At 36.4% G+C, this 144,179-nt stretch overlaps 1 protein-coding gene across 2 annotated transcripts; it reads left to right on the top strand.

Annotated features, from left to right (window-relative positions):
- Positions 1-2,921: 2,921 nt before the first annotated feature.
- Positions 2,922-114,218, top strand: KYNU (kynureninase). Of its 2 annotated transcripts, none has more exons than XM_014852159.3 (14): positions 2,922-3,060; positions 13,182-13,363; positions 31,933-32,053; positions 40,361-40,443; positions 48,322-48,383; positions 49,947-50,018; positions 51,223-51,297; positions 53,680-53,826; positions 73,969-74,067; positions 74,863-74,936; positions 101,862-101,914; positions 103,758-103,843; positions 109,553-109,783; positions 111,164-114,218. In XM_014852159.3, exons 2-14 carry the CDS (start codon positions 13,195-13,197, stop codon positions 111,287-111,289), a joined length of 1,398 nt encoding a protein of 465 aa, XP_014707645.2. In that variant the 5' UTR covers positions 2,922-3,060; positions 13,182-13,194; the 3' UTR covers positions 111,290-114,218. The 2 variants fall into 2 exon arrangements, with proteins under 2 accessions (XP_014707645.2, XP_014707646.2); XM_014852160.3 differs by lacking the exon at positions 2,922-3,060 and adding an exon at positions 6,617-6,905.
- The last annotated feature ends 29,961 nt before the right edge of the window (positions 114,219-144,179 follow it).

Consider the following 144,179-nt stretch of genomic DNA (forward strand, 5'->3'; position numbering starts at 1 on the left):
TTGATCTACCTGTCCCACTACATCATAAAGGCACAGAGAAACCACTCAAGTTTTCTCGAAGATGGAGTTTCTGGGGCATAAACCATCCAAAGTTGAAAGCATTTCCAATTAATTAAAATGTACCCAACAGGTGAGTCTCTGGGGATCTTGGGGCATTCCCTATGGTGGTTAAGCACTATCAATGTCTGACTGACAGTGGGCTGGAGAAGGGTGCAGAGCACGACTGCATGTGTCAACATAGTTATAAGATTTAGTCAAGTACCATTCAGCCCAGGCACTTTGTCCCTGAGCCAGGACAAAGCAAGCCAGGGAGGCAAGAGGCAAAAGCCTGGAACTGGCCAGGGTGGGCTCCCAATGCCAGGGTTCAGAGTTAAGTCCCTAGTAGAAAGTTTTCAAGTTTTGACTTTACAGAAGGTCTAGGTTCTTCTCAGGTCCAGCCTGAACTGAACCCTGACTTGGTGACAACAGAAGAGGTGGTGAACGACACAGACAAAGAAGGGAAAGAGGTGATCAGGCCTAGCTCTCCTAGCCTCTTCCCAAGAGTTATCAAGATAAAGGTCAAACAAACAACAGTTCCCAGGCAAGACAGTTTACAGATTAAATTGCCAGTCTCCTGTCCCCACAACTGACTTAGTGGGCACCTAAAATACTCAAAAAACTCTTGACAGGAGACAAAAGAGGGTTCCAGATTGTCGGTCAAAGGATTGACCAAGGGCCAACCTGGAATCACTCCAGGTGCCCAAAAACCAGAGGAGAGCTCTGGGGGTGGAACACGGACTCCCACGACTCTCCAAAACCAGGCAGAGGAGAGCTCCCGGGGGTGGGAGTGGGGTGTGGAGCTTTCATTAGCATCTGTAAGATGACGAGTGGACGCTGAGATTCCAAATTTGATTAAGTTCTTAAGACTAGTCATTGTAAGAGCTCTCTGATTGTGGCCACGTGGTGTTACAGAAAAATACCATCTTTTTCTTTTTCATGGACTCATAACTGAAAGTGGTCCAATTTTGAAGAATGCAGCCTAGGGGTCTGCAGGCAAGAATGGAATTAGCATTACCCATTGTTTCAGAATTTAGACACATCCAGTCAAAGCACATACTTGTGCTGCAGCTAGAACTAGATCACAAAACCAAACCAAGCCAAGCTAAGAGCCCTCTGTGAGTGGATCCCCTAATTCTTCCTTATTTTCAAGCCTCCTCAAAACCAAGACCATCACAATGAAGACCAGACGAAGGCTTCCTTTTGGAATTCAGACTTAAAGGAAGAAGAAATAAGAATGCAGTCACTTGTACCAAAGTTACTCATGGAAAAGACATCTTCCAAACCAAGAAACCACCTCTCTACTGCAAAGTGAAAATATGCACCAAGGAGTCAGCAGCGCCAAGCCAGGAAAGAATCCTGGACCACTCCCAGGAGAAATGCTCCTGGCATCTGCTGGGCTCGTCAACAGGTCCTCCACCATGGCAAGGGGCTGACGAATCTTGGGCAGAAAGTTCCATCTGGACTCAGCTCCTGGCTGGCTCGCCATTTGGTACTGAACCAGGTTCATTTTTGCCTGCCGCCCGGAAGGCCAAACACTGAGATGAAGAGATTGCAGCAGAGAGAGGGTATACTCACAAGGCAGCCACATGAGGAAGCGAGAGCATGAACCTCAAATTCTCTTCCGTGAAAATAGGGACTCAGGGATATTTATAGGATAGTGGACAAGGTGGTCTGAAATGTGGAGGTGGGTGATTGGAGATGAGAAGACATGAGGGAATTGATGATCTGCACAAGCGTAGTCAGACTCCATGCCTCCTCGTATGACCCATGTTCACAAAATAGTGGCATTAGCACCATCTGAGGGTGAAGTTTTTAGCCTCTTAACATCAAAAGGTCAACTATTGGACATCTGCACAGGCCCAGTTGATGAGTTAGTGGTCTCAACCAGCCTGAAGTGGACAAGTAGTTCTAATTCCTGAAAAACAGCTCACACACCCATTACCATGGTGACCCAGGCTCCAGGGAGATGTTATCTATAGGAACCTAGTGGGAGTCAGAGAGGATATTCCCTAAGAAGCACAGTAAACAATGGGTGGGTTAAACAGCTAAAAGCTGTAATCAGTAATTGCAAAAAGGAAAAAACTTTAGTACCTAGATACTTAATCATCAATGGCTGTCTGCCAGTTTCAATCTTCCTGTATCTTGTATGTGGGACACCACCACAGCATAGCTTGACAGCAGTCTGTAGGTCTGCGCCTGGGATCTGAATCTGTGAACCATGGGCTGCTGAAGCCGATGCTTGAACTTAACCACTATTGCCACTGGGCCAGCCCCAGTGATAATCCTTTTCTAGATAAAGGAACTGGGTGGAATCTGAACTGCCTCTAGACCTGCTTTTTAGTTTTTCAAGGGTTTGTAAGATGTGGACAATTGTTCTCCCCCTCCAACGACATCACCCTAACTTTCTTTTTGCCTTCTGGTGCTTAATTTCATTTTAATTTAGGGAAGAAGGCCTAAAAAATTACTATCAGGCTTTGAATATCAGCTTCCAGTGTGGACCAAATTTCTGATGGTCAGTTGTTAAATCTTTTCAAATACCTTGTCAGGTTTCAGCCAGGACAAACAGTAACTACCTGGTGGTATTGAGCAATTCCAGTAATCGTTAACATAGCAGTTTCTGAGAAAATGTCTCAGAGTCTCATTAACTTGGCAAGTAGATTATGGGGGTGTCTGTAAAGTCATGGCCTAATATATTTTCCTTTAGGACCTTTTATAACTTAATTTTCTATTAACTTTTTTGCAACAAAACTTTCAAAAAGGTTATTTTAGAATGTTGAAGTTTTTGATTTTAAGTGACCTTCTTAAATGATTTTATCTAATCAGCACACTCCTTCTGATGGCCAACCTAACTCCCCTGAGGCTGGTGGCAATTTGGTATGACCCCTAGCCACAATTGGAGTGCAACCTACGTTTCTGCCTGACCACAAAATGGGGTGCAACTGCATTGTGTCAGACCATATTTTGGGACCTCCAGCCTGACTATTATTAAAGCCAAAGTCCTCAGGACATGAAAAAAGTTTGGTAAGATGGTTTTTTTTTGCTGTTCTTTGTAAATATTTACAGCTTCCAGAACCTTTAGTTTGAGCAATTGTACCAGAAGTTGGTGAGCTTGACTCTTTAAAAATTTCTCTGTCTAGCTCTTAAAAGGAGCCCCACAGGAGATGGCCCTGTGGCCAAGCGGTTAAAGTGCCACGTGTTCATCTTCAGTGACCTTGGGTTCACGGGTTCGGGTCGCAGGTTCGGACCTATACCTCTCATCAGCCATGCTATGGAAGCATCCTACACATGAAGCAGGGGAAGATTGGCAAAGATGTTAGCTCAGGAATAATCTCCCTCAAGCAAAACAAGAGGAGGATTGGCAACAGATGTTAATTCAGGGCGAATCTTCCTCACAAAAAAAAAAAAAAAAAAGGAGGCCCAAGTGGCCACTGTAATTTGAAATTACCCCAGGTTATCTTGCCAGCCATTTACAGCTATCCTTATTTCATTAAGCACTCGCAAGTTTCCGCATGAAGCCAGCTGGAGTTCCTAGCAGAAGCTAGAACTGGTTGGCCTTTAGAAGTTTGATTTCCCACTTCTCTTTTAGTTCCCTTTTACTTTAAAGTCTGAAAAATTTCTAGGGACAGTGTAAGGAGCTGGTATCCCTTCTCTTCAGAGCTGAACAAGTGCAGACTTTCATTTCTGTATCAAGCAGTTTGTTTAGACTTTATAAGCACGATTCTTTCCAATTTAAGGCCAAATCAAAAAGGTCAGCCTGCCCCATTCACTCCAAAGTTCCCCCTAGGCTCCCCAGGCCCAGGAAATTCCCCCTAGATTTCTCTTTCCTAGGAATTCCCCCCCTACCTAGGGTATGTACTGGTCCCCCCTAAGACACCTGGTCTTAAGGTTTGAAATAGCTCATATAAACTCTGGATCATCAAAGTAACGAGGTCTGGGTTTCAGGAGAACTAACCAGGGTTACCTGAAGAATACAATTATCCAGGGGGGCTCAGTGGGCTCCTATTGGTACCGAACACTGGTTCAGTGTAGATTACAGGTGGGCTTTGGTGGGTTTCTCTGAAATTCTGCCATGACTACATCAAGATGTGTCGATGTAAATGATCCATATTCAATCTATAAATCAAAATTGGGGTGAGTTTATTATGTCATATCTGAGCACTAGCCTGGGGCCTTCATTCCGCAAGGAAGGAAGGGCACCAAAGAAATGGGGTGGACAGAGTGGTTATACACTGTTTTGGAATAAAGAGCATACATTACATATGGCAGGAAGGTCCCTTTACAATAGTCACGAGATTGCTCTGGCACAACAGATTGGTGGTCGGCAGGTTGGCGGTTACAAGGTGAGCACAGCAGGTCACTTATTAATCCTTAGTTCCTAGGAAGAGATGCTCACCCTTAAAGAAATCCGATATGAGGGGAAGTTACATCCCTATCTTTAAAGGCATCTTTCTTGTCTTTGGGACATAGTAATATTTAAAGGAGATGTACAGTGCATGCTCAACAGTCCATTTCAGGCCCTTTTGGAAAAACAAGGTCAGGCCGAATTAGTTTTAACCCAAATGGCTTCCTCATATACTCCAGTATATCCTATGGCTTGTCATCTAGTTATCAGAAGGAACGCAAGCTCACCCTTTTCTCTCTTTTCCCTCCACTCTGGCCCTGAAGTGGATCTTGCTTTCATCACTCCACCCATGATTTGCTGTCTCACAATCTCTTTATATTTTTAGGGGTTTATGTTAATATTATAAAGATTTTGCTCACCATTATATCACTAGCATTTAGCTTTATGCCTGGTGCAAAGAATATGCTTAATATCTTTTTTAAAATGAATGAGAGTAACAAATTTAAAAAGAGAGAGATTTGCAAAATATAAGAAATAGGAGTGGAGCTTAGACCTCCAAGCAGGTTCTTTAAAAGTGGCTGTGTTAACCAACAATTTCTAAGATAATATTTTGATGGAATGGCTTTTACACTATTATTCAAAAGATTTTTGAAGAAGCATCATGAAAGCAAGCCCCTGATGTGTCTGTCCATCTCTGTCTCTATATCCATAGTCACTAGTTCAAGGACTGTGTGTGATTCTCCAACCAAAAATGACACAGACTCCACCCTCAGGCTCCCTTCCTGAATATTAGAACCTAGCAAATGGGTGGCCGGCCTGGTGGCACAGCGGTTAAGTTCCACGTTCTGCTTTGGAGGCCTGGGGTTTGCCAGTTCGGATCCCGAGTGCAGACATGGCACCTCTTGGCAAGCCATGCTATGGCAGGCATCCCACATATAAAGTAGAGGAAGATGGGCACAGATGTTAGCTTGGGGCCAGTCTTCCTCAGCAAAAAGAGGAGGATTGGCAGCAGTTAGCTCAGGGCTAATCTTCCTCAAAAAAAAAAAAAGTAAAAGAACCCAGCAAATGGTGTAAAGTTCTTACAGTATGAGGAATAAGCAAAACAGAAAAAAGAAAGGTACAAATTTTGAGACACCCTGACTAGATTCAAAATTTTATTCTTCAACTTCATAAAATGAGGATATTCTACTTACACTATGGGATTATTGTAAGGATAGGATTGATGAGATGAAACATATTTTCTTTCCACTGTTCAGTTATTTGTATTAATGTAATTTCATGTGTTTTGTTCCCCTCTTTTGGAGAATAGAGGGCAGTACTGTTGGTCTGGTTAATTTAAAAAAAAAAATGTATCACTTATTGTCTTATGTATTTCCATACACTGGTGTTCTACATACATTGGTTTATATCTCTGTTATCTTGTGAGGAAGGTACTTTTGTATGTATTTGATGGAAGGGATATGGAGCCTCCGCACAGGTTAGCTGAATTGCCCAGGGTTATATAGCAAATGCATGGCAGACAGGACCAAGTCAAATAATGCTTTCCTGCTGTGTCGTGGGGGCTCAACGTGGCAGAGGTGAACAAAAGTGATTCAGTTATTCCAGCTCAGTCTCTATTTTTGGCTTTTCCTCTAAAACTTTTTGCTCTTGGTTTTTGTACCTAAAAGGACATTCACCAAAAGACCTCACTCCAGAATAAACATAAAGAGATAATGGAGGTCAAACAATAGACAGCCCACAGGCTTAAAGGAACAATTTGCATTTATGAAGTTCCCAGGCTGCTTTCCACTTTATCTTGGAACTCTCACTCTTTCTTCCTGGATTGACTTGTTACCCATCTAGATTCATGATCTAGGACTTTTTCAAACTCAGCTTTTGAGCAATAAGTTATATTCTAGAATTGAGAGCCTATGTTAAATTTTTGACAAAAATGTTCATCCATTAAATGTCAAACTCTGCCTTCAGAGTGGAAACTCACAACGCCTTTGACAGCAGGGTACTGCCTCAAAATCCAAGTTTCCCTTACCGCCCGAGTTGGGAAAGAATTTTTCTCCAGTGCTTAGTGTATTCCAGAGCCCAAAGCTAGGAAGAAATGCAAATTTTGGAATTTACCCCCTGAGAAAACTCGTTGGTTGAGCTCACAGAGAAATAAGGATATACTACTTACTCTATAAGGATGATTGTAGCATCTAACTAGAGGGAGGGCAGGGAAGGGTTTACCTGAGTCTAAGGGGCAGGGCTGCTTAGGCGAGAGTGCCCGGGCAGAGCCTCTAGTGTTTGGAACAGAGAGCAAGAGCAGCATTTTGTTTACTTAGCTGTTTGTCAGTGACTGGAGATGTGTAATCGGATCAGTCAGGGTGGGAGGAACTAAAGTTAGTCCACAAATTCCCCGCAGGATGGAGGCTGAAAATGAGTGCCTTGAATTTCTCACCCTGAGGTCTGGCCTATAATTATACAAGGAACTCTTGAGAGGTTTTTTTTAAAACAGAACTGAGAGCTGTGGACCTCATCAGGATCCTAGCCGGTAAGCCTTGGGACACTGATACACACTCTGCGCACAAATAGACACTCAGTTATTTGTCCAAAGGAAAATTCTCTGCTGGTATGCTTGTCACAGTGCTTTAGGGGTTTCTTCTGCCGGTTTCTTCTTTTCTTCTTCTCCAAATTATCTTCACCAAAATGGCACAACCCCCTAATGGCTCCCACCTATAAAATTTGGGGTTAAATGAAGAGAGCTTTACCAATATAGTGAAATAGAATCGATGTCAATAGTACACTGCAATCTATCTACTAACCTATGGTTACATTTCAATAATTAAAGTTAATCCTGTAGTTACTTGAGTTTGAATGGTAAGATTAGATCAAAATTCAGATCCTTAATATAAGCGTTAAGTCCTTTGTTTTCTGGTAAGTCTAATTGTCAAATGGTGCTATTAGTCATCTTAGATATTTGTTTAGAGAAGTGAAAATGTCTATTTCTTGAGCAAGGTTTCTTCCCCTTTCATTTTCTGAAATATTTGCCTAAGAATGGAACGTTGATACACTTTTTTTTATATAGCTAAAACAGGTTTTTTTTTGTCTTGTCTGCTTTTGTTTTGAGGAGGGTGGGGTGTTATTTAGGTCGTAAGTTTGGAGCAAATGCATTGATCTTATTAATGTGAAGCTGAACATGTAATTCATATAATCCTAAATATGAAATGTGCAGTTGTGACAGTGATGTCACCATTTCTCAAACAATCATACATTTAAAGAACGTTGCTGTGCCCATAGATTAAATAACATTTCTTTCTTTCTCAATGAAAAGCTGCACGTTTTCTTTATAATTAACATATTAGGTTCTAAACTTTGAACTCACATGTGTTATTTTGCACGTTTCAGATGGGAAACCTGAAACTGTGTAAAGATTAGCCAACCATTAAGTACTCATAATCATTCATTTAACTATTTAACTTTAGACCCGCGCATGACTAGGAGATCCTGAATGCTGCGATTCCATAAAAACAATCAGTTTTTATGATTATAAAGGATTTAGCTTTAAAGTTTAAGCTGTATAAATAAAACTGTGGAAACACAATTTACAAAATTTCAAAAGCTAAATTGAGGGTAAAATGGCAATTTCCATCACAAGGTACTAATAGTAAAAGATATTATGAACATATTTTTTATCTCTTTATAAAGGAATTTACTTAAGTAGTTTCATTTGATCCTACCATGATCCTCTGAAGAAAGTAGAATTTGTTAGCTTTATGTAACGTCACACAGAAAGTTTAGGTGACTTGCCTAAAACTGTATGTGTATATGCCCAACTTCTTAATAAAATTATCACTAAATATGTGACACATAAAATTTGGAGTGTTTCAAGTTGCATTGAATTTATTTATTTCAAAATAAGAGCATGTCAACTTACTTGCAAATGATAAACTTAAACAAAGCATGAAATTATGGCTTTCGCAGCACTAATTGCCCTAGCTAGTGGAGTGAATACAGAATTAAGTAGCAGTTATTATGAGTTAATAAATTGCTTCCTTGGGATGAGGGCATTGTGTTGTCATGGGCCTTGAGGATTGTGTTTACTCTGTTGAAGGCTATGCATGTTGGCAGTGTGAGACCAGGTGTGCTGTTCTCGAAACATCTCACTATCAATGTAGGAGAGGTTGTAACACCTGGACTGTGACAGGCCCAACGTGGAACCTGCCACTTCAACCTTTGCCTGGCTGGGTCTGGACTGGAATGATTGATCAAAAAGAGCAGATGGATTCATACGTTGTGGTGCTTTGCAGGCTGAGTACAGACTGAAGAAAGAAATGAAGGGGAAAGAAGGGATAAGCCAAAAAAAAAACATTGAGAAAAATCAGGAAGCAAGAAGAAAGGAAAATAATGTAAGAGGTTGAAGACTCAGGCCAGGAATTCTGCTCTGCACATTCCACCCACATGCCCTGTCAAAGAGTAGCACAGTTGACTCAGTTCCTCAGGCAGGGTACTGTCCCAAATAGTGAACATAGTGATCCTTCTATCCCATTTGTGTTCCTACTCTGTCGATTCAAGTTTGGTCTTGAAATGGGGGAAAATGATTCTCATTTTACTAAGGATTTCTACAAGGATTAAATAGGAAACAAATATAAAGAGGTTGAGTTAATGTAACTTTTTTTTTAAAGAAAGAAAGTTGGATTTTACTGGGACTATGATGGCAGCAAACTAATCTGTATATTTATTTACGTAACCCATTGAGAGTTTAGAGTCTGCCCAATGAACTCTCCAAGCACTGATTCTCCAAAGAAAGTCCCAAATACAAGGCAAGCTCTCTTGTTTCTAAGTCTCACTGAAAATGTTCCTCTAATTCTTTCCCACATGGTTGGAGTGAGGAGGGTATCCCTCTAGTAACACATCATTAATCATGTCAAATAATTCACAAAGCTATTTTGTATATTCTTACTCAGTTATCATTCAGGTGGAATACTCTATCTAGAAGGCACTGCTCAGGAATGGGGTGTCTACAAAGATAAACAAGATCAGGCCCCCAGGTAGACTACAGTTCAGTAGGGGAGACCAGCAAATCACTCAAGCTATCATAAGTAATAGGTTTATGGTAAAGACATATTTGATAGGCAGAAAAACAGCTGTTGGGATTCTTTAACAGTCAAGCAGGCAGCCTCCCAGGCCTTGCACATAGTTTGTTCCATGAAAGGATTTCGTGACTCTCCAGACTGGCTTGTCCTGTCACCCTTTCAGGAGCCATAGCTGTTCTACCCCCAGCCATGGCGTAACTAAGTGATTCTTACTTGCTGCTGGAATCGCTTCATGCCTTAGCAGTCAGTGATTCTGTCTGACTCTGAAAAATGAGTCACTCATGACAATACTCCTAGACTCTACCATTTTATCGCTTCTCTCTATGATTCTTTTAGATTTTTGTTCTTGTATCTAACTGAATGACTAACTCTATCTCACAGCTCAGATTCCTGAAAGAATTTGATTATATGCTCAGCTAAACACCATCATGACTGTTTGGCTAAAGCTTTCACAGCAAGTCACTCACAGATCAGTGACTGCCCTTAGTGGGTCAAGTGTCCAGAAGAGGACTAATCCACTTTGACCAGGCAATTGATAATGTCAAGTGGTAAAGACACAGTCATCTTATTCAAAAAGCAGATTTCTTCATCAGAAAGCTATAGGTGTGGACCCATGTAGAATCAAGCTGTAAGCAAGACAAGCAAGATGGTCTTTTCCATCCACATATGGATCTAAATAAATATAGTACCTAGCCGAATGTGTTGCTTATCATAAGAGGTATGCTCATAAGTGTTACAGGTGTTCAGAGGTGGAAAGACTACTTTTAGCTGAGACATCATGACAGGTCTTATTAAGAAAAGGTGACATTTGAGCTAGGGCTTTGAAGGGTGACTAGGATCTGAATATTAGAAGGGAAAGTAGAACATTTTAGGGAAAGGGAATGCCTTGAGAAAAATCACAGAAAGAGAAAATTTCATGAAGAGAACAAATAATAATTGAGTATGGTCAGATATTGAGAGAACCATCAGCATCAACGTTGAAATCATTGACTTTTGTACAAAAGCACGGATTGTAGCAATTGGAAGCCATTATTGGTATCAAAGCTAAAAAACATGCCCAGTGTCCCTATCTGGGAATATAAAGGATGGCTCATCAGGGGAGTCCATTGGCAACTGAGAAAGCAAGAGACCAAATAAATAAGCAGAAAAATTTAAGTTTAGAGGGCAGGAAGTATGTGTGTTTCCTGGCATTATACAACACTCAGACATGCAACTCTTTATTGCCTAACACTGTGTGTATCGGTTGGGGTTGGGAGGAAGGAGAGTGAGCAGTAGAAGAAAGATGATTGACTTGAGACTTTAGAACCTCATCTCTGTTAGTTTTGGTTGGTCCCCAGGAGTCCTAGGCTTTAAGTACAGTCTATGAGTTGAAAAATATCAAATTTATATCTTGTGATCCAGTTTTCCCCTGAATTACAAGTATCCAGTTGCCAGCTTGATATTTCTACCTGGATTTTTCCCGAGGTATTTCTTATTTCACTGCCTTTAACCTATTTGCTCAAATCCCAGCACTAAAAGTTGCTTTCTTTCCTGTCTTCGCCAGAGATGACAATCAATCTACTTTTTCTCCAAAATATATCATAAATCCACATGCTTCTCTACTTTTACCCTCAGCACATTTAATCCACCATCATTTTTCTCTGAACTGCTAAAATAGCCTTAATTTGCCTCTTTTTTTAAACTCTTGTAACTCATCAGTGAGCAGATAAAGTGATTTTTATTTAATATAAAATCACATCATATCACTTTCCTACTCAAGACTCTCCAATGATTTTCCATAAAACTTAGAAAAATATCTGAACTCCTTTCTGGTCTTTAAAGTTCCTTGTGATTAATTTCCGTCTCTGCCTTTCTTACCTCATAGTCCTCCCCTCTCCCTGTTACCGAGCACAAACACAGGTTGATTTACCTGCCACACAAGGGGGGCCAAAAGAAAATAGGATGCCAGGCTTGTGGCAAGGAAGGGGTTTTTATTATTGAAAGGCAGAGAGATGAGGAGATGGGAGTTAAAACTCATATCCACCTCCTTGAAGGGAAAAAGGTAGGGGTTTTCTCCTGGGGTTTTATATAGGGGAGAGGGAGCATGTGGCCTTGCTGGCTGCCACCTTCCCACTAGCCTGCATTTGGCCTTGAAGACTAAATTTCTTTCCCTTTGATTGTCTGGATTTGTCTGGTTAGTTTTCATCTTTAGCCTGCATTTGGCCTGTGAGGCTGGATCTTGACTTCCTGGGAAAGACAGCTCACTCATATACTAAGGAGGGACAGAAAGACCTGGTTAATTTTGAACAACCGTTGATTGTGCTGAGTATGCACAGCTGCAGTTAGCAAAGCTTATCTCAAAGTTTTTTCCTCTAGGGAAGAATTTTCAACTTCTTTGTTCTCAGTTTCATCCCTACCTCTCCTAGTGCATTAGCTGAACAGGCCAAGCCTATCTCTACCTCAGGACCTTATCACTTGCTGTCATCTTCCTCCAAGTCCAGGTCTTCAGGTTCTTGACTCCATAACGTGATTCAGAAATGCTCATATATCCCTGCCTCAGAGAGTTGCACTTGGCTCCTCCCACCCAGGGGAGCTATACCATATTCCAGTGACTCTTTATCTGATTCCTCTGCCCTGTTTACTCACAGCTCTTCAAACTATCTGAAATTGCATTATTATTTTTCCATTCTTCCACTAAAGAGTAAACTCTACAAAAGACGCTACTTGTACGTTATCTTATACACTACTGTTCCACCAGTGCTTGGAGCTATATGGTAGGTACTCAATAAATATTTGTTGAAAGAATAAATAAGCAGAGGAATGTATGAGTGGAGCCAGCAAAAGTATAAATATGTAAATAAAGTTAGCCTAAGAAAATTTTTTTTAATGCTACTCTTGCTCAATTTCAAAAAAGTAAAACATTGGGAAATATAAATAAACAAATGTAAAACTTGAGTGAAGTCTATAAACAGATATTTAAAGCTTCATTGTAATTTACCTCCTTCAGAAAATTAAGTTGTCTTTCCAAAAAGGTGGGAAATGTTAAATGATGATTAAAGGGAGCAGAATGTGGTTTCAAGAAACACCACAGGGTTCAGCTTGGTTTTAAAATGGTATATGTGTTTGTGAGAGAGAAGTTTCTGATTATCAGCAGCAGGTAGATCTCTTTGGTCTTCATGTGGTAAAAATTATTAACATAATTTAACGTAAAGTTACCTTTTTCATCAATATTTTCATTCACAATAAAGAATTTCTTAAGGTTCTACCGTCTATGTCCATACTTTGAAAACTATAATCCAAGAAACATTGGCAGTGGGATAGTAGAGATGGGATAGGGAATAAAACAAGCTAGGTGGAGCACTGTTTTCCGACCCTTTTCACAAAACCATCTTTACTGTTACGTCCTAGTAAGACATCTAGAGAAAAAGTTGATGAAGTTATATATGTTTGAAAGTAGATAATTTGGTCCATTTTCCAGAAAATAAAAAATAGAAAGAGCTAACATATATTGAATATTTACCCTGTCCTGACCACCATTACCTAATTTAGTCCTTTCAATATCCCTAAGTTACTATTATTTTCTTTATTTTGCCCATGAGGAAAACTCAGGCATGGGATTTGCTGTTTGGTTAATTATATTATTCCTGAGGTTGGGATGGTGGGAATCTTAGTTGAAACAAAAGCCGTTTTATCTAAAAGGCCAATTTTCTGCAGAAAACCATGATGGTGGCAAGATTATCTTTTTTCACTTTTAGAGAACAGCTTGTGATGGAGCCCTCACCCTTTGAGCTACCAGCTGACACAGTGCAACGCATTGCATCTGAACTTCAATGTCACCCAGCAGATGAGAGGGTTGCCCTCCGCCTCGATGAGGAAGATGAGCTGAGGCACTTCAGGGAGCATTTTTATATCCCCAAAATGCAGGATCTGCCTCCAAGTAAGAATACTGAAAAGGATTTTATTTTTTTATCAATTTATTAATTTCTTTTTGCTACTGCACATGTTTATCATAAATCTTTGAAAGTCATTGTTCTGTTACATAATAGAGCCATTACAGTTGTGTCTGAAAAACAGCAGGTTCCTGCTACTACTAAATCAACCTGTCAGCCTACCTTAGTTTCAGCTTCTTTATGTTTCCTCTCCTTTTCTGAATAAAACACTTACAGGGTTCTTACACTGTCATCTACTTCTCTGAACAATAGAGTGACTGATTGAAAATTATAGGTAGATGCATTTACTTGTTCTCTAAGCACTTAGAGCTCAAAACACTTCCTTTTCAATACAGTATTAGAATATCCCTTATTTCGTAGCACCTAGTTATAATAGCATGATATTTGTGTTAGAGGGAATATTATTTTGGGACTTGGGTATACTAAGAGCAATTTTATGTGAATAGCCATCTTTGTGTGCTGTGAGTAAAGATGACACGTATAAGGCTTACCAAAAAAAAAAAAGAGAAAGAATCAAGGATTAAGAAATGCATACTGCACTTTTTTTAAAAATAATACAGGAAGCTGACTCTTTTCTTGGTTTTGAGGATGTCCTGTTTAGGAAAAACAAAACATAGGTAGCAGAAGTATAAAAATATAAAACAATTTTTCATATTTGGCTTTGCTCCATTTACATCAATGAAAAAGCTTACCAGGTTGAATGGAATTGATCCACCACAATGGGTTTCACATATTTTATAATAGAGTCTAATTTCCATTTTTCTTCAGATTAAATGAGGTAGTTATAATTTTGATACTTTTATAACCCAAGAGCATCAGCTAATATAATTTTAGGTTGAGAGTGGGTCACATAACCGTCTTATTGGCTTATATGTTATTATGTAACACAAGATAGCACCCTGTAGAATTATGGAAGGATGAAATAAGAGAAAGCCCTACATAGAATTTAAAGTTATTTAATATCAGTTGAGGGAGACCGATAAAAATGGCAGCTATATGAGATCAAATAAAACGGGGCTATAGTGAAGTGATCTGAGATTACAGGAAAAATCTAGGTCTTTCTAGAATCTAGAATGAAAGCACATTTTGATTTGTGTCTAAAGGGAAAGAAGAACCATTAATGTATGAAAAATGATGAAGTTAAGTCTAGGGCTATTCTTGCCGCAATGGGAGGGAAGGTGCCCAGTGACAGGCAGCACACAGCTGAAATACCTGTAATCCACTTGAGACAAGTCAGCTCTGCCCCAATGTGCTCTCTAGCCTACCGGCTGGCTGCCTGGGAAGTTTGATCAACTCCTAGTTCAGAGATGACAGCAGAACCCTGGATAGTCACAGAGCTTAAAGCTGCCTTCTCAGAACGCAACAAGCATAAATCGGGAATCAGGGCTTTAGAACTTTATGACACTTATTAAAGGTATAATTTCCTCAGAATTTAAAAAATGTTATTTTATTCCTTTTCCTGAGTAACAAGAGAAACAGACACAACAAAATAAACAAACAAAAATACAAACAAAATCTTTCAATGAGGTTGTATGATAGTATTACAGAGAGAACACGACAGAAACACTGAGGAGAGAAAATGGCTAGTGGACAATTGTGGCTGCAGCTTGGGCTGAGATGTCTTGGGAAATGATGCTAAATAATGGACACATCTAGACACACATTTATGAGCAATGACTACCTCCTGGACACTGGGCGTGATGCATTAGGGAGTTTTTTCTTTGTCTCCTTCTTTTCTTATGACGCCTTTCTTCTATACAATAGAATTAGGGATATTGAGGTAGGGTCTAACCCTGAATTTCCAGGAGCAAAAGACTGTTGAAATGAACATGTATACAGAAAGTTAAAATCCTATTTTGAATTTATTACTTTTTCCATTATTGAACCTAAGAATCATTAACTAACATATCTTTCATCCTCATGTTGAGTCACTTTCATTCAATAAGTATTTGTTAGTTACTTTTGCACCTTCCCCCTCATGCTTTGAAACTTGCTTTCCAATCCATCTCTCCCAGTCCCAGCTCAATGGTCCTGCGGCATAAACAACTGACAAAACTCATAGCGTCTGTCCTGGGAGGCACTGTGGCCTGAGATTGCTGTGAATTCCTGCCTCTAACTCTAGTTGTGTGAATTTTGAGAAGCAAGTGGCCTCTCAGAGCCACAGTTCCTCATCTGGAAAAGACAAATACTGCTTCAAAATGTTTAGAGTCTTTCTGAGGACAAAAATAATATTACGTTAAGTGAACCTAGAATAGGGCCAAAATGTTAATTTCTTTGTTCTTTTATTACAGACTTTTAACTTTAATAGGAATTTTGAATACCAGGTCAACACAGGAATATTCTAAGCATTGAGATAATTTAATCAGCAGCCAGGTAAAGATAGCATTGTACATATAATCACTTCATTATACTTAAAAGTTGACTCTAGTGTCCTGATTATAGGTGTAACAATTTGTTCTAATTAGATATCCAATAGAAAACATATAAAGAAAATAACAACCTTGAATAAGTTATTGCTGATTCTTAAAGAAATGTAAAGGGAAAGAGGATGAATTGATTGAATAAAGAATTTAACCATTTCATTTGTTCAAAAAATACAGTTTTGAATGGTTTGGGCTTTCTTTTTGAAATTTACTTCATTAACCCCAAGAGTTCTTCTGAATTAGTTATTGTCAAAGTGTGTGGTCTCCTGACCAGCTGTAGGAGGATCACCAGTGAATTTACTAGAACTTACAAGTTCTTGAGTCCCACCTCAGAAGTACTAAATTGGAGATTTTGCGGGGAGCCAGTCATCTGTTCTAGATCACTTTAGGATGGTGTCATAGACAGTTGGATCAATTAACTACTATTCCCACTATTCTCACTCTAGGTGCTTCTTACTCTCTGACAGTTTATCCTTTCAACAAATATTCCTTAAGCATTTACTCTGTTCAAGACACTATTCTCGAAACAGTTTATCAGTGAACTGAAGAGCAAGGTTGTTACGTATGCTAGTATGAGGAAGGAGAGAATAAACACATTTACAAGCAACTTAATAGATACTCTACTCTCAGGTACTGCTCTAAGTGTTGTGATGGCTGGAGAGTGGGAATAGTGCTGTTTTACCCAAGGCAGTCTGGGAGGGAAACACTGATGAGATGACGTCTGAGCAGAGATGAGAATGAAGTAAGAGAGTGAACCTCATGGATATAGAGGTGAAGATGAGATCAGTGGCTAAGTTTGCACTGTGCAAGAGCACCAGGCTCAGGGGCAGATGGTGTTGAAATTTCCTTCTTTTTTTTTGACAAGACAAGAATTCCTCACAAATCCAGTACTTCCTTTCTTATTAAAATCTTCCGAGAGGGGCTGGCCTGGTAGCATAGCAATTAAGTTCATGCACTCTGCTTCAGAGGCCTGGGGTTCCCTGGTTCAGATCTTGGGTGTGGACCTACACACAGCTTATCAAGCCATGCAGTGGCAGGCATCCCACATATAAAGTAGAGGAAGGTGGGCACAGAGGATGTTAGCTCAGGGCCAATCTTCCTCAGCATAAAAGAGGAGGATTGGCAGTGGATGTTAGATCAAGGCTAATCTTCCTCAAAAAAAAAAAGAATTAAAAAAAGACCTTCCAAGAGCATCTAAAAACAACATTGCACCTCAAATTATTGTAAAGGACTAGAACAAATGTTCTTTAGCAATGCTAAATAATGAAAAACAAAGAAACAAGTTTTGGAAAAATGGAAAGATTATGACTCCGAATATAGACCAAAAAAAAACCTAAGGAAAGGCTATAAAACAACCTGAGATTTTTGGATATTTTGCCATCAAATATGATGTTTTCTTTGGGTTTCTAATAGAAAGTTTCATCAGCATAAGTAAGTTTCCTTCTATTCCTAGATGCTTTCTGAAATACTGTTAGAAAAAAGGGTCAAAATTATTTTTACTACGCTGGTGTGGCTTTTATGCTCAACATTGTTCTGGAGGCCCATAGCCAAAAAAAACAAAACACACGCACACATGTACGCACACACATACACACACACACACACACACACACGGAAAAAGAAAGAAAAAAGGAAGAAAAGAAGGACGAAAGGAAGGAAAGGATGTAAGGCATAAATATGGGAAAGGATCTGTCTAAATTTTTTGAAATTATAAATATTCCTGTTTGCAACATCCTTGTACCTAAATCTCTGAGAGCATATTGGGTCGTCCCAAAAGATATATTGCTGTTGCAGAGACTCAAGACAAACTTCTTAAGGTCTTTGTATCAAAGTATCAAATTGCCTTCCAGATTTATATTTACTTTTACATGTCCCCCAGAAATAAAGGCAGTTGCTTTACTAACTCTGGGTATTAACAGTTTTAAAAATCTTTGTTCATTTGATAATCAAAAATTGTTCCTTCCTTGTTTGAACTTGCGTTTCTTGGGTCAGTGTTGGACATTTTTTTTTTTTAATAAACTCCTTGGTCATTTGCTTTGCTTTTTGTCTTAATTTCCTCTTCATGTAAGAAGTTTATGTCTATCGACTTTATTTTTTAATTGATTTATCTTTTTGTAAGTTTCAGGTTTATCAACTCTTTCTATTAAATATCTAAGGGATTTTAAGTGGATTTGTCTAGTGCATGTAGATGGCCAAGAGGACTAGAAATGGGTTGTAAATTTCGTGACTCCTGGCCCAGTTCTTTTGACTCAAAACTATTACATTATAAAAATTACTCTATTGAGTTATAATTCACACACCATAAAACCTACCTTTTTTTTTCATGTTCTACAATGCATCCACAGGACTTATTCATCTTATAACTGGAAGTTTGTACCTTTTGACCACCTTCACCAGTTTTGCCTACTGCCCGTCCCCACCTCTGGCAACCATCAATCTGTTCTTTGTATCTAGGAGTTCAGGTTTTTTTAGATTCCACATATAAGTGGTAGCATACAGCATTTGTCTTTCTCTGTCTAACTTATTTCACTTACTATTTTAAGTGCACAGTTCAATAATTTTCAATAAGTGTATATAGTTGCACAACCATCATCACAATCCAATTTTAGAACATTCTTCACTCCCCTTTCCCACCCCCAGCCCTAGATGGCTAGTAATCTACTAAATTGCTATTATTTTGCTCTGTATATAAGATTATTAACTCAAGGAATGTCCTTAGCAGTATGTTGTATTTGGATAATATTTTTAAGCAAATAGTTTAGAAATGATTAAAGAAGACAATTTAGGCGATACAAACTTTATTTAACACTTCATAAAGGGGCCAATCTCCATTTCCAAGGGTCCAGAGAACTACAAAACGGGGTGGAAGGCAGGAAACTTTTATAGGATAAAGAATAAAGAACAAGGAAGAGAAAATAGAAAACATCTGAATAGGTGGGGCCGCGTAGTCAAACTTGTTTGGGGTGAGAAGGAACAAGGAAATAAATATAGAGAGAGTGTAGAGTTGGCTTGGCATTTGGGGATTTGCTAACTGAATATACTGCATTCCTGGCCCAGTGGAACATTCAGAAGGACCTGAACGTTATTCAAGTTTGGGTTTGCTGTTGTGGCACCCTACGCAGGAGCAGCTCCGTCTTGGGCCTAGAAAGTTATTTCAACAGTGTTCCTATCACTGTTCCTTTCACACTCAAATATTTCCCTCCTTTAATTTTATCACATATTCAGGAAAAATGAGTCAATTGCCAACCAACTTTAGCAAGTTAAAGTTAATCCTGTCCAAACAAGAGCTACTATTACTCTGAATTTGTGATATACCCTCAGATAAAATGGGCATAGGAAACTGTCGTGCTTGACTTTATCTCCGGGGCTCCTGTGTAACATCACAGAGCCTCTTCACTCAACCAGCGTGAGGCTGACAGTGACAAGTATGAGGTGTCAGTGAATGCAGCCTGAGAAAGTGCGCTTTTCAACATCAACTAACTAACTAAACTAACTAAAACAACTAACTAAATAAACAGCTAATACTATGTTAAATAAAGGCTTTAACCAGTTCTAAAAAGACTTATATTTATGACTATGTGATTTTAATAATGACTTAAATATCTAATTTCCATAAGAAAAACAATTAAGACGATTTCTCAGTAAAAGTTTAATTTTTCAGACATTTTGAACTTCTTGTGGCGCTTGTATTCTGCAATTTAGTCGACTTATTTGTCATCTTTTCTTTTGTAGTAGACTATCTGCTCCCTGAGAGTAGAGTCTGTCTTATTTCTCTGCATATGAGTGGAGTCATCTAGGCATAAGGTAGGGTGGAGGCAACCAATGAGGTCTTATCCCTCAGGGGGAACAGCATTTGCAAAGACACAAGGAAGAGAAAGCATAGTTGCTTTGACCTCTAGGAATAGTTTTACATGATCAAAAGATATCACATAGATAAGTGGGTGTGGGTAAGTAATAAATAGTAGGGTATATAATAGGGTAAATAGGATAGGAAGATAATTGATATAATAGGATAAATAGAAAATAGGTGGGTGTGGGCAACTGGCAATAAGGCTGAAGAATTAGAGAGGTTTTTATTAACTACTCGATAACGTTTGAAATGTATGCAGAGTTTAGACACAGCTGTGGAAAATATTTAAGCTTGGAACAACAAAATTGTGTATTTACGTTACAAATATCATTTCATCAACAGTGTAGAATCATTTTGAAGGGAGCAAAAATAGAATTAAGGAAACGATTTAAAATATTTTTCAAAGATCCAAAAGGAATTGTGAAAATCCAAGTAAATGCATTGAAGGTGAAAAAAAGAAGAGATTCAAGAAATATTTGAAAGACTCATGGGATAAACCTGAATGCATTATATATTGAATAAGCTGTTAAGTAGAAGAAACATAGTAGGAGTCAAACTTTTTGACTTAGGTACATAGTGGTGACATTTACTGATATGAATAGCTTGTTTGGGAACTGTTTATTTGAAGAGAACTCAGGTTTTTTTCTCTCTTGCTGCTCTGCCATTTGAGGCCTTAACTCAGAGTCCAGGAAGTTGGCCATTATGTTTCAAGCAGTAGAAAGCAGGTAGGGTCAAAGAAGAAAAGACAAAGAGTGCATGTGTGCTGTCACTTGAAAAATGTTCCCAGAAGTAGCCTCATTACGTATCTACCTACCTGCCATGGGCCAGTTGTCTGGTCATGGCCTCACCTCTCTGCAAAGAAGACTGAATATAAAACATCATTTTTGTGATTGGAAGCCACATGCAAAGCTATCAACTCTCTTAGTATAGAAGACGACTAGAATGAATTTAGGGCACAGCTAGCAGTTGAGTTCAGTTTGAAGATAAAAAGCTGAGTCATCAGCATTTAGGTAATAGTTGAAGCTGTGGGTGGGGGTGATATTACCCAGGCATCTCACCTAGAGTTAAAAGAGGCTGGTAAAAACAAAATTTAAAGCACTGACGAAGGAAGAAGAACTCTAGAGAGACAGAGGGAACAAGGAAAATGTGGTGTTCTCAAACCAAGTGAATAGATAGGTTCAAGGAAATGGGAGTACTTGTCAGCATCACACATCACAGAGAGTTTACAATAGGCCTTTCCTTTTAGCAGTTAAAAGAGCATTATTGGGGTACACCTGGTAGTGCAGTGGTTAAGTTAGCATGATCCGCTTCAGTGGCCTGGGGTTTGTTGGTTCAGATCCCCGGTGTGGACCTACACACTGCTTGACAAGCCATGCTGTGGCAGGCGTCCCACATACAAAGTAGAGGAAGATGTACACGGATGTTAACTCAGGGCCAATCTTCCTCAGAAAAAAAAAAAAGGAAGAGCCTTATTAATAGTTTTAACTTTAACAACTTTATTGAAATGACAAGGAGGAAAACTATTTTTCTGGAAGTAATTGAAGGAGTGAAATACTAGAACAAAGGAATGTCTTTGTCTAAGGAAGACAGGGGTTGCCTATGCTTTTACATTAAGAAAAAGAAGTCGTGAGAGAGCGAGACAGAGAGAGAAGTGAATGTGATGTAGGGCCAGCCAGCATCTACACTGGATCTATTGTCTGCCTCCACCTTTTTCACCTCAGGGAACCCAAGGCCCTAAAATAATGTAAGTTGCTAAAGACGTTCTTTGCTTAATCTTAAAAGATTTATTGGCCCCAGTGTTCAAGGTCAATATGATTCAGATTGAGATTTCATGAAGAAATCTGGTCTTCACCCAACCATCCCATCTTTCTGGCAATGTCTTACCACACCCGCCACAGCCTGAGGTCAAAGGACTGGGAAAAGAAAGATTTTTAGGGGCTGGCCTGGTGGCGCAGCAGTTAAGTACACACATTCCACTTTGGCGGCCCAGGGTTCACTGGTTCGGATCCCAGGTACAGACATGGCACCGATTGGCAAGCCATGCCGTGGCAGGCGCCCCACATATAAAGTTAGAGGAAGATAGGCATGGATGTTAGCTCGGGGCCAGTCTTCTTCAGCAAAAAGAGAGGTTTGGCAGCAGATGTTAGTTCAGGGCTAATCTTCCTCAAAAAAAAAGATTTTTATTAGGAGAGTTTAGACTTTAACCTTTCGTGGGGCAAAGTCTGATCTTACCTGGCCTTGTGAGCTCTTTTCCGTAGGGAATTTGATCCTCAAGTGTGTGGAGTATTCCTTTTTAAATTCTCAAAATACAGAGGGTCCTTCCATCACATGCTATCCCACTCACCATTCCAGATCCCAGAAAGGACTACTAGGTTCACAATTGGACAAGAATATATAAGGAGGGTATGCAAATGACTGTAGGGATCATATATTTTTCTCCAGCTTCTTCTCAGAATTATATTCAAAGTCCAAGGAGATTTTTGGGACCACAGCCTTGTATTCCTATAAAGAAAAATGACACCAATATTCCCTCAGGATAACACTAGGAAACTTAATCTTATAAGGCACACAGCAACACAAAAAAGTCTTCACTCATTACATTCTAAATAACTGCAACGAGAAAAACAGACTTTTTCTTTAGCAAAATGCACAAATCACACAGCTCTGAATTTTACAATATGAGCATGTCTGTATAACAAGATCTTCGATCAAGAAACAACATTCTCAGCACCTGGAAAAACTGCCTTGTATCCCGTTCGGGTGCTATTCCCCTTGGGGTGGATCACTATTTCTATAGCCAGTATTTGAATATCTACTTTCAAGTTTCATCTAAAATCCACTCCAAGCTGTTACTTGTTCAAGGACTCAAACATAGGTATCTGGGCTAACCCGTCTGAAGGAGACAGCTCGTACATGTTTTTCTACTCTGCCATGATGTTTTTTTAAACTAATACTATAGTCCAGTTCTTTAAGCCAGACACAGTTAAATTGGCCCTTGTTCTCTTTAATTCTCCTGTTCCTGCTCAACCTTCTCTTTAGCAGAAGGCTACTGGACCACAATGTTTCTTGAATTTTTTTTCCACTTCATCCTACGATCTGCTCTCATCCACCCATCTAAGAACCTGTCCCCAACTTAGGAAAGAATGGTGGAATCCTTTCTTACCTAATGACAGAAGTACAAAATAAATTACTTGTTCATTAGGAGAGTTTATTATTAATATTACCATTTAAATTTACATTCTGTAAAACTGGTTTTTTTTGGTATACAGTCTACCAGTTTTAACTCCGATGTAGAATCATATAAACACATCTCCTATCAGTATATAGAACAGTTTCATCGCCTCCCCAAAAAAACTTCATACTTGCCTTTTGTAATCAATCCCTCTTCTACACCACTAACCTCTGGCAACCACTGATCTATTTTTCTATTGATATAGTTTGCCTTTTCCAGAATGTAATATAAAATGAATTATATACTGCGGCCGGCCTTGTGGCCGAGTGGTTAAGTTCGCGCGCTCCGCTGCGGCGGCCCAGGCTTTCGCTGGTTCGCATCCTGGGCACGGACATGGCACCACTCATCAGGCCATGTTGAGGCAGCGTCCCACATGCCACAACTAGGAGAACCTGCAACTAAGATATACAACTATGTACCAGGGGGATTTGGGGAGATAAAGCAGAAAAAAAAAGATTGGCAACAGTTGTTAGCTCAGGTGCCAATCTTTGGGGAAAAAAAAATGAATTATATACTATATGCAGTCTTTAGGGACTGGTGTCTTTGAGATTCACCAAACTTGTATCAATAATGCCCCTTTTTATTATTACTTTATAGTATTCTATTGTAGGGATGTACCACAGTTGTTTATCGATTCATCCAGAAAGGACCTTTGAGTTGTGTCCAGTTTTGGTGATTATGAATAGCTGCGGTAAACATTCATGTCAGGATTTTGTGTGAACATAGATTGTTTATCAAACTGATTTGGTATTGCAAAAGGTCAGACAGTAGAAATTTTACTCTTCGCAGGCCACATACCTTCATTTTCTCTTCTTTTTGTCCTTCTTCTTCCATTTAAAAATGTGAAAACATTCTGAGCTTGCAGGCCATACGAAACAGGCCATGAGCTGGAGTTGGCACATATCAACCCCTGCTCTAGCATACTACAAGTTGATTGGGGGGTCATCCTGAAAATGTGCTTTTAACTTTATGAGGAACTGCCAAACTCTTTTCCAGAGTGGCTGTCCCATTTTGCATTTTGCATTCCTACTAGCAATGTATAGGAGTGTCTATTTTTCCCCCATCATTACCAGCAGTTGATATTGTCAGATTTTTGTTATTTTTCTTTTGTTTTTTAGCCAACGTGTGTAGTAATATCTTATTTTGGTATTCATATACATTTCCCTAATGGCTAACGGACTTGAGTATTAATTGTTTCATGTGCTCATGTATGTATCACCTTTAAAAAAAGGTCTTAAATCTTTTGACCATTTTTAAAATTGAGTTGTTTTTCTTATTGTTGTGTTTTGAGTTCTTTATATGTTCAGTATACAAGTCATTTGTTCAATAAGTAATAAGAAAATATTTTCTCAACGTTTGTAGCTTATCTTTTTTTTTTGTAGCTGATCTTTTAATTCTCATTCGCAGAATAATGGTTTTTCATGTCAAGGTTGCCTAATAGATTGATATTTTTCTTTTATGGATTGTTCATTTGGTGCCATATCAAAGAACTCCTCACCTAACCATAGGTCCCAAAGACGTCTTTGACCCATGTTTATTCAGAAGTGTGTTGTTTAATTTCCAAGTATTGGATATTTTTCAGTTTTCTTTTTATTACTGATCTCTAGTTTAATTCTGTTATGGTCACAAAACATTCATTGTATGGTTTCAGTTCTTTTACATCTGTTCAGTTTGTTTTCGACCCAGGATAACAGTCTATCTTGGTTAACACTCCACATGGATTTAAAAGAATGTTTATTCCACTGTTATTTGCTTGTGCAGTTATTTTATTTTTTTCCGCCCCAAATCCCCCCAGTACCTAGTTGTATATTTTAATTGTGGATCCTTCTAGTTGTGACACGTGGGACGCCACCTTAGTGTGGCCTGATGAGCGATGCCATGTCTGTGCCCAGAATCCGAACCAGCGAAACCCTGGGCCGCCAAAGTGGAGCCCGCGAACCTAACCACTCCGCCACGGGGCCGTCCCAGCTTGTGCATTTAAAAGAATGTTTACTCTGCTGTTTGCCGGAGTGTTCTATAAATGTCAGTTACATTCTTTTGCTTGAAGGGTGTTTTTCAGTTCCATATCCCATCTGATTTCAATTTACTTATTATATCAACTAATGAGAGAGGACTGTTGAAGTCTTCAACATTAATTGTGGATTTATCCATCTCTCCCTTCAGTTCTATCCATCCTTGCTTTGACATATAAAATCTTTGACATACATCTGTTGATACATGCATCCACATTTGGGATTCACATTTGCGATTTTCCCTTCTTTTTGTCCTTCTTCTTCCATTCACATTTGGGATTGTTACATCTTCTTGTTGAACTGACACATTTTTTCCTGTTCTCTTCCATGGTAGCCACCAGTCAATTCTGTGACAGTGGGGGCAGTTATAACAGCAGCAGCTGAACAGGTACCTTAATCACTGAGAAAGGAAACCCTTCTCTAATCAGAGGAAGGATCGTTTTAAGAATATAGGATAACTCTGGTTGCTTTTGTTGGCACTCTGTCCTCTTGCTTCTGGGCACTAGAAGAGATCATAATCATGGGAAGTGCATAACAAAATCGGTAAATTAAAGTGTTGGTTTTCTAGCCAGAGGAAAACGAAGGTGGGCCTCTGGGAGCAGGAAAGTGTTAGGCCTATTGCAAAGAGAGAGCTTCAGAAAATGATCCTTTGAGTCAAGTGACCCCCGTGAAAAGTGGCAGAATTTAAATCACTCCAAAAGGATGCTACCTGAGAAGGCTGCTTGTTGAATTATGCTAACATCAGCAGAAAGAGTCTGGAAATATACTGTAAGAAGTGGGAGGTGGTGGTAGTGGGTAGGATCAAAAGACTCAGCTGAAGTGTGCATTGACTACTTCAGGCAACTGGAGGTTGGAGGTCTCCAGTGAAGAGGGATTTCTAAAGAACCCACAAAAAAGCACGTCATAAGGGAAAGAGCTACTAATATAAAGGCATCAAAGCCACATTAAAGTTTGCTTACCTTTATTTTCTCACTCCATTGGAGGAATTAAAGGCCGCAGCAGTGAGGAACAGGCAAAACAAACTACAATAGACAGGTTCTTTTGTTCCAGACTACAATTTTCTGAAGTAAACTAGCCCCTAGCTGGAGATGGAGAGAAGCTTTGAATCTGAAGTCACGTTAAAATTTTGATTTATATTTAAGAAGCAAAAAAGAAACTGGTTTCTCAGTTAGACTTGGAACATATAAATAAACTAAAAACGTAAGCTAATAAGGTCTAGAATGATGGACATTCCTGTGCATTAAAATGTTACTCAGAAGCGGGGCTGGCCCCGTGGCTGAGTGGTTAAGTTCACGCGCTCTGCTGCAGGCGGCCCAGTGTTTCGTTGGTTCGAATCCTGGGCGCGGACATGGCACTGCTCATCAAACCACGCTGAGGCAGCGTCCCACATGCCACAACTAGAAGGACTCACAATGAAAAATATACAACTATGTACCAGGGGGCTTTAGGGAGAAAAAGGAAAAAGTAAAAAAAAAATTAAAAAAAAAATGTTACTCAGAAGCAATCAAGGGAATCATGAGCTCTATAGAAATCACATCGCAAACTTTGACAAGAGATGAGACTTCCAGACAAATGGCTTTAAAACTGTTGACTTAGGCTTAATTGAGGTGATGCCTATTTGCAGAAAGCTGATACTCAAGTTCTTAGGCCATTTGAAGCCAAGTGAACCCTTAAGGAGGGTGTTGTGTGTTGAACTGCATTCCCTAAAAGTTGACATGTTGAAGTGCTAATCCCTAGTACCACAGAATGTGACCTTATTGGGAGATGGAGTCTTTATGGATGTGATCAGGTTACCACGAGGTCTTAGGGTGGGCGCTAATCCAACGTGACATTTAAAAAGGGGAAATTTGGAGACCGGCACGGAGCCATGCAGGGAGAACACCTGTGAACATGAAGATGGCCACGTACAAGTCAAGCAGAGAAGCCCGGAACAGATCCTTCCCTCCCAGGTCTCAGAGGAACAAACCCTACCAACCCCTCAATTTTAGACTTTTACCCACAGAACTGTGACATCATAAATCTCTATTGTTTATTGTAAAGCCCAATTTGTGGGACTTTGTTACAGAAGCCCCAGCAAACTAAGACAGAGGATTTATGACAGGAAGCAAGTATTCCCAGCTCAAGGAGGATTCACAGAAGATGGAGATTTGACTGATAGAGGAAATTCATGAACTCTCAGCCTGCTTAATCTGTGCTAGAATTTGGAGAGTGACCCTATGACCAGGGTTACCAAACATTTTTTGTAATACAGTTTTACGAGAACCCAGCCACATTTATTTATTTACATATTGTCCTATGGCTGTTTTTATGCTACAGTGACAGAAATGAGACATTACAGCAGAGATTGTATGGCCCACATAGCCTAAAATATTAACTTTCTGGCTTTTTACAGAAAAGGCTTGCCTTGCCCTGCCTAGAGCAAGATCACTGGTTGGGAAGCCTGCCTACCAGGAACTAATAGAGAGAGTGCAGTAAATGGTCTGATCTGGACACAAAAATCACAGGATCTTTAGAGCAGAACACCTCTCAGTGTTTTCTCAGAGTAGACCTGGACAGTACGGATTAAGAGGAAGAATTTGAGACACTTCGTTTGCCTCAACCCCAAAACAGATGGATCCAAATCTAATGGAAGAAGATGTTCCTGAGAAAAAGAAGCAAAGGCACTATAAGAAGAAGAGTTGGAAACAGAAGAGTTAATCACATTCTTTTGTGGGATTTTTGGGCTTTTTTTCCAAGGAAGATTAGCCCTGAGCTAACATCCGTGCCCATCTTCCTCTACTTTATATGTGGGATGCCTACCACAGCATGGCGTGCCAAGGGGTACCATGTCCGCACCGGGGATCTGAACTGGCGAAACCCAGGCCACTGAAGTGGAACACGCCCACTTAACCACTGTGCCACCCGGCCAGCCCCTAATCACATTCTTGAGGCATTGTGACTTAACCAAGGTTTTGGGACTCACCAAAATGATGTGTTAATCAAACAGAAGTTTATTTTGAAAAGAGAGAGATTACAGTAAGCTCGATGTCCTTTGTGAGAACGTCATTGAAGTGAGGGCGAAAACCAAGAGGACTATTGAAAAATTACAAAAGCTTATGCCCAAACTGGTAACTCCTACTTCAAAGAAAATAAATATGAATGCCATCATTTCTAAATTATGTATTTTGGCAGAACACCAATCCTCAATATATTAAAAAATTGTTAGCAGACAGAAAATATCCTGAGGAACAAGAATGCCCAGTTTATGTCAATACTAATTTGACTTTGGAAGAAAGAATAAATGCAGTGAATGTTTTCAGAAAGGACACTCATCCCAGGCCATGAAGCTGAAGTTATAAACAAGCCATCCAACAGAACCCACAAAACGTTGAGTTGTGTAACGGCCTGAAAGACTAGGCAGTCTTTCACCAGCACTGAAAGACTAGGAAGTGTGTTCTCATCTAGAGCTCACCCATTCTCCTGGATGTATTCCAGAAGTCTCTAGACTTGGGGTCTAGCTATAAAGAAGCAGCAGATGATTATTAGTAATGATGGATGTGCCAATCAATAACAAATGACATGACAACCTTGAGGATGGGAAGCTATGAGTTGTGGCTGATCCTGAAGTTCATCAAATAATGAGTATCCTAACCAAGGGGCTCCTCTTGGCACAAATGCAGAACAACTCCCAGACACTCAGGGACTGTGTAAAGAATCTTGTAATTGAAGAAGATCCAGAAGCTGATCACGATTTGAGAATGCCTTGTTCAACTTATTTCCTTCCCCCTTCATATATGGGATGCGGAAAGAGTTGCTGGGCTGCAACAAACAGTAAGGAGTAGAAAGGAGAGAAGGGGATAAAGGAGAACAACTTTGATCCATATAATTATAACCATCTGTGTGTGTGATATATTCTTCGCACAGCAGCTGTCTGCGGACCCTCTCAGCATCCTCAAGGACTCTTTGTTGCTGTCACTTGAATTCTCTATCTCCTCCTCGCAACACCCTCCCCCCAACCAAGCTATCATTTCTCATAGTTAGTTCCTAGCAGGGGAGTTGTGAGGGGGGTTGTGTAATAGGTATGTATGAAGGCGAGGGGTTCTACTCAACCTCAGATCCCAACTGTCCTTTTCACATTGCTGACTTCGTTCTCTCATTTCTCCAAGAAAACAAGACATTCTGGCAGTACTATGAAAGAGAGAGAGAAAAGAAAATGAATCTGTAATGCCTACAAGTATGGGACTTGCAGGAAATATACAGGTGGAGGATGAATGAGTCTTAAGTAAACCTTGTTTGAAGGGCAGTGGTGTGAGAAAAACACTCATTCATAATTTATTCTACAGAACCCAACTGTAAAATAAACCAGTTCTATGTGTTTATTAAGATTAAAAGGAATGAGAGATCATTATGGGAAAGAGGATCTTTTATTTGGTGCAATTAAAAACTCATTCTTAGTAATGTCCTCCTAATGGTCTGGTTACTGTATTTATTTGAATGCTCAGTTGAAATTTGAGCCACGGTATGCCAATTAAAATATACAGTAATGGGTATAATTTGCAATCTCACCCTGAAGGTATAAAAATGGTATAGATTTTGATTTTTTAAAATGGAGTCAAATTGGACACCTACTAGATTTCTTGGAAAATTTTAGTTCCTTTATTTTAGGACTTCTCTCCGCTCTTCCTAGGGCTCCACAAACTTTTGGAGGCCTCTTGGTGTCCTAGAAAGAAGTCTGTGAGGCCAGGAGGAATACTCTTGCTTCTCCTTGCCCCAACTTCTATGGCCATTTGATGGCAAGTGGCTTCACTGGCAGCAGCTTCATCTCCCCATCAGTCTATTATCCAGTCCCCAAACATATCCATGGAAAGCCCTGGAATCTTCAGTGGAGGTACTTGCAGAGGAAACACTTCATTCTCTCAGTCTTCTGGAAAGCACCTCCATCAAGTTGGTCCATGAACTTTTTCTTCAGCCCTTGGTGCCCTCTTCCCTGTTCTTCCTTAGAACCCTAAGCTGCTGTAGGGAAGGAAAAATAACTTTTCCCTCTACCATTCTAAGTTCTCAGCTAAGGCCTTGAGACAAAAGACTGATTAATGGTAGAAAAGCATAGAAAATTTTTTATTACAAGTTTTACGTGACATGGAAGACCTCATAAGGAAATGAAGACCCAAAGAAGCAGTTAAACCTGAATGTTTTTGTGCTAAGTTTGATGAAGAGGGGAAAGTCATGCAAAAATGTGATAAGATAAACGGTGTGAGCTGAGTGTAGTAAACTGGGGGAAACAACAAGGCCTATTTGTTCCACTTCCTCCCAGTGTCTTGGAGATAAGGACATATAGGGAGGGCACCTCTTGCATGAGTGTTTTATGACATGCTTAGAGGAAAAGCAGAAAGACTTTTCTGCACATATCATGTCTCAAATTGCTTCAGCTTAAAATATTCAGTATGCCAAGCTGCCATGTTTTGGGGTGGCGTGTCCTGAACCCCATGACTGCCAAGAGCATCAGCTTTTTATAACAAACTTGCTTATGATTCTTCAGACAGAAGAGAAAGCTAGGGCCCCAAGGTTTAGGGTCCTGCTTGTCTTTCATGTTGTATAGATCTGATGGAACTGGGCTGGAGAGCGGTGGGTTATCTCTTCATTCTGGTGGGTCTTTACCAAATGCACTTTCTTAATATTCTAACCTACCATATTACCTAGTGCCAGTTGATGGCTCACATAATGCCATTTGATGTACTTTGAGACTTTAAAAAAAAAAAAAAACGCTCAACCAAGTGAAAAGAATGTAGTGAAAGTAGAAGGGGAACCATACTGTGGGCTGGCATGGGACAAGATAATTTAGTTTACAATTCTGCTTTTCTTTCACGTTGAATACAATTTTAAAATGATTTTCTAAATAAAAGCAGCCTGCTACCTATTTGTCTGTAAAAGCATCAGCAATAAAAGAACAAGACAATGCAACAGAAGCAGAGATCTAGATGGTTGCCTCATCCCCCTGCGTCACTGATGGGGCTGAAAGGCACAGAATATGTTTAGTCTTCGAACTGTGCTTATTTGAATGCTTACTTGAAATTTGGGCCATGGTACACCAATTAAAAAGCTCTGAATTCTAAATAAAATCCTTCAATATTTGTTCTCTAGGTCAACAAAGAACTGTCAATAAATCCAATTTAAAGGTGTGAATAATTTTTACGTCTCTTATTGGGTCAGATTTAAGGGAACCCAATGAAAAAGAGGCACAGTATCTATAAGGCATCAGGTTGAAATAGACGGTATGCCTTTAAAAAGTCTGTAGAGGTTTAATTAAGCAATCTAAAGTAAAGACAAGTATATTACCAAATGATACCAATGAAATATCAGCAAGAAGGGATCTTTTTCCCATAGAATTAAGAGAAAACTTAGTAGAATGCAATGATAAACTTGTGCATTTCTGGACTATATTTTAAGCATGTGGATTGGTTTGCTAGTGGAACTGCATTCATTGCAGGGGAGAGTTGTAAGATAGACAAATCACTTAAGTTCTGATTTATTTGAATAAAAAGTAGGTATAGAGAACAATCGTTGCCTATATATCTATTAATATTATAGAGGTACAAAAGTATAGAATGAAAAAATATAAAAATCCAATATATCTACTTCAGATATGTAATTATTTAGATATTATTTGCCATATCTACACCACCAATAAATGCAGAAGGTTAGTACTTGCCTAAATTCTCGTAACTTTCTACATACTTCCTGTCAAAATTCTGTTTTTAACTCTTTTCTGTTGCCTTTGGCTATTTATGATTGGGAGTAGTTGCTAATTTAGATTTCCTCATGGAGCACAATAAACATGAAAGATCTCAGCAAAAGCTTCTACAGTTTTAAATTATTTTTTTAAATATAAATATAAAAGATTTATTATTTTTCAGAAAGCCTGATGCTATCCTTGGGAAGCATTGTAAGTTATTTATTATTGTTCTTGGAGTTAATTATATTAATTGTTGGTAGTGGATTAACAATGCCAAATAGAAGTGTTAATTAGTTGAATAAGCATTTTTTACATTTTCTTCTCTTTCAGTTGATTTATCTTTAGTGAATAAGGATGAAAACGCAATCTATTTCATGGGAAATTCCCTTGGCCTTCAACCAAAAATGGTTAAAACATATCTGGAAGAAGAATTAGATAAGTGGGCCAAAATGTAAGTATTATTGCAAAAGCTATCATTCAACACCTTTTACAAGAATTTAAAAAATCACACTTGGTTGTCTAATATTTGAAAAGATGTGTAATAAAATCTTAGAAGTTTAGGGCAGAGAGGAACCTTAGGGATCATGTCATTCAATACTCTCCCCTTATTGCTGAAATAGCTAAGAATCAGTATGATCATATGGTAAATTACTGACAGAGTCAAGAGGAAAACTTAAAATATTTAAAAATTTCAATCCCTTGGGGCCAGCCCAGTGGTGTAGTGGTTAAGTTTGTGCTCTCTGCTTTGGCGGCCCAGGGTTCATGGGTTCAGATCCCGGGCACAGACCTACACATCACTCATCAAGCCATGCTGTGGAGGCAACCCACATACAAAAGAGAGGAAGACTGGCACAGATGTTAGCTCAGGGCCAATCTCCCTTACCAAAAAAATAAAATAAAATAAAAATAAATAAACATTAAAAAAAACATTAAGTCCTTCTTCTGAGTTGACACATCTAAATCATATGCAATCATTTTATTTTATTTCTTTAGTGACTAACAAGGGAGTTAATATTTAGGATTCAATTTAGCATTTTCATGATTAGCTCTTGGCTAAACTCTATCATACTAATTTTTATAAGTAAAGAAATAAAAATTGTTGAGGGGAGGCAAGAAGTTGAGTGGAGCAGAAGGTACTTCCTTCCCAAGCTGAACGTGGTTATTGAGAAGATGCTCCATTTGGACTTAGCCAAGCAGGTTCACTCCAACCATGAAGGAATCTTGAATCAGGATGTATTTTGTTCTCCATTTCTTCTGTTCTACAGCTACTCTTCTGCTTATGAAACCCTTCCCTTTCTGCTCACCTGAGCGCTTACCCTGCTTAACCTCAACCTTCTCAACCACACTGATCATCACTCCCTGAATGTCCATTGCATTAATAATCACTGCTCTAAGATAGGCCATTTACAGGAGTGTATTTTCATTAGTTGCATATTCTTAGCCATATTATAAATCCCTTAAGGAAAATAACCTCCGCTTATGTACTTCTTGTCCTTCCCTAGTAATTACTGACAAAGCTGAACTAGAAATATTTTTAAAATAGTTTAACTATTTAAAAATTTTCATATTATTTTAAAATTGTTAAATATTTAAGATAGTTAAAATAAGTAGAAATATGTTTAAAATATTTTCTGATTATTAGAATCTGAAAACTGGATACAAAGGAGGAGCCACAGCTGAAGGGCAGAAAAAAAAAAATCAGAAAGATGAAACCAAACCAGAAAAGAATTCTAAGCAAGACATTTGGCTTTCATAGCCACTCAGAATGCCTTCTCCATCTCTCTTCATTCTTCTCGCCACCGGCCTTTCCTATTGGGAACAGTACCTCTCCAAAGTTCTGTATACACTGACTGTGCTAATGATTGCTACCGTGGTTATTAGATGGCACTGCAAAGTTCTGAATTTTAATGTTTAAAGATATAAGTTCACAATTCAATGCAAGAACGATAGAGGATTTATATAATTTACTGAGTCTGTTATAACTTTATCTGCATAACTTTTATGCATAAATTGAAAAATAAAAATATGACCACATTGAGAAGCATTTTGGACTAACAGGTTTTAGTACTTAAAAAATGAGGGCCATAGTTAATAAAAATGGTTAATATTCATTTTTGGCCTTAATGTGAAAGAGAGCAGAGAATTAGATTGAAGTTGAACTTTAGATAGTGTCCTTGCCTCTTGGACATTCGTTTAGCAAGGCTGTGCATTTTCCTCCTTTAGGCATTTAAGAAAGATGCTGCCCTGTGTAAGAAATCAAATCCTTATGATTATCCTAATTTACTAAGGGACAGGTTGATTATTTTCATGACTTTAAAGTTATATTCCAGGAAAGTGCCTCCTGTTATAACACCCTTCTATTGTTAATGCCCTTCAATTTCATATTTTACCTTTTGACAATAGAAAATTACATAATAGTAAACCCTTCTACCTATTTCTCATTAGATGATTCAGGAAGGAGGTGCATTTTAATGATTTTAATGCTTCAAATAATGTCAGTTAAATTTTAAAAAAAGGCTTCTTCTGAGAAAAAGATTAGGTAGCTAGTTTATTTTGTTTTATTTAGCCTTCTTGCTTTAAGTTGTGGTGGCCCGGTCCACATCATGGCCCTGCCTGCCTGTCCATGTCGCTGGTGTTCGAGGTGCAAGTTCACAAGCCCGTTCCCTCCTGTCCCATGCCCCATCTTTGATCTCAAAAGTGTTCATTATTTCTTTGCTCCTAAACATTTAGCTTAAAATTCCACTCTGGCCTTTCCCAGCTAAGGTTCTTTCGGGAGGAAAACTTTTTCCTCTACCAATTTATGTCCTAGTGATTGAGGGCCTGCAAATTATTTGAGGACCAGCAGATTATCAGGAGACAAGTTTATTTTACAGGCACGGAGCAGCACTCCACAAGGAGTGATTCACGGAACAGCCAGGGGTAAGGGTGACAGATCGGCCAACAAAAGCGGGGAGTTTTAGGACTTCAGTAGGAAAGTACGGAAAGTTCTATTGCGCTTTTTCATCCTCATGAAAACGGACAGTATATATGCTTGCTTGCTAGAAGCCACCTGGGAAGGAGATTGATAGCAACTCAATTCACACCACCTGGTGCTAAGGGCCATCCTCTCTGAGGGTGGGTCAACGGCAGCTGTATTGTCAGGAGGCTCTGCTTAACTTTAGATAATGTTTCTTTCTTTGGTTGCTGTTTGGTTCCGTGCTTTCAGTTTAAAGTAATCTGCATGGCACTCTGGTGGGCTATAGATCCTTTCACTTCTTTTTCTGATTATTGCTTTTGTTTTATACTAAATCTCCCCCGCATAAGTTTGGTTTTCCTCTAGATCTGGGTTCTCCCATTACTGTGCTGAGTTTTATCTGATCATCTGTTCCTTATCACCTCCTCCAACCCCATCTCTGCCCTTCTCAGCTGATATCCAAGCCAGGTCAGTGCCTTCCTCTCTTCTTCACCAGAGGAAGATTTCAGGAGGGACTAGTCAAAGAGAGCTATGCAGTCGCTAAATACTGTAATACACATTGAAATTAGTTGCTTAACAGGAAAAGAAATCATATTAAAAATGTATAATTTTAACAGTACATAAAAAATTAGAGTGCTTGGACTAAGTGAGATATTGTTCTGGGATATTGTAGCAAGCTTCTGACTGGCCATCCATGACCTATAAGGTAGGAAATGACATTTAGCTCATGGTTGTCATCTTTTATGGCCAATGGCCAATTGCAGACATATTCCCTACAAATTAACCATCACTGGTCATGATGAAGCCCGATCTTATAATTCATATGGCTACCATCTTTGATTACTTATCCTAAAGGAAAGTCAAGAATAGAGGCACACTTAGAAATATTTTAGGACCCAAAACGTTTCTTCTAAAACTTCAAGTTGCTCAAGAAAAAGCTGAAAATAAAGCACTTACCTCTGTTTTTTAAAAAAATGCTTATTATTTTCAACTGTACGTAATTTCTAAAGTAGATTGATAGCACTTTGCTTTGGAGAGTATATTTGTTTTGTGAAAAGACAATACTTAGATAATATTAATAATCTCAAATAGAAAGCTTTTAGGGTGATTTGACCCACCTGATTCATAATAATTATCAGCAAAATGATGCTATAATAATAGGAAGCAACAATATCAATATGCTTGGACCCTGTGGGTATGCTAGAATGGGTAGGCAATAAGCTTAAAGAATTATTTGAGAACGTTTTATAGTAGATATTTACTAATGGCCCAGATTATTTAAAGGAGAATAACGTAGATTAATAGTCATAGTGATAAATTGGAAAGGAAAAATAGTCTTAAAGAGTACATTTTAAGTGAGAAATGTATGTTATGTCCCTAAGATATAATCACAATATTTTAAGTCTCCCTATCTGCTAGACAAATGGTTTTCTTTATTTTTCATAGGAGCAAAAACTTGCCACAGTTATGTCTTCTTAGGGATTCTTCTAAGAACTGTGACATTTTAGGTAGGATTATTTAAAGAGGAAAATGGGCCACTGAATCACATATTAGGAACAAACCATCTCGTTTGCAGACAGTGACTTACTTTAAATGGTGAAAGGTGTGCAGAAGGGCCGTGGCGAAGCAGACACTGTAGTCCCCTTCCAGTTGAGTGCTCCTTTCTTTAAAAAAAAGTGTATTTTAGGGGAGGAAAGACTTTCTCTCTATCCTCCTAGGTCCAATAGCTGGGTCTGTGAAATAAACTGAGAACAGGTAGATTAACATAGGAAAAGGCATAAAAATTTATTAATTTTTAATATTATGTGCATGAGGGCATCACAGGGCCAAAAAAAAGTGAATACCCAGAAAAGCGGTGAGATTTGAGAGCTTATATGTCGTCTAATATGGGAAGACGTAGGCTCCTTAGGGGAGTGTAAATGATTTTTAGGAAGGATGAATGGGCCCTTCAAATAGATGGGAGGTGTGACCGTTTGTGACGAACTTTGTCTGGGTGTGGTGTTGACTTCTTCTCTCCTCTCCTGTGGGAGAGTCAATCGTCCCTGGTGATGAAATTCCTGGGGTGGGGATGTGTGACAACTGAGTTCCTTTTAAAGATCTGTCTTCAGGCTGGTAAGGGGAGTTCAGAGACAGCCTCTCCCTTCATTTGTTGTTTTTCAAATGCTTTCAGCTCAAAATAAACCTTAAGCTAAAGAGGCAAATGTTAGTGTGGCTTATTCTGCTACCCTTCAATATGACTAGGAAAATACATGGTATGACATGTTACAAAGATTTTCCTGAAATCTGTGTTGGCTAATCATCCATTGGGTCACAGAAAAAAAAGTTGCGATATCATTAAGGAAGCCCGAAGTCATTTATTTACTTACTGCGGGAGCTTTTAAAAGCAGGACCACTTTGCATTTTGTAGGGTGGTTAAAGCCTAGTCCTATTTCAAAGAGAATCCACGTTTTTATTAACTTCCTAATTAGGTTTTACATCCTGACATCTAATTTTGTGAGCAAATACTGCTCCGTAGACGTCTCAGAGAACACCCCACTCGTGGCAATGATTTATGCCATGGTAGTGAGTTAACTCTCTCCCATGCACTCCTTTCCTTTCCAGCATTTGTAAAAGAAGCTTGCCACTATATTAAGCAGTTTTGAAGGAGAGCAATATAATCTTTTTCTTAACTCTAATACATATGTTTATAACTGCACTGCAATCTACATCAAGTCTTTCTAATGACAGGCCACTTTACTTTGAGTTTATTTGGATAACACTTCCTAAATACATTTCACTACCCCAGGCTAGTAGACTGGCAAAATGAAGGAGCAGACTATGTGTGTGATATTTTAAAGAGAGGGAGATGCCAAAAGCGTTGCGGGAAGAAACGCATCCTTAAAGATTATTACTACCGTGTCTACCAGAGTGAGAAGTAGGTGGCATAATATTCTGAGATATAAATTCTCTGAGGCAGAACATAGAATTTTACTACCTAAATGTAATAAGATGTATTGTGCTATCAGCAAGGCCATGGAGCTGTATGTGATTAAAATAAAAAAGGATCCAAGTATCTGCCTTTAACTACCACTTAATGATAATGATTTTTGTCTTTAGCATTTATACTGGAAGTCAAGGAAGAGGCAAGCTACAGGCGATCTAATAATAATATGAATAATAATAGCTAACAATTGCCTTTCTCTTCCTCCTTAGCTCTCATAGTCTGTCTATTCCCAAAGAAAGTTCTCTTCCTTCATCTAAGTTTATATCATAATCTAAATATTAGCTTAAAAATTGTGTTGTACATCACATGATAATGAAGAGAGTTTTAGCATTAAATTAAAGAAGACTCAGAAAAGGGGTATTATGTACCAATCTCTTTTACATGTTATTTATTTTTCACAGCAATTCTTTAAGGTACCTATTGTCATCCGTTTATTTTTACAAAAGGAGAAAATTATTAGGCCCTATAAGCTTCTAATAAGTGTATTTTCGTAACCAGCAGTGACCTGGAACTGGCTCATTACCAGGTGATGTAAGACAATTGCTAAATATTCAGGATTTTTTTTTTTTTAGGAAGATTAGCCCTGAGCTAACTGTTGCCAATCCTCCTCTTTTTTGGCGAGGAAGACTGGCCCTGAGCTAACACCCATGGCCATCTTCCTCTCTTTCATACCTGGGACACCTACCACAGTATGGCTTTTGCCAAGCCGTGCCGTGTCCGCACCCGGGATCTGATCAGCGAACCCTGTGTGGCCCAGAAGCGGAACGTGCGAGCTTAACCTCTGCGCCAATGGCCGGTCCCCAGGATTTTTGTTGATATCACGAAATTGAGCGCAATGGGGATACTCATGCCAGGAAAATTGTTACTGAGACCCAAGTGATGGGTGACAGCAAGTGAGTCTTTTTGCCCGGAGCCACCCACGCCAATAGAAGGAGACTGGGTTCAGAATAGCAGAGCAGAAACGTTTATTCTATGATTAATGAATGGAGGAGGCAGTGCTTGTGTTCTAAAACCCCTTCTCAAATGGAAGGTGAACGAGGTTTTTATGGGACGTGAAGGGGGAGTGGTCTCCCTATCATCACTTGGGAGCAGGGGCATTTGGGGCATTCTCAGAGCTCGCCTTCTTGCACACGGCACCTCCTTTTGTGCATGGCTTCTGGCGGCCGTTTGGGACCTTTCTGGTTTGGACTGGTTCTGCAGTTTGGCCATCTGGCAGTGTTCTGCCTTGGTTCCTATAAGCAAGCGCAACTTAAAAACAAAGCATTATAAGTGGAAAACGTTTTTAGGAACTTTTCTGCGTGACAAAATCAGCAAAGGCTAAAAAACAGAGCTCCTCTGCTCCAGTTCCCCTGCCCTATAGGAGAGGAAAAATAATTTTCACTCTCTATCCTTCTGAGTTCTTAGCTCAGACCCCTGTAACAAAAGACAGGTGAACCAGAGAAAAACTAACAGAAGTTTATTAACATGAATACCTCCTGTATAAAAGGGAGATAGCCAGGGAAAAATAATTCCCCGAGGTGGTTTAGAATTCAGGCTTAAATACCATCTTAATAGGGAAAGGGGAAGCGGATGAAGGCTGCTTCCAGGATATTAAATAACTTTTAGGAGAGATGAATGGGCCCTTGAAGAATACACGACAGATATGAGGTTTGTGACAAAGTCTGTGTGGGCGTGGTCTTCACTTCTAGCCTCTTCTGTGGTAGGAGTCCATTTTCCCTGGTTGACAAAATTCCTGGGAAGGAGTTTTATAACAACTGAGTTCCCTTTGAAGAATCCATCTATAGGCAGATAGGGGAGATCAGAGCAAGCCTCTCCCTGCATTTGCTGTTTTTCACGTGCCTTCAGCTCAAGATAATGAGTACATCACAGTGGCATATTTGGGGTGGAATATTCCGCTGCCCTCCGCCTCTGAGAGCAGATTTCCCAGCTCGCCACTGCCAGTCCACTGAATTCCAGAGTGTGGATTCAAACACTGTTTGCACTATACAAAAAGCACACACTCCTTTCTTCAGAGTTTACATAATTTTTGGATTCCAAAAGAATGAAGAACAATCTAATTCAGAGCTCCCTAAGATACACGTTTGTGATAGTGCACAAAGTCACTTCCACCGATCCTTTGTTTTCATTTCTTTTACATTTTTCAAATATATTTGCCTTCCTCATTTGATGGAAATTTCTTGAGAGTTGAAGTTCTCGTATGTTTTGTGTTTTTCCTTTATGCCTACTGGGATACGTGCTAGAGTGATAAAATTGAGCTGGAATATGATAGAGGAAATTGCTAGAAAATAAGTCAAGCTGTAGTGTTGGCTTTGATTATTGCCAAGTTTCATTATCTACTTAAAATGTCATCATGAGTATAGTAACATTTTATACACTTCTATTTAATTTATAGATTGTAGCTATATTTTAAATTTTAATTTATAATCATTTAATCTCCAGCCTCAAAAAATAGTATGTTTTAGTATAGATACTAGTGTGTGCTATAGTTATATAAGCATAGTGTTCAAGTAGCCTCAAAAATTTCGAAAGAAAAAAGAACATCTTAGACTCTAAAATAGAGAAAAATAATGAAATATTATATGGGTAATCTTCTCTAACCCTAACAAAAAAGACATCAAAGAAATTTAAAAATGACAAGTTAAAAAACAGAGTTCTCAAGTGTTACTTTTGGTTTTTAAAAAAGTATGCTTTCAAGTAATTGCTAAAATGTTACAAAGACTCATTTAGAAATGTCCCCTTGCTAATGCTGATATTTGAAAAATCTCACGCACATACCCACACACCCAGAAGCTAAGATTCTTTGTGTCCCTTTCCAATTCCAGGGGAGGCTATGGTCACGAGGTAGGGAAACGTCCTTGGATTACAGGAGACGAGACCATTGTAGGCCTTATGAATGACATTGTAGGTAAGTACAAAGTGAGTTTTTCCCCCCAAATTGTAAAGATATTATCATTTAGTTATAAACATTGCTTATAAAGTAAAAATCTTATTGAAGGCCATCCTGATTTTCTATTTAATCCGTACTACAACAGAGTAAGTGTACCTTTAACTGGCATTTGATTGCTGTAATGAACGTAACTGGGTTACTTGGTACAAAAATAAAAGAAAAGTTATTATTTTTTGTATATTTTGACACTAATGTTTACTCCCCAGTGAAAAACACATGCATCATATTAATTTATAATCAGACAAATTTTATAAAAATCAACTTAAATGAATTTTCTAAGATTTTATTATATGGTAAAATAAACCCTAACTTTCACATGCTAAAGGTCTAAAACATCAATCATTTTTTGGCTTATTTCGGCTTTATCCATGGTGATCTATTTAAGATTAGGCTGGGTATTGTTGAAAATATTATAGTGGATGCTGTTTTATGTTCTATAGCATGTTTCCTAAAGTGAGTTCTCTGTACTCTTGGTGGTATTCTAGATAGTTTTAGATGGTAAATGTGTTAACATTTTGAGAAAAGTTATTTATTTAATTGGGCTGAATGTTCAGCATTGCCCAAAATCTCATATAAAATTTAGGATGTTGAACAAAAAAATTAACGACATTTAGGCAATTGGAGCGGTGTTACTTGGAAATATTTGGAGGACTTAGGGAAACCTCCGCTGTTGAAATGCTTTTTCAAACTTCACTTCCTTAGAGGCAAGCATTAAAAATGTCTTTATCGCTTCGTTCCAATTGTATCTTGGCCAATAATCAGAAGACAAAATCAACTTGAGCTGGGAGAAAAATGGAATTACAGTGGGGAAAGTAAGACTTACATCCGGGAAGAATTATGGCAATTAGCAAGTGATTAAAATCTGGGGAATATCTTGTTTATTCAAAAAATAATTATTGAATCTCTGCTGTGTGTCAGGATTTGTGGTGGACACTGAGGATAAAATGATGGGTAGGAATCCTCACCACCCTTATCCCCATGGGACTCCCTGTAAAGGAAGAAATATAAAATTAATATATAAACATAGTCACACAATACGAAGAAATATAGAATTAATCAATGGGATAAGTGCTTTAAAAAAGAGGCAATTTCCAGGTAATGATGGAGACTGAACACACACATTTAAGTCCTGTTTTTTGCTGAAATCTCACTAAACAACTCTTAATGAAGTTAGAAAAAATTTAAAAAGTGTGAACCCTAAAGGACAAGTAGAATGGCAAAAGAGATGATAGTAATAATATTTTTTGGTAGTTATATGGCAGCTGGACATGTGGTAACTGTCTTTGTAAAAAACAAAAGTAAACCTAATCTCCCATTGGTGACAAAATGGAAAGTCACCTGCTTTACACTGCTGATTCTTCAAAGGATTGAGAATTACTCACAAGATGCACCTCGAGGAGCGGGAGTGAAGATAGGAATAAAAACAGGGATATTTGTTGAAAGGCTGTTTAAAATGCAGTTAGAATATTGACTTCTGCATTTTTATAAGATAACAGATTAAATACAAACTGAAAATGCTCCTTTCTATTCAAAACACGGAAAAATGATAGAAAAAAAATTAGATTAAGAAACATGTAGCAATACTAAAAAAAATTAAACAGAAATCTCTATAGACCAGAAATATAGCCATTGCTGAAGAAAGGAGCAGTTGGAAGCTGGGAAGCACAGTATTTTCAGGGCAGCACATGGAGCCAGGCTGAGGGTGTAGGGCCTGAGTCCAGGCCACTCACAGGAAGCCCCAGGGTGAAACTGCACAGCTGTCAATGCCTGGGGCTGGTACCCAAGGCCAGAATCTTTATCAACTGAGCAGGTAAAGATGAAAACCGAGCGTGTCCTTCTATACCAGGCAGGTTCTTGGGAACACAGAGCATGCGATCAGGCCATCAGCCTTATCTGGATGAGTGTATATTCTGACGGAGGAAATCACCAGAACATTCCTGGGTTACGTTTAAAGGTGTATTAAATCGTTGTTTCATAATGCTTTTATTTGTGTTCATTTTTTAGAAACAAATTATATTTATTCAAATGTCAAAGAAAAAACCTGAAAAACATCCTGAATTAATTTGACCTGAGCATACATGTTATCCTTAGCTGTGGATTGTTTTTTTCTTTACTAGTTTTGCTTTCAAAACATAAACTGTGTTTTCATCCTCTTATTTTGTGCTTAATATTTATCATCTTCTAACAGAGTTGGGATGTTTATATACAGGCCAGGGAAGTGGTAAGGTGAGGTTAGTGAGTGAGATTTATTTAGGAAGCCAATAAATCCTGCAAAAAGATTTCCTTTGACCCTTTAAAAGTTTATAGCTCTATTGCAACTTATTAAATGTGCAAGTGTTTTGTTGCTCAGCAAATACCTCTGTGTCGCAATGATCACTGAAATTTCAAACCAGCCACCTCTCATTATCATTACTAAGGAAAATGAAAAAAAAAAAGACTAAATGTCAAATCAATTTAGAAAAGTAAAAGGACTATACTTATTAAATTTTTTTAAAGAATATTTATCAACTCTAGCTTTAAAGATTTTTGTGTGTCTTTGAAATACCATACAAAGTTATAACACATATGGGATAAACTTCATTTCTTCTTCTGTGTTTTTGTGCTTGAATGTTGTATTAACTAAATTACACACATTTGGTTGTAATAATAAGGGATGTAAAAGATAAAAATTATCCCTTGAAATAGGCTTACTCACTTCTGTAGACAGGAAATTCAATAAATATATATTGTTTATTATATATATATATATATCTTCCCAAAGTCTCAAGCCTTACATGACAAATGCATTGTCATAGTTCATTTGAAATATTGTCAGTGAATGAAGGTGATATTTAGTTTAATGATTATTTGATTAATTTATTTATTTTAAGTTGTGATGATGTGAATTGTTTTTTTTTCTTTTTCTTTCTTTTTTTGGTGAGGAAGATTGGCCCTGAGCTAACATCTGTTGCCAATCTTCCTCTTCTTTTTTTTTCTCCTCTCCCCAAAGCCCCAGTACATAGTTGTACATCCTAGTTGTAAGTCATTCTAGTTCCTCCATGTGGGATGCTGCCACAGCATGGCTTGATGAGCGGTCCGTAGGTATGGACTCAAGATCCAAATCGGCGAACCCCAGGCCACTGAAGTGGAGTGCACAAACTTAACCATTTGCCACAGGGCCAGCCCCTGATTATTTTATTAAATGTCTCTTTTGTTCTCTGTAATTCATGTTTTATTAGGAGAAATATTTCTACCACTTTTTTCTTAACCAAAAGAATACAAATTGACAGCGTCTGCAAAGTGTATTATGAGCAATATTTTAAAAGCTTGATTTCTTTTTTAATTTCAGTAACTATTATCCCCCAAATTTCTATGCTTTTATATTTGTGTATATCAGAGAAATTGTTCTTAAGTTGAGTTGAAAAATTAATGTTTGCTCTGTTTGCTTTAGTAGGAGCAGATTTTTTAAGAAGGTGTTTGTATGTGTGTTTGTGTTTATCTTGTTTGTTATAAATCCCAGGCAGATTCCCGTTTTGCTTCAGTTACTAGGAAGTTCTGAGAAAATTTGAAGTAGCAAAAACATTTAACAGCTTCTAATTTGTTTCTCATCTGCATATATTGTACTCTATTTCTACTTTTTGTCATCCTTCCTCACATTGTAATATAAGAAACTTCAAATCCTCTTTGGAAGTGATGCTGTATAAATTAGAAAATAATTAAAATAATCATATGGTAACTACAGGAAGGAGCAGCAGAAGTCAAATTTATTTTTGCTACTTACTAGGCTATCTAAATTTGTCATGAGCAAACAGACAAGTTGAATATTTGGGGCTATAATTGAATTTTCTATGTCCTTAAAACCACAGCCTTTATTTCACCATAAAATTTCTCAAAAAGGAGTAACAGGAGGATAATAAAAATTATTGTGTGTACAAATTGATGGAATGGATAGAGAGGAGGAAGAGACAATGAGCAATCATATTTATTCTTAGACATAGAAAAGCATTTCAATTTCAGATGAGAAGAAAAACTATTAATAAAACATTTTATATAGTGCCAACAATTCTGCAAAACATGGACTAACTTTCCCTTATAATTAATGTCATATTATCAAGATACTAGAAATAGAACTGCTGAAGAATATTATTAGTATTATTATTAAGCCTACTTTTCCCTGGGTACATAAAAATCACAAAGGACTACATACATGAATTTCAGCTTATAAAAATGTGGTAATGTGAACATAAATTTGCTTTATGAAACTTCTGGTTGACCCGCAGAAAAGCAATAATCCCTGGAAACTCTCTCCAAACAGTTACGAATCCTCAACCATGCACTGGCTTCCTCTAGAGGCCACCGACATTTGCTGCTTGAAAAACAGAGTGGAAAGTTTTCGGACGTAGCCTAACTACAATCCTTACAACTAAATCCACCACAATATTTGCATCTGCTTAATAAAATATACAGAGCATGGTATGGCAGTTATGAGATCCATTGGGAACCCTCTTATCAAACACTAAGGAACTTGGGGCCCTGTTATCTTCACTTTGCAAAATATTTGAAATTAAATTAGGATTAGAAAGATGCAGAAGGATGTTGATAATGAACATGGACTTCCATTATTTGACTTATAGGGACCAAATGTAAACAATGCTTCCAAATCTAATCTTGAACAAAGATTTTAATTATTTTTTTTAAGAGAAGATAAGATTCTATTTCCTGCTTCCTACCTGTGAGACTTCAGGCAAGTTAATTCATCTCTTTGGATGTCAGTTTCCTCGTTGATAAAAATGGAAAATCAAGTAGATACTTTATCGGATTACTGTGGAGACTATAGGAGACAATACAAGTCACATATTTAGAAGCCTTGACACATTGCAAGGGCTCAATACAGATTAGTGTACCAGGCATTGAGATCAGAAGGCAATGCTTGCATTTAACTAAGGTTCACCTTCTGGTAAGGCAAAATATTATGTTCAATAAGTAAACAAGCAGGAAAGCACCCTTCAAACGAGAACCCTGCGTCACATCCATCTCAGATGAAGTGATTCAAATGTTGACATTTATTGCGGTGAATCGTGGATGATCTCCTTCAGTAGAGACTCTTCCAAACCTGAGAAGCTTTCAGGAAGTTTTCGAAACAATTTGCTCCCCAATACTTGTAGTTCTTGATGTTTCAACATTAATTCAAAACGAGCTCTTAGGAAAAAGAAAAAGAACAAAGAAAAGCAATTTTAAAGAATTTCTGTAAAAAAAAGATTTAATTTCTTATGGAATGCAGATGGTACTGGACTATCTTAGAAGAACATATGTTGATTTCAGACATACAATTTGAACCAAAAGAGAGAGGTCAATTGGGTAAATTTTCCTATGAAAATACACTAAAAATCAGTCTGATCTGTTGCCCTTTGATGTTAAGAACACTTGATTCTTTCCTGCCCTTAGGCTATATTTGGAATAAACATTTCTGTTAATGTTCTGAAACTTTAATATTTGTGCCATCCTCAGATACGTGTGTGGGCACGCACACATGTTAAATGGCCTGACCGGCCTTGACAAAGTTCAGTAGCAGGTGAGGAGAGCATTTTGTGAAGCTCATGGTTCAATTTAAAGTGTTTCAGGTGAGAGAATCTTCGTGCGTGCGAGCAGACAAATTATTCACGTCAGCGAGGGGTTAGTTACAAAGAATTGATCCAAGTGTTAGTATGCCATTAAAAGTGAGGGGACACAATGCCAAGTGTCTGTCTAGATTAATTCAGCCCAGCACATCTGTTCATCACATTCCAGGCAAGAAAAATGTGATCCAAAATGAACACTGTATTGTTTGCAGGACTAAAATTTCCGAGGAATCTAGTCATTTTAATCAAGATGCAATCATTAAGCAAAAACAGAATGCCTGACATTCTATGGAAACTCTCCCTATCTTCCTGACTCTTCCATTTCTTTGCTTTCATTTGTGATAACTAATTTTTGAATTCTTTTCTTCTTTTGTTTCCTTCTCATTAAAGTCCTTCAAGTGCTTCCCTTTCTGCTAATTCTGCTCTCTCTTTATATTATTACTCCCCCGTTTCCACTCTCCCTGCCAAAATATTTTTTATTGAAATAAATGGTTTTCAGAAAAGGTGCATGTAAACAGCTAACAGGAAGGTAAGGATAATATCAGATTAGGTATCTTAGATAATGTTTTGTTTTAAAAACAACAGAAAAATTCATACCATAATACAAAGGCACAAATATAATAAAGCTGGCTGCACTTCCTTTATTGTATGTCAAAAACATTTTCATACTGTAGGAGAGGGCATCTGCCACTGTATATGACGTAAGTTTATCACATTCATATCTATCTAGTATGTTTAAGAGAAACTTTATTTCGCAATAGGAATGTGAAGTGAGATTGTTCCTATTGCCCCTGGACTTCAGATACAATCAACTTAGAGTGACCAGGATACATTTTTAACACTCACCACTTATTTACCAACCACGCATATCAAATGGGGAAATCCTCTGCTAAATGTAGCAAGAAGTTTTTCTTGACTAGATGAAGACACAGGTCCTTCCTGAAATGACTGTGTTGAAATATAAATTCCTAAGTTACACGCTTAATCCCAGTGGCCTCCTTTCAAGTGAATTTATGCTGGAATCTATCTATTAATTAGATTAGTTATTCCTCTTACTGGCCATTCTCTTAAAAGAGGACTCTATCAGAAGTATCTCTTTGGATACAAAATGTAGGACTTGTATTATACATTTTCTCTAATCCTAGTCCAGTCTTACAAACATTAAAGCTCATAACTCGTTTTTCTCATTGATGGTAAAGAGACACCCTTCCTATGACACAGATCTAATTGCCTTTAAGAGACATCATAAGAGGGGGCTGCCCCATGGCGCAGCAGTTAAGTGCGCTCGTTCCACTTCAGGGGCCCAGGGTTCACCAGTTCGGACCCCGGGTGCGGACATGGCACCACTTGGCAAACCATGCTGTGGTAGGCGTCCCACATATAAAATAGAGGAAGATGGGCATGGGTGTTAGCTCAGAGCCAGTCTTCCTCAGCAAAAAGAGGAGGCTTGGCAGTGGATGTTAGCTCAGGGCTAATCTTCCTCAAAAAAAAAAAAAAAAAGAGAGACATGATAAGAACTAAAAATAGGGAAAGTGTTATTATTGTCTCTGGATCTATTTTAAGTGCCAAAACCCTTGTTAATAGGAATTAGATATGATTACGATTGTGTAGTGGATATCTTAATTTTGCCTGTGTTCTCCATCAGACAATGCATATCTGTATTAATTATCTTGTATCAGTGTGTATGAATAAAGCCCAGAGCTCTTTAGCTCTTTGTATTTTGCTTCCTGGCTCTTTTGTCTTATAAACTCTTATATATCTCACTGTAATAACAGTGAATTATGTTTGGCAAAAAAGCCCTCTTTTATGAAAGCTGCATTTGAATTTGACATTAGAAAGAACCAGCTTTAAAAATGTGATTGGCCTTCATTTCTTTTTAGATTCCTTTTAGAGATACACTTACCTCGAAAATGTGCTCTGTGGGAATTTGACAAACCAGCTGATAATGGGATAAATCATTTTTAGTTTACAGGAAAAAGGAAATGCTTCATTATTTTGTTGTTATTATTTACTATATCAAAAAGGAAATATAATTTTTAGCTAGCTATGTGCATGTGAGTCCAGATATTGTTTGATAAAATGCGTCAAGTGGGAAAACTTCCATTTCTTTGAGATGACACATCAAATATGCCCTTATCTCTAAAAACATTAAGGATGAAGTGAAACCTCCTGACTTCGTTTTTCCATGTGTCTTTAGAACTGATAGAAAAATCTAAATTATGATATATTTATTTTGCAGGAGCCAACGAGAAGGAAATAGGCCTAATGAATGGTTTGACTGTTAATTTACATCTTCTACTGGTAAGTTTCCTTTCCCATCAATGTTTAGTATACACTCATTTACAGAATCTGACATTTTTCTATCTTTAATTCATGAGCATCTGGTGGTTTGCTTATTTAAAAATAAGTTGTGAGGTTATTTATTTTTTACCAGGAAATGCTGGACCATAATGGAATGGCTTCTTCATAATTATGGAAGAGTCGACGCTTGGAAAGAGCTTTAGAAAAATGAATAGCTCTTATCTCAGAACCTAAGGAATAAGAGTCACAGTGGGTGAACAGCAAAAGTGCTTTCAAGGCCACAAAACCATCATGTACAAATGCTAGCAAACACTGAGTTTTTCAGAGAAACAGTTTTTCAATATGCCAGAATGTAGTAGGGTGAGATTATTGATCAGTAGTTTTTGTAGATTAATTTTTAAGGAGTAGGTTAAAAAAATTAGAAACTAAAACTAAATTGGAGAAAAGAGATCTAGTATCTTAAATAATTACTGTGTTCAAAGTGCTTCTTATGTCCTAAGTATGTAATAAATATGTAAACCTTAAATTCTCAACTATATTCTTGATTTGGAATAATATGCCTTTCGTAATTGCTTGATGCTTTGAAAAATTATTTCATTTTTTAAGTGAGTTATTGAAAACATGCCTACATGACCAAGATGCACGAGAAGATGTTAATATTTTATTTTAATAAAATGGAGAAATGATTATTAAATATGCCTGAAAGAGCATGCTTGTGGAGTATGTTAAGTAAGATGGTAAACAGCAGGTTTTAAGTTCAGACATCCCTAAGTTTGACTCCCAGCTAAGCTACTTAATGGCTGTTTGACTTTGGAACGCAGGTTTTGGCATTTCTAAATCTTGATTTTCTTCTCTGTAAAAATGCAGACAATAATACCTACCTCATAGGTATGCACAAGTATAAAATGTGGTACCATGTGAATATTGCTTTAGCACCCTGACCAATGATCAACACCCAATTAACAGTAGCGATCATTTCCATTGTTATTATCGTCAGTCAGTATTTATTCTCCAGGAACTCTGAGGAGCAATGAAAGGGCCTCCCGGAACTAACAAGCTACTTCTTCCTGGTGCCTCTAGAAATGTCAAATGTTTCATGAGGGATAGGTACTTTTCGTTGGACCTAAAATAATATTTCATAAAGTAATAAAACAGTGGAAATATTATATACTCAAAACCAAGTCAGCAGTGAATAAGACATACATACAACATGATAGTTCAGTCTCACAATACAAGAATTACTATTAAATGCATTTGGAAGATAACTTGTCAATTAAAATTTAAGTTTGAGAATTTGATTTTATCATATTCACATTTTCCCCCAAGTTTGCATTTCCATTGACAAATGTAATTTGTATTGACAAAAGAGCCAATATCCTCTTCCTCTTTATAGTGCATTGGAAGCAAGGCTAATTGGAAAAGTTACCCTTGAAACACGTCTAAATGTTTAATTAATTAATGCCTTTAAAATGCTGGAGATTGTAAAATGAAAGTGTGGTGTAAAATGAACAAATGTATAAATTGTGCATTAACACTTTTCTCAATAAATCAATTTCATTGCAGTTATCGTTTTTTAAGCCTACGCCAAAACGGTATAAAATTCTTCTAGAAGCCAAAGCCTTCCCTTCAGATCACGTAAGGATTTTTCAAATTGTATTTATATTCTTTGTACTCTTCTAGAGGAGCATATCATTTGCCTGACTTGAATGTTTACTCACTAGTCTTTTCCAAGTAACCTTATAATAAAAAGATCTGACAAATGCTTTTGATTTAGGCATTTTTAATAGATTGTAGCTTTATTTCTTTTGTTCAAGTAAAACATGTGTTAAGGGAGGAAAGGATTGAATAGGAACATTGATTTATTAGTCTTTTTAAAGACATTGAGCAAACCACTGGTCTAAATCAAGTGCAGTTATAAATGTTTTATTAATTCTTGTTGCTGTTTTATTTTCTAAAATCAAATCGATACATAACTCAGTGCTTAACCCTTTAGCTACATGGAATAGGAATATAAACTTTTATTTGTGCATTTGTTTCCATTGCATGCTAGCATAATTATTGGTGCATTATTATAGACAAAAATATTTATTAAAGATTAAAAATAATTCTTGTCGTTCACTAAAAAAATCTTGCTACTTTATCAGCAATTTAGTTAAGAAATCTGATTGTTCCAGACACCTACACAAATAAAAGTATATTGCTATTTCCGTTTTAGGGCTAAAGAAACTTGATTTGTGCCTTTGTGTTATCACCATTAACTATTCTAGCCTGCATCTTGTAATTTTAAGTCATTTAATTATGTACAAATTAATAGCCATTATCTTACTAAAAAGGATCAAAATCCTAATATCTTTAAAAAATTGAACGTCCCTGTAATTGCTTGTCCCCATCCATATCTTGTACTCTAAATAAAGGGAGCTTTTTGATGTTCTTTCCTTTTACTAGCTGACCCTTTCTAAGGTAAGCCACTTCTTTATCCTATTTTCAAGCATATCACATCCATGCTGCTCACTTTGGTTATTTTGTAAACTCTGGTTTTGACTTAGATCGGGTGATTTAATATCTTATTCAAAAATCTCTTGTAATTCCCTAAAGTGTGGTTGACCCCTGTGTTTCCATTCAGCTCAGTATTTAGTGTTTCATGGGATGTTCTGATTCCTGCACGTAAATTATATTAAACAGCTCTTCTCTGATGTATTCTGTTTAGTCCCTTTTAACTTTGACCTTGGATTTGTTATAATTATATGCTCTTATTGTTATTTTATCACTTCCTTTCCAAGTTATTTCAATGCACTTCTGTGCACTGGACTTGCTTTAATAAATCATCCTTCTTTTCCAGTATGCTATTGAATCACAGCTTCAACTGCATGGACTTCCCATTGAGGAAAGTATGCGGATTATAAAGCCAAGAGAGGTATATGAGAAAGAGAAAGAAATATTCATCATGCTTCTGTTTAGTATTGATTTTTTCTTCATTTTCCTCAAAAGTTTATTGTCTTCATTACTTTAATGGAAATTTCAAGGAAGTATAAAAGACCTATTCTTCTGTTACTGTTAGGTCATTTTGCTTGAAAGGGAGAATTAACTCAGAAGTGTATTTATTTTAGTTTTTCAAGGGGTAGTCACATTACAAGCAAACTATTTTTCTATTAATGCCACTGGAATCTGCCATATTCTTCAATGGGATGAGAGGGATGACAAATTGCATATATTACTTTCAAATTCAAATGCCGTTACCTTTGGATACCATTAAATGATGTTAAAGACTAGTGATATTTGTTGAAATTGAATGATGCCTATCTTTTATGTCTCCTTTTAATTTAAGCATCAAATGTTTCCTTTTTTTATGGACTAGGGTGTAGAAAGGGATGTGGTGTAGCGGGCAAAGCTTGGGCTTTACAGCCTGGCTGGTATATCCCAGAGAAACCTCAGAGTCACCAACTTACTGGGTAAAGGATTCGGGAAAGATACTTTATCTCTCTGAGATTCCTTCATATTTAAACAGCTAACAAAGGAAACACCTAATCAAGCTTGACCTTATGTTCCAGATCTAAAATACTGTGCGCTTTACATTAATAAAGATATAAAGATAAGTTGTACAGACTTTCACATATAAACCCTGCAGCTTGTGTAATTGGGCACCAAGAGATCCACACAGAATAAATTTTAGGTTTCACAAATGATGTTCCCAGGCTATTAAACCAATGTTTGAACAAAGTATTATTTCTCAATACTTTGAGAAATTAAAATCTACTCCGTTCACTTCTGTTTGCCAACATGTAATAAATTAATGGAATAAAAAGTTTTCACACCTGTGAGAGGATATCTGGTTTCATAGGTCATAATTGCTAATATAATATAATATAATATAATATAATATAATATAAATTGCTAATTTCCAGCAAAAATGAATATAGCCTAATATAACACAAGTTTTAATGTTAAAAGTGACAGGTATTGTGGAGCCTCATGAGTGAGTCATAATCTTGGGAGCACTCTTTAGCATTACTAGATTAGAGCAAGTCAACATGAGAGAGGACCATAACCTATCATTAAGGAATAGATTTCTTATTCGCACAGTACTGATTCTTTAAAGAAAAAAATTAAGCATTAGTATATGTGTACTTTCCTTACTCGTTTTTGGAAATTATGGTGAATAAACCATATTAGATTCTTCTAAGAAAAAAGAGTTTTGGATTATCTTGTCATTAATTTTACTTAGAAATTTTCTTAGAATTACTGAAATCCTCTTAATATACAAAGTTCGTGTCACTTAATAATTCCGAGATTTCAATATCAATACTGTTTTTATAGATTCTCATTTGTAAACAAGTTCCAGGCTTCTAGTAGAAACTAGAGTATGTATTATATTTGTGTTATATACAATATATATCTAAGATGGGGCACAGTAATTGGCAAATAGTAAGAATTACCAAAACTTAAAAATAACTGAAGGAAAATTTATAAATACCTCAATGAGCTTCCCCCAGATATTAATGGAGTTAATGATGCTTTGACCTCAAAATCATGTCAGATTTAGCACTGGAGGAAATTCATGAAGATTTCATAAGTAAGAATTGTTAGGATACAAATAGATACTTCATATTTAGCCGATTTCTTTTTACTCAAATTATTTGCAAGACCAAATCTAGATTTATTCACAATTTTCACTAAGTAAAATCATTAGTCTTAGGTAAGGAGATGTAGAGAAAAGCAACCTTAATAATTGAGTTTTATTAATATTTTTCTTCATGTTTGAGTCTTAACCTTGGATTGGTGTGGAGGAGATTTTACTGAAGTTAATAGAAGATATTGGTTAGGTTATACTCAGATGAAAGATATATAAGTGGTTTTTTCTGCAAAAGATAACATGATATTAGATTGATAAGTGAAATAATGATTTCTAATAAATTTCTCTTGCCATTTAATATTTCATGGACTTCTTGTACTTTCTGGTATTTTATTGGATGGGAATGGGGAGGAAACAATTTATAGACATGCAAATAGTACAGATTAATTGAAAAACTGAAGAATAAATCAAGGAAGTAGGGTTTTGCAAGGGTTTACACTTTATAATCCTCTTCTTACTATTTTATTATCATCTTAATAATAACAAAAAGCAGCTCAAATGCTGCTCTTTTGCCAGATTTTTGAAGATCATTAATCTCGAAAAGGAATTTATCTTTGATTTTTCCTGTGGTAGGAAGGAGTTCATGGTGAATTTTAGACTGGGAAGTAAGAAGTGACAAATTTATTACTGTGGATATGATGTAACTTGTGCCCAACTTGACTTTAGGGGGAAGAAACCTTGAGAATAGAGGATATCCTTGAAGTAATTGACAAGGAAGGAGACTCGATTGCAGTAATTCTGTTCAGCGGGCTGCATTTTTATACTGGACAGCTCTTTAATATACCTGCCATCACCAAAGCCGGACAAGCAAAGGTATGCTCATTATTTTCTCCTTCCCGCCTCACCCCAAACCTCACCCTACTGAGGACTACTGTAACTGCACTTCTGGTGAAATACCTTTGTTTGTGTCTATGTAAAAGTATTTAAAGAGCTACAAAAAAAGTCAGTTTTACATAAAAGGACATCTATACTCTTTTTTGCTTTAGGCATCTCTATTTAAACCTCTTTGTCACTTCTGTGGTCTCACCTCCTTACTAGCATCTGCTCTCCCAGTGTTTGCCTCTAGTCAGCGGGACTGATGAGCTTCCTGCAGGTGATGTCATTGGTACCGAGCTGCTCAGTCGGCAGGAAGCAGACAGCATACTTAGGATAGTAACTGCATGCTAGGACCGTTAGAAACTCAGCTCTGGTGGTTTGTCATACTGTAACGCATTCTAAATATAATCCAGTTCTCACTTAACCCTAAATACCCTAAGAAGAAGGAGAGATCACAGAATAAAAGTTTATCAGTAGGTCAGGTTTTACAGTTTACTTTGAGGAAGCCACCTTGTTTCTAAGAATCTTGTGAAATTATTATACTGCCTCTACGAGAGTTTTTCCCCACATATTACTAAATCACACTTAAATTGTTTACTATTTTGAAATCATGTCTTTATGTTTGTGTTTGTAAAAAAGTGTTTTTAGTATTTGTTTGCCTGAAAAAAGAAATCAAATGAAGAACATTCAAGAGTTACAATTTGTGTTTAAAATTCTTAAATAACAGTTATATTTGATTCAGCAATCAAGTCATGCATTTAAAAAGGTGACAATCGAATTTTATTCTGAACATTAATAAGTTATGGAATTAATATATGTGTGAGGTCTAGTTAATATATTCAGTTATTGAAGCTAATGAATGGAACTAATGAAAAGAAATTTAGTACCGTTATCAGCAGTCTCTAGGAATTTCCAGTCTCAACTTCCAACTGGTTTGATGGATAACTGTGAAAGTGGTGCATTACAAAAGATATAAAGATAATGTCTTCTTAATTTAGGTATTAAATGTTAAGCACCAAAATAAAGGGAAGCCAGTACAAAATCATATTTTAAAATGTTATGCATGTAATCAGCAATCCCTGGTCCCCTTGGTATACATGCACGTCTCATTAACCTTCATAGGAATGAGGCAGGAACACAGAGAAGAAAGAATTTAAGTTTTGGAGGCACACAGTCCCAGGTTCCAATCTTGGTTAGGTCATTTAATTGTTGTATGGCCTTGGGCAAGTTACTTGACTTTTCTGAGTGTCTGTTTTCAGAAGTGTTAATTTGGAATAACAGGACCCACTTCCTAAATTCAGCATTCAGAATGAAGAGTTTGCACACCTGCTGCTATTAAGTGATGTTTCCAGTGTCTTCAACAAATCCGAATTTTTGGAAGGTGGCTCAGATATATATTTTCTTTTTGTTTCCCCTTAAAAAACAAAATAAATGTGTTTACTTAGGTGTTATGTATAATTCTCATTCGTGACTACTTTGGTTGCTAAAACCATTCTCAGTATTTTGCAGGCTTTGATTCACTTAGAAAAAGTGCCTACCAAGTGAAACTCTCATTGAGCTTTCAGTCAAATAAAGGAAGGTAGGAATGAGCAGCTTCATCTAAATGTAACTGCACAGAAGTGATGGATACTATGGGAGTGCAATGGTGATATAGCAGAGTTCAATTTATCCATTCTCAAAATTATTCTAACAAACATTTATACTCTTGCTAGACAATTCCCCCCCATTCTTAGTGGAGGTTGAGAAGTTCTTTAAAACATAGAGGTACATAGCTCTCTTGAGGAGTCTGTGAAGATAAAGCTGAACAGAGAGACTGAGAGAAAATTAAAGATGCCAATCAAGAAAGAGTCAGGAAAACCTAGAGGGAAAAAAGGTGTAAAAGAGCTACTGTTCGGAATGGCTAAGTGAGATAAAAAAGGGGAAGGTTCCCAGAAATGACGTATGGTAGGAATCAAAAATGATGTTGAGATGGAGCAATGAAAGTTAACAAGAGTAGATTTTGAAGTAAAAACTTCAAAATCATGTGAAAGGGAAGTGGGGACATGAATTTTGAAAAATACACTAATTAAAGAAATGTATATATTTATATATGCATATATTTATATGTAAAGAGCATAAATTATAAGTAAGTGGCTTGAGTTATTTTGAAGCCTTATAACCATCATCCACATCAAGAAACTTCTAGAATGTATATAACACTCAGAATCCTCAGTAGTGTCTTCTCCCAAATACTGCCTGTTACCTCCCATCTAAAAGTTCCACTCTTCTGACTTCTAATCATATGTATTAGCTGTGTCCATCTTTGAACTTTATATAAGTGGGTTAATATATATTCCTTTGTGTCTGTCTTATTTGTTCACTGCCGTGTTTGTGAGATTCAATCATGTTGGATTTAGCAATAGTTTTGTTTGTTTTTCTTTTCATTTCAATATATTATTACAATGTATGAAATAGATAATTTATTTTTCTCCATTCTAATCAGGATAGATATTGGGTTTTATTTCCATATGAGGGCGATTACAATAAATGCTACTCTGAACATTCTTAGAAATTTCTTCTCATAGTCATTCATACCCATTTTTATTAATATATACCTGGAACTAGAATTCTTGGCACATAAGTTAATGTATGTTCAATTTTAAACAATAATGTCAACTTTCCAAAGATTTGTATCTATTTGGCATCTACTGCCACCAGCATGTTTGAGCATTTCTGTTGCTCTACGTCTGTCTTTACCAATAGCCTATCTGATTAGTTTGAAATGGTCAGGCACTGTGGTTTTAATTTGCACTTCCCTGACTGTGGATGAAGTTAAGGATCTTTCAAATGTATATTAGCCTCTGAGTATCTTCTTTTATGAAATGCTTGTGCAAGTGTCTTGCCCAATTTTCCCTTTGGTTTTCTGTGTTGTTATTTGATGTAGATGGTATAGAAATTGATTTTGAAGAAGAGAGAAAATAAAAATTTTTAGTGATCATCTAAGAGGAAAAATAAATTAATTAATAAAAGAACAATTGATAGCATGGCTTTGATTCACATAATGAATGTAAGATGCTAAGGCTTTTCCTTATTGAGGAGAAGACTTGAGATGGTGACAAGTGGGGGGGGGCTGAGGAAAATTAAACATGGGGTCAGGTTGGAGGACCCACTTATAGGGGAATGCCAGCATATGAAAGAGACATCAGTTTGAAGATAGATTTTCATTTTTCTCACTGAAGCCATCTACTTTATTTTATATTATTGGCCAACCCCTCATTTTGGAGCTCTGTGTTACTTCCGTATTTCTATGCTTTTCATATTTTATTACTCATTTCTACTAATCATTTCTTCTTTTCTACACCCACTGAATGTTCTCCACTGTCCTTTGAGTTACTATCCCTAGAGATTTTAACCACTGCCATGATTTAGCTCTCGCTGCCAAGTGAAAGCAATAGGCTGCTCGCACACTGGAAAATCATTATTTATGCCCATCTGCCTATTACACCTGGAAGTCCTATGTGCATCTTGAGATTGGTACACTCCAGATTTCTTTCCCCCAAAAATGACCCTATTGTTTCATGCCACCATCCTTCTAGACCTTTAGACTCAACTCTGACACTTTCCTGTTCTTTCTCTTTTCAACTAATTACTTCTTCATTCCACCCTCTCAGGGTTAGTCTTTCCTTTAATATTCCTGAACCAATTATGAAGATTTTCAGCTACAAGATCCCAGTGAAAAATTAGGGATTTCTTTTTCTCACCATGGAAGACTTGAGGCAGGAGGCTGCTGGGATGCACCCGACAGCAGAGTAATGTCTGATTGGCATTTCCAGAGCGCTCTCAGATTTTTCTCAGGCTTCTCACATCATGGTCACAAGTCAGAAGACAGTTGTCCCAAATCCAGCTAATCACAGTTCTATTTAAGGCAGAGAGAAGGAAGACGGGAGAAGCAGCAGTGCAGCTTCATCTGTCCCTTAATCCAAAGTGTAAAATCTCTCCCAGAAAAGCCTAGCAGATTCCTGCTTATGATTCATCGCCTTCTGAAGTGGCAACTTCAAAAGAGCATGAGCAAAGAAATTTTTAGTCTTTACGGCCCTGTAGTAGAGAGAAGCTGAGAAGAAGGGGATGGGAAGGGATTGGGTTTAACTAATCCATAGTTCTTACATCTCCCAATGACATCCCCACGGAGCATCATTGTTTCTAACCTGTTTCCCTCTTCTCTCTTCCATTCTTCCTTAATTTTTTCCTTTTGTTTCTTCCTTCCTTTCTTTCTTTCTTACTTTTTTTTTGGAAGATTAGCCCTGAAACAGTATCTGCTGCCAATCCTCCTTTTTGTGCTGAGGAAGACTGGCCCTGAGCTAACATCTGTGCCCATCTTCCTCTACTTTATACATGGGACGCCTACCACAGCATGGCTTCCCAAGTGGTACCATGTCCACATCTGGGATCCCAACCGGCAAACCCCGGGCCACCAAAGCAGCACGTGTGCACTTAACCACTGTGCCACCAGGCTGGCCCCACTTTCTTGCTTTTTATTTTCTTTTTCATCTCATTTCACAAAAGCATTTGAAAACAATATATGGAAAATTAATTAAGCAACATAATGAAATGTAAAGAGAGAGAAATAAAGCTAATCTCTCTGGATCATCTGGACAAATAGATAAACTGCCCACAAATTATAATTTCTCAACTTGGATTATGATAAGAAATAGGTAACAAATAGAATTATTTTCAATAGAAACTCTTGATGTGTTAGGTAGACTAGGTCTTGGTAACAAATAAATAGAACTATAAACGCCCACACTGGGATAGATGTTTATGTCTTGCTCATGCAGCACCTGGTGATCAGCTTGCTCCCAGGCAGTGATTCAGGATTCTAGTGATTCAAGGTTGTGTCCTATGGTTTTCATATACTAGAGCCTCTGTCTGGATTCAGCCTAAAGAACAAGATAAAGGGATGTGAAAAGGCATGCTAACTTCTTAAAAGCATTAGCTTAGCAATGGCAAAATTTATTTCCACTTATATTCCATTGACTAACACCCGGCCATTTCTGGGGAATGAAATATAGTTGTATGCTCAAGAAGAACAGCTCTTAGTTTTGCCACACCTGCAACTCAGGTATTTTGTGTTTTTGATGGAGTAGGATACTTATTCTGGGATGCAGGGTAGCATTTGCGTTAATAAAATGGTTAGATAGTGGAGACAGAGTCAGACCTGGTCTTGAACTCATGTCTCGCCATTAGTTTCTAGCATAGTATGATTGGCTTAATTCACTTACCAATGTAACTTAATTTCTCCACTTAACAAGTGGGGAAGGTAATGGTGCCTACTTCATAGGTTTGTTCAAAAGAGAGTTAAAGAAGATAGTATTCCTAAAATACTTAGTGCATGGTAAGTATTCAGTAAATATTAACAATTATTAGTATAGAAAAAAAGACACATTGGAATGTCCAACCTACCAGAAACAGAAATAATGCATCCTTAGACACAAAGCGAAATATTCAGAATTTTAAACTAAAGACTCTCACTGGGTGCTTCCACGCTAGACTAGCAAATAAAATAGTAATCTAAGCAGTGTGGTTAAGACTCAAGAGACTAGACTGAAATTTTAAAAGGTTGGGTAATGGACTAATAAAAATTTTAATAATCTTATTCCTAAAAAATTCAGTGCCAACTATTTATACTCCACCTCCTCTCTCCAATGCCACATCAAACAGCCTATGGCACACTGGGACTCATAGTGCCTGGCAGACAGTGGGGACCAAATAAATGTTTGTTGAATGAATGATTGATTCCTTTATTTATCACATCTTTTACACTGTTTTACTCTACCTATATGGATGCTGGAATGTTACCTTTCTTTTAACTTACTGAAAACTGAAACGCAAAGGATGGCTAAAAAGAAGACTAAATTTTGCAAAGTTGCACTTTGTTTTATTAGCGTCTATCTTGCCATGTGGCACTCTCTACTGATATGAGTACGAACATCTCTTAGACCCAACCATAAGCTGCTTAAATTATTAATTAATAATAATCACAATCATAGCTCAAACAATTTGAAGAAAAAATGAATTAATTTTGGATCCAGAGTAACATAACACAAAAGCAGAAATATGAGTAAAGATGTTCTTATAAAAAAAGAAAGATATTTGTACTTTTAACATCATTTAGTAAAATCCAAGGTATCTAAACAACACTCACGGGTAAATTGTCACCGCACTAAACCATTCACTTATCTTCAGGGAAGGCCTAAGTTCTTGTTAAACACAATTTTGAGACTCTTGTAGTAGATAAATAAATGATTGGGAAAGCCTCAAAACTCTACAGAAAGCCGGGCCAAGATGCTTCTAGTGCTGGAGAAGGGGAGCCAACTCTCATAAACTATTATGATAGAATAATATCAGTAATACTTGCTTCAGTGTCAGGTTTTGAGCAATGAATCAGCTAGGAAAAATTAGTACCAAATGCATTTGTATATAGCTATAATATAAATTACCATGTTATGCGAAATTATTATGCATAAAAAATTAACCTTTTCCAAAAAGGGTTAATATTGGAATGTTCAATATGAAGTAATCTTTACTAGAAATTATAATGAGTATATTCTTCTGTTAAAGTCTCTGCCACTTCACCCACTCGGAGCTTATCATTCGTGCATAAGAAGAATCTTGTCTCTGTATTTTCTATAGTAAAGTGACACGCATTTGGATCTTTCATTTTTCTTCCTATCAGTAAATATTTGAGTAGTAAATTACAATGATGGAGCTCCAAATAGGAACACCTAATTTAGCCAGGAGCGGCAGTGACCTTCTTAGAGAAGATGAGATCTGAGACAATTCTAGAATTATAAGTAGGAGTTAACCAGGTAAAACCCCTTGCAGGGAACTGACAGTGTGGTGGGGCCATTCTAGACAGTTAAAAAAGAAATGATACGATTGCAAGGAAGCAAATATTTCAGTATAATTTGATTGTAGAAAAGATGATGTAATTTGATAGTTAGAAAATCTATGACAAGAAATGAGTCTATAATGCAGACAAAGGCCAGGTAGAGAAGAGCCCACGATGCCACATTATACATCTGGAGCTTCTCCTTGAAGACCTATGGAGAGCCATTGAAAGCTTTTGGATAGTAAAGGAACTAGATTTTGTTTTAATTTTAAAAAGACATTTCCTGCCAAAAGGAATGAGTAGCAGTAGAATAAGAATGGGTGAAAGCAAGGAGGCAATCACAGTCTCTATGCAAGAATTTAAAAACTCTCTCTCACAATACCGTTCAAAAGATGGGGCTACCAGAGAACAGATCCATTTCGAACTATATGAAATATAGTCTTTGGGAACAATGGAAGATTGTTGTATTGAGAAATATAAAGTAAACTAATTGTAGTCTTAAATTCAGCCAGGTAGGAGCCTGGAGTCAATAAGTCAAAATATGTTAGTGATGATCAGTGCCCAAGAATCTAAAAATATTGAGATGTTTCTGAGAAGTTTTCATCAGATGTTTTATTTAATTTAAACTTTTCATTAAATGGACCATGTGAGAAGGACTGATTAATTCTCTATAAAAGAGAAATTTGGTCTCAAGATGTTTTAGGATTACAGATCTGGGAAAAACTAGCCTCTCAGTTGTCAATCAGGATCATCGCTTCTGCAACCCCTCTCATCAAAGCTGTGGTAGATAAATACTTCTCATCTAGCCTCATCCAAACCCAGAGCCCCCTCAGTGAAATATTACTCTTTTAGGTTTTTCTGTTTTTGTTTTTGGTAGATGATATTCATTTTATAAAATACTTACGTTGTCTAATACCTAGGCTATTTTCTCCAATATTCCGTTTTTCATGCCGCTTGACTAACAAAAGAAAGGCTGAAGTAAGTCTTTGTTAAGTTGAAAAAGAGTTCCAACATGAAATGTACACATGAGTTCTAATTTATTTACTGACCACTATAAGAATGGAAAGGGAAGGCTGTGTCTCATGGCAAAGTGGAATTTCAAAAGATCCTTGAGCAGAAAAAAAAATCGCCACTAAAATATAAGAGATTTCTCCTAACGTCCTTCTTTAATCAGCTGGTTTATGCAAAAACGATTAAGGATATCAAAGTTTAGTTCAGTTGAAGAGAAAATGTTCATTTTTCTAGCAAATAATCTATCTTAAGGTCGTGAGCAAAGAAGATACTATCACATGATCTACAAAAACTAGCTTCAAGGGAAGAAATTTGAGTGATGTCTTCAAGTCTATCTTATAGACTTCTTTGCCATATTATCAAGTTCAGTATGTAAGTAAATTTAAAAATAGAAGCAAATTTGGTTGACAAATTGACCACGTAGATTGACATAGTAATCACTAGAAAAATTCTTATAGAAGAGTGTACTTTCATTTCACATCTAAAGTGTAAGTATCATGACCAGTATCATTACCGTGTGATGGAAAAATTAAATAGTTGCTTTAAATCCAATTTATAACAGGACAGGTAGATAAAATTAGATAAGAGGGGCTGGCCCCGTGGCTGAATGGTTAAGTTCGCGCGCTCCGCTGCAGGCAGCCCAGTGTTTTGTTGTGCGGACATGGCACTGCTCATCAAACCATGCTGAGGCAGCATCCCACATGCCACAACTAGAAGGACCCACAACGAGGAATGTACAACTATGTACTGGGGGACTTTGGGAAGAAAAAGGAAAAAAAATAAAATCTTTACAAAGAAATGCCTTTAAAAAAAAATTAGATAAGAAAGGTTAAAAGTCACCAGACATCTGAAAAGTCAACTGCTCACTGTTGGGAAGGTTGTGATTAGGCCCGTGTATTTTCTGTTTGATCTCCTGCCTCATGTTTCTCCCAGATGATGACCATCAGTCTTCTACCATTTGTGGAATAGAGTCCAAATCACTTCAGCCTTTTATGATTTTGCGTATACCTACATTACCAGTATCATGTTTTCCTCTGCTCTCCTTCACATAACTTACGTTTCGGTGATACCAAATGTTTCATATGTTCCCTGTCCAGATGTCATACTTTCTGCCTCCGTGACTTTATTCTTAGCTTTCCTTCCTCCTAGAATTTCCATATGTGAAGATTCTGTTTCTCCATCTCAGCTCAACCACTACCTGCTTCACAGGTTACAACCTGTCCTAGAGATTTGCTTTGTTTTGCTCTCTTTGTATATGGAAACATGGCATATTTAAAATCTTTTGAATCAGCTGCCAACAAAGAAAGATCAAGAGATTTTATATAAAACCTCTTAGTTTCAAATGTCTTCTGAAAAATTGGAAATTTGGCAACACGGGGGAGACATCCTTTCTGTAGAATAAGGATTGGCAAGACTGAGTAACAGCTCTGAAATGGGTCTTGAGCCCTTCAACACAACTCCTACCTCTACCTGTTGACCCCGACACTGAAGCAGAGTGACAGCTGGCATATATGTTTATGCTTACATTGCAGTATTCTTACAATAAAGGGTAAAGTGAAGTGTTTCCTACAGGCCCAACTCATATATTTCTTGACTAACTCCTGTAGAAGCATGAGTGTGCAATCCTTGGCCTGCATCATCAAATCTTCTTGCTCCGCTGTGCCGGGCTAAACCTATCTTCCTGTTGTGTTGCCATGATATGATGGAAAATGTATTATTGACCACATTTCACACTATCACGCTATGCTGTAATTATTTCTATGCCTATCTTAACTCTCAAATTTAGGAAGTTTATGTCAGTAGAGTGTTCACTGATGGACTGAGGATGGACCCTACAAACTTCCCAGACTCACACTAGTGCTTTGCACATCGTCACTGCTCTTTAAACACTGTCTGGCCAGTGAATGGAAAGTGTGTGTCCACCAGCTAGAGAGGTTCAGGCTATTTTGGATCAGGCTATTACGGATCACATATGTCTTGCATAAAAAGAACAACTGTACTCCTATTTAAATAGAAGCAGAAAATTCTGAAGAATTACTTATAATGGATAATTACTCTAAAAATCAAAATACTTTTTGTAAATTTTGAGTTCTTTTTCAAATTCCGTTTCTATTCTTTGACACACTTAGGACATGCAGACTGTTCCATTAAGTCATTAGATACTAAATTGACTAAATTAAGCTTGAAAAATTACCTGGAGCTGTTTTTCCCATCTTGGGTATCTGAAATAAATCAAACAAACCGTATTTTGTGTGAGGTCCTACCCAGCTGGAGAAAAACTCCAGTGCTGATCAGTTTGTTTTATTTTTCCCCTTTAGTTTCATACTTACTTCTGACAATAAATAGGGAAGACAATCTCTGTTTGTTCCAGTAAAAGAAATAGCTGAAATTTGCTCTTTAAAGCACACTCTTTGTTAGATAGTAAGATGTTTTCACCTGCAATTTACACAGCGCTTTAGAGTCTCAAGATTTTTTGGTTCCTTTCTCCCAAATCCTTTACTCTTTCTCTCTGTGTAGCTGTTAGCTCTGTCTCACACCTTCTTAACTGACACATTCCCCTTAAATTGCATTAGCAAAATGCTCCCATGCTCCCCACCTCCTATTTCTCATCTCTAGATCTGCTCATCTCATCAGTATATGCTTTAAGAAAGCTGGGCTAAAAAGATGACTCTCAAGTCTGCAATAATGCTCTGTACAAAGTGAATAATAAATAGGTACTGTCGATGGCACTGTGATGTGATGCGATGGTACTGTGCTTCAGGCACTGGACATAAAGTATCTCCAATCCTCCCAGGAAGCTTAACAGTAAACTTTTACCGTGGCTCAGTTAAAGAAACTGAGTCTGAGAGTGGTTAAGCACTTGCCCAAGATAACTTAGCCAGCCAGTGAAGGCTAGGATTGGAGTCTAGCGCTGGCTGATACCACACCTCTCTTTCCACTATATTGTCACCTTTTATAAATGTAAACTAATCAAGTAATGGCAAAGAGGTATCAACATTTAGAAAAGTCAAAGAAAATATATACAGTCCTCCTTTCTTGGTCATCTCTTTCCTTGGGAACCAGAGGTCTTTGTCATTATAGTTGATGCTGTTGTCTCTTCAGTTCAGATGCTATTGAAAACCCACAATTTTTACTTTGCCCTTAGATCTAAGGATAGGAATTAGATTTATTGCCAAATAAGGTTTCGTACAGTGCTGGAGTTCAACAGTGCCCCACCTTAGAACCTCAAACCCTCTTCTCCCAACTGCTCTCATTAAGAGAGACCCTAGGACCCTGACCCCCTCCATAGCTCCTTCTGGTGGGTCTCTCAGGCAGCTGCTCCATTGGCAATAGCTCCCACCAATGATGGCCCCATTGTCACTCCTGTTAGCAGCTCTTCAGAGACTTTAAAGATATTTACAGGAGCTCTCGTCTCCTTAAAAGAGCTTATAAACCCCTATATGAGTGGGAAACTAATCTATATGACACTGGGGAGAATTTCAGCAGGAAATCCACTGAACCCTCTAATGGTAGCTGAATTGCAGAGTACTCAAGAAATTTCATCGTTTCATAGGTATATTGACACCATACTTTATGTCAGACACTGGGATTTAAAAGAATGACAGCGAGAATAGAGATTAAGAAAACTCCATTGTCCCTGTCTTTAAATAGCTCAAAGTCAGATGGGGCACAGAAACATATAAATAGAAAATTGCTCTAGACTGTGTTAAGTACTTGACAAAGATAAGAATAAATCCTACTCAAGTGTCTTAGAAAAAACAATCCAATCTAACATCACAACAAGTAATTATGCGTGCTTCAATTCATTTTGCCTTAAGATTGGGCCAAAACTACATATTGTAAATTGACTCCAGGGGAACAGTCAGCTAGTCAAGGGGATACATTCCCACTCAAGTTCAGAAGCCATCATTTCCTCCAGGTCTCTAGTCACATAACTAGGGAACATATCTATCATCCCAGATGCTTGTCACTAGTGTTCCTCATGGGCTACCAAGCGTAGATTGCAGTACTAGAACAGTTCTCGAACTTTAACAAAGAGTAACTTGGGTTACATATTAATTTCAAAAAACAGAAAGGCTCCCTTTCCTATGACATAAATAGAGCCCAGGAAGGCCTCCAAAAATGCAATAGGTTGGCCATATTCAACATCCAATTAGGGTTTTACCACCCTCTTCAGGAATCCAGGGTTTCCATCCAAAGACAAGCTCCTCAGCTTGCTTGTGTCCCTCCCCTGCTTCCCAACATCTCATTCTATTGTCACTTTACTTTTCCAACAGGACACTTCCTTCATATTTTCCTATGGGGTAACTATAACTATAAGCTACCACACTTTTTGAAAATATGAAGGTATGGCTTGATGTAAGTGAGTAATAAATTTTAATACTGTCTTACTCTAATTTGTGTGGATTGACAAATAAAGGAATATTTCAGAGTAAATTCCATTTTCACTTTTTAGCCTACCCTTGAATCCAGACCAGCATTTTACAATCACCAAGTGAAAACCTTTATTCTCATTTTGTGTTAAAAGTACTCATTTTTAATTTAATTAATTCCTTGATTTCTGTGCATACCCTTTCTCAGGAAAGACTCATTCTTGATTCAAAATTCTCCCTTATTGGATTTATCTTTTTTAAAAATTAAGCTCTCTTTAAACTCTGAAATATAGTTATAGCTCACAAAATCCCTAGCATCAGCCCACACAAGAGGCACAGAGCAATGTTCACTTTAGGGGCCGGCCCCATGGCCGAGTGGTTAAATTCGCGCACTCCACTGCAGGCGGCCCAGTGTTTCGTTGGTTCGAATCCTGGGCGCGGACATGGCACTGCTCATCAAACCACGCTGAGGCACATGCCACAACTAGAAGGACCCACAACGAAGAATATACAACTATGTACCGGGGAGCTTTGGGGAGAAAAAGGAAAAATAAAATCTTTAAAAAAAAATGCTCACTTTATCTGGGCTGCTTGTCTTCTCTGTACACACATATTAGCATAAATACCGTCAATCAATGGCTCTAGAACAATGGGAGGTTTTCTTAATCAATTTATCGTGTAGGATAAGAATTATTTGTGATATTGTCCTCTGGACACTTGGCATTTTAAAATAATATCTTGATAAAAGATACATTTGAAATTATTAGATCTTAATCTTAGAATAATTCATCATTTGGTCCAGGGTAAAATCTTGCCTACCCTCCCAGTTTTCCTTGTTTCTGTTCCTATTTGCAGGTGAACTTCAGTATGAGCATTTGGAATTGATTGTTAGGTGGCTAGCTTCCTGGATGGAATATTGCGTGTATTTCCTTTTTTTTTTTTTTTTTAGTATGTATGCTGATTACTCATTTTTTCTGGTCACATATATTATCTATAAGAGCTTCAGGACTAAGATGACTTTGAGTAGCATTTGGCTCTGCCCTATCGAAAGTTTGAAGCTTTGATTCTGGTTGCTATGCTTCTTGACTTCTAAAAAGATTCCCTGCAGCCCCACTTGGAAGAGTGTATCTTGTCCCTTTTTACTTTTGTGTTTATTCTCATTTTGTGTTTATGTTTTAATAGTGAGGAAATGCTATTCTTATCAAACTATTGTATAAATAAGTGAGGGCTTAACACACTACTTCAAAAAATAGTTGATGGCTGTATTAAATAATTTTTGGAAGGAAATTGTGCTAGAAGTAACTTAATGACTCTATGTACAGAGTGAACATATATAAGAAATAATGCTTAGTTCTCACTTATAACCACAGAGTTAGATGAAAAGAAAAAAAAAACTGAGAAGAATATTTGAAGACTATGACAAATTTAGGCTGGATGAAAGGAAAGACTTTCAGAATACAAATTTACTCTGGAATGAGATATTTACAGAGATGGTAGAGACCCCTCTTATGGAGATCTTTACTGGGCATTATGATTTTTCTTTTCTTCTTCTTTTTTGCTGAGGAAGATTCGCCCTGAGCTAACATCTCTACCAGTCTTTCCCTATTTTGTATATGGGTTATGGCCACTGACGAGTGGTGTAGGTCCATGCTTGGGAACCAAATCTGGGCCACCAAAGTAGAGTGTGCTGAACTTAACCACTAGGCCATGGGGCCAGCCCCAAGATCTTTACTGGGTGTGATTATTTTAAACTTGGCATTTATGTATGCTTTTGAATCATAGCACTTGAATGAATTTTGGAAATTTAAGTGATTCAAGACCATGGCAAGAAAGCTACCAACTTTCACCTTCCTTCACTTCGTTCTCACCCTCCCCCAGTACTATTCAGCAGCTCTCTAATTATGAACTTCTCTGAGAAATCCCGAGATCAGAGCTAACTAGCCAATCTGTTATTGTTAATCCACCATGTGTTCATACCATCTATGTAGAGGTGACACACACACACTCCTATAACTTTCTTTTTTGTTCACTTTTCTCAAATTTTCCCATCAGTTTTTCTTTCTAAGGTAATATTGTCCAAATTTATAGCACTGTAGTTGTTTGATTGTTTTCTGTGACTTTTATATCAAATCAGGAGTGATAATTCAGAATACTTAATGACCTGATTGGTATAGTGTGGAAGCTGTAGTTCCCATAAACAGGCACAAGAAGGTCACACTCTCGTTACTAGTACCCATTACTAGCCTTGAAGGGACTTATAGGTACCTGAAATTTACCCACCATGGTTCTAGTCCCACTTCCAAGGACATCCACTGGAGTCTGGACCTGCACTGAGCAGGGAGCATGCAGGGGAGGGCATGTATAAATTGCTACAGTTTAGCTGGCAAGTACCCCTTGCAGGCACCTCCTAGGGATCACAGGGCCTTCACCCATGGCGATTACTCAAGTGGCTCAGGACAAAGGCTATTTACCTACCTTAAGCGTTTTATTATTTTAACAATTAAATGAGCATACTGATGCATACCAGTTGACTTCAGTTCTGTATATAGCCACAAATATCTTATCTTGGATAATTACCCTTTTTTACACCAAATCTGCTACTTATTGATGGTCTTCATAATTTATAGGATGTTTTTGCTGAAGAAGGAACAAACTAATAATATCAATCCAGAGTCAGTCTGTTACAGAATGAATCAATAAAGTTAACAGGACTTTAACGCTATTAGGAAAAAAAATTAAGCAGTGCTATTCCTTATTTCATTTTAGTAAATAGACAAATAATAAATCAAATTTGAGAAACAGTGAGCTAGCTCTTAGCCTGGCTCTACACAGCTAGCTCCACACAGGCTCTGTGTAGAATATTATTCCACTGCTTATACAAATTTTTAGTATTGTGCTAATGAAGATGGCAAGGACAAAAACACATGCTATTCCTGGTTTTACTAAGGGGGATCTTGAACATATTTTAACTACTATTAATTGTCCAAAAAATTTCATTTTAGAAAATGCCCAGTCTGAATAAATAGCTTATACAATAAAATTGAAACAGACATAAAGGACCTCAAATAATGGTTTTTAAAAATTTAACTTCAGCTTAGAGAATATATATTGACAATTGTATGACTTTATTATTCATCCATTAGTTTACCTATTTATTCAGCAATTATTTGAGTTCATATTGTGTAAAAGTAGAAGATAATAAGATTGGAAAATTGCTACAAGAAATCTATGCAAACAAGGCTGTAAGATGAGAGAGAAGAGAGGGTTTGGCAAAGGAATCTTCCCATAGAAGTTATCGTGAGATCAAAGTCTGAGCTGCCCAGGCAAACGAGGAAGGAAAGAATACCCCAGAGAGAGAGAAAGGTTTATGCAAATAGAGAGAGGTAGGTATGGGCCCCTGAGACAGGAAAGCTGGAAAGGATCAGATCATAAGGGTCTTAAAGTCATACCAAGGAAAATGAGTTGCATCTTGACGTTAATGGGGGATTCTTTGAAGGGATGCAAGGAGTCTTATAATCAAATGTGTGATTTACAAAGTTCACTGGGGGCCAGCCCAGTGGCCTAGTGGTTAAGGTCACAGGCTCCACTTCAGGGGGCCCCTGGTTCACAGGTTCGGATCTTGGGTGCAGACCTGGCACTGCTCATCAAGACACTCTGTGGCAGTATCCCACGTGAAATAGAGGAAGATTGGCACAGATGTTAGCTCAGTGACAATCTTCCTCAAGCAAAAAGAGGAAGATTGGCAGCTGATGTTGGCTCAGAGCCAATCTCCCTCACCCAAAAAAAAAAAGAAAGAAAGCTCATTGGAGGAAGGCAGACTGGAAGTACTCAGAATGGTTAGAAGTCTACTGCAGCAGTTTGGGGATTGACTATAAAGCAAGGTGACATGGTGGCTGAACACTGCTGTGCTTGTATGTGGTTTTATCACTATGAGTGTGACCTCTTATGGGTAATTTTAATAAAAATCTGTTGGAAAATATTTGACATTTATTTTAAAAAATGAATAAAGTAGGAACTCAAGTATGGAGTTTGTTTCCACCTAGTTACATCATTTTACCTACTCTTAGCGGTAAAATAATGAAAATATTGATTGGACGGCTGTGGAGAGGTTTTGGAGAATTAGTAGCACTTTATTTTTAAAATGCTGCCATCTAGTGAAACTTTGGTAAAATCACTTTGTGGTGTTCTCACTCAAGTTTGTATCTTCAGGTCCTTTACTCAAAACAGTTACATTTTAATAATTTATGTTTTCTGCTATCCATGGGGAAAGAACTGTATATGCATTAAAACATCCTGTAGGAGCCTCAAGTGATTTTTTTTATGTGGTACCACAGATGTGACCACGGGGCTTTTAATAATGGGCTGTGGTAGGTAAAGCTTCATGGGTTCTTCATTGTGCCATTCTTTATAAATAATTGATAATAAAATAGAAGGGCTGCCTTTTCTAGTCCTTGAGTTTTCCAGGAAAAGTTGAATTGTACAAATATATATATGAAAAGTTGAGTTGTAAAAATTGCTTCATAAAAAATGCTGCTTTAATTAGAAATGTTGGCAAGAAAAAAGATTTCAAATTTAGAACTTTTTTTCCAAATGGAATTTCAGTATTAAAAATGTATCTTAAAATACAAACAAATGTGTGTGTGTGTGTATCTATTCAACCTAAACATTAGTCTGAAAATCAGGTTTTGATAACCTCTAAATTTTGATGAAGATTAATTGTATTTCTTTCCTGTCACTCCTAAAACTTATATTAGCATGGGTCATCTGTCATATTTTTATGATACCTATTGCTCATTTTTTGTGTGTGAGAAACAAAGAACTCCCAACCCCAGCCTCAAAAGACAAAAAAATCAGTTACTAGGTGCTGGTAAGAACTTTTTCCTTTATGACATGCTAGTTCTGGCCTCATTATAATGAGTCAGGTTCTAATTAATTGACTCTTCAATATATTGAGTTTTCTTTATGGAAACTAATGCTGTAGGGTTAGGGATCAGCAAATCTTTTCTGTAACAGATGAGATAGTAAATATTGTAGACTTTGTCAGGCATATGGTCTCTGTCGCAACTACTCTATTCCGCTTGCAAAAGCAGCCACACACAATATTTAAACAAATGAGACTGCTTGTGTTCAAATATATATATATATATATTTTTATGAAAAAGAGGTTATAGTTTGCATCCCTTTGTTCTAGGAAAAGTACCTGTAATAGAGTTTGGGGTTATTTATTCTTAAGAGGACTTAGAACAATCTAAAATTGGTCCCTCCACAATTATTTACTTCAAAAACTTCAATTAATAGATGTGTTTCTTCAAAGTTGCAAGAGATCTAAAGTTTTGAGAATGTAATTATAATATGTGCACTTAGTAAGCTAACAAAAGAACTCAGAGGTGAAACATTTTTGCAAAGTGAACTATCACCCTCATTTAATGATCACTTTTTTTTCTTTTCTAATTCATGTTCATGTACAAAGTTGTCTTAATGTGGAATGAATCATTAGATTCTCTAAGTGAAACTTTTCACATTTTGATATGCAGAAAGCTAAATGGTTTTGATAGTAAGCCATCAAATTAGAAAGTTACTATTTGGGTACAATTTAGATAATATAAATTCACTGCTCCAGGTTGTCCTTCTGGAAACTTAGTGGAAACAGGTTTAGTTTCTAAAACACTGAATTCTACTAGGCAGACATACAAAACACTTGAAACCATAAAACCATATAAGTAAATAACTAAGACAGAATCAGATGGTAAGAGGCTGTTGGGGTCTCGAGTCAACGTATAGGGGAACACAGTGTAGAGTCAAAAACAACATCATTTTTATGGGTCACTTTTTGTCAGCTGATCTAGGCAGTACTTGGTCACAGGGATCCTGCTAATCTCAGCTGAGCTTACTCATGCATCTCTGACCAACGCAGGGAAGGTGGGGAGAGTGGCTGATCCAGACTGAGCCCAGATGAGGATGACTCTGATCCACCATTTTTTTCATCTTCCATGTGGGCCAGCAGGTTGGCCCAAGCAAGTCTTTCTCACAGAGATGACAGAGGGCAAGAGAGAGCAAGCGTAATCAGTCAAGTGCTTTCGAGACTCTGCTTGGATTACATGTGCTAATATTCCATTGGTCAAAATAAGTCACCTTGTCTGATCCTCATGGCAGAGAATTGGACCCTGCCCACAGTGGGAAGAACTGGAAAGTTACGTGGCAAAGAATGTGGATACACAAGGGACAAAGAATTGGAACCATTAAGGCAATTTACCGCAGTGTATATATACTTGAATTGGTTAAATTAAATATGAAGTTGATGCGGGGTTAAGTGATCAACTGAAAACTTCTGTTAACTGCTTCAGGTTAGTAGGATACACGAAAACAGTGGTTCTCAAACTTTTTAGTAATGCAAACCTTTTACAGGCTTAAAAAAATCATTGAGGACCTCAAAGAGATTGTGATATTGTGTTTATGTCTGTCTGTATTTACTGTATTTGTAATTAAAAGAGAATTTTTAAATGCATTTATTTATTTTAGAATAACAGTAAGAAACCCATTTTAGAATAACGATAAACTCATTACATAGTAACATAAATAATCTACTGTTAGGAAACAAAACTATATTTTCTAAAACAAACAAACCAGGAACATTTTATATTTGTCAGACCTCCTTACTGTTTGGCTCAATAGAAGACAGCTGGTTTGTTATATCTGCTTCTACACTCAATATCGTAATTTCTTTGCTTCATGAAACATGAAGAAAATTGGTCTTCATACAGATATAGTCGGGAAAAGCAGAAGTAGTTTAATAGCCTTTTCAATTAATTGTGAACATTCTTTGCTACAGTACCAGAATTTGACAAGTGAGAACTTCTTGAGAGCTGTGGGGTGGAATATGAAACCAAATCACTGAACGTCCTGTGCTTTGTTACATTGAAATCCATTGGTTTGCATTTTGAATAGATATTTTATTCATGCATGACATCAAGTTATTGGTCATTTGGAAAATTTGCATCACTGAGTTAGGCGTATTTTCCAAATGTTTATGTATTTCATTATGTATTATTTTAAAAATTATAAATACTTCTTAAACTCATCAGAAGTATCTTCGAATACTGGAAAGTAGTCATACTCATAGAAGTGGATACAAGTTTTCCAAAAGTCTAATTTCCTTTGGAAACTAGTTTTTTCCCTGGCAACAAATGCTACGAGTCGTTTTCCTTGAATTGACAGAGTCACTTCCTTTATTTTCAAAAGAGTGTCTGTCAAATACCTAAACACGAATTACTATTGTTTGTCTATCGGTTTCTGTTTCATGCAAAAATGGTTCTTCATGAAGTAAAAGTGGCTACTTCGATTGGCAAGTCAAATAATTGCAGAAGTGTATTACCATGTGACCACCATCTTACTTCAGAATGTGGTCAAATGTTTTAAGCATATGTTCTACATTAAGCCTTAAAAATATGAGAATTCAAGTGTTAAGATTTAATACAAATTTATCATTTTTACAGCTTTATCATGGAGATTTTTAAGTGAAATTATCTTTTCTTCCCCCCTGCGACAGAATGGCTTTGACATACAATGACTGCTATCACACTTTGATGCCATGTCTTGATTTATGCTAAGGTGCCATCAGTTTTACCCATTCCTGCTTTTGCGTTATCAGTGCAAATGTCAACACAGTGAAGAAGGCAAAGAATGTCTTCTTATTATGAAAATTGTTTTGACCTGAAAGGGTCTTGAGAATGCCTAGGGTTGTGCGGTTCATTCTTTGTGAACCACTGCACCGCAGGATAAACAGTATTTATGGTACCACTGTTTGTCAAAGATTTTCTTAAGGACATTTGTACTTACTATTCCTAATCATCAAGCAAATTCAGAACTGTTTTCTATGTTCTTGCCCAGGGTTGTTTTGTTGGCTTTGATCTAGCACATGCAGTTGGAAATGTTGAACTTCACTTACATGACTGGGGAGTTGACTTTGCCTGCTGGTGCTCCTACAAGGTACAAACTAGTTAATATATTTACATCTTTTTATTCCACACTGACATAAATCTAAATGAAAAACTGGATTGGTGGCCAATTTAAACTATTTGAATTACTTTTCCTCCATTTCTTTCATTGCCGTGTTTTCGGATTTCAGTTAATTGTAGAGTCATATGATAGAATAGTATGATAAAAAATTAAATCCTGGTATTTCCATCTATTATAGAGTACTTATTCCTTCAATTCCCTGGCTACTATGAAAAAGTCAGGAGGTTCTACAGAAAAAGTTCCACACTTAAAACTTAATTCAAATTGATTAGGTTCTTAATTTTTTTGTTGACATGTTGTGAAATTTCTACATTTGTATAGATAATTCTTATGGAATCAAGTTGGTATTGACATTTGAAGACTATTTAATTGGCAGGTAACATAGACATGAAACCAATTTTATTTTAACTTAGGTGTTTTTAAAACACAATCCTCTTAATATTATTTAAAAATTTTTGTGACAAAATAATTGACATGAATGAGCTTTGAAATCGGATAGACTTCGGGAGAACTGTTGTCAATGAGTTGCTGCAAAATTTGCCTAAAAAAGTGTTAACTATTTATTCTTAATTAATAATGTTGTCTCATTTGTTTTTCTGTGAACAAGGTGACCCAAAATTCTGTTTTATTATTAAAGCTCAAATAGTCACACATATTGAAACTGGTCAAAAGTTGGTTTCATAACACAAAAGTCAAATGATTACATTGTTTATTTTTGTCATATATTCAGGTAAACCCATACAATGTAATTTATTTTCCGTCCAGTATCTAAATGCAGGAGCAGGAGGTCTTGCTGGTGCCTTTATCCATGAAAAGCATGCCTATACAGTTAAACCTGCGTGAGTACCATCTTCAGATTCTTCTTTGGTGATGAATAGATTAATCTGAATCAATAAAATGCTAAATTTACATTAGTTCTTTAAGATGCTATCCAATAAGAATCTGGATTGATTATAATTATTTTACTACTCTTTTAACAATGATATGCTTTATCAGAAATAAATGCTTTCCGAAGAGTTCAATGGGTTGAAAAAGAAATTTAATCACAAAAAGGGAAGCTTCAGTGCTAAAAAATGAGTCACTGTAATCATGTAAAGCAGATGGTTAAATGCAAAGAGACTACCTAGTTTTTTTTCAAAAGTTAGACTTTAGAAAATTTCAGATTCCTCACATTGATGAATAAGTCAAAGGGAACCAGAGCTGTGCCTAATAGAGCCTTAAATGTGGTATGTTATTATTAAAATTACATCTACCTTTAAAGCTGGAAACATTATATGATGGTCTTGTAAGGAATACCTTCTGTCCTAAAAGATTTTATAATCCATGAAAACTGAGGCAGCTGAACGCTGAACAACAGACTGACTGCATAAAAAGCAGTACTTTTCTATTTTATATAACTTTCTCCATTTTTTAGAGCAAGGATAATTGCAAATGTGATAAACCAACAAATTCACACATTTTTATTTGACTTGGGGACTCATAAGTGTTCCTTTCATTTTTATGGTATGGAGATAAAGAAATTATATTCTGGAAAAAAAACTTTTCATAGTTGTATCAGAGTGTGTGTGGTGAGGAGACTGTCTAGATTTCTAATAATATAATGATATTTGATTAGTTTTCTGAATCTTCTCAGCCACTGGTTGAGAAGTATAATCTTTACAGGAATGGAAGCTGAATTGGTAATAAAGCTTGGAGCCCCTCACATTTCTGAGGTTCTATGCATATAACTCCTAGAAATTTAAGATGGTTTTCTATAGTTCATTTAATCGTGTCTAAAATTTCTTCAGTTTTTAAAGTTTTAAAATTAAATAGAGCATTTTCTTTACACAGGTATTTTGTCAGGCAGACATCTTCCTTGAATATATTGTCGCTTCATCAGATTTCTCCCCATGTCCCAAATTCTCTGAAAAGAATATAAAGCATATATTATAACAATACCATCCATGTTTTAAAAGTTCTCTTTTTCATTTTTAGCAAACTCTATTGATGGCATTTTGTGTAGTGTAATTGTGTTCCAAATAGACAGTATATAAGATATTGTTCGCTTTTGTACGAAGACTTACCACTCTGACCATTTTCCACTCTCCACTTATTTTCATTGTAATTGAAGATCTGATGTATTATATCAACCCAAAGGGCAAGCAGGTGGAGTCTCAGGGGGGTGGTAGTAATCTACACAAATTCTTGAGAACACAAATGTTAGCAGTTTAACTCTGACCTTACAGCACAAGTCTATTACATTTGAGATTTCTTTCACCATTAACTGCCCTTCGGGGATGAGGAACAGAAGAAGGCCAAGGGGTTGTAGTGTGCTCACATGTGCCCCATCTCACAGAAGCGCAACATCCTCTAGACACTCTAATTATTAAGTCTATGCTCCCAGGAGAAAGACCATCTAGACAGACCAGATTCCCACTCCAGCTAGATCCCTGCTGGTCCATAACCTGAAGAATGTTCCTTGACCTCTCAGTGTTCTAGTATCTAAATAAAGATAACATCAGCATCTACCTCACAGGCAATTATTGTGAGAATAAAATGGGATGTTGCATGGAAAGCTCTAAGCACAGCCCCTTAAGCATTGCTGTGTAAGTGGTACACACAAGGAGGCCAAGTACTTTCTTGCCTCACAGTGAAGCTGCATGTAAACTCGTAGACTTTTGCCAGGTAGAAATCATTTTTCTCAACAGGAAACATAACCCCAAAGGTTACGGTTTGTGACCTTTAGGACATTAAACAGATTCGTATCTTTCACCAAGCTCATTTCATCAGACCTTTGACAGACGGTCTGTGTAAGTCTCCATTCCTTGAATTCTTTCTTGTACCGGCTTTACCATCTTCCCAGTTCCCTCACTAGTTAATGAGTTGAGTGAGATCTTTAAGTGTGTTCATTTTATATTTGTATGAGAGCCATGCTACTAACTTTTTGAAAATTGTATGTTATTAATTGTCGATGCATTTTAACTATCTGGCTTTGGAGACTGAGACAACTCAAATCAGGCTTGACTCAAGATTTCTCCTGATATGATGTCAGAGTGACTAATTCCAGTGTTGCCACTTCTACCCTGTAGTGGAATGTAAATTGCTATTGATATTGCAAACTTTGTGAAGTTAACTTTGTTGCTTACAAACGGGCGACATCTGGTGGCCAAACATGTTATTTCAAACAAATAGTATCCAAATAACATTTCCTGATCCAGTCATTCATTCTTTATCAAGTATTTTTAAAGTATACATATTTAAATTATTTTTCCTTTTATATCTTTTGACTATATATTTACAGTACAGTGGTGTAGTCAAATCCTTTGATAAAGAGGTAGAATAGGATGAAGGTGGAAGCTAGGTGAGGGGTATTCTAGGTGCATGGTTGAACAGAATGCTAAGGTTGAGGAAGAAGAGCATTATGGGAGTGGTTGGCCCACCTAATGTAGAGGGTGGATCCCAGGATATGTAACCCCGCATTGTAAAAGTTTAATATTCAGTGTATAATTTTGAAATATCTTTTATATGATATTTCCATTAGCAACTGGTAAATTACATCTGTACCAAGAAATTTCACTTTCTTTTTTTGTTTAAATAGACAATTTTGGCCATTGTTCACAACTGATGACCTAAGACTTTTTCCCAGAACCCTTTGCCAATAAAGAGAATGAGACCAGAGTCAATCCACTGCATTAAGCGTCATAACTCAAGCTGTTATTGTCAACTAGAATTTGACCTTTTCCTAGTTTATCATCACCTTTTCTCATTCCAGTGTCATATTCTAAACCTTTTCTGCAGCTAAGAATTATACTAAATTAGGGCTGGTTCTGAATAAATGCCATCTTGGTTTTTTTTCCTTGGAGCTGACTTGAATTCAGTCTATAACGTTAACAATTATTACGCTGAGTTATGAAGGGAAATACTTTTAATTGTAAGAATTTGACAATCAGAAATGTATCACTAAAAAATGTACTTTCTTGAATTCTTTTTTTTTACTCTATAAATGTTTTCTTTTCAGGTACACTTTAGGTCAATACTTAACCTTTTGATTTTAGGGGATTCAAAGATATCTGAAGCCCATAAAAAGATTCTTCTGTAAGAGCCCATAGACTGCAATTCTAAATCCTCCCCTTTTTTAGAGAGACTCTAGTATGAAAACAGGAAGGATAATTTGAGCTATTAAGATTTCTTCTATCACTTACTTTTTTCTGTGTCCAGAGAAATCACGCATACTAGAAAACTGCTGTTCCTCACTTTCCATGCTGGTGTAACAAACTTCCAAATGCTTTCATGTAGTCCATCTCTTGAAATACTCATTTCCCCTGGGATTTTTTTTTTTTTTTGAAGTTTTCTGAGTGCCCAAGAATGGATTCTGCTGATAATTTTGATGAAAATGCTAGAATTTCAAATCCTGCTAACACATTTCCATAATCAGCTAGAGGTGTTTGATTGAAGTCTTTAAATAGAGATGACATTTTAAAGGCTTTATTAAGGGTTTGAGTCATCTCCTTTACTGTAATAAGTGATTTGCAGATTAGAAAGAACCAACTGAAGAGCAAGGCTGACTTCAGTGCCTGGTTAAGGCAAATTTTAGAACTCAGAAATTTGTATTATTATTTGGCAACTTAAAAAAAAGAAGACACATCAAACAATATTCAGGAAAACCTAGCAAAGGATAAAAATAAGCATCAACAAAATTTAGCAAAAGAATTGAAAAAATTATAAGCTTATGCAATGCTTGGCCCAACTGTACAGTTAATGTTATATGGGGAGGTCATCTAATGCACAGCTGCTCTGGAGAATGCTGACTTGATATTTTCGATTCTACATTCCTCTCCAGGCAATGCTGGAGAATGCCACAGCTCAAAACTTATCTGTAACTTAATCTTCATTTTGATTTCTTAGTGATTCCTTCGGACTTACTATTTATCACGTCTTTGTCTAGTACCTGCATTAGGTCTCCTTGTTAGAGGCTGAGAGAACAAGGAGTGTAGGTGGTAGTAGCAAGGTGTGTCAATTCACAAGACTCCAGATGCTTTCAAATAGGATGAGCCAACAGCAATAGATTTCTCAATGAGAGTTTTCACAGAATCTCTATTTGAAATATGACCAAGGCCTCCCAGGGCACCTGTTCTACCTACTTAGCCTGTTTCTGGAGTTAGGTGATCAGTATTAACGTGCGTGGCTTTTCAGCCACAACTTCTTGACCTCTCAGCCGTGTTAGATATACTTGGCCATCTCCTTTGCCATGAATGTTTACCTCATAAGCTTCCAGTGTACCATTTTCTCTTGCTTCTGCTACAATGTATGTGATCACTGTTCTATATTTTACAAGGTTTACACTTTCGCTTTTTCATTGATTCTCTCCATGCCTCAACCTTTGGTCCTCTTGCCCAGGAGTGTCTCATTTACAGTCATGATTTCAACAATAGACACCAATTTGTATTTTCATCTTTACTCCTTGCTTATTTTTTAGCTCTTATTTTCATCTTATTGCAAATTGCAAGATCACCTGGTTATCAAAGTATTATCCCAGTTCCCAAAGATATGTGTTAATGTAGGAAAGCAAAGATTATCATAATAGGAAATAGTCATTAATGAACTACCCACTTACAAAACTAGCCCTTACTGAACACCCTTTCCCAATTAGTATCAGCATCTATCTCTATGAATTATTATAAAGAATCTTGATCTCTTGCTGATTATAGGATGTTTTAAATAACAGATAATGAAAATGGTTGTAAAGTAAAATTTTTAAAGAGATTCACTATTTCATGATGTGAGTGATACTGAAGAACTGCTGAATCACAAAATCACAGACAATGAGACTGTCAGAGTTAGAACCATTAACAGATGAAGGAGAGGAAATTAGACACGGTACTTCAGAAGCAAATTACTTGGATACCAAAGATTTAAAGGAAATGATGAATGCTTCAAAAATTTTTGTAGAAATGATCATCTTTATGGTCAATTTGAAAAATTTAAATGTAATTTGAAAGAGATTATATTTTGTTATCATCATATTTGTCAAAATACACCAAAAAATCAATACTTGACTTATTATATATTCTTTTTAATAATTAGCATGTTATAATTTTAATCTAAAGTATTAGTTAAATTTTTTATATAATTTTAAACTTTATATTTCAAGAGTATCTCAATCAAATCTTCTATTTTTTTCTCCACTAATTACTATAAAAGTTTGGTTACTGGTTTAAAATTAATTTATTTTAAATGACCTTTTCCCAGGATTCCATTTGTTATCATCAAATAATGAGAGTTTCCAACATATCTATATATCTTTCTAATCTCAAGAATTAAACTTGGTGAAACTTCCATTTTATTTTACTCCAACACAAGTATCCTTTCTAAGGTGCTCATTGCTTTCTCATGTAAAGAGAACGATCCTGAGTCAACTAAGGAGACATAACCAACAACTATTTTTGTACAAGAAACTTTCATAGATGGAAATAAATATAAGATATTGCCTCTGATTTTAAAATCTTACAATCCACTTGGAGAGGCACCATTCAATAGCCAAATAAATGATTTAAGTGACAGGTAACACGAGTTTGGAATATGTGCCACAAGGCAACTTCTTAACACATAACTGCTAGGTGAATTCTCAGACAGCCATAGAAGCAGTAGAGGGATGGAGGACGAACTCAGAGCTGCTTCAGAAAAGCTCAAGCAAGGCAGCGGGAAAACTTCCAGAGATGAATCCTCTGCAAAATGGAATGCTATAGTAACTAAGTGAAGAAATTTACTCTCTGTTACTTTGAAAGCTGAAATTGTTGTTGCCTATGAGAGAGATTTCACTTGATTAGTTTCATAAATTTAAGGAAGTATAAAGAAGAGGAAAGAATTACTTAAATGACATTTCTTAAAGGGATATGTCAAGTGATCTTTTCCTTTTTATACTCTCCACTAGAATTTTTATGGAATCTGAGTTATTGACTTAACATTTAAAAGTCTGCCTATTATGATAGAATTGCTCTTTATCTATTCTACGATATCTTAGAAATTATAAACAGTGGCAAAATCAAGTTTACTTTATGCTGTCTCTTAGTTCCAGAGCCATGAACATGGAGTGGGTTATGGCTGCTGTAAGCCCTAATCCCCAAATCTTCACTGTTAGGGATCCAAAAGAAGACAAATTGATAGAAGGAAGTTCATCTATGGAATCATGACATATAACCTACATGTGTCTTCATTCAGAAACTATTTTAGATCAAGAACTTTAAAAGGATCTCTCATCTTCTTGACTTGACAATTTTTTACTATGCAAAATCATCCAGATAATTTTTGTGTGTGGTGAATTTAAACTGTGATCATAGAAATAACCTTTAGGCACTGAGGTGTGATCATAGTTAAAAATAAGTTCAGTAAATAATCTGATGTTTCAGCTCAAGAGATAAAGTAATCCTGGCTCTTAAAAGAAAGCCAAAATAGTAACTATCGGTTTAAAAAGTTACATTAAAGCCATTCTTGCTCACAAATCACTACTCTCAGATAATGATGACATAATCATTAATTTGGGAAAATTGAAGTCCTTTGAAACCTCAAAATTTATTTTCCCTTCTAAAATTGCAGTCTAGTGTCTCTGAAGATATATGAGGTCAATGAACCTTTCAAACATAAAAAGTAAAACTTGTCAAAGAGCTTCAGCTCTTGTTTTAATTACTTCAGGTTTTGTCCCTAAAGTGACCTTTGGAATCTTCAGGGGTTTTTAAAATATTAACTATGAAGAGCTATTGCTAAACTTTTATTTGTTCTTGTTGAGAAAATATGTGTTTCTCTCTGGCTCTTTATGATTGCCAAAACAGCCACGGTGCAGTGATACATGCCGAGCAGAGCAGCATGGGGAACGCTCATCACACCGGAACCCACTGGGTCCTGGTGCTTGCAAGACTGGGGCAGGCTAATGTCACAGACCACGAGAACACTTCTGATATGTGGCTAAGAGCAAAGGTCTGAACTCACGTGACCCATTTTCTCTTTGTTCACCTGTTTTGACTCCAGAGGAGAGGATTTGATTGAGTGGGAATTATCCTTTTCTCTAGAATTGAGATCTGTCTCCATCATGACCAGTTCATGTATAGAGAGCTTGCCTTGGTTCCCATATAATCCCTACTCTAGTCAGCTTTGGTCAAGGTCTCAGGAGAATTGGCACAAGCCATTGCAACTTAGGCAGAAAATGGCCATTTGGCTCTTTCTTTTAAGGGGTACGTGATCCTTCTGACAATTCATCTTGGCATGTCCAATGTGATTGCTTGAAAAACTGGTTATAAATTTCTTTGAGTACAGGGACATTATCCTTTTGATCTTTCTTTACTTTCACAATCCACAATGCCCAAGAAAATATTTTTTAAAATTTTGTCGTTGAATATATGGCTCTTTCTTTACTCTCAGTATAAGAGACAAACCATCTTCTAGCATATGGAAGCATTTCTACTTCACAAGTTATTCTGGAGGGGGTATGATTTGCAAAATACTGTCAAATTAAATATGCATTTCCATATGTTTCTACAAAAACCAAATATATCCATGAAAGCTAGCTACAGACAACTTAAGAAATCCTTCACGAGTATTTTAATCAACATTGCAAATAGTTCTTTCTAAAGTCCTAAAGTCAGACATCATCTCTGTTTTTGTGCTTTTAACATCAATATTATCTCAAAGGATAATAAATTAGCATTTCAAAATCATAATATGTTTCAAGAAAGTATATGAGGAGAATTTTCAAAGGCTTTATTTGTTAATAAAACTTTCATGTCAAGAAAATATTGACTTAGCTCTTCTAAGGACAATATATTATTCTGAAACTTCAGTAAACAATTTTCATTAACTAAAACTAACGATATCAGGAAGTGCTTCATTATAACTATGCTTATACTGTTAGCTCACTGGACATATGGGAGCAAGCCTCCTCTTGAGTAAGATTGGAAGATATAATTGACTATGTGACAGGAGCTAGTGAAGCACTCTATCCTAACGATATTTACAGAAGAGTGGGCAAAAGAAAGGAGGAAAAGGAATTGAACTTTGTGATAGCTCCTCAAACTACTTTCCAGAGGAGTGTTAAATTTGTTGACTTAGAGCAGAGCAGAGCAATTGTGGATAGATGAATATTTTTTAGAAAACAGGAATTGGGCCTGCCCGGTGGCGCAACGGTTAACTGCACACGTTCCTCTTCGGTGGCCCAGGGTTCACCGGTTTGGACCCAGGGTGCGGACATGGCACCACTTGGCATGCCATGCTGTGGTAGGCATCCCACATATAAAGTGGAGGCAGATGGGCACGGATGTTAGCTCAGGGCCACTCTTCCTTAGCAAAAAGAGGAGGATTGGCAGATGTTAGCTGAGGACTAATCTTCTGCAAAAAAAAAAAGAAAAAGGAAACAGGAATTAATAGAGATCTTCTTTACCAACTAAGAGTGAATTGATAACTTCTAACTGTCTAATGTCGTGGATATATCAAGCCTTATAATAGTCATGCTCATGGACTGGTTGCTGGCATTATGGATGAATGTATAATTTACAGACTCATGCAACCTATGCTGTCAGTTTTCAAGATTCTTATTTGTCATTAGTACGTTTGAATCTGGTTCTGTCACTTAGCTGTGCTTTTACTTTTCCTACAAATATGCTGGTCATCAACTGCCTGGATTTAAGCTCTCCTTACTCTCTCTGATTTTTAGTTGTTTTTTTTTGTTGGCCTCTTGTTGTAGTTTATAGCTACTGCCTTCTCTGATCCTTATTCCTATGCACTAGTTCCACCTTCCCTATATTTACCAAAACTACTGTTACTTCTGGATTCCGATATAGCTGGAACTGTAGCAATGGTGTTTCTGTTTCTCAAGCCTTTCTTCTCACTCCACATGGTAGTTTAGCAACATTAATGCCCTGCTGTGAGGGATGGCCTAAGAACTGAACTGGGGGATTGTGTATCCATGAAACTAGGCTCAAATCCTACCAAACGGAACTTAGTTCCCTGACGGCAGAGTTTTACTATGCTCAAACCCATCCTTGTTTGCACTTGGTCATCCAAATTTGGTTGGTTGGCTAGAAAAGACTGCCAGTAGAGGCTGGAAGAAACACTTTGGCTCATGAGAGATGAGTAGAGCTTGGAACAAACAAAAAGATAGTGCAAAAAAGTCTATAATTATTCATGAAATGAAATTAGTATTTTCACTGAACATTGTGGAAGAATTTTGACTCATAATCCTTGAAGGCACAGCTACATAATGCCCCTAGACTACCCATGAACTCATTAAAGAAATTTTTATTGAGTTATACTATATTCCAGGCAATTTTTAAAGTGTTTAAGATGTATGGACACAAAAAGCAAGAGTCCCTGCCCCCGTAGAGCTTACATTCCAGCAAGGAAGACAGACGATAAATATAACAAACAGCAAATTATATAATATGTTTGAGGTTGATAAGTCCTATGGAAATAGGAAAAGCAGGACAGAAAAAGGAGGGATAGGAAGACTCTATGTGGGATCCTTGGCGATGTGCATTATTAAAAAGGCATTCAGGAAAGCCCCTGTTGGGAAATTTAGATGTGGATAAAGAGATCAAGGAGTTGAAGAGTGGGCCACGCAGTTATCTGGTGAAGAGAGGGCCAGGCAGAGGGAGTAGTTTATCACAGGCTCTAACACAACAGTGTCTTAAGTGTCTGAGGAACAGCAACGAGGGCAACATGGCTGGAATAGATGGTGCAAGACAGAGATTAGTAAATGAAATTGGAGAGATAAAGCAGTCCAGAAAATGCAGGTCCTTATATGGCAATATAAAGACCTAGAAACCACACCCATTTTGCCAGAAAAGTGACATGACATAGCAACTTTTAAAATGATTACTCAGGTGGGTTTTGTGGGAATGGTCTGTAAGAGGGTAAAGGTGGACTTTGGAGAACCTGCTGGGGAACTATTGTAGGAAGCAGGCAAGAGTAACAGCAATTCAAAGCAGGGGAGTAGCAGAGGAGGTGATGAGAAGCTGTAGGATTCTGGATCTTTTATAAAAGACAGGTGGCAGCACTCAGAAGGAAGCCAAGAACAGAAACATGGGTGTCAGTTAAGGGAGGTTTACAATTAATGAGAGTGAGCCGCTCACTATCTAAAATATGGTCACAGCAAATAGGGCGAAGAAAGCAGGACCGAGTTAAGAGTTATTAGGAAATTGAATCAAGAAGACACAGCAAAACGTTTGGATAGAGAGAGAAGAAAGAAGAGCGAATCAATGACTAACTTGACGTTTGGGTAAAGGGCTGGTACACTGTTAATCAGATGTCATACAGTTACTTCATTTATCAATAGAATAATATTTATTGAGCATATACTATGGGCAAAGCAGCATGCAAAGCACTGGGGATACAGACATGAATGAGTCCCCATTGTCCTGGAACTTACCATTCTTACCATTCAGTGTGAGCAGCAAAAGAAAAGAGAGAGGTTAGAGAGAAGTCGGAGGAGGTGATATTTGAGCTGACTGGAGAAATCTTCCTCTTAGTTGGACTGATGGGGACCAGGCAGTGGTGGGGTGTTCCATGCAGGGGATTTTATGAGCGTCTTTACAGTCAGGGACCAGAATATTGAGGTCCTTGCATTCCAAGTAAGGAATTTTGATTCTTATCATAAAGTAAAGGGAGCCACTGACTGCTTATGTGGAACAAAATTGCAAATTCAGGTCTCTTCACCTCTCCAGGTCTTGGTTTTCTCATGGGAAAAATAGTTAGGTCTGAGGGATTTCTGAAGTTCCCTTCCGGCTTTAAAACTCTGATTCTGAAGGGATTGAAATGAAACATCAGAATAAGGTGAACTGCTGGTAGGGATAGCTCAGAAACTAAAACCAACTTGATGGAAATTTATGTGTCATTGACTATGTCATTGACCTTGGTGACCCTCTTCCCCTCCACCTTTTTGTAACAGGTGGATGCAATAAGGCACAGTAAGTTCAGACTTTACTATAACTTTCTCGTCTTTTTCATTTTCTCAAGTATGAAACAGTGCTATTTATACATTTCTTAAAATTCAGCTGTCAAAATTTTTCTTATGAGAATTAAAACAATGTAAAAACTATTTGAATGAATAAATTTCTCATTACTTCCTGGATAAAAAAACTTTGTGGAACTTTTGATTCTGTGAAACATGATTATTCCATGAGGATTTTAAGTAACGTGCTTTGACTTGAGATTAGGTTACAGAGGACATTAGGATGTAAGATGACAAACATTTCAACTTATCCCCAATTGCTATTGCAGATTTTGTTTAAGAATAAACAATTATGCTGTACCCCAAATGTTCTGTGTTTTTTGCAATGCTGTAACAGTTTGTCCCATTCAGCACATTTTTTGAAGACATGAAAGCGGTAAGACAATTGTATTTAGTTCTAAGTTGTGTCCTTGAGAGAGACAGAGGGGAGGAGAGGGGAAGGAGGGGGAGGGGAAGAGGAAAAAGAAGAGGAAAAGGAAAAGGAACAAAAAGAAACTTATTCCAAGTCAGGTTCATATTCCTAAACACACACTTGAATTATTAAACATATGGTGATAAATTGTCAAATTAAAGGATACTATGAAAGCAGTCTTCTATACAAATGTACTTTCTTTAAAAAGATTGTGATCTAATTTCTTTATCTGTTAGATTTTACTCCAATGATGAACTGCATATTTAACATAGGTTAAAAAAACGGGGATAGTTGTTTTGTTTAGTTTTGGTGTGGTATGGGATGAGGAGAGGTAAGGGGTTTGCATAATCAGTTAAATTAATTCCGTTCATGAAATATTTAGGGATTCATACTGGAGATTCTGCCATTAAAGTCTTGTTAAGGAGATCAAGGAGAGTTTGGATATTTCATTTCATAACTCTTTGCATCCAAAATCATATTCAGTGGATCCCTGGTGACTTTCTCTTCCTGAATTTGAATATCATGCTTCAAAGATGGCTTATAATAAGTGATACTTTCCATTTGATAATACTTATTTGAAACTCCTTTTAGGAAATTTATGATGTTCAAAGAACACCAAAGCATATTAAAATCTTTACTTTTTATTATTTATTGGATCTCTGCCAACACTTTCTCTCAAAATTCTGTTAATATCTTCATTCTAAGTAAATTAACTCCCTGCTTGATTTTTAATTTTTGATGGCAAAAAATTCAAATTCCTAATCCAAGTACAATGAAATTGCAGCTTAATTATTGTTGTTCATATTTAGCTTGTAAATAGGATTTATGAACTTGTTGTGATAATAGCTACTAATGAAATAATTTAATGATTTTTAATTCTGCTTTATTAGCTTTAGAATATTTGTCTTTAAGAATTCATACCAAGATTTCATTTAGATTATATTTCTTTTGTGTTGATTTTACCTTTCTTACATTTCAAGTAGAGAGGTCTTAAAATGAATTTAACTTTCCCTTAAGTTCTTTGTGATGTATTTTGATTTGAATGAATACTTTTTTGAAATAATAATTTCTTTATTTGACTTTAAACAGCCCCACTCCATTTGTGATGACTTCCAGGTGTAATTTATGAGTGATATGTTTACCCACATTCACTAAATTAGATGGATTTTGAAGAAGAGGAATTAACCACAGAGATATAAAAGAACAAAGTCAAAAGAACAGTTTTTCAGGGGGAAGAAATAGCATTGTGTATGAAAAGAATGTGGCTGTCATCTAGCCTGGCATTCTGCCCGCTCAGGACCCTAGGTGCAGTATTTAAGTAATCTGGGGACTATTGCTTTATAGAATCTCTGATTCATTTTTTAAAAATCTGCACCAGATGATTTCGCACTTGTTTGTGAATATCCTTGGTCATAATGGTTGATATCTACTTTCGGACTTCAACAACTAATAATTGTTTTATCTTAGACTATTTATCACTTTGTCTTGGAACTTCAATTTTCTCATCTATACAATGAGCATAATAATAGTGTCTACTTCATAGGATTATTTTGAAGATTAAGCATTTACTGACAACAATGTCTGGCTCATAATGAAGGCTCAGTTAACATTTATTTTTGTTGCTCCCTAAATTATTAAAAGAGCTCCAAGAACCTAAATCAGAGAAAAACCACGCATCCTTAAGTTAAACTTGCTTGACTATTTTTCCAAGATCTTTGAGGAGTCAATCACTTGGGTTCACATTGTTCACCATCTATCAATTGAAAGATAATATGGGGAAAAAAGTTCATCTCTCTAACAGATTATTGTAGTAAATAGAATTTTTCTTACTTTTATTTTTTTATTTAAATTAACAATGTTTTTCAAAAGTTTAACCTAGTTATGGTAGGAATTATGTTAGTATGGGCTCTTATATTAAAAGATATATCATTGATGCTGTTTTCCATGAAAATATCCAGAGTAACCTAAAAGTATTAGACATTAAAGAAGAGATCCCGACTTGTTTTACTTCACAAGGGGTTATGGGTAAAAATAAATGTTAATAAACTAAAAAATGTCATTCTCTTGTTACAATATCCCATTTAAATAATTAAATTTCTTTTTATCAAGTAAAAGTGTAGAACAGTTAATTTTAGAAAGTTGCAATTATTTCCAGAAGAAATAACATTTAGAATTTCATTACGATTGAAGACGGATACTACCAATGATTAAAAGAACATGGTAATGATTAATACTTTGTATCAGAATAGACATGCAAAGGACGAAACACATCACATGAATAATCAGCGACAGTTGAAACGAGTCTACTACTGGCCCCGGACTTCAAAGCACATACAAGATGGAATATATCCTCCTGCCTTTTTTCTGGCTACATGGCAGAAGACTGTGTTTGTATTTATGGCATATTAAGTAGATTTGATCAATATTTTCTTCAAGTAATTACTTTGATCACTGAATTCAGTGACGTTAGTGTCAACTCTAGATGTTATATTTTAGTGCCATGTTAGATAGAAAATTATATTACCTTCCTGCTCTGGAGTACTCAGACCCCATTTCCTACTAATAGATAGGGAATTATGGTATAAATAGCATCTATAAAGAGATGTGATTTTCTTTCTTCTGTTTCACTCAGTCTACTTTCCTTCTTTTAATAACTTCAATATTTATGTTGATGAAACTGAAACTTTGCATCTTCCTTAGCCCCCAGTTTCATTTCTCTCAGGGTTTCAGTCCACTCAATGTCTCACTCCTAATGTCACATGTCAGCAATTCTGTCTTCCTTAGCTATTCCTTAATATCAAACATTTAAGTTACAGTCCATTTTCTTTCTCTCAATTCTTTCCACCTCACTACGTCTCCTGGATTCTTGCTTCTTGATGAAGAGTCACAGGTCCCACCCATAGTTAAGAGGGAAGAGGTCCACACAGAGGCATGAATGCCAGGAGGTAGTGAAGGTGGGTCACCCACTGACCCTATTGTTGAATTAATATTTATTTAGTTAGTTCCTACCCCCAGGCACACTCACACCCAGTAGGCTTTACACTCTTTGTGAGCAGAGACCGTTTGTGTTTTAGCTCACTGTACTTTATCTCCAGTTTCTAGCAAATTGGCTCATTAACTATTTTTGAAGAATTAATGAATGAAATATAGAAAAACTCTAATAAGCCTCGAAAAAAAAGATAGCTTAATTAGAAACACAAATGATAGAAATGGAGTCACTAATAGCAAGTATCAACTCTACTCTAAGTTCCATTAAACTATTTTACTTTATCCAGGTCTACTTCTAACTTGTACTCTTCTACTCAGCTTCCAAGGATGGGTCAGTGTCCCTGCAGGATAAGGGCTTAACTAGCTATATTCCTTTGGATGATCACTCAATCTCTGTAAGCCTTATTTTTCTCAAATCTAAGCGGTGGAAAAAATACCTACTTCAGAGTGTTGTTGCAAAAATAAGTGAGATGATATGAAACTGTTGTGCCCATTTCCGAGCAAACATGTCTTAGTTTCCATCCTTTTCTCCTTAGCAGTTCACTGTGCAAAAGCTTTGCTCAATCATGCCTTTTGAATAGGGTTTCCTGTTGACAAGAGAACCAATAATTTAAATAGCTAGACCACTCTTGAATGTTCTATGGGATTATATAACTTCCATCCAGTGGCGATATGGATGTCATGGCAGAGGGTGATGGTTGGTAAACCATTAGAATCTCCAGTGCGGATGGTCCAGAGTCTTTCACACCAAGTGTTAAATAACCAAATCTTTTTAAGTGAATAAATGCAAAAGGGTCATATCATCATCAAATAATGAGATAGACAACTTGGAAACAATCATAATATAATATTTGTACTTTTTCAGATATAAAATTAATTTTATAGATTCAGTCAATAAAGTGTAAAAAATGATGCGTTAACCTCAGTTAGAGAATCAGTTCTGATTTTTTTTTCTAAAGAACACATTTTTCCCTGCTTGTAGTCACCTGTTTCTTTCATATTTGGGTTATGAACATGTCATCAGTACTTTCAAGCGCAAGCTATTATTTCCTCCTGTGACACCATGTTCACACACCAGGTCTTTGATGTTTCTGTCAGATACACCCAGCAATCATCATAACTCATACTCTTGAATTTTTAATATCACTCCGCAAACAGAAATGACAAATGCCTAGTCCTTTTGCGAATACACAAAAATGAAAGAAAAGTTGCTAAATAAGAAATAAGTATTGAAATATTTGTCTAAGTTTTATTTTGATTCTATTAAAAAGAAATAGGGGAAAAACCATATTGCCATTTCTTTTTCATTACCCTGTCTCACAGCCACTGTATTTGCCTCAGATATTTAACAAAAAAAATGCCAAGAGGAAAATTTTGAATCCATTTCCACAGAAAGCATTATGTGCAAAAGGATTCATATATTATTTTTGATATGTAACTACAGAAGAAATCATTCTCTTTTACAAACTGCAGTATTTTTCTTCTCTTTCAAAAGATAAAAAGTAAAAAATAATAATAACAGTAATAGTCAATGCACCTGCTTTAAATGATGGCGAGTGGGTCTAATTCATTTAGGCTGGAACTCCTTCCTTAATTCCTCCTTTTTATGCAAACATAAAGGAAGAAGGACAGAGACTGAGTCCCCTCAGTACCCAGCTCAGTTCCATGCCTGCTGAAAGAACGGGCTTTTCATAAATACGCATCATGATAAACGTAAGTGCCTCAAATAAACACTTACTTTGTATGGTGGTTTTGTTTTCCCACTCAATTTAACTCTTTGCTATAGCCGTTGTGTGTTCAAATTAAGATAGGTTCTGATTCTGATATTTAATATAATAACATTTCAGAATTTTGATAAATATATTTTATTATTGATTCTAACAATAGATTTGATATATATTTTTAAGTTATATATGTAAATGTCATTAGGTCATAAATTTAGGTGAGCAAATAATTTTGTTTTCTTTATTTTTATCTATTAACTTATTTGAGGCAGGAAATTCAGGCTTGTAACTTCTAGGTAAGCTTAGTAACTTTTGTGACTTTTCTCAGTAAATTCAAAATTTTTAAGCTCTGACAGTTCAGAATTCTTTTCTTGTCCTTTTCTTCTTAGGATGGCATCTGAGGTTGCAGGGGTAGGTGAAATACAGAGCACTCAGACCTAAGTAAGGGAGAGGCATCTGGCCCACAGCCGTCTCCCGGAATCTGTTAAAATGTACCTGGCACACCCTCGGTCATCTGTTCCCCTTACTACTGCATCTTCCAAGATGTCTGTGGAGCTACCACAACCACATGCTCTTTACCCCAACCCTCTGGTTCCATTGGGGTTGCTGAGTCTCTGGGTCACTTCTACTCCCTTCTCTGGGGTCATAGGAATTTCTGGATACTCTCCTAGGTTGTAAAAGAAGGTGCTATCACAGCTCCATTCTGCTAACATTTTTACATGAAGACTAGGAGACCAAGCTGGCCTGGACGGATTCTACGCAAGCCCTCTGGATTGCCTCCTGGGTCTAAGGGAACATGGCTCAGGCAATTGCTTTCGTCAGATCTGTCCAAGCATGTCTGGAGTTCCCACTGACTTCTCAACCGTGCCAACTTCCGTTCCATAGAACTGAACTGGAGGTAGACAATGCAGCCTGGCTCAGTATTATGAACTTGAATCCAATATTTCTCTTGACTTTCTGCAGCTTCTCCTTCCTTAGCGTGAACCAATTTTATTTTATTTGCGGGTTAGGGTCCTTGTATCTTCTTTTCTCTTTTCTCTTTGCCATTTACTGCATAAACTTTGTGCTAGGCTATACGAGAAATGTGTTGATGAGAATTCTAAAATGTCTATTGCGAATCTGAAACCTTGGCTGTTAAAGACTACTATCTCTGCTCTACGTTTCAAAAACTTATTTTGGAACTCAAAGCTAAAAAGCTTCGTTACTATATACATCCTTCGATGTTCTCCACGTAAGAAATGATCCTAAAGCAATAAAATGTATTGATTTACTATGGAGAAGAAGAAAATTGTAGGAAACTATTTGTAAATGATGAGAAAAATTCTTAATTAATATCCTCAAAGTTTTTACTGCCCCCAAACATTTTTTTCCAACAATGTTACATCAGTAGTTGTCCCTGAATCTGGAGATTTTTCAAATCAGGGGAAATTGGCAATTACTGTGTGACTAAAAATATCATAGGTAGAAGGAACAGAATCCAAACTGGACCATCGGTTTTGTCATCAGATTTAGTACTTTGTTTTGGAAAAATCATTTGACATCAATTCTGAAGTTGAATATTAAGTACACACCTAGAAATTTAGTAAACAGTAAAAAAAAAAAAAATCAGCAGAATTCATTTAAGGTCAGCCAGTATAACACAAAAACAAAAATAAGAGTGGAAAAGGGAGGTGGAGGCAAATTGACCCACATAGTCCGTATGTGTGTTGGAGGTGGAGGACAGATCAGAGACATCATGCAAAATGCTCAGTGAGCCAAACAGAGTGGACCTATGACGGTTATTAACAGAGTCATTGCATACAACTGAAAATCTGGTCAGCTTTCAAATGCTAAATATTTCATGACTGGTGATGGATAAAGAACAAACAGTAACCTCTTAACACCCTTAAACTTTCTTATGTTCCCGGAGGCACAAAGACGTGCTAAATGTAAGCTTAGATATTTGTTCATTTACTTATGTAAAGTGTATTCCTTCTTATTTCCATGGTAAGATTTTTTTCCCCTATATTTTGTTCCTTTTTATTTTGTCTTGTTTATGGAGATAAGGATTGGCAGTAGGTAAGATTGCTGAAATATAATCATAGATTTTTGAGCATTGGAATGAGATCATCCACACTTCCCCTCAAAGCAAAATTTTTGTATTTTGGTATAGACAGAAATAAGTCATCTAGAAGTGGAAACTCAGATTTTACTAGAAATAAATAGTGTAGTTTAGACAGAATGCCAGCTTCAAACAATGAGATATTGATTGATGGGCTCTTTGAATTAAACTCAGTGGCTTTTGCTGAATTTAGAGTAATGCCAAATAAATGTTTTTGCCTGAACTGAGGAATTGCCTTTTCTATTTTCTCTGTTATGAAGTATATCCTATCTTTACTTTTCTACAGACTATTCAACATCTATCGTTTAGCTGTCAGTCTAAACATCAACAAGTTCTAGAATATAGCTTGCTCTCAAAATTTACTCTGTTGAAATATTTTGGCAAGTTAATTTTAAAAATAAAGTTGGCCCTGAGGCTTTTAAAAGTGAAAGTGGACAGCTATTCATAAGCATTAAGTTGATTATCATCATGTAAAATTTCACAGTTGCTGATTATTTCAGTTGGAATGAGATGATCTGTTCTTCACATTTGCAGCAAAACTTCATATGCAGTCGTAATTCAAATTCTGTGTTTTCATAGATACATCTTTCAATGGGTGAATATGTAATGTAGAAAAAGATCTGGTTATTTCTACTAGTATTATTAAAGTTTTCCTTTCTTCTACACAATATAAGTTGAGGATTCTCCAAGTGCACGTGGATTTTATAAATCATTACCAGAAAAGTCTCAGGTACCTTGTTATAATTGTCCTATACATCAGCTCTCAATGTTTTTCGATGTAAATATCCATTATGATAAACTTCAGCATGTCATATAAACAATTGTCATAAATATTTTTCCTCTCAGTTTACTCCATTGAGGGAGTTCAGTTACATGAGCTCATTTATATTAGACTTGAGAAAGTTCTGACTTGTATTCTAACCAAAAAATATTTTTAACTTTTGGTAATTGTGCTTTTACAGTTTGGTTCCAGTTTAAATGAGAGATTTAAAAAGTTAAAAGAAAAACAAGTTTTAAAAAATGTTGAATAAATTTCAGATGACGCCTCTTCAATACAGACTGGCTACATCTCAAATGGTTGACATAATTGTCAATTACACAACATGGAGTAGTCTGCCTTGAGAAAGTCACTTAACTCCTAGAGAGCCTTATCCTTTCTTAGCTCTAGGACTTTGTACAGGTTGCTTTGACTATCCGGAACACTCTTTTCTTCCTCTTTTACTAAAACATACTCATCCTTCTGCTCAGATTCTTCGACAGAGCATCCCCTGACCATCCCATGCTGGTTCAGTTACCCTAACTAATGCTTCACCTTCCAACTATTTACTACACGTCACAGCACCTACATCACAAACACTCTTCTATAAACTGCGAGAGGCATGTGTCTGATCTCATGAGCTTACACTCTTGTTAGGGGAGAAAAACAAAAATAAGCAAGTAATTATTTAGTATGCATAAAAAATACTGTAACTTCTATTTTACATCTTGATTTCTTGGTTTCCTGTCTATTGTGATTATTCCCTTTCGGGGCATAGAACTCTTCCTCATTCACTTTTAATTTAACAATTATATGGTATTTTATTATATAGATTTACCGTTATTTATAAAAACAGCCTCCTATTGAAGGAATTTTAGGTTTTTTTCAATCTTGGGCTATTACTAAAAGGAGTGTAATGACTATACTTATACATAATTTATTTCGTACTTGTACAAGTTATGATGAGGAAATTCCCAGAAGTGAATTTGGTAGGTCAAAGGATACATGTATTTGTAACTTTTAGAGCTTTTATTCATTTGTTCTCCAGAGGAGTGCATCGACATATACTCCCACAATATGTGAGAGTTACTCTTTACTCATGCTTATATCAACAGCGTGCATACTCAAATCTCTGAATATTTGCTGATCTTAGAGGTGAACAATGGTATTTCAATGTAGTTTTAATTTGCATTTTTCTTATCATTAGTAAGCAGAGAGCTCTTTTTTTCTTTTTAACTTTTAAGAGCCATTTTCCTTTTCTATATGGTCTATTCACATCTTTTGGTCATTTTTCTTCAGTCATTATTTTTGTGTCATTGATCTCTAGATATTTTTATACCAGGAAGATTAACCTCTTGTGACACGGATTGCAAATAAATTTTTTAAATAGATTGTTGCCTGATAGAACTTGCTTTTATAATTCATTAGTCTATGGAAATGATCTTATGACTTTATTAATATAATGAATTGTATATTAATTGATTTGTTAACACAGTACCACATTGTTTGCATTCTGAGGTTTTATAATATAGTAATATTTTGTAGAAATATTCAACTTGATTTGCTTTTATTTTTTAGGGAGCTTAGTGTGATTTGTTGTTCCATATGGCCTTAGAATCAGCTTCTCCAGTACTGTATAAAAGAAATAAAATCCTTTCTCTTTTTTACTGGTATCATTAAATTTATATGTCAATTTGAGGAGAATTGACTTTGTTCTTGATGTTGAATACCACACAGGTTTTTTGGTGGTGGTGTTTAGATTCAGGAGTGTTGTAAAATTTTCTTTGTCTAGGTATGGAACAATTGTTGGTAATATATTTGTCTGTTGAAATATCAAATTTCAGATATTTATTTCTCATATTGATTTCATACCAGACTAATAAATTATATTTTTGTTCATATAAGGTATAAAATTATATAATTTGAAAGCAATGATAATTTACTTCCTCTTTTCCAATTTTTATAACTGCAAAATCTTAGTATTAATGAAAGTACCTTTGGTGTTTCTCCTTAAAGCCCAAGTTTAACTTTTAGGCTGACAGATTTATTTCATTGCGATAAGTATCTTCCTATTACTATTTTTTTTAGTTTAGATTTTCTTTAATTAAGAATAGTTGCAGAACATTGAAAATGTCTTTACAGGGTCTATGGAGATAATCCTATGATTTCTTTTTAGCTTTATTAATATAATGAACTGCATATTAATAAATTTGCTGATGTAGAGCCATTCTTGCATTTCTTAAATAAACCCTACTGTTCCTAACACATTATTATTTGAATGTCCTGTTTGAATCTCTTTTTAAGATTTTTGTATTAATATTCTTAAGTCATATTGGCTTGTAATTTGTGTGCGCAATTCTAACTGGTTTGATATTAATATATTTGTTTCAAAAAAAAAATGGAAATCCCTCCCAAAATGCTTTTTTGTTTTGTTTTTGTTTTTAATGCTCTGGAATAGTTTAAATAGCATTGGAATTACCGACTCTGGAAAGTGTTGGTAGAATTTCCCTGTGAGACCACCTTCTTTTATGACTTTTAGATGTTTGAGATGTTTATTTGGTCTGTTAAAATCCATTGGTTTAGATATTAGTTCTCTTTTGGTATTAGTTTGGATAAATAACATTCTCTTAGAACACTATCCCTTTTTATATAGGTTTTAAAACTGATTTTAGCAATCTATCTCTCATGATGCTTTTACTTTTCTGTATTTTGTGATTACCCCTTCCCATAATGTTTTATTTTTCATGGCTACACTGTCTTGTGCGTTCTCAATTGATTGATATCCTCTTCCTCTCCCAAACTGATTTTTAACTTAAGTATCAATGTAACTTATTTTATGTTTTCTAACAATTAATTCCAACTTTTGTCTTTATTAACTGCATATGACTGCTTTATTTCAGTTTATTTTCTTATTCTTTGTAACATTATGGATTTATTTTCTTTAACATTTTAACTTTTTTGTTCATCTGAAATTTAAAGCTATGAAATTTTCTCTATGCACTATTCTAGCAACATCTATAGTGTTTTCATTATCATTCTGTTAAGGAAAGTCTACCAATTTAGTTTGATCATAAAAGTAATTTGAGATAAACTTTATTTTAATTTACCAGGTAATTGAGTCTCTTCGTTTGTGTGTCTCTTATTAATTGCTAGTTTTATTGGACTGCAATCAGAAAATATAGTCAGCAATATATCCACTTTAAAAATATTAAGGTTTTTTTGTAGTTAGTTCTGGTCAATATTTTATGAGCACTTATAAAGAAGCTATAATCCGCATTTCAGGGCAAAGCATTAAACATTTATCAATTAAATTTACCTTCTTAATTAATATTTTTGTCCACTTGATCTGTCATAATCTCAGAGGTTAGTAAAATGTTTCAACCACAGGATATTTCTCTCTCTCCTTGTAGCTTCTGTAATGTCTGCTTTATGAATGTTACTGCTCTGTTACGTGATGTCTAGAAATTTTATCTTTACTGTAAATTATTTTAATTCATTGGCATTATAAATCATACTTCTTCAAATCATTTAATTCTTTTCGGTCTGCTGATATAAAGATTACATCCACACTTGCTTTATTTTTGGATTTTCCATTTTTACCTGTGTTCATCCTTTTATTCTGTTTCTTTCTGAATCACTCATTTTAACTGATTCTCTTTGATTTGTGGTATAATCTGATAACTTTGTCTTTCAATACGTGAATTAAACCCATTGACTTTTATTGCTTTGACAGCTATGGCTGGTCTTAATTCAGTGTCATTTAATGCTCTATTTTCTGTTCCTAGAGCTTTTAAAGTCTTTTGACATGAGATTTGTTTTGCTTTTTTGGCCATTATTTTTCAGTTAATAGTTATTCTAATATTTAAGAAGATTTTAATTTAAAATTTTTTCTTCTTTCTTTTATTGGTTCCCTTCCATGAGCAATCGTAGATGTAGCAGATTTTCTCCTCCTTTTCTGCCTAACCTCCCATCACCCGGTGATTTAGTGAGTTTTCACTTTCTTGGTGTTTACTTTGCATTCTTAGATCTGATTATACTTCTATTACTTAATTCATCAGGTTTAAATTACAGATGATCAGTATAATTAATTTACTTCCCCTTTTGCAGGTTGTTCATTTTTACACTGTCATAACATTTTCTTTCATTTTATTCTGTCACTTTAATACCCATCTTTGTTTAATCTTCGTCCTATAATTAAATACATTCAATATCCACCACATATCTTTTTGTCATAATTTCCTCAGTCATTTCATGCTAACTTTAAGTTTACCCTCAGGAAGATTTTCATGAAGAATTCATGGGAAAAATATTAGCCAAATTCTTACTTGCACCAATAACCTTTATAGTTTGGTTTACCTAAACATAATATTCGTGCGTTATGTTTTCTTTCTTTTTCTTTGAGTATTACATAAGTATTTTTATATTTTCTGCCACTGAACAGTTGCATATAATAAATTTGAAACCAGTCTTATGTTTTTTCCTTTATCCTGTCTTCACCTTTTTGCCACAATTTTTTTCTTCATCCTTAAAGTCCAATAACTTTAATAAATTATAAATGAAATTGGCCACTCTGGGTTAATTCCCCCAACTTGCTCAGATAATGTTGCATTTTTTCAATATGTAGATTCAAATCAATTTTTATTTAATCAGAGTTGTCTTGAATTATAACTTTTTAAAAATTCTTCCTTTTTTTGCTTTTCTTCTTTGGTAACTCACTTTGGTTATGATAGAACTTCTTTGTCTGCTTATTATATTTATCATTTTCTCTCTACATTATTTTAAATCTTTCTGTTTTCTCTTTCTTTCTGTTTATTTTTTCCTCACAGCCACGCTTCGCCCCTTGCTGTCTTTCTGTAGTTTCCCGACTTCCTTGCATTCCTTCCAATTCTTCTTTATTTCTTTCATGTGTTTTATTTCTCTTTTCTAACTCTTTCTTGATTTCTACGAGCTCATTTTCATCCTCCTACTGTCAAGCTATATCAGTCCCATTTCGGTATTTCTACTTGGTATTTTTTCATCATATGGACTATTGTTTCATTAAGTTTCTATTTATTTATTTATTTATTCACTTATTTTACATTTTCATCAGATTTCTGGAAACCTTTTCCGGTGCTTGTTTCTTTTGCTATTTTTACATTTTTCATGTAGAATCTTTGTGGCAGTGCAATACCCCATTCTTCTTTCGTTGTTCATCACTGAACCAGCTGAATTTTTCTAGGTCAGCAATTTAGGGGTGATACCTGCATGGAGCTTAGGGGAGAGGACTGGGTGGCCTTTCAGGTTTCTCATGCTTCTCACTCTTAGGGCTCCTCTCGATTCTTCTTATGGTTCTGCCTCCTCCTTTTCTTCGTAAGGTCTAATACAGCAGCCATTCTGAAAATGATCCTGCTCACCCCTGTTCTTTACCTGTGGTTGTATCAAGGGTATCACTCTTGAAATTCAAATTGGAAAACCTTGCCTTCACTTCAGAAAGTATATTTTTACCGGAATTTCCTTAGATATTATACCTCATGGGCTTTCACCACTCTGCCCTGATTCTTTCCTCTACTTCCTCGTATGCAGCTTCAGCCTATGTTAGCATCTCAGGCAGAAAACAGGAGTGAAGATAGAGCTGTTTGATAGATTTTGAGAAAGAATGATTTGAAATGAGAGAAGAAATGTTAGAAACAAGGTTTGAAAGGTATATATGCTATGAGTTTTTTGAAATGGCTGATATGCTATACACTTTTCCCTTTAAAAAAGGGAAGCCATAGAATATTTTAAGTGGTAGGGTAAAAAGATTAATCATTTTACATAATTAACCAGATTCTGCTGACTACTTCTACGTAAAAATATACATATGAAAAATGTACAAAATAAGCTAGTTCTTTTTCCTTTTATTTTAAACTAACTTTTAAGTTAAGAAAAATCTGAACTAACGAATATGGGTTATAGTTATAATTAGAACTTTTCTCTGATGCAAGAACAACACACGCTCAGGGGCCGGCCTGGTGGCGTCGTGGTTAAGTTCTCGTGCTTTCCTTCAGTGGCCAGGGATTCAAAGGTTCAGACCCCGGGCGCAGAGCCAGCACCACTCATCAAGCCATGTTGGGCATCATCCCACATAAAATAGAGAAAGATTGGCAACAGATGTTAGCTCAGGTCTGATCCTCCTCACACGCACACACACTAGAAAAATAAAAGCTTTTTAGAAAATCCTGGAAAATGTAGATGTGAATAAAACAGAAATTAAAAATTTTAGCATCTTGGCCAGAGTTACATATAAATGTATACCTTATATTTATTTTTCTAAAATTGGAATAATACTCTAAATATTGTTGTCTCCACTTTATTCTTTTGAATATATATTCTTTTAAATAGGATTTTTTATAATGGCTACAGAGTATTCCGTCATATGAAAGCAGTATAATTTATTTTATTAATTCTCTTTTACAAGATATTTATGTTGCTTTGACACTGTGAATAGTATTGTGCTAATTGTCTTAGTACATACATCTTAGAGTACTCCAAATAGTGTAATCCAAATGGTCGTTTGGATAAATTGGAAACATTTTTTACCAATCTTCCTCTTTTTACTTAAGGATGATTGTCACTGGGTTAACCTCTGTGACAGTCTTCCTCTGTTTTGTATGTGGGATGCCACCACAGCATGGTTTGATGGGTAGTGTGCAGGTCTACACCCGAAATCCAAACCTGTGAACCCAGGGCCACCAAAGTGGAGTGCATGAACTTAACCATGATGTCACCAGGCCGGCCCCTTGTCTGTCTTTTTAATACAGAATTTTAAATGTTTATGAATCTACTGATATGTTCCTGAATATTTTCTTTTGTTTATATAATTAGAAAGAAATTTCTCTTTTGAAAACCAACTAAGTATCTGAATATATTGTCTTCGTCTTTGCATTTTTTGAAATGTCACAATTACTTATTAAATTCTCATATAATCTAGGGCTGTTATTATATTTTCTGTCATTCTGTCTGCTTCTTTTACTAGTACTCTGGTCATTCATTTAATGAACTTTATAATATGCTATATAATATATAGCATACTCACCTGTATAATCTTCTATATCAAAATTTATTATTCTAAATCGTATATTGTATATAAACTTAAAAACATTTTACCAAGTTCCAAAAAAAGTGCCTTGGAATTTTTTATTTTGGCAACATTAAAACTAAAAGATTTTTTAGGGAGAATTGATTATCAGAAATATTGTGTCACTCTTTCTCAAATTTTATATTTTTGTTGAACTACTTTGTAATTTTTTTCATGTAATATGCACACACACATCATGTATGATTTTTCCTATATTTTTGTATTTTATGTCTGGCCAATTAACATTCTTATTAAAATATGAAAGTAACCAATTTCTTTAGGGAATTATTAAAAAATTTTCAACAATTATATAGGTCACTTCTGTACCATTTCTCTTTAGGAGATTGATTGCAAAAAACATATTATTGTATTAATTGCTTTTCCTTTTTGAGCTTTTATCATTGTTTTAAAATCTAAGAAAAACAATATTTTCGTTCATTTTATTTTAAATAAAAAAAGTGGTTATATGGAGCTCTTCAGATGATTTAACTTCATAAAAATAATATATCTAGTAATATGAATACATTGATTTTATCCTCATTCTTGATAAGGTTATAAATTTTAATAACCTTATGATATCTTGTAGCATTTATAGTTTACACATTTGATAAATCATATCACAAATTGTTTTAATATGCAGGCCCCAGATTCCTATGTTAATTGTGGCTATTTTTGTAGACCAAAATATCTAATGTTGTTATTTATATTTCAGGTTAGTGGGATGGTTTGGCCACGAACTCAGCACCAGATTTAAGATGGATAACAGTAAGTGCATTCAATTTTACTTCACAAGTCATTTTATTTTAACTTTATTTCAATTTTCATCTGTCTTTGTATGATACGTAATATACATGCCTCATGGAGAGTGCACTTTGAAAATGCCACTGAGAATTCTTAAAATAAGAAATGACATTTCCAGAGTGTAAGACTAAGTGTTTGTAGATTTTAGCATGATTTTGAATCTACCCCTTTGTAGGGAGATACGAGAAAGTGAGAGCTAACATACAAGGTTCAGATCTCATCAATATGGAGCACCCAACGCGTCAGGCGGTGAGGACAGGAAGAAAGTTTTGGCTTGGAGTCAGACCCAGGGAGACTTAGGTGCCAATCCCACTTTGCTGCTTAATAATTTTGTGATGCTGCTCACATTATATCATCTTGGGATTTTTTCCTTCTTATATATATAATATAAATAATAATATCTATGTCAGGATTTTGTTTGAGGATAAGACAAGTTCAAAGCTGTAAATCAAGTAGCACATAGGAGTGCTATTTTATAAATTTCATTTTTGTCTCTCTCTTTACCCAAATTGTCCTCCTTTTATGACTTTTGCCATGTATCAAACCATAACAGTTACACCCCAGTGGTTAGAAATGAAAGTACAGGGAGCATAGGGGGATCCCAAACTGCCCTACATCTTTCTCCTGAGTGACTCTATTCTTCAGTCACATGGGATTCAGAAAGCTTCCTAAACGTTTTGACAGTTCAACTTCAGTGTGATCCTCTAGATTGCTTCCAACCTGAGATATTATTTTAAATATATTCCCATTTGCAGCAACCAAGATGCCAAGGATCAAGATGGCTTCTTCCGGTCAAATAATGAAACCTGTATTTTATCTTGGTGGCTGAAATAATCAGCTCTGCTATTATGCCAGTTACTTCAGTTCCTTCTGATGGGTCTTATTATCTGTAAAGGAGGGAACTGGGATAGATCAGGTTGGGAAGGTTTTTCTGTGAAGGGCCAGACAGGAGATATATTAAACTATGAGAGCTATACTGTCTCTGAGGCAAATGCTCGACTCGGCCATTGTAGTGGCAAAGCAGTGACAGACACACATACGTGGAGGAGTGTGGCTATGTTCTAATCAAACTTTGTTTACACAGTTTGCCTAACTCTGGATTAGGTGACTCTCTAAAGACTCAGAGTATTCTAGCATTCTTTTAGTCAGTCTTAGTTTTAGTTTGATCTCTAACTAGCAATCTTAACGCTATTGGATTTAAATTGCTGCTATTTAATCTAATTAATTCTAATTAGAGTAATAACCTCTATTAATTTACCTTTTTAATACATCATACTTAGGCAGATCAGTTTTTAAAAGGCCTTTTTCCCCTCCTAAGAGAGGTCACTTGACCTAATAATCCTAGTGCTAAAAGTCATCTTCATAGGTCATTTCATTCATGTTTCTGCCTTTGGTGACATTACAATTATGAGCCATTCAAATATTGTTTTCCTCTCATTGGCATGGTCTCATAATAGAAAAGCAAAGATGGGTCAGAACAAGGATTGCTGCCTTGGCATCGGGAGGGCGTAGATGGGGCCCAGAAAAGCTTCAAGAAGAGGCGTTTTTACCTCGTTTCTAAGAGCTGTGGTGTTTGGTAGGCTGCAAAGGAGGTGGGAGCAGGGGAGACAGATACTGCAGGCAAAGGGGAAAGGTGCCAGGATTTTAGGTCCAAAAAGTTTCTCTTAAATATCTCAGAAATTTTAGGAATAAACATTTTTAAGTCTTATTTTTTCTTCCTACTACTTTACTGTCATTAAAAAAAAAATCTATGAAGGACACTTTTTAAGGTATTTTCTATAAGAATGACATGATATTAATTTTTCAGAACTGCAGTTAATCCCTGGGGTCAATGGATTCCGAATTTCCAATCCTCCCATTTTGCTGGTCTGTTCCTTACACGCTAGTTTAGAGGTAAGAGATCTATGCTCCAACTTTCCCATACCTTTGCCTTTTTCTTTACCTGATTGTGACATGTTGTAGTACTATCTTTCTCTGCTATACAGCAAGATTATAAGTGTGCACGTGCATGACCAGTGGGCAAAGGGCAGTGTTCTCCTTTAGGTCAGTGACCCTGGGCAAACTGTCACTTTTTAATTTATTTCTCCAGCCCCTACCACAGTGCATGGCACATTGTGGGCCCTTAAGAAATGTTGAATGGAACTGACCTGGGGAGATGTATTTTTAGTTCCACTTAGAATTTGTGTGAACTTGAAGAAGTTATTTAATCTTCTGTTGGTCTCTCTATATACAAAAAGAAGGATACAATATTTAATTCTTGATTAATTCACTCATTCAGCATTTGTTTATTAAGAAAGTGCTATGTGCCAGACCTTGTGATTACTCGGAACTCTGTTGCTTCTAGTTAGTTCTGTGAGTCAATGCACTAACAAAATGCCATGTGACAAAACTATAGGAAACCTTACTTTAAGGGGGAAAAAAGCAAACTATGAATAGTCAGAGTAAACCAAAGATTGAGCAACATTTTCTCATGAGGTAGGATGGATTTTTTTTAACTAGAGTTTCTACACCTTTATATCCGTGTATAATCTCTACTGTTACTGGCTCAATATTTTTCTTCATAGTTCATTCATATTTTTACTTAAAGTTAATCTCACCCTAAATAATAAGATCCAAGTAATCAATTTATTTTTCTAGATATGTATATCTATCTATCTGTTTATTTCTATATATCTAGGTACTTATCTATATCTATCTATCTAACTAAGTATTTGGATAGTAATTTCAGGTTGAGACTAAATTTATTTAAATATATAGTTAATAACTATATACAATTTAATAATATTAATAAAATATATTTTATATACCTACATTTAAATGAAATATATTTTAAGTAAATATACATATATAGCTCTAATAGCGATTTTAAATATATAGCTATTCAAATAAAAGTTTGCTTTTTTTTTAAAGCCTCTTCGAATAATCTAGTTTATAATATTTTAGGAAATTCTGTTGTGGAGTATTCCATTATGAGTGACTGAATAAAAACTTCCAAAATCTCTTCTAAACCTAATATTCTAGGATTCTGTGAACACTTGTAGCAGTTTCTCATTTTGGCCACTGGACGGCAGCGTCAAGTTCACTGTTTGTATACAAATTCGCCACCAATGGCAATCAACTCACTTCATTCCATTCCAATTTAAAGAACACCTACTCAGTTTGACCACTAGATGGAGCTTGTGCTGTTTTCACTTTTGGCGGATCTCTTTTTTTTTTTTTTTTTTTTTTTTTTAAAGTTGAAACAGGACCCAGTGATAAGATTTTTCAGGCAGTGATACATTTCTTTGAAAGTTTTTCTTTTTGCTGGGGGTGGGGGAAGAATCTGCTTAGCAATTCAGATAATGATATTTGAATTGTTTTTGTAATATCCATTCAGAGACACACTTCTGTTAAACATTAAAACAAAAGAAAGTTTTGCTTACTCTGCAAGTTTAAACCAGGGAGAAGGTGAGTTTCAACATGAAAGAAAGGCACCAAGGCATACCTCCGAAAGAACTAGTACTGAAAGTTATTTCCTCTGTGGTTCCTTATCTTTGCAAATGACTTCTCAGCCATATCAGAGATTTTCTCTCAGACTCTCTCACCTTACAGCGTGCCCTACAGAGGGCTGCCTGTTCTTCCAGCGTTCAGCCCTGCTGCCATGGGAAGAGTCAGATTCTTATTTTCCCTCCCACGAGGTTCCTACCACACTGTATTATAGTCACCTAGACAAGGTTTTTATTCTCAGCTGGAATCTGAAGTCTGATTTATCTTTTCGTTTAATATCTAAACTTAAACCTAGCAAAGGACCCTGAAAGCCACGAGAAGAGGGGTATACACTTGTCTGGAGCTTCTTATCACTTGTGTATTTCTCTAGAGTCCCTTGGAAATACCTTACTTATGTCATTCACTGTTGAGGCTGTGTTCTAAGTAACTTTAGGTTAATCAAATCTTATATTGAAGAAAGTGTTTTCCAAAATTCTTCCTCCACATTATAATTTTCAAAATTCTGAAATTGCAAAATAATTCATTTCATTGTTTCCCATTCTCTCACTGTTAAAATCTTCTACTTTCTAGATGTTTCTGAGTTTGCCATGTGAACAAACATCAGTGAGTTAAACATGTTGGTACTTACCCTCTTTGTTTAAAAGTTATTGCATATAAGAGATAGGTCATTGAAGTTTGAATAATTGAAAGAAAGAAATACATGAATCAAACTACCTTTCTCTGTCGTCTCTACTTCCCTTTTGAAAAATTTTCTATATAGTCAAATACCAACTGGGGGAAAGATTCTATACTTACGAATCAATGTACATGGTTATGAGCTCAGATTTGCAATACGAGTTTTTTAAAAAGATTAATATGGTTTGTTTACAATTACATGTGCATTGGATTGATGCCATTCAGAATAACACCTTATAATCAGTTTCAAACTGTCTTTTCTTTATACTGTTGCCTTTAATCACTTACACAATAATTTTTAAAATATTGTGGATCAAGGGAAAGAACACTAGGGTAGGAACCAGGAGGCAAATACTCCATCCCTCATGGGGACACTGACTGTGACCTTAAATGAGTGACAACTACTCTTGAATTTACTTGCCTCAATTTTTAAATGAAGATATTGGGACCAGATTACTTCAGAGGTCCTCTCAATTTTCCAAGTACTAACTTGAAATTAAACAATACTTACACTGTGTTTTGAAAGTCCTATTTGTAGGTGGCAATCAGTAGACAATTTTTAGACCCATTCAGTACAAGAATAATCATCTTCAAAATACAAAATTAGAGCATTCAATTAAAGTACACATCAAGTCAGAAGAAATGTACAAAGTGTTTCCTTAGGAAGTATTAGGGAGCCAATGCTTTGCTCTCGTTTTACTCAGTAAGAAAAAAAACAGGTCATTGAATCTTTGCCAAAAGTTCTGTTGTAAACTGAATATTTTCAAACTATACTTTTCATATCTCTAATTTTGAGAAATTGTCCTTTTTCAGTACAGAATGCATAGGAATAATAAGAAACAAAAAAGAGGATACTTATTCTAGTTCCCTGTCAACTCCTATTAGCTCCTCAATTTTTTTTTTGGTGAGGAAGATTGTCCCTGAGCTAGTTTCTGTGCCAATCTTCCTCTATTTTATGTGGGATACCACCACAGCGTGGCTTGATGAGTGATGCTAGGTCTGTGCCCAGGATCTACACCTGCAAACTCTGCACCCCCGAAGTAGAATGCATGAACTTAACCACTACACCACCAGGCTGGCCCCTCAATATTTTTATGTGAGGCCTCAGAAGAGACTTCACACTCTGTGAGAAGAATGTAAGAGTATCTCAGAATTCAGCTGCCCTTACTGTGGTTATAATGTGGAAAATAGCTTTATATTTAAAAGTTATTTTATTATTAACAAAGAGTAACAGTATGTTACAATTGAGATATTGGCATTAAAAAAAAAATTGGCTTCTAGTTATGAAAAGAAATCCGCAAGAGCAAAACCTTCTTTAAAACAAAATTATAAACTTAAGTAATATTCCCCAAAGTCTTACCAACGTATGAATACAAATGAAATATCGTTAAAAGTACTACTTCACACATTGCTCCTATCTGCATCTTCTGGGGCCCTTAACAAAATCAGAACATTTCCCAGAATTATTTACTAATGAAATTTTCCTTGAATTATTATTGATCCCTAAAGAGAAGCCTGAAAAGCTTTCCTCTCCTATTCTTCTATTCCGAACCTGACAGTCAAACCCCTCGCTGGTGGGCTGCATCTTGCCTGTCCTGCTCCTGCCCTGGGTGAGAATGTGGGCTCTTGGACCGGGCTCTCTTGAGTCATCATTGTGTCAGATCCACTTACATTTTGTTTTACACCAGGAAAGGAAAAAATGGCTTCTACCCAACTCCAGGATACGGGGGTTTCCTGAGGCCTCCAGCAGTACTGTGGGCACTGCCAATCTCAGACGCTGTCTGAAACAGAGACATCAGCTTCAACCTGCTGCTGAGCCTCCTTCCAGGCTGCAGACATAGTCTGTGAGGTCTGCTTGGGGAGAAAGACAGATGCTCTTCTGTCCTCTGTTTCTCCTCTCTTCTTTAGAAGCTATTACCTTCAATGCAATGCCCATCCTCTCCTTTAGCCAAATCCACAGCCTCCATGCAAATGCAGGTCAAGAAAATCTATGACCGAATGGTTTGAGCCCCATTAGTATGCCTACCCACACATGCCACAGGCAGATACAGAAATAACTATTTTCATAGACTTCACAAAGTCTAGCTATCACTAAATGACCCCATCTTTGCTTTGTGGCATAACACGACACAGAAAAGGGACATTTAGAGGCATGTCAGTGCATCATGTTCTGTTTGCAGTTCATTCAATTCTTATACGTAGGATATATTTTTAAACTCTACTTGACCTTAAGAGATAAGCTAGCAAACATATCTGTTCTGACCTCTAATGTTCCAGCACCAGTTATTGTGTGCCCTTGTCACTCATCTTACTATAAGACACCTCAGGCAGCAAATAGCACCAGTGTTGGAGTTTAACAGGAAAAAAAAAATGATGAAAGAAGAAAGAAAGCCCAATGCTTCAGTATTAATAAATGTATTACCTAACATTTTTTGCTTCCTTATCCTATAAAACTTAGCAATATTTTTTAACTGTTTGTTTTGTTACTATTAAACTAGAAGAGATGAATTGGCAAGGCAATTATAAATAGTATTAGTAACACTGCCTTCCACATATGCAGCATGTTTAGCTTTTTTCTGCTGTTTTGTGGATCAAACAAACTTTACATTGGAATAGAAGAAAGCCTTCTTGATTATGGATGGTATATGATAGTTTTGAGGAAATGTTTGAATTTTATGATATTTAAGTACATTTATTAAAGTATGTTTTATCTATACTAATTATGCTAAGCTAATTTAAAATAACTCCGAAGGAACGTTTTTGTTGCTGTCAGTGCCATCAAGTGAATTCCAACTCCTAGTAAACCTGTATATAGCAGAGTGGAACCCTGTCCGGTCTTTTTGCGCCATCCTCTTGCCTTCTGGCACTGTATCAGACAATGCTCCAGTGCTATTTATAAGGTTTTCATGGCCAGTGTTTTTGGAAGTGGGTGCCAGGTCCTTCTTCCTAGTCTGTCTTAGTCAGGAAGCTCCACTGAAACCTGTCCACCATGGGTGACCCTGCTGGTATTTGAAATCCCAGTGGCATAGCTTTCAGCATCACAGCAACACACAGTCACCGCAGTGTGACAATCAACAGATGGGTGGTGTGATTCCTGAACAGGAGATGAACCTGGGCCGTGGCGATGATAGCACCAAATCTCAACCACTAGACCACCAGGGCTGGCTAAACAAACACTATATTAACTTACTTTTTTCTTCTTTTGCAAGTATTGTTTATTGACATTTGTATAGTTTTTCTGTCATGGAAACTCTGCATTCAGTTTTTCATGGCAAAGCATTTAAAAGAGGACATGTTTTTACAAAAAGATGATCTAAAATGGGTTGTTCGTTGCAAAGGTCAAAAGTAGGCATTTCCTCTTTTATGTGTGACTTACAGTTAATTTTTGCTTCTTTGTAAATCAGCAAGACACTGTTGATCTGATTGTTTCTCATTCTGAAGATCTTTAGGCAAGCAACTATGAAAGCATTGAGGAGAAAATCTATTTTGCTAACTGGTTATCTGGAATATATGATCAAGCACTACTATAGCAAAGACAAAGCAGACACCAGGAAACCTATCGTGAGCATCATTACTCCATCCCGTATAGAGGAGCGCGGCTGCCAGCTAACACTAACATTTTCTGCTCCAATGACATATGTATTCCAAAACCTAGAAAAGAGAGGAGTGGTTGTAAGTATCCCTCTTGCTTCGCTACCAGGTTTGTCGGTGGCTTGCATAGTTGGCGTAAACTTTGGGTTCTGTGGTTTATTCACTGCTGCATGTTATTTCACATCGATCAGTCAGGGAGGGTAAATTAACTGCCACCTGAGTACTCAGTACTATGCTAATTTAAGGACCTAGAGATGTGTCATTTGTGATAAAACACAAGAAAACACAAATTTTGGATATAAGACACAGTGTTATGTGATTTATTCGTTCTTTTCTTTACAGTTTGAACAGAAAGAATGGTTTCATCATAATCAATTAGGACATGTTTTCACTAGTTTTTACTAGTGAAAGCCCCAATATATATTTATTGAGTAGGTAAAATCAATATAGTGGAGGGGGAAAAAGAAGGCAGTTTTATTTAGTTGTTTGATTGAACTAAGTCAAAAAAGGTCTGCAGACATATCTCAGGAACGTTAACATTGTATGGAATAAATTTCTTTAGCTGCTAGCCCTAAGTAGTCTTCTTAGTCTCTTGAAGAGAACTAATAAGTGCCAATGGAATAATTTCAGGAAAAAATGGTAACAATGTCTCTATTTCCAGTGATAATGTAATTTAGGAACTGCTTCATTCGTGCAGTCCTCCAAAACTGTAGGAGTAGTCACCCCAGATTCCAGAGACATAAATCAGAATGTCAGCATTTCAAATTAAGATCTACTGTTTCCAAGCTGTGTGCTCCTGGGAAAATTGGTGGACAGCTATTGGCTTGAGATTTCTCAGCTGTATTTTGGGTGCAAAACTATTGAGCTCAAAAAGTTGTTATGGGAGTTAAATGGACCAGCGTATGTAAACTATTTGCTATGTTGCTGAACCTACAGTGGGTATTTCTTAAAGATAGTCACGGGCATCTTCAGGCTAGGCCAAATTATCTGGCCTGTTTTCTATTTCATGACATTTTGGCATTCCCAGGGGTGTAGACGACTCCTTACCTGCAAGATTAGGGATTAGAGAACTAAATATAAGGATAATTGACTAAAACTCTCCAGATCACTGTGAGGTTCTCATTCACTTAAATATGTCCGAGATTCCAGTCTCTCCAGTGTCTCCCCACAAATAGATGTGTATGTGATCTACTGAATGTTTAAAGGAGATGACTGCTGAGTGGACTTCAGGAAAGGACATTGGATATTCATGTAACAATCCATTAATATTTAACTTACTCATAAGAAGAGAGTTTCAAATAATATAGAAACATTATGTTTTACTCAAAGTGATACAAATTTGCTTATCTATTAAGTTTTGGGAAAATCCCATGACAGCTTTATGTAAGTTTATCTTGAATGTAAATTTTTATTATGTGAATAATGCTAACATTATCGTGGCTTCCTTTTTTGCCCCCACAGTGTGACAAGCGGGAACCAGATGGCATCCGAGTAGCTCCAGTTCCTCTCTACAATTCCTTCCATGATGTCTACAAATTTATCAATCTGCTCATTTCTGTACTTGACTCTGCAGAAACGAAAGAGTAGCTGTGTTTTCTAGAACAGCTTAAGTAAATAATACTGAAAGTTGCTGTGGCTATTTTATTATTATTCAAATTTTAATTATTGAAAGCATTTCAAAACTGACTTCACATAACTGGCAATGAATTGTATATTTTACAGAAAAATCTATTATAATTTTTTAAGCATCTGTGGCCCTGAGGAGTCCACATAGCTGCCCAATTTCTCACTGTTTGGTGGATTAAAGTCTTCTTTGGTCCCAGTATTATGTACACAGTCTTGGTAGCTGTCACGTTTCACAGTCAGTGAAACGCTGTTGTTGGTTTAATTTATAATTTGACTGATAACTTCATAATATGTGGAAATTTTGTATTGATTTGGGGAATATTACTTTAGCTTTAATTTACTGAAGTTTCTTATCAGCACTATAGTTGAACAGTTTGGTATATGTATGATTTTACCATGTTCATCCAATTCCAATCTAAGGAACAGGAATACATTTTCTAGGGAAGTGGCTTTCAAATATTTTTGGCCACAATCCACACTAAGAAATATATTTAATATCGGAGACCAGTATTTATTTCATCAATTCTAATACACAATTTTTTATCATATTTTAGCATCTGTGAAAGAAGAAGTATCTTTCAATTTTCAATCAACAGCTCCTTACCATTGCCATTGGCCATTTTTTCACGTTACTATCTCTGACATTAGCATGGTGCTCACAGTAAATAGATAGCATCTTAGATCCAATTTTTTAAAAAAAGGTGTATGTAGCTAAAACAAAAGTTTCATAAAGTATTTGCCTGTGCTCTGATATTTATTATTCTATTTTATCTCACTACAACAAATCTTGGTTGAAACTCGTTAAATTGATTTTTCCACTCACTCTTGGGTCCTAATCCATTTTTCAAGAATACCTTTTATTTAATGTTATCATAATCTCTTGGTTTTTTTAATGGGAGTTTTCACTGATAAGACTTTAAAATAGTGAAATAAATCACCCCAAGATACTTGCAATTGAAGATTAAAATTAGGAAATTAGTACTTCATCTCTCAACCTCTGTCCCGAATCTATGACCTTTCTTATCTGCTAAGAAGCCTACAGTTAGGCTCAGCGTGTTGAACTTCCTTAGTTTCAGCTGTTGATGTCAAAATCACTATTCATGAATTTGCAAAATATTCTGTTTTTGTACATAAGCAGCAAGGAAGAGTGACTACGTCATAATTATTGCCTCTGATGAAACCAATTTCAATGAAGTAAACTTCGACAACCACTTTGGATGGTGGAGTTAAATAAAAAGATGCAGAACTTCAACACCAACACCAGTAACTACTGATATTTATCAAGTACTTGCCATGACCATGTATTGTGCTACTCTATTTATATGTTAGCTCACTTAACTGAGTGTTTGCATAATTGCTATAGCAAAACTTCCCACTCCAACTTTTGACAAAACTCATCTTCATAGATGGAAAAGTTCTCAAAACCTTAAAACTTGACTATACAGGACTACATGTAGAAGGAATCGAATTTTTTTTCCCCTTTTGGTGAGGAGGATTGGCCCTGACCTAACATCTGTTGCCAACCTTCCTGTATTTTTTTATGTGGGATGCTGCCACAGTGTGGCTTGACAAGCAGTGCTAGGTCTGCACCCAGGATCCCAACCCAAAACTCCAGGCCACCAAGGTGGACTGCGTGACCTCAACCACTACGCCACCAGGCCAGCCCCAGCAGGAAGCATTTTTGAACCTCATAATGGTAAACAAAACAGACGTGGTTTCAGCTCTCATGGAACATGCAGTTTAGGGCAAGAAACAGTTAACGTAGAAACACCCAAGTAAATATACAATTAGAAACAATGACTTCTATGAAAGACAAACAGATTATCCTATGAAAGAAAAATCTCAGGAGTCATAATTAGATGGTAGAGTTAGGGAAGGTGTATGAAGATTCTTATAAGTTTAAATTATAAAATATTTCATGCTAATCACATTAAAATTACATCAAATTATATATACAAACCATTCAAAGCATGATCAGCACTGTGACCTTGTCACCCAGGTTAAGAAACAGAGCATTAGAAGCTCCCTTTCTCCCAGCTTGCATGCCCCTGTCTCCCCAAATCTAGAGATAATCACCAAAGCATATTTTGTGCTAATCATTCCCTTATTTCTTTAAAGTTCTACACCTGTGTATGTACCCATAAGAGCGTATTAGCTAATTATGCCTGTATGTGAACTTTATATAAATGTGATAATGCTGTATATATTTTTCTGCTTCTTTTGCTCAGCATCGTATTTTTTGAGAATCATCCATTTGTTGCATATAGCTTTTCATTTATTTTCATTGCTGCTTAGTGTTCTATTATATAATTGGAGTTATTCACTCTGCTAGTGAACATTTAAGTTCTTCCAAATATTTTTAATACTGCAACAATGCTGCTATTGATAATCTTGGTACACAAGTTCCAAAGTTAGTCTAGGACATAGAACTGTAAAAATGCTGGGTCAGGGGGCACACACACGTGTTCAACGTTACTATGTAATATCAAACTCTTTTCAAAAGTGGTTGTACCAGTTTCCACTCCATCCAGTAGGAAATGAGAATTCCCTGGCTCCAAATCCTTGCCAATAGTAACTACTGATTGTCTCTGTCATGTATGTGTGTTAAAATAACCAGAGGGATTATTAAAATAACAGAGAATAAGTGTAAAGCCTCCACACAAGTAAAAGGAAAAAAACCAGAATGAGGACACACACACACACACACACACACACACACTGCAGATTATGCTTCTGAAACCAACCTTAATCTGTGGGTTAAGCCAAGATTAGAATTTTATCTGCCTCTTATATGCTTGCCCAGCATTTTCCGTTTCCATGGTCTCCTTTATTCCCTCCTTCACAGGTTTTTCCTGGTGAGCATTCCTTCAATAAAACATCATTATCCAAATCTCTGTCTCAAGCTCTGTTTCTAGGGGACTCAATCTAAGAGAGTATTTCCTTTATCTAGTCTTAATAATCATAAGTATTTTGTGTTCTATATCTAATACCTGATGAATTTACAGCTCTGCTTCTGTTGGTTTTCACATACAATGTCTTGTTTCCTTGTGTATGTTTAATTGTTAACTTGAACTGCTCATTTATCTTGACCCTTTTGGAATCCTTTGACAACTGAGTTAAAGTGTGTTTTTCCAAAGACATTCTTGTTTGCTTTTGCCAGTTGGCCAGGGTCTCTTCTGACACAAGAACATTTAAAATTTTTGTTTTCAGATGAATAGTTTGTATTTCAGATGAGTTCACGTTTTCACACGAAGAGCATGAAACTGATAATGTGAATCCATGCGAGGGCCAATTTATAGTTACCAATTTTCAGAAAACATTAATTTTTCTTGTTGACCCTGTCTGTATTCTTTGGTTGTCAGCATTATGTAGGGCTCTCCTGTCAGCTTATTTATCTTGGCCAGTCCTAGGCTTGATCCATGTCCCATTCAGTTATCAACACTGAAGTTCAGTGGCCAGGATTTGGCAGAAAATCTTAGAATGAAAGTCGTGCTTTGATCCCAAGTGTACTTTGATCCTTGCTTCCTTCCCAGGTTCCTGCTTTTATTTTGGAGTTCTGAGAATTTCTTACTTTTGGGCCATGTCATTTTAAAAGGCTTTTTGTTGTTGTTGTTTTTAATTGTTTTCTGGTGTCTAATCCCCCACAACATGCTAAACTGCCAGGAAATGTTTTATGACTGAAAACAAAAAATATTGTGTACTTACAGTTTTCGTAAGTAGAATATGTGAAAAATGAAATATGCTTTCTCAATAACTCATGTACATTTATATAAATAACAGTTCTTTTCTAGTGATGCCCTTGGGAGCTATTGTAATACATAGGGCTGTTTGTTTAACAGTAAGTTATACTTACTATACAAAACTGAACAGAGAAAAGCCTGGGTGTGAGTCAATAACTTAATTGCAAATTAAAGAAATGAATTTTTCTACAGCTATTTTCTACTCAATAACTTACTACTTACTCTTGAGTGCGAAACTATATGGGTTTACATTTAAATTGTGCTATGTCTTTGTTTCATAAACTGAAGTTGCTAGAATATTGATTTTTAAGTAAACGGATTTTTGCATGACCTTAGGAAAGAAACTGGCAAACACCCTGGAAGCATCACATCGTAAAGCATACATGGAAATCAATAGATTAGGGCACCCTGTTACTGAGATGATGGAGTTGATGCTTGTGTGGGCCATTAGCAGCTACATTATGTTTTTGGGAAAGATACATGATATGTTCCCTGCCCTCTAGTAATGTTATTATTATTATTATTTTGAGGAAGATTAGCCCTGAGGTAACATCTGCTGCCAATCCTCCTCTTTTTGCTGAGGAAGACTGGCCCTTAGCTAACATCCATGCCCATCTTCCTCTACTTTATATGTGGGATGTCTGCCACAGCATGGCTTACCAAGCAGTGCTATGTCCACCCCCAGGATCCCACCCAGCGAACCCCAGGTCGCCAAAGCAGAATGCATGAATTTAACTGCTGTGCCACTGGGCTGGCCCCTAGTAATATTATTTTTAATCTCAGCAAGATGTAGTCTCAAAGAACGAAATAATAAAGAGGATCATTATGACCTAATGGATTTAAACATTTCTGACGCATCTTTGTTTTATTGCAATTATTATTTTTGTGAACACTCTAGTTTTCCAATTTTTGACTCTTTAAGGTGGCTCCTGAGTCCTTTTGACATTACCTCAACTGTTTTTTGATAGCTTCATTTCTTTAGTTTTGACGAGATGTAGGCTTAGCTTGTAATATACATCAAATTTGACATCAGTGATTTCTCTGAGAATATTCAGTTCCTTTTCGAAGAAAACAGTGTTTAGAAACCATAATCTTAACAGTAAGAGTGCTCATTATAATTGGGTTGATCGTCGTTTCCAGCACTTTCAGTTAACAGAGTTAGGAAATACAGGTTTTTAAAGAAAAATTATGTCTTTACTTCATATTCATATTTTAAATTTAATTTAGGATAACAGGATGTTTTAATTGAACTTAATTGATTTTATATTTATATCTCATGCTGAAAATTTTGGTTCTAGTAGTATTAATTACTGGTTTTATCAGATATGATATATACTACCATTATCATATGTATATATATAGTTTTAGAATTAATAATATGAAAGCTATTATGAACAATCTGATTAGAACAGCTTAAGATTATTTTGAAGATTTTTTTTCCTAGTCCTTAGAATACATCTCACCAGGAATAGAAAGTCAAATTACTGTGCTTTAAAGCCACTTGTAGTAACTTTTCTCTGTATGGTTACACCACCAAATTACATACATGCTTAGGTTTGGTACTTTGGAAATTTTTTTCAATCCTTACAAATATCTTTTTAAATTTTAAAATTCATTTCAGAATTGTGTAAGACAGATAATTTCAACTTCAAATCTTCAAAGCAAGATATACTCGAAAAGTCCAGATTCTGCTCCCACCTCTTCACCGTCATCCCTCCCACTATCTATGCATGTATTTTTCATGTTTTGGTTTATTTTTCTGTTTATATATATATATATATATATATATATATAAAGTAATAGAAGAAATGTCTATATATAAAATATAAAATATAGGTAAATATATATATGTGTGTGGTGTGTGTGTGTATGTATATATACACACACACACATTTCTCTCCTTTCTTAGATATAAGAAATAGAATAGCATATTATAAATACTTTCTTCCACTATAGAAAAACATTTCTTTATAGAAAATTACAGTTAATCCTTAAGGAAAGAATAATAATTAGAAAATAGTTGTTTTCAACTCAACTGAATAATTGATTCAGGAAAAGATCAAACTTCAAAGAAAGGTTGATGAGAAGCTACATAGTGAGAGCATCTGATTGTTGCCCTCTAAACTCTGATCAGCACTAGTTCCACTAAAGCTGGAACAACCTGTCTACATCCCTGATGTGATGAAATATGAGGTAGACAGCATTTCTTATGTGGAATAATCAGGAAATAATAAATCTGAATTCAATCAAGCTTTTAGGCTATTTTCCAGTCTATAAAACCATGAGGAATAGAGAAATAAGTTAAATGACCCTCAAAAGAAGCAAATATAGGGCATTCTACGTGGTAGCTCATCGAGTTTCTTCAATAAGTCAATGGTGTGAATAAAATAGGGAACACGTGAGGGAGAAGGGACCATCCTGAATTTTTATGAGACTGAAGAGACATAACAAGCAAATGTAACATATGGACTTAGTTTGGATCTTGATTCAAAGACCAAATATAAAAATATATACATTGAAAACATTTGAATGACAAGGATTTTTATTCAGTTTTTTAGCTGTGATAACTGTACTATAGATATAAGCAGATATTTTTACTTCTAGATATATATACCAAGTACATAGGAATGAAACGATATGAAGTCTGGAATTTGCTTTAAAATTCATCTGCCAAAAAAAAAAAACATGATGACAGACAAGTTACCACAAACTGTGGCTTAAAACAACAGGCATTTATTAACTCACAATTCTGTAGGTTAGAAATTCAACATGTATCTCATTAGACCAAACTCAAGGTTGTGGCAGGGTACATTCCTTTCTGAAGGTTCTAGAAGAAAATCCATTTCCTTGCCTTTTGCAGCTTCTAGAGGCTGTCCATATTCTCTGGCTCTGGTCCCCTTCCTCCTTCTTCAAAGCTAGCAATGTTGCAGCTCTCTGGTCATTCTCTCATAGTGACAGATTCCTCTGACTCTACTCTTATGACTCCCTCTCCTCTTTTAAGGGCCTTTGTGATTACATTGGAATCAATTAGGTAATCCTGGAGTATCTCCCTCTCTTACAGCCAATAGATTAGCGACCTTATTCCATCTGCTATCATAATTCCCCTCTCCCGTATACTGTAAAATACTCAGGTGTCTGAAGCTTAGGATGTGGACATCTTTGGAGCCTATTATTCTTCCTATCATTGGAAGAAAGGATGAGTGGAAGGAAGGAAAGAAGGAAGATAGGAAAGAAGAAAAGAAGGAAGGAAGAAGAAAAAAGTATGACAAAATCTTGATAAGCTTTAAAACCAAGTGATAATATTTGGGATTCTCTGTACTTTTGTTAATGCTTGAAAATTAAGAAAAAAACAATAAATGATATCTTAGACAAGAATCCAGGATACTTGCCTCAAAAGCCATAATTTCAATCACATCATGTGTGCGATCTTTCCCACCACATATCCTCATGAAGGAAACATCCCTTCTGCCTCTACATGTCTAAAAATTGTGTTTATAATTTCCTTATGATGGATTTTGAAAGGAATATTATATTTGTGTATGTATCTTTTTTCCCTACCTTAATGTAACTTGCTTAATGACGTGGTTAATGTTTTGTTTTTCTTTGTATGCCCCTCAGTTCTTACCTCTGTGCTGAATATATAGTTAGCCCATTATAAGCAGATAGTTAATGAGAAATGTGCAATTCTAACACATCATGCATGTTGTTCACATTTATCTTGAGGCCACTCCTGTGACCTTTGTCTCCAAAGAGTAGCTGATAAAGGATCCTTTACTGTTGAATTTGTTCAGACCTGAGCTCATTAGAATATGTCAGAAACATATAAAATATTTAGAACAGGGCTGGCCCCTTGGCATAGCGGTTAAGTTCACACGATCTGCTTTGGTGGCCCAGGGTTCACCAATTCAGATCCCAGGAGCAGACCTATGCACCACTTATTAAGCTATGCTGCGGCAGGTGTCCCACATATAAAATAGAGGAAGACGGGCACAGATGTTAGCTCAGGGCCAATCTTCCTCAAAAAAAAATTTTTTAGAGTACCCAGCTTAGATAGATACCAGTTTTCCATAGGTAGAAACTCAATTTTTATCCTTTCGTCCAATTTGGAGGTAGTTCTAAATTTCTCAGAATCAAGGTCATCTAACATACTGGTTATGTGTTTACCATCTCATTGCAGCTTCTTTTCCTTAAAAGGACATCAAAGACCCTCTCCCAGGGCCCTACCTAGGACCAAAGTTGAGACTGACTTAACTGTCCTAAGTCAGATGAGAATAATGCTTTAAAGTATGACTTCTCATGAATGACAAGCTAACTAGCATTGGATTCCTGGGCCCCAGTTGAAATTTCGATTGCATATACTCACAATATTATTTTAGGTGAAAAGAACTTCATTTTTGTGCCAATATTTACTAAACAGAGGTCTTAATTTTCTCTTTCCAAGTATGTAGGAGCTTCACTTCATGCAGCTCTCCATGCATTCTATTGTGTTAAAACAGCAAGCTTGTCAAGAATGGAGACATTGCAATGATATATGCCGAGTCTGTGGGAGACATTTTCTCTATGGGTTAAAGTAAGTAGTTGGATCAAAGTCAGGACATCGATGCTACAGCTGGTCTGGGAAAAAATGGCAATTAAGAGGAAAAAAAAGAACAGAAAGAGAGAATCACAGACAGTCTTTTTTTAGAAGGCAACAACAGAACCAGACTGTTTGAAACGGGTAACTGACTCCAAATGTCACATTTTTCACTGAATTCTAAATAATATTGCCTTTTTATAACTGTTACTTGATTGTATTGATGGCCATATGAACTTATAGCAAACTTATTACATATATTTTTATACGTTATATTTGTTATCTTTTCCTTTCTTATGTTTTTTCTCTCAACAATACTTAAGAGAATTGAAGAAAAACACGTTAAAGGTTAGTGAATACTTCCGTTGAATGGCTTTCAGTCGAGTCAAAGCTGGTATGTGCATTATGATGGATCCATGCACTTCTGTGCAGTTCAGCATCCGGTACCTGTGTCTTTACCTACCCATTAGAAAATTTCATCTTCTTCAAAGATTTAAATGTATTCTTGAGTCAGAGAAAGTAAACACAGAATAAGAAAACAATGTTTTACAGTACTTTTTCTGGGAAAGTTGTATAACTTACAATCATTTTAGGGGAGCAAAATTACAGTATTCTAATCTGTATTTCCAGGTGATACTAGTCATCTATCTCACAAAAAATGATAGTAAATGCATAAAAGTGGCATAAACATAGAAATATCCCCCGAAATGAGAAGGGCAAGAGTGTACGAAAGATGTCAACACACTTTCAAAGCTAGAAAGTAAAGGAAACTCACTGAGCAGGATAAAGAAAGCTGAAATATAATTGCCTGCGTGAGAGGGGAGGATACCAAACAGTAGTAATCTGATTCAGGTCAAAGACTCTTTGAAATATTTAGGAATTGGAGGTACCAGTTATTTCTGAAGGCCAGCATGCATGGTGGGATGGGCAACAGGTCGTTGAAAGTCTGTAAAATTAATAATTGGACCCCAAATCCCTTCTTCCAGGTGTGCAAATGGAATATTGCATCTTCCCCATTCACACAAAGGCAAGAGTTTACTTTCTGGAGAGGATAAACTAGTGTAGTTCTAGGCTTAGGGACACGAGGATAACATAAGAGATAGATGAGCAATTTGAATGAAAATAGATTGATTTAGCAAAATTTTGCATTCTAAATGGTGAAAGCCCTAACTCCCTTCTCCCACTTGGCTCCCAAGAAATTTTGTGTGCACTGAGGCTCACATCCACCTCCCCTCCAGCCTGCCTCAGGAATATGATTATAAGTTTCTCTCTGGGAAAACAATCCAGTCCAATTGATAAAAGCTACAATCCTTACATGGGTCTCTTTGTGGTTTAGTGCTGGGCACCAATGAAACAGTTCTGCCCCTTCACAAAATGTTTGCACCTGGTTTTTAGAGTTCCAGTTTTAGAAAGGAATGGACACAATGTATCACCAGACATTCGACAATAACATTTCAAATGCAGGCTAGAATCCAAAAGAACAAACAGGAAACATATAATACAATGGAAGAAAAAAGAGAAAAAGGAAAGAAGCTATAATTAATATCTTCCTAGGGAAAAGGAAAACCATGGAACAAGAAACAACATTAAAAGTTCATAGAGAACAAGAAAAATCTCCCGAAAATTAAGAAATATGGTATCAGAAATAAAAAATGTAAAAGAAATTCTGGAATATAAAATTGAGAAACTATTTTAAAAGTAGAACAAAAAAAAGATTAGATAATTAGAAGATTAATGCAAGAGGTAAACATCTGTCTAACAGTAGTTACAAAATGAGAGAGCAGATAAAACAGAAGGGAGAAATTATCAAGAAATGAAACTCTTCCCACAACAAGACTGTGCTTTCAGACGAAAAGGCTCAATGAGTACTAAACATAATAAAATTGTTTAAAAAAATGTAAGTCACATCACAGGAAAAATGAAAGTCACTGGGGATAAAAAGAAGATTCTAAAAATTTTACGGAGAAAATTGTTACATTAAAAATATCCGCAATCACAGTGATATAGAGATTCTTGCCACCAAATCTGATAGAGAATAATGGAGAATGCTTTTGAAATTTAGATGGAAAATTATTTAATTGAGAATTCTATGGCAAGCCAAACTATCAATTCAATGTGAAGACAGAAGAAAGATATTTTTAGGTGAGTGATGTCTTAGAATGTTTTCTTCCCATGTACTATCTCTCAGAAACTACCAGAAAAGACTGAGTGGCAAAAAATAAATAAATAAGGCAGTAAGATTCCCAAAACAAGCATGAGGAAAAGTCCCATCTCAACAGCAATCCATCAGCCCTAGAGAGGAACCACGCTAGACTGGAGCAAATCCAGGGATGGATACCTACCTCTCTGTCTCTGTCTCTGTCGCTGTCTCTCTGTCTCTGTCTCTGTTTCACACACACACATACATGCTCACAAACTGAATAAATACCTAATGCCTGATATATTTCACCATTTTGAGGAGAGTTTTAAGTTCTGTCAGAACTAATTTGAGGATCCAAATTAGTACAGAGATCACAATATTGAGCAATTGTAAAAGAAAGCAATTATTAACTCTAAAAAGTAGGAATGTACAATAAGAGAAACATTATCAAAGTAAGCCATGTGGTATAGAAGTGATGCTATTTCTCAATTTAATGTTACAAAAAAGCTATGTTCTCAATATATTTTAACATATGTTCCTATTCCTTCATATACACAAAACACCAGCTGTAAATAATATTTATGTAGTTATAAACATGAAGACAATGAATATTGATGTAATCTAAATCATGATTTCACTATATTTGGAGGAAGAGGGAAGAAAGAGTGTATTTGTGTGTATGTGTTTACAGGCTGTGGGGAGAGGAAAATCTATAATAACTAAATCCTCGATTTCCACAGTCAGAAAAAAAAATGTTGCAAATTTGAAGACAAAGAAATAGCAATAAATTCACATTATTTAAAAATATGGAATTAATATAGGTAGAAACAGCTAAAATCATTGAGAGCTGTGGCCTCTTGGTTAACAGAAATTAAAGTAGGTGTGAATGGGTCAGAGGACTACTGTTTGGGGCATGAGAGTTGAAACATGCAAAGGGTACACTAAAGGGTTAATTTCAAAGACTCTGAAATCAAAATGCAGCGTTCAAATATTGACTCTACTACCTTCCAGTCATATGATCTTGCAACTTAAATGCTCAATGCCTTCGTTTCCTTGTTTGTGAAATTAGACAAGAATAGTACTAATTCAAAGGGTTCTCTTACAGATTAAGTAGGTTAATACACGAAATCATTTAAATAATATGTGGCACCCATTAAGAGTACAGGCAGTACAATTTAACTGTTAACTATTTACATGAATTACTTTAATAAAATTGAAAAGAAAGTATCACACATTATGTGATACAAAGAAAGTAGTCAAGAAATAAGAAGAATCATTATATTTAGAAATTAAAAATTGGTAAATAGTCAATAATGAAATAAAGCCATCTTAAACTATAAAAGTACGTTTCTTATTGTCTACTATGTAAACAAGAGCATTTCACTAATCACGAAAGATTAATTTGTATCCATTTTAACTAACAGTATATGAACATATTGCCTGGCTTCTATGGGCTGGCCCAGTGGTGCAGTAGTTGGGTTCACGTCCTCTGTCCATGGCCCAAGGTTCACAGACTTGGATCCTGGGTGCTGACCTATCACCGCTCGTCAAGACTTACTGTGACAGTGTCCCATATACAAAATAGAAGAAGATTGGCACAGATGTTAGCTCAGTGACAATCTTCCTCAAGCAAAAAGAGGAAGATTGGCAACAGATGTTAGCTCAGGGCCAATCTTGCTCAACAACAACAACAACAAAAAATAGACTTCTAGAAAATCAGAATCTTATTCACTGAAAAGAATGAAGACAGTAAAATTGATTACAAACTAATAATTAATGTTTTTCAGAAGGCTAATTAATACTTATGCTAATATTTCTTCAGTTCTGCTGAACCTTAATCCTATATCTATTTTAGATATGCTCACATCATAGCAGGTATGCCCTCTACATTTCAATTTAATATTAAGAAAATTCTAGATTCTCAACATATTTTAGCACATGTACCTTCTCTTTCATGTATAGTTAATCTAAAATTTCAGCAAGATTGATATTGATTTTTTTCTCTTCAATGTGGGTTAAGGACACAAATTTTTTACAAAAATCAACTGTGTTTAAAAAGATACTGTTCAGTGGGGGGAAAACAGGTAATGATGTCTTGATTGTGGTGGTTTTGTTAATTGTAACAAGCAGTAAACCATGTTTGTGTTCTTGTTTATATTTTTGATATACAATGTAAATAAGAACACCTCCATATTTTCTTTGGCAAGCACAAAAGCTGTTTGTTCGACAGATGATCTAGACAATAATGTATGGCTCATAATTAGAGAGAAAGCTGTAATTTATGAACTTCTGATGGCATTCAAACAGTTTGTGTGTAACTAAACTAAGGCTGTTAGTGAATGGCAGCTTTAAAACATTTTAAACATGTGGACAAAAAATTGAATTTTTATTATTGTAGATGAAAAAAGAAGATTTCTGGAAAAAGCTAGACAACATACTGTAATCCAGGCTTGAGCAAATTGAGGAGGAATGGTGTCATGTAAATAGAAACCTGCTCTTCCCTTTGTGTATTTAACGTACATAATCTGAAAAAGAGGAGAGCCATCAGATGACAATGTCCAGCATCATACACCTAGTACAGACGTAGAAGCGTTTTTATCCCAACTATCAGAAACTCAAGGAAGAATCACAATGAGACATATCTATCTCTGTAACTCTAGGTACATCCTGGAAATTTAGAATAACATACACGTCATGAAAAAAATAAAGCCAGTGAGTTTGTATATATATGCGTGTGCAATGACTGAAGGAGAGGTTATCCAAAGGACAAAGCTTAATCCAGTCACTGCTACCAGATATATGACAACATTTAAAGACATTTCTAGTAAGGAAACTTTGAGTACACAGAAAGTATATGACAAAGAAAAAATAATCTTCATAGTCCTTTGTTCATCCAACTCATATTGTATTTAGTTATCTACAGTTTAGGAAATATTTAAAAATTATATTCATAGTTTTTTTTTTTTTTACATAGTTGTATATTCTAGTTGTGAGTGCCTCTGGCTGTGCTCTGTGGGACGCCACCTCAGCGTGGTCTTATGAGTGGTGCCATGTCCGCACCCAGGATCCAAATCGGCAAAACCCCAGGCCGCTGAAGGGGAGCGCACAAACTTAAACGCTCGGCCACAGGGCCAGCCCTTCATAGATTTTTTTTTACATAAATTTTCCTTTTGGAACACTTATCATAAAGAAAATTCATTCATTTTATTTGCAATTTTTAGAGATTTAGTAGAGAATCAGTTCCTAATATAGAATCCTGCATATAGTATGAATTTTTAAAATATTTGACATATATTGAGTGCTTAAGCTGTGTAATCTATGTTAATGCAAAAACATGTACAGATGGCTGAAATAAAAAATAGTGATAATACAAAATGCTGATGAGGATGCAGAGAAACTGAATCACCTGTACATTGCTGGTTAGAATGTAAAATGGTATACTCACTCTGGTTTTCTTCTAAAATCAAAAAGGTGCTTACAATACAATTCAGCAAGGGTACTTTGAGGAATTTACACCAGAGAAATGAAAACCTATGTTAATGCAAAAATATGTATGCAAATGTTTTAACAACTTTATTCATAATAGATAAAAACTGAAAACAACTCAAATGTCTTTTGATAGCTAAATGGCTAAACAAACTGTGGTACATCCGTACCATGGAACATTACTCTTACATATAAAAAAATCCAAACTATTGATAGTTGCAGCAACTTAGGTGGACCTCAAGGGAATTATATTGGGTGAAAAAAGTCTATCTCAAAAGGTTACATAATGTATGGTTCAATTTATATAATATTTTTAACATTCTTGAGATAATAAATTTATAGACATAGAGAACAGATTAGTGGTTGCCAGGGGTTAAGGATTGAAAATCAAGACAGAATTGGCTTATTATAAAGGGGTAGCATGAGGTAGCCTTGTAGGATAAAAGAGTTCTATGTTTTGATTGTTGTGATAGTTATATGATGCCACGTGTGTGATAAAACTGCATTGAACTACACACATACACACACGAGAGTATGTATATAACTGATGAAATATGAATAAGCCTATAGATTGTATCAATGTCAATTTCCTAGTTTATTACTGTACTATAGTTATGAAAATGTCAACATTGGAGGAGGTAGGTGAAGGGTATGCCAGAACTCCTTGTATATATCTTGGCAACTTATAGTTTGGCATTTATAATTGTTTCAAAATAAAAAGTTTTTTAGAAAGATGATAATAAATATTCAAGACATTACTTCCTACTTATTTTACTATTATCTATAGTTTTGACTTTACGTCTATTGTATCTGAATAGTATTAACATTCCATAATGGCCTGCATATCTCTTTCTAGTTCTGCATGCCTCAACATTACATTGGTAGGTCGAAATCAGCTATGATGGCAGTACTTATACCATGGAAATTGGTAAACCCTACAAATCACGGTTTAATTTTATTGTTTTATTGATTTTCTAGACTTAAGGAGAAAATAACAATAATGCAGATAAAACTTACAACTGTATCGTGTCTGTAGCTTCTACACTACACATAACAAAATAATGAGGAAATATTTTTTCAATATTCAAAACTGATCTGTTTGAGCAAACGTCACACATCACTGAGGAACCAGTTAATTATATCTTTGTTGTTTCACTTTCAGCTTACACGTTATTGTCAATAAATAGTCAACCAACATTCATACTGGAATTACACTGCTTAAACATTACCACTTAACCATTAAACATTTACCAGCAGACCATTGCTTAGAATGGACATGTAGTCCCGGTTCTGGAAGAACCCTCAAGTGGACAGGTGAGTAATGAAACTGAGGATCCTGATCTCACTGTCAGAATTTAAACTTCTGCAGCTATAGACCAGGCTGGGAATTCAAAACATAGCAAGAAGGGAATAGACTGAGTCATGTATAGAACTATAGGCAACTCATGTGAATTAGGTAAACTCTGTGTTTTGGATAGGAGTCTGCACATGCAATTGCCCATCCAAGTATCACCAATAATCTGTTGTAGTCTCCACGTGTTTAAATGGCATTAGGAACTACCTAAAATTATCTGGTAGGTCTGATGACGGCTCTATTTGGTTGGATTATATATCCAGTTCTTCTGGTTATAAATCTCCTCTCAGGTACTAGCCAAAAGTTATCTGGTTATTACTCTGTCAGGAAAGAGAATTCTTGGCCTACCTCTGGGGAGCTCTCAGTATGCTCTGACTTACATTTGGAGCAAGTAACCACCTATTTGTCTTTTTTAGGCTTCCTCAGTGTTGAGACTGGGGTTTCTCTCCTCTGGGGTCCAGGAAGACAGGAATATGTGTAAAAGGTGTTTTGTGAGGGAGTTCTGTTAAAGCAAGTTTCTCTGTCTTCTCAGTTAAAGCTGCTTTGGAAATGATAGAAAGACATTTTGAATTCTTTATTTAGGAGTAAAGGTGAATTGTAGATTTTTGAGAACTCTGTGGAATTGAATAACGACACAATGGCTATAGTGTTGGGAATAGCAGATTCCAGTTTAGGCCTTGATGGGAATGGAGGCACACTGCAAAGGAGAATATCATTGAGCTAGATTGTAGGAGCTCAATATGCTTATCACTGCCCTGTCTCATTAGCACTGGTGGGACACAATGATTCAGAGAAGAGGAGGCCTGTGAATAACTGAGTAAGAGCATTCAGAACTTCAAGAGGGAAGAACTCTAGGTTGGTTTAAGCATCCAATTAAACTATTTCTCATCCTAGTTGTTAAATGAGGCCACTGTAATTAAAACTACACTAGTAAAACTTGTAAGTCATCCTAGAATTCTCCCACTCCCTCTAGCCTCTCAGTCTACTGGCGGCCCTCATAATGCCTTCTGTGTCTCTCCACCCACTTATAAACACCTTAGTTGGGGCTGTAAACATCTCCTGCCCGGGTTAGGCTAACAGAATCCTATTCTCACTGCTTTCCGTCTCCTCCCCCCATAATCTATGCTTCACACCCCTGCCAATACATTTCTGTGGGGGCTAGATTCCAAAGATGTCCCCTAATGAACGTGCCACCTGGTGTTTAGGCTCTCATGTAGTCCCTTCCCACATAGAGTCCAACCTGGTTCTGTAACTTGCTTTAATGAATAGAATATAGCAGAAGTGACATTATGTAACTTCTAAAGTTTCATTTTAAGAGATCCTCAGCTTCCGCTTTGCCACTTTGAATGTTCCTCCTTGAAGCCAGTTACTGTGTTACGTGGAAACCCAGGCAACTGCACGGAGAGTACTACAAGGGGGAGAACTGAGGTGCCGGCTAACAGCTCAAACTGAGTTCCAGCATCTAGCCAGCACTAATCACCAGCTGTATAAGTAAGACCATTTTGGACTTTTAAGTTGTTCTAGCACTTCAGCGCATATCATATTAAGCAGAAGAAAGACCTAGTCAACTCATAGAGTTGTGCGAAATAGTAAACCATTGCTGTTTTAAGCTACTAAATTCTGAGGTAGTTAGTTACGTGGTTATAGACGCCTGAAACAAAAAGTTGCTACTTAGAAGTGAGGTGCTGATGTAACAAAAACCTAAAACAGCTGGCACTGGCTTTAGGACCAGGAAGCACGTGGAGCTAGAAAAGTTTTTAAAAGATTCTTAATGGAAATTGGAAGGATAGTGAATGCATTGACTTTGGAAGCTTGAAAAATGTTGAACCCTGTCAGTTAGGTGTAAAATAGTGGGAATCTGGTTTCCATGAGGTAACATGAAAGAGAGAAAATATATCTAACTAATTTGTGTATTTAGCTAAGATTTCCAGACAGAATGTTAAAAATGCCAACAGCTTTGTTTCGAGTTTTTTGTTTGTTCATATTGTATCCATGTCTTATCATACCCACATGATAAGAACTGGAGTTAGAGAGGAGAAGTAAAGAAAGAACTACTGTTCAGATTCAATCAGAATAAAAAGGGAGCACTTTTAACCCAGGAATTCCAGGGTTGGGAAATAAAACTGCTTCTCAATTATGGACTTCCTCATTCTGAAAAAAAGATTCCCAAATTAAAATAAAAGCTGAGGGTAGAGATCAAATTCTTCCATTAAACATGACCTCAGGCTCAAGATCAGATGGAAGGTGTGGCTGTCAGATCTTTTGTTGAGATCTTATAGACCTCTCAACTAGACAAGATCACTTCTGAGGCCCTTGATAGTGTTTTTTCTCAGCACTATGACTCTTAGCTCAATAGGGAATGCTACGTATGGATGTTGCTTTTATCCAATGGAGTGGATTCTAATTTGATATGCAGAAAGTCTACACAGTTTCTAAAGAATTGTATCAGTCATACTTAGAAAGACAAAGACCGTTCAAAATGAAAATAGGTCCATGGGTTCCCCAAATTTTATAGGTAGTGTGTAGGAAGCTTCCAGGATGTTTCCCAATGATCCCTACATCTTGTTATTTATTCCCTATGCAATTTCCTCCCCTTGGGTGTTGTCTGAACTTAGTGGCTTTCTTTTAATAACTAGATTATGGCAAAAGTAAGATGTCCCTGCAAAGATTAGATTACAAAAGGACTCTGGCTTCTGTTTTGCTTGCCCTCTCTTGCTCTCTCTTTTTCTCAGTTTGACGGAAATCAGATGCTATATTGTTTCCTGCCCTATGGAGAGAACCATGTGGCAAGGAATTAAGAGGCCTCTGACAAACAGCCAATGAGGAATGAACACCTTCAGTCCCAGGGCTTATGAGGAACTGAATCTTGCCAACAACCACTTGAGTGAAGCTGGAAGTGGATCCTCTGCTGTTTGAGACTTGAGATGACTACAGCCTCAGCAAACACATTGATTGACATAGTCTGAGCAACCCTGATTCAGAGGACCTAGTTAAACTGTTGCTGAATTTTTGAGCCACAGAAACTATAGGATGATAAATGTTTATTGTTTCAAACCACTAAGTCTTCAGGTAATTTGTACCACAGTCATAGGTAACTAACGTAATAGATAACTAATGTAAGCAGAAAGCTGGTTGAGAAGGCTACTCAGCTTCAGACATGGTCTATTTCTCAGGGAAAAGGAATAAAGATTCAGAATGTGGAATCAAGAGAACAGAAGGTGAAGCCAAGAACTACAGAGAACTGCTCCAAGGGAGTAGACCTGAGCCCTAATCCAGAAACTGGTGACACGTGCCAGTTGAATTTCAGAAGTGTTATGGACTAGTGATTGCTACGTGCCTTCCATATTCTCTCCCTTTGGGAATGAACATGTCTATTGTAGTTTCTCTGTTCCTGCCTCACTATATTATGTTGGGTGTGTTGGCTTAGATATGTGTCTCTTTAATACACAGGCTTTTAGATTAATAGGAGCCACACTTGAGGAGCCTCAATCCTACCAGAACATGATTTAGATAATGAACCCTGGATTTTAGCCTGATGCCGTAATGGAGTGAGAGTTTGAGAGTCTTAGAAGTGAGCATATTTTGCATTTGGAAAGGCCCTGAGTTATTAGGGGCCAGAGATTGACTCTAATACCTAGTCACATTATATATCCTGATATTCATGCCTTTGTGTGGTCCATTTCCACCTGGAATTGGTACTATCGCTAGACTCCTTTAATGTATAAAATGCAGCATAAATGCCATTCTGAAATTTTCAAGGCTGAGCCTTAAAAGAGCTGCAGCTCTGCTCTTGCCACTTGGAATCCTTTTTAAATCAAGATACTACATTCTGAGGAAGCCTAATCAGGCATGTGGAACAGCCTAAGGTAACTAAAGCCATAGTAGTAGCCACAGTGAGCTCCTAGCCAAAAGTCAGCACACACCTGCCAAACATGAATGAGGCCAAGATGAACCTTCTAGCCGTCTAGCACCTAAGCCACCATGATGTAAAGGAGAAGGACAGTTGTCAGCCCATGGAGTCATGGAAGTAATAAAGTCTTGTTGCTTGAAGCCACTAAGTTTAAGATGGTATGTTACGCAGAAAGAGGTAACTGAAAGTACTTCTAAAACACAAACCTGTACATGAATTTTTACTTTAAAATTCCTTTAATAACTCTACAACCTTTAGAAAATATCCATTTTCTTGACACAAAATTCAAAGTTCTTCTAGATATGATCCTTTGTACCTGTGCATATTAACTTCCTCTTACCCCGTTTTTACCACTAGACATGTATCTAAAACTATTCTTCCATCAGTCTACTATCTCCATGTTGTTCCTTCTGCTTGAAATGCTCTTCCACCTTTGTCTCTTTAGTTAATTTCAATAAACTTTCATGAATCAATAGAAACTTCACTTTGCCTGGAAGATGCTCAGACTCTTCTAGGCCATGTTGAGTATCTTCTACACTATGTTCATTCACTTGGGGATATCTTTATTAATGCTTGTATTATACTCTATTGTAATTTTGATTCACTTAACTATTGAATCATGGCTGACCCATCTTCATATCCCCAAAGCTTAATTCAGTGTTTAACACATTGAATGAATGAATGGATGGATGGATGGATGGATGGATGGACGAATCACTTTAGGACTGATGACCAAACTCTGAGAAATGGAGAATATTTGAAACAATTAGAATTCCACGAGAGAAAATATATTCTTGTTTAACCAAGAACTACTTCTGTTGCTTTCTTATTCATTTCAATTGAGTTCTTAGAAGGTAAAAACCTCATGTTTCTCTAATAGATATCATTGCTTCATCTAATGAGTATCTATTAGGTATGATAAATAATAAAGCTCAATAATGGCTAGAGTTAACTGTTTGCTTAATGTGTGCCAGACAATTATCCAGACACTTTGTATTTAATCCCTATTACAACCCTATGAGATAAATATCATCGTGTTCATATGATAGATAAAGCGGGAAAGGTTAAGTAATATGTCCACGACCAAAAAGGCAGAAAGCGGTAGAGTTGGAATCCAAACCTGGCAGTCTCTCTCTAAGGCTCACATACCTCACCAACGCGCAGTATTTCCTCTCTCGGAGCACACTGAAAATGTGGTTTCTTTTAATTATTCATAGCTTCCTCATCTTTTACAACATGCATGGTAAACTCATAAAGTACTAACTTTGCACATCCATTTCCTCAAATGTAAAATAAGATAAAATGACTCCTTACTCCATTCACTTCTCAGAAAAATAAACAAGGAAGCATTTGGTGAACTCTGGAGTTCCATTCTCGGGTCTTTTGCCACAGGTCAGTGATATCCACTGGTTTCTTTTCTCTCTTAAAGTCATCTTGTTGCTTCCCTGTCTTATATTGTTTCAACTGTCATCTTTATGTTACTTATTGTAGCCTTAATTATACTAAGTTTTCCAGATTCTGCCTCCCTAAAAGGAAAACATAATTTTGCTAAGGATATTTAAGTAACCACACAGTAGATATTAATTTATTGGACTTCAGTCTCCTCATGTTAAAATGAACTTCTGCAGTTTCCTTAAAAGCGCTGAGAGAAGGGCAAGAATCGGAGCAGGAGGAGGCCCAGGACCCTCACCGCTGCACTTCAACTAAAGACGATCTGATTTCATCTGATTTACAGGCTCGTCCTTCAAAAATATTAACTGAGCCCTGGCTACAGACACTGCCCCATGCTAGGCTCAGGGAACAGACTGATGAAAAAGGGCACCGCATCTCAGTGCCAGGGAGCCCAGATTCCTGGGGGAGATGGCCATAATATGAACACACTGCAGATGTTACAGCAGTCCGAATTTGGGTAAGAGTTGTAAAGAAAAAAACAGAGTGCAGAAAGGGAGACGGCCAAGGAGGAACTTTTACCAACAATTTGTTCATGGAAGGCCCCACTCAGGAGGTGACATTAAATGAGGCCTGGAGGACGAGAAACAGGGAACAGAGGGTTGGGAAAAGAGCATCCTGAACAAATTCCGTGCGTTGCAAAAGAGCTTCACGTGAAAATAAGCTGCAGTTTTTTGAGAAACATATTTAACAGGCAAGATTTTCTATTTAAAAGTTCAAAAACTTTTTCTAGGTTCTCTAGGATCCTTTCCAGTTTGACCATTATATACTTAAATGAAATAATAGAAAAACACCAATGTGTGAGTGTAGTTTTAAAACTTAGTTTCAGTGTTTCTGTAGCCAATTCAGTTAATTTAAACAGGCTAGTGGGCACCAGCAGCTGAGGTGAGTGGAAATCATATGAACCAAAACATCTATTTGACCTTTGAATTTTCCTTTTGTTTAATCTGTTCTCACCCCAAAGGGAGAAAAATGTTTCTCCATTTTGTCCTACATTGACCATTCAACTAAAAGTCATTACCACAGGGTCAGCGAACTATGGCCTGTTGGCCAAATCCAGCCCACCACCTCTTTTTGATCAGCCTGTAAGCTAACAATGGTTTTTTATGTTTTGAAGTGGTGAAAAGAGGGAAAAAATGAATAATATTTCATGGCACATGAAATTCAAATTTCATTGCCACCTTTTCTTTGGAACTGTGCCATGATCATTTGTTCATATATTATCTATGGTTTCTCTTACTCTGTAAGGTCAGTGTTGTACAGTTGTGACAGAGACTTTATCATCCACGAGGCCTAAAACATTTACTCTCTGGTCCTTTACAGAAAAGCTTTACTGACCTCTGCGTTAAAACATTAGTTTGTTAAGGTGTTATCAATAACACATTCATGCCACTAATTTTCAATTCAGTTGTGTGCCCATGGCTTTATTGGAAGCCTTAAATGCAGATGAGCTGCCTTTTCTACCTTTAATTTTTAGGAATATTATACCATTAATACATCAGACAGTCAAATAACTTTATTTCAAAAAAACCACATAATTTTTTAATTTAACAATTCTTTAGTAGCTTCCTAAATTCTGTTTTTGGAGATTGAAAAATTTTCTGAAGTTATAATACAAAAAGTTAACATTAGGTGTCAGTATTTTACATATTATTTAGTAAGTGTGTGTCACTGAAAAATTACAAACAGCATTTTCACTGGAAAATTTCAACTCGTTATAATGCCTGCTGTACTTTTTTTTGGTTTCTTATTATTGAAATGCTCTTTATGATACCTACAAAGCAGATTTTTAAAACTTCTCCTCATTTTTTAGATATCTGCTGCTACATTTTTATATTATGTCTGTGAGTAGGAATAGATATTGACGTAGTACTAACAAGTGTCTTTTAAATGTGCTGCATAATGATCTGAATGAAGTTTCCAAATAGAGACCACTAGCGGCAGGGTGGTTTTATAGGGAGAATTCAGGGAAGCATTATAGGGAAGAGGACAGAATATGGAGTTTGACTTCCTACTTAGGATAAGGGGCAATTTCCTTAACTTTATCATTCATAACATGGTGAAAATTGTTCCTTCACCTTCAAATTTATAACATTGTGGGTGGAACGAGTAATCATCTAGTTTCGACTCTGAAAGGTCATTCTGAGAATTAAAAATCCTAACGCCTTTTCATAAGCCACTTGTCAAAGTGGCCGGCTCAATGGACAACCCATAAATGTTAGCACTTCCCTCCCACCATCTCCTATTTCTTTTATTTTTAAATTATTTTGAATAAATGAGTGAATATAACACATAAAACAGATGTAGCATATGGTCTTTAAGAAGTAGCAGTTTTCTAAAATTTCTAACTGTTTAATCACACAAAATCTTATAACTTCATGTGTGTGTTGTATGTGTGTGAGTGTGTGCCTTGTGTGTATCTCACAGGCCTTTTATTTGCGTCTATGTCACTAAGCTTGGAGTATTTTCCCAAGGAATCAGAGATTAAATAAGATAAAATCGATTCCATAATTCTAAATCTCTACAAAAATTATTTAGTCTGAGTTCATTTTAGTGCCTTTGTATCTGTACACACATATAAACAAAAAAGATTCCTAAAGATGTAAAAACTATAATGAACCCGTATAAATCAATAAGGGAAAAATAAACCCCGATAAAGGAGAAAGAATATAAACAGATAACACACACATACATACACAATTCCAATGGTCAAAAAGTACTTAATATAATATTCAATCTCAGTAATAAAAAATGAAGCAAAAATGGAAACATTGAAGTTGGAAAACTAATTGCTAGAAAATGTTCATCTGTTTTTCCTTTTCTTATGTGACTTATTAGATTAAAGGTGGCCAAGAGTTCTTGGTTACTATTCCCACTGATAAGTGGAATCAAATTATCCTCTTGAATCTGAGTTGACTTTAGTGACTTATTTGACCATTAAGATGTGAACGTTTTGTGGTTGTCATAGAAGCCTTGTTGTTTATACTCATCCCTTGGATCACTCTCTGGAGGGCAAGCTGACCACCATGGACGAAGCTCCACTACCTTCAGAGCATCATCCTGGAGAAAGCGTTTCAGCCTCCCATCAACAGGCTTAGTTGAACCCACCATCTGGTGATCCCCACTAAAGTGCCGGATATGCGAGTAAAGAAATCTTGGCCTTACTAGACCAGCCCATTTGCCAGCTGAATACCACTGAGTGTCCTCAGTTGATGTCACATACAGTAGAAGAATAACTAAGCCAATCTTTCTCAAATTCTGGACCCAAAGTTCATAAGGTGTATTGATTTTAACTTCTAAATTCTAGGTGATTTGTTGAACAGGAAGAGGTAATCAGAACAATTGGGACTGTCTCCACTGTTGTAGATTGCATGGAGAAGATATCAGAAGCTTAAATTGCAATGCTCCGTATAACTTGGTAATAAAGTTAAAAGAGTAAGAATTTAAATATTACTACTCAAGTAAGCACGAAATACCACATCCTTATCATTCTACTCCCGAAGCTTGGAAGCCCTACGAAGCAACTGGGAATAAGGCAGAGAGGGGACTAAGCTTACTTATTAAGGAAAGGTATTCTTAACTCATTGGATGTCAAAACCTGATCTGGCCCAAACTCATTTGATGTTAATTTACATAAGGCTATTTATTGATTTTATTTATTAAACTTAGTGTGAATCCTCGTATATTTGCTACAGGTAGATTAATGCATGTAAGTAGTGCTGTCCTACACCCCACTGGGAGTATTACATATTGTATATGTTTCATATTACTGTATAAACTCAGAAAGATTCAAAATTCTAAATCACAAGTGGACCCAAAAGTTTCAAATAAAGGGTTGAGAGCCTACATTATGTAGCAGGTAAACATATAATTTCAGAGTCAGTGTATGACAATGGGCAAGTTACTTAGTCTTTCTGTACCTTAATTTCATCTGCAAAATGGGAATAACAAGCAAATGCAAATGTATTCACATGAACTTATATTCAGGCAAGCTTATTCAAATATTACTTATAGACTAGATTTATAATAATCTATAATAATAATAATAAAATAAATCTATATATTTATTATATAGAGTTTATAGATATAGATTTATTTATGTAGATGTAGATTTAGATTTATTAATATAGGTTTATTATTATTTATAGATGTATATAATAAATCTACAGTTTTATAGATTGTTATTTACAACTGGAATCATCTTAAATGCACAACTGTAAAGAACTAGTTTATTAGGCTATCATTAAAAATTCTGTTTCAGGCGCTGGCCCCGTGGCCGAGCAGTTAAGTTCGCACACTGTGCTTTGGTGGCCCAGGGTTTTGCCAGTTTGCATCTTGGGCGAGGACATGGCACCGCTCATCAGGCCATGCTGAGGCGGTGTCCCACATGCCACAACTAGAAGGACCCACAACTGAAAAAAATATGCAACTATATACTGGGGGGATTTCGGGAGAAAAAGCTGAAAAAAAAGAAGATTGGCAACAGTTGTTAGCTCAGGTGCCAATCTTTAGAAAAGAAAAATTTCTGTTTTAGAATTTTCAAATATTTTTAAGTGCACTATACCCAACACTTTAAATAGATATTGAAATAGAGAAAACATGATTCCCATCCCAAAAAATCAAGAACCAGAAATATACATCAATATCATTAAATCTAAGTGAGAATGAACTAAACAGAGGTGCATTTACCAAGTTTTATGAGAGTGAAGAGACAGGAGGAGAGTTTTACTCCTAACTAAAGGGATAAGTGAAAATTTCTCTTTTCTAGTTGCTGGAAATCCTCACAAGTCCCAACTTCCTGGATTTTCTTTAAGGGAAGGAGTACATGATTCAAGGAGGAGACTGTCATCTAAGTGTGGTGGTATGGCTGCATAGAGCAGGTTTCACTTTCAAAAATTCAATGAAAGATTCTTAATCCAAAAAGATTAAAAATAAGGAACAGCCTGAACTGTGTGGGTGACTGATTCAGCCCACATTCCACAGAACAAGCTGAGGACCCAGGTGGAATGTGACAAAAAGTTGACACAAATGCCTCCTCACCTCCCAGATGCCTCTCGGGACACAAGCAAGTCCCACACTGAACAGGATTCTAGTGCTGAAAGACGAAGTCTATTTTTTAATAACATTTTTTTCCAAAACACAAGCTAGTCACTTTATCTGCAAATCAACCACAGCATCCTGTTTTCCAATAATGGAGGAAAAACTATTCACATTGGACTTTTATTTAAAGAATATATGTCTCCAACATTGTTGCCTCCTGTCTGGATTTGTGGCTTGTTTAAGGGTCACTGGGGCCCTTACACTCTACAACCACACATTTTACTGATGTAGAAACTCAGGACCAACACAGCTGAGCTCTAGAACCCTTAAGTTCTCACTCTCTGCATGTTATTTTTCCTTCTCTCTTCTACACTGTGTTTCTGTGTGGATTCCAGAATTCTCAATTGTTACACAACCCCTCACTGAGAATAACAAATGGAGATTTCTGATGACTCTATTAGCTGCTTAAGCATCCTCATAAACCTGCTTCTCTCCTGTCAGAAAACAGAACAGCAACTCAGAGGATTCTCTTGCTTCAATTACTACACACATTTCAAATACGGGAGATTTAGCATTGAAAGCAGGATATATGCATTGATTTGTAGGAATTACAGGAGCAACCCTTTCCATACACTACCCTCCATCCCTGCCAGGAAGGGGTGGTTCCACCTGTAGGAGCATTGCTTTGTTCTCTCCTCCACCTATTTCCACTGCTCTCATGCTTTGAAGAGAAGGAAACAATAATTCAAGTATTCTGCTATCCAAGGGACTTGATAACCTACTCCCACTCCCTGCAACCTACAGAGAAGGGGAGATACTCTCTGAGCACAAGTACCTCCTAGATGCTTAGTTATCGAAGTCAAAAGTCCCTAGGCCCTTAGGGACACATTGGACAGTTTTGTTTTTGTTGTTGTATTTTTTGCTAGCCCCGGAAGTTTTGAAACAAACATGTGAGCAGGAAATTATGGAAAATAGAGTAATCTTACTCCACCCACAAACTTTCATCGAATCTGTAATAATAGATTATTAATTAATTCAATTAATATTAAAAACACAAAAAATGTCTTCTCTTGGAACCAACTGCTACCTGACATTCTCAAGGAGCGATTTGTCTGCTTAACTGGACTATTACTTCCACCTCAATAGCTACATACTTTTTAGATTTCATGAGCAACAGAATTAAAAATAATGTTTAAAAAACAGTCATCAGTTTCCTGGCCCTTAAATACTTAGTCATCTGTCAAGAATAAGACTAGGCTGGCTTCACTGAGTTCTACGGAGTCGTTTTGTTTGTGCACGTTAAGCAGCACATTTGGGTTACATGATGCCTTTTGTGTCCAGACATAACCCTTTCTACTAACTGGAGTAGGTACTTTCACTTATTTTAATAATCTGCCAGCATCAGAAATGTGGAACGGTCTTCTCAGATCTTTCATAAGCAGCAACTAAGGAGGAAAAACGATTATCTAATAGCAATCACTGTTAGTTTCCCACCTCTGGGAGGTCACTTACATGAGAACTGACTTATGTTCCTTCCCCAAGTTGTTGTTCCTTCCTCCACGTTGCCATTGGTTTCTGTTACTGCAATTTAGCACCTCCTCAATGAGCCTTTGTTTCCTTCAAGTTCTTTCCCAGATTGGTGTATTAGTTTTCTATTGCTGCCGTAACAAATTACTTTAGATTTAGTGGTTTAAAACAATTCATTTATTATCTTACAGTTCTATAGGTTAGAAAGCCAACATAGGTCTCACTGGATTAATATCAACGTGTTGCTGGGCATATTCGTTTCTGGAGAATCCATTTCCTGCCTCTTCTAGTTTCTAGAGGTTGCCTGCATGCCATGGCTCATGGCACCTCTTTCTGTCTTCAAAGCCAGAAACATTGCATCTCTCTGATCATTGCTGCAGAGTCTCTCACCAGAGCCAGTAGGTTCTCAGCTTTTAAGGAGCCGTGTGATTGGGCACACCTGGATAATTCAGGATGCTTTCCCCAATTCAAGGTTCTTAATCTTAGTCCCAACTGCAAATTCCCTTTTGTCATGTAAGGTAATGTATTTGAAGTTTTCAGGGATTAGAGCACGGGCATCTTTGGAGGTCATTAGATTACCTATCATGGTTGGTTTATGACCATTCCCCTTTCTCCCTTACTATTCCTTTGCTGCCTTGTAGAATCCTTGATCCCCTTTTACCCTGAAACACTTTGCCTCCATCTTTTACTACTGTCAGTAACCAAAGGCAGATTTTTCCTTGGAAGGTAGCCTTCCAGATCACTCCTTCATGTTTTCTTTGAGGTCCACAGTTGCAGGAAGTAGACTCAGATGGAGATATGTACACAGGAGGTTTATTGGGAAATGCTTTCAACATGTGTCTGTGTGCAGGAGCGGGGGGGCCAAGGAAGCAGGACTGTGCTGATGGGAAAAGATGAACTTTAACAGTTACAACAAATTTCTCAGCCAATCTCACAGGGAGTCTTGGCCAAGATGGTCCTTCAAAATAGCCTTCCAATTGAGGTCCTTTGTATGGGGCTCCAATGTCCTCTCCATAGATGCAGAAAGCTGGGGCATGAGGAGGAGGGGAGCATAACCTCAGGTTAGGCACAGAAATTCACTGAGAGATTTCAGTCCTCAACATTCTCAGCAATAAGTATTTTGAGGAGTGAGTGCTTTACAGCTAAAGAGTAAGAAAATGGGCATTGAAGTCAGTGAACAAAGACAAAAGACTGGAGTCAGGAAAACAAGATCAAAGATTTGAGATCAAATGGAGGTGGGCTAGCCTAGCATCTCCTATCCAAACACTTCTATTTGCTGTTGTTTGTGTGTACAGGTCTACGTGAGATGTCAGGCTTTGCCATCAGGATCTCATTCCTGCTACCTGCTATGTTGATGGCCCCTTTCCCTGAATGGTTTCTGATCTTTCATCTTTAATTTAATGAGCCCAGGTACACGAGTAAAGGTGTATAGTTTATAACGAGCCATCACAAGTTCACGTTTAAAGTAGAAATGTTATAAAATATAAATGAACCATGGTGTATACACACACACACACACACAAATACACAGAGAAACACATACATATTCAGAAGTCTGTTGAAACAGCTAATCTTGCTTGATAAATTTATGTGGTTTTTTTGGGGCAAGGCATATCTTTGCAGGTGGTTTTGGGGTGACTAAAAGTCTAATCTGAAGCTGCTTTTGTTAAAAAAAAGGATAATGAAACACAGCTATTTTATAACTGCTAGAGTCAGCTCACAAATTTATTGTTTTATGTATGAATTCACAAAATTTAATAAATTTAATAATTTAAAAGATTTATAAAGGAAATATTGTCCCTAACCTGGTCTAGCACAGACTTTTTAATTCACAACCTCCTTCTGGGAAGAAATTAGCATTCCTGATAAACTGCTTAAGCAATTTTCAGATAAACTTTTAATGGTATTAAGACCTCTTCTGGGAAACCAGTTTTCATCCCACTCAGTTGAATGATAGTCAAGAGTTCAATGATCTTTCACCAGACGTCTTTTTTTTTTCCTTTGTGCATATAGTTTAAAAAAGATATCTTATCACTCTTTTATATGTGTGTGTGTGTGTGCATGTATCTCTCTCTCTCTCTCTCGAGACATATATTAAATCAAATACAAATACAAAAGATATATATTAAATTAAATACAAATATTAGTAAAATATTCCTATTTGAAATTTTTTTTCCCAGAAAATTTAGCTCTGTGCCTGTATCAAATTTCATTTCCAAATTGTTGCAAATTCTACGCTGGACAATTTCAAGCTTTCTCTGTTGAGGTTATATCCGTGTGTGTGTGTCTGTGTGTATTCCTAAACTTAAAATGTTCCTGTTGCTGTTTTTTTACCACAACTACTAACTAACATTTATTGAGTTTTCGCTGTATGTCAGATATCTCAATGGAGGTTTTATATTACCCATTTAAGTGTCTAAACAATGCTAGGTGACAGATAATAGCAACCTCATAGCAATCTCTACTTCAGAACCAGGCTTTGAGACCCTAAGATATTACTTAGTTATAACCTATCATTAAGTTATGCCCATAGTTATGTTGCTAATACAGTGGAACCAGAATTTAAAGCCAGATCTGATGGACTATCAAGACAGCTCTTCTAACCTCTGTTCTATATGAGGACTGGCCTCAAAAAAGTTTACCTAAGCACTCTAGGCAACCAGGAGAGGGATGATCAGTGTAAACTGGACCATCCGGATCTGTGTGGAAGTGGTCCACTATTTCTTTCACCTCCACAGATGATGTTTTATTGCTGTTTTACTGTCTCACCCTTGCAGGGCTTATATTACTGAGTGTATAAGCTCTTCCAAGGCAGGGAATATGTTTTACATTGTTTGGAGTTCCTTGATGACAAGAAACATCACTCCATACATGTGGTAGGTGCTACGAAAGCAGTTGTTGAATGAATGCGACAAACAGTTATAAAAACGGAACACAGATTCATGTTATTTAGTACTTAAAGCAAAAGAGATATTCTATGAGTGGGAAGAAAATGAACCCTTTAAAACTGTATTTTTTTGTTTTTAGTTCTGCTGTACACTAAGCGTTAGTTCTGTAATATGCTAGGCATTTACACATTATTTCATTCAGGCCTTTCAATAATGTGCCAAGATAGTTGTATCTATCTATTATTGTGTGGAGACACTAAAGAAGTTAAGGAACTTGTCAAAGGATAAAAATCAAGTAAGTGTCAGGACCAGACGTTGGAGGCTGGTGTGTCTGGTTTGAGTAATAAAGGAAAGAGTCTTTCTTTTGATCATAAACTGAATAATGAAAGCTGCTTATTGTTGAAATTATTTCCTACCAAAATGCTGAGCCTTCTTAGTAGAACTCTTTTAGCAAAGTTCTTGTTTGCCTCCGCTAAATTGATTTAAATGCAATATCCTCATACCGGGCCAGTCATTTGAGAAAATGTAAAATATGCCAAATTGATCTTGATAAACTCTCACCTCACTTTTTACGCATCCTTTACCCTGCAAGCCACTAAGGGCTTTTTATCTTCCAGAGGGTCCTCAAAACTTTACTGTGATACATTTCTCATCCCTCTTAATCAAGTCTACAGTGGGACTTCACTGACATCTCATTCTCAACGTGGTTGAAATTAAACTCACTGTCTTCCCAACTGTCCCAAATAAACCTTGTTCCTGCTCTTCCTCTTTCATCCTCTATGTCATTTAAGAACCTTCCCATCTATTCATTTGCCCAAGCCAGAGAGGCATTTATTGACTGCCCTCTTCCCTCAACTTCCCTAATTACTCACCAAATTCTATTGATGCTACTTCCTACCACCCCGAGAATTTGTTCATTTTTTTCAATTTCCATGGTCAGGATTATAGTTCAGCCACTCTTTTTTTTGCCTTGCATTAATGAAATGAGCCTCTTATATATTTCTGTCTTGTGTCATATCCCACCCTTGGAGTTCTCCACACTACAGCCGAACATATTTTCTAACAAGCAAATGTGTACCGGTTGGAACCCTTTTTTAAACTATCCCTTTTTTAAATCTTAAAATAGGTCCAGGAATTTGGGGACAGAATACCTATCTGGTTCTGATACCCTTTCAAACCTCATGTGTCATTATTCACCGGTTCCTCCAAACTACTCTTCAGCCAGAATTAACCATGTTTTCTCTTACTTTGTGGCAATTGCCATTCTCTGCTTAGAAGACGTTTCTCATGCCTGGTTCCCTAGTTGCATTCCACCCTTCTTTCAGGTCTCAGCTAAGCCTTAACTTGCTAACTAAACTTGCTGATGTGTATCTTCCTTATCTCCCACAGCAGGGTTCCAAGAGCTGCTTCTCAGTACTTTTCCCGTAAGCATCTTTTCACTGCATAACTAATTGATTGTAAGGCAACTTTACCATAAAACATAAAATAAAAAAAATGAAAGAAGGACATTAAAAAAAACATAATGAAACATGAAAAATGCATAACAGAATTAAAGACTTTGTTGAGAAATACAAAATATCTGAACACATTTAAAATGTGTGTGGGGCTGGCCTGGTGGTGCAGTGGTTAAATTGGCGTGGTCTGCTTTGGTGACATGGGGTTCGCAGGTTTGGATCCCGATGGGGACCTAGCGCCCAGTGTGCGGCATCCCACATAAAATAGAGGAAGATTGGCAACAGATGTTAGCTCAGGGCCAATCTTCCTCATAAAAATAAATAAATACAAAATAAATAAAATGTGTGTGGATTCATGTCAATGCTGTGCAAACAACTGATTTCATTTTGTGGGTTGTACCTAAGCAGTTGTCTTTTAAGTCTTTAATTCATGGTATTACACATTATTTATTTATTTATTTTTCTATGCTTGCTGATTCATCTCCTTTGGAATCCATTGCACTTTTTCTTCTTTGCTAAAATTTCTTCGTTCATTAAGAGAGCTGTCAGTTTCCAAGTACTAGGATGCGTATTTGTAACTGAGTTTTGTATTGAGTTGTGAAAAGCCTTCTACACTGTTATTTGTTCCTGACATATTGTCACATGTCTATTGATAGATGTTCCAAAGTTCTATGGGAAATGTGGAACTGAGATTTATATAATATACGAATGGGAGAACTGCATCAATGAAGAAATGAAACCAAACTGTCAACCAGTTATTTTGTCTTTTGTGGCAAAAATATTGGACACCAAATGAGCTATCTAAATATTCTCATAGCAAAATTAAGTACTCCTTTATTTGTGTTTCCATTGCAATTTTCTACTTCTCTGTCTTCATCCCCATTCATTATATTAGTCTTCAAATTCTAAATATTGCATAGAGATCTGGAACACAGTAGGCATTCATAGAAGGCTTATTTACTTGAAATACTAAACTTACTCATCATATTTATTATTAGTGTAGTATAGGAAACTTCAATAACTGAGACACAGATTTTTAATAGGTCCTTCCTATATTAGAAATTATATATCTAAAGCAAAAAATGAGAAAATAATAAATCAGGCTACTAACAGTAGAATATTATGCTTATATGAGTTTGAACATCATGCGAATGTAAGATTAATGTAAAAATGTTTTGTTTTTTGTTTTTTTGTTGAGGAAGACCAGCCCTGAGCTAACATTGGTTGCCCATCTTCCTCTTTTTCCTTGAGGAAGATTGTCGCTGAGCTAACATCTATGTCAATCTTCCT

This window comes from Equus asinus, chromosome 4, assembly GCF_041296235.1.
Source record: "Equus asinus isolate D_3611 breed Donkey chromosome 4, EquAss-T2T_v2, whole genome shotgun sequence".
NCBI lineage: Eukaryota > Metazoa > Chordata > Mammalia > Perissodactyla > Equidae > Equus > Equus asinus.

Coding starts and splice junctions, on each gene's coding strand:
- KYNU (XM_014852159.3), top strand. CDS start 13,195: ATGGAGCCCTCACCCTTTGAGCTACCAGCTGACACAGTGCAACGCATT. Junction 53,827..73,968: donor CCAAAGCCGGACAAGCAAAG/GTATGCTCATTA, acceptor GTTCTTGCCCAG/GGTTGTTTTGTTGGCTTTGA. Junction 74,937..101,861: donor GCCTATACAGTTAAACCTGC/GTGAGTACCATC, acceptor TTTATATTTCAG/GTTAGTGGGATGGTTTGGCC.